Raw genomic sequence first — 144179 nt, 5'->3', positions numbered from 1 at the left:
CATCAATTCTTTGGCACTCAGCTGTCTTCACAGTCCAACTCTCACATCCATACATGACTACTGGAAAAACCATAGCCTTGACTAGATGGACTTTTGTTGGGAAAGTAATGTCTCTGGTTTTGAATATGCTATCTAGGTTGGTCATAAGTTTTCTTCCAAGGAGTAAGCGTCTTTTAATACCATAGATTGCTACAAAAGGCTCTATTTAATCCCACATCATGTTACTGCAGGCTTCCCAGGTGGCTCAGTGGTAAAGAATCCGCCTGCCACTGCAGGAGCTGCAGGGGACTCTGGTTCAATCCCTGGGTTGGGAAGATCCCTAGGAGTAGGGAATGGCAACCCACTCCAGTATTCTTGCCTGAAGAGTCCCATGGACAGAGGAGCCTGGTGGGCTCCAATCCATGGGATCACAAAGAGTGAGACATGACTGAGTGACTGAGCACACAGGCACGTATGTTACGTGATATGTTACGTGATATGTTACGTGATATGTTATGTATGATAAATTAACTGGTTTACATGACTTTAGAAAAGGTATAAAGTAGAGATATGCATAAATAGTCAAATTGCATACCACTGACACTCTGTGAAAATCAGACTTCATCCATATGATTTTTTTTTTTTTTGAGTTTAAAAAACTGGATGATCATGATCACATTTGGATAAACTTCTACTTGTTAACTTCTCTCAGTGCCTGACTACTCCAAGGCATTTGGGGAGTTATTGAGGCAGTCTCCGGTCTTTTGAGTCTGAATTCCAAATAAGGGACCACTTCGTGCTCAGTCGTGTCTGACTCTTTGCGACCCTGTGGACTGTACCCGGCAGGCTCCTTTGTCCATGGGATTTCCCAGGCAAGGATACTGGAGTGGGTTTCCATTTCCTATTCTAGGGAGTCTTCCTGACACAGGGATCGAAACTGCATCTCCTATCTCCTGCTTTGGCAGGCAGATTCTTTACCGCTTAAGCCACCAGGGAAGCCCAAGGTTTTGGGCCCATGACAGTAAATGGCGGAGAGTACAAAACACGTCCTGCTTTGTTGGGTTGATAGAGATACCTCCTCTTCCATTTCAGAGACTTGGTCCACGTGGGAGACCTTATGACAACAGTGGGTTGATGATGATGATGGTGATAATCACCATTATCAGTGTTCATAAGCAGGGACAGAGCTTTAGGGCTTTTTCTTGGGGAAAGAGGATGATGGGCTACTTTCCAGGATAATTTCCAGTTTGCAGAATAATTTCTAGACTCTACTTCTCAGGTCCCTAGAAAAAGCTCACCAGAAGTGGGACCTGTGCTACTGGAATCAAGATTCTAGTCACAGAGTTAGGTCATGTCTCTGTCTTTGCTTCCTCTTGCAGGGAAATTTTCTATTCTCATTTGATAGAGATTTGCAAATGATTGTGTTTCAGGGGGAGCCTTGCAATTACCTGACTCACGCAATGTTCTATTTATATGTCATTTTTTGGGGTTAATTTATTTCAGAGAAATAAACCCCAAGCATCCTAGTGCCAGCCTCAGAGCTGGTTCCCAGTCACGAGGGTGGCCAGGATGAAGCAGGAAAGAGGCCTCGCTGGGTCCAGCTATGACTGCAGAGATGGTAAATCAGAAATACTTATCTCCAGCAGGTCTAAAAAGAAACTGGGACATCTTCGGAAGCCTTCAAAATTTCAGAGGCCGGTCAGTGAGGAGCAGCTAAAAGGTGAGACTCTTTTTGGAGTGTGGTAGGTCTGGAGAACACACAGATCACCTGGCTGCATCCAATCTTTCCCTGGACATTTTGTTTTTGTCATTCCTACACCCATGTCAGTGCCTAGAAATCATAATTGGCTCGGATATGTCTTTGTTCAACTCAGTCTCATGAGTTGGAGTTGGCTGGTTACATTGGAAAACTGTCATAGAAACATGGGGTTGTACTTAGTTCTCGTGTGTTTGTGTGTAGAGGTAGACACCCGCTTTAGAGATCAAGGGAGCAGACGTATGGTTCTAGCGCTGGCCTAACCTCTGACTTGTTGCTAATTTCTCCATGGCACCCACTGGATAAGCCTCCCCTCATTTTTTCCTTGTTGGATGAGTTTGACTCCTCTGTAAGCCCTGATGCTAAAAGGCTAGAGGGTGCATGGTGGCTCGTCACTTGCAATAATCAATGCGTTTCATTACCTAGTACATGTAGGTATTTGATATTTGTGGTAGTGTATTTATGTCAAATCTAACTTCCCAGTTCATCCCACCTTTCCTTCCCCTCCACCTCCACATGTCTGTTTTCTACATGTGTTTCTATTCCTGCCCTACAAATAAGTTCATTTGTATCATTTTTCTAGTTTCCACATATATTCATTAATATATGATATTTGTTTTTCTCTTTCTAATTAACTATGCCCTGTATGACAGACTCTAGGTCCATCCACATCTCTACAAATGACCCAGTTTTTTTTTTTATAGTACTACTATGACTGAATAGTACACCATTATGGGCTTCCCTGGTGACTCAGTGGTAAAGAATCCACCTGCCAGTGCAGGAGATACAGGTTTGATCCCTGGGTTGGGAAGATCCCCTGGAGGAGGGCATGACAACCCACTCCAGTACTCTTGCCTGAGAATCCCATGGACAGAGCAGCCTGGAGGGCTACTGTCCATGGGATCTCAAAAGAGTCCGGATATGACTTAGCAACTAAACAGCAGCAACAACAAATATTCCATTATATATGTGTACCACATCTTTGTAAAGTAATTATACTCCAATTAAAAAATGCCTGGATGACAACAAAAATTAATGTTTGCAGTTCAGGGAACATCAGTTCTACAACAAAGTCGCAAGTTTCTGTCTCCCTCTGCATTCCCACTTTGCTTGGGGACCTAGGTTCAAAAATGGAGACTGGCCCAATAACTCACTGAATAGAAGTAAAAAATTTAAGAGAAATGTTTGATAAACTCTTCAGATCACTATCTCTTTGCAGATTGTCACCAATGAGGGTGAATGGCGATTTAGAAAAACAGTGAGTGTGGTAATGCTGAGTATGACCAGACCCCTCACATTGGTTTCAGCACTTATTTCTGGTTAAGAAACTGTCTTGAAATTTATTTCCTTGGATCACTCCATTTCCTCCTTAAGTTACCTGTGTTCCTTTATTCTCCTGGATTGCTGTTTCCATGCCATAATTTTTTTGTTAATATGATATTTACTTTTATTTTTTATTGGAGTATAATTTCTTTACAATGTTAGTTTCTGCTGTACAATGAAGTGGATCAGCCATCTGCATACACATACCCCCTCCCTTTTGGACCTCCCTCCCACCCCTTCATCCCACCTATCTGGGTTATCACAGAACACCAAGCTGAGCTCCCTGTGCTATCCAGCAGCTTCCCAGGAGTAGTGTTTTGTTTGTTTGGTTTTTGTTATTTTTTGCTGAGCTCTGTGGCTTGTGGGATCTTAGTTCCCTGACTAGGGATTGAACCATGGCTGTGAAAGCCACTGGGCCTCCAGGGAGTTCCTGGGAGTAATGTCTTTATGAGAAGAGGAGAGATCAAAGCTCTCTCTCTTCCTGTTCACACAGAGAGGTCATTTGGTGACACTGAAAGATGGTTCTATCTAGAAGCCAGGAAGAGGGCCCTCGCTGGAAATTAAATGTGCTAACACCTCCCTCTTGGCCTTCACAGCCTCTGGAACTCTGAGAAAGAAATGTCTGTTATTTCAGGCCTCCAGCCTGTGATGTTTTGTTATAGCAGCCTGAGGTGACCAAGGCACTGTGCCCAGCACCCCAGAACATCGACTCCTCAGTGAAACAAGCAGTGGAGGGAAAATATACCCCATGGGTTGGAAGACCCTGAATTGACTAGAAGCAAATTTTCACTGGGCTTCCCTGGTGGCTCAGCAGTAAAGAATCCACCTGCCAATGCAGAAGACACTGGTTTGATCCCTGGGTTGGGAAGATCCCCTGGAGAAGGAAATGACAACCCACTCCATATTCTTCCCTGGGACATCCCATGGAAGGGGAGGCTGGTGGGCTATAGTCCATGGGGTTGCATGGAGTCGGACATGACTTGGCTGCTCAACAACAACGAAATTTTCACTACTCAGCAGTACAGAGACTTGGGTTAGAACGTGAGATGAGTTATGGAAATTTAAGAACCTTCCATATTTGCATACCTGTTTTGTGGCCTGAGAAGGTCATCCTTGCTTTTCGGGAGGTGTTGCCACCTGGTTTCTGATAGCAGTCTGCTAGAATTAGCTCAGGCACCTGTTTTCTGAGACACTGTGCCTCTCTGGGGCTTCTGCCCTCCATCAACTATGTTTAAGAATAGAGTTCATATATGTGCATTAAAATACAATATTTGTCTTTCTCTTCCTGACTTACTTTACTCTGTACAATAGGCTCTAGGTAGATGGTACCAACGATTCTAGTGCAGGGCAGCAAAGGAGACACAGACGTAGAGGACAGTTTTTGGACTCAGTGGGAGGAGGAGAGGATGGGACGAATTGAGAGAGTAGCACTGAAATATATGTGTTACCATATGTAAAATAGATAGCCAGTGGGAGTTTGATGTATGACGCAGGGCACCCAAAGCTGGTGTTCAGTGACAACCTGGAGGGAGGGGGTGGGGAGGGAGGTGGGAGGGGGGTTCATAAGGGAAAGGACACATGTATGCCTATGGCTAATTCATGTTGATGTATGGCAAAAACCATCACAATATTGTAAAGTAATTATCTGCCAATTAAAATAGAAAGAAAGAAAGGAAATAAGAGAACAGGAGTACTCGGGACCTGATCCTCCATCACTCTAGACAGCAAGGCCTCAGAGGACTGTCCCAGGCCCTTTCTGCTGTGGGGTTGCCCTGGCATGCAGGCAGGAGAGGTGGGGGACCCCCCTGAATAGCCCCTCCTAGGCTGCACCCAGCTTTCTGCTTCTTCCGGATCTATTGTCCTGTTGGCTTTGGGCTGGGGGAGGGGGAGGGCACAGAATATGTTATGCTATGCTAAGTCATTTCAGTTTCAGTCTGACTCCTTTGTGACCCTATGGATTGTAGCCTGCTGGGCTCCTCTGTCCATGGGATTCTCCAGGCAAGAGTACTGGAGTGGGTTGCCATACCCTCCTCCAGGGGTCTTCCTGACCCAGGGATCCAGCCCATGTCTCTTATGTCCCCAGCACTGGCAATGCAGGTTCTTTACCATTAGTGCCACCTGGGAAGCTGTGGAATGGAGTTGGAGTCTGTATATTCTGCAGCTTGTCCCCTCTCCTCCCCCCACGCACTCCCATCCTCCAGCCGGTGGAAGCATCAGCTGGTCAGAACAGGGTAGTCTGGCACTTTATCAGTAGCTTCCAAATTTATAATTTATAGCATAAACTTTATGCCATGATCCCTTAAGGGCTGTGGCATTTGATATGGACATGCTAGTTGAGACTTAAAAATGTATCTTCTCCTCTGTTCTCTCTTCTATGAGACTCAGGAGTTGCCTCTGAAGCTCAGAAGCTGAGTCTCGGCACTTTTTGTTCCTTTTTTATTTTTTCCTGCTGTAACAATGCTTCCCAGAAATAGCAAAGGAATGCTTGTTGTATGAGTTGAATGGTGAATAGCTGAAGTCATCCAAAATAGTATTTGAACACACAGATGCACGTCTTATGTTATCAGTGATTTCTAGAGATAAGATGCTAAGTTGAGTTTAAGATTCTCATAGCCAGTGTGAAAAGGAAAATCACCTCAGGATTAACAATGTTCAAAGATTAAAAAAAATTGCTTAGCAGTAGTACAAGTTTTTCTGGTTTGAGAGCCATAAAAGTTTACAAGACAGAAATAGATCCACAGACATAGAAAACAAACTTATGGTTATCAAAGGGGAAAGAGGGATGAGGGATAAATTAGGAGTTTGGGATGAGCTGATACACACTACTATATATAAAAGAGATTAAAAAAAACAAGGTCCTACTGCATAACACAGGAAATTATATTCAATATCTTGTAATAACCTATAATGGAAAAAATCTGAAAAAGACTTTATACACATATATTTTATATATTTGTTGTTTGTTGTTGTTTAGTCACTAAGTCGTGTCTGACTCTGCCATCCCATGGACTGCAGCACACCAGGCTTCCCTGGCCTCCACTATATATATATATATATATATATATATATATCCCGGTGGTTCAGAGGTAAAGAATCCGCCTGCAGTGGAGGAGATCGAGGTTCGATTCCAGGGTTGGGAAGATCCCTTGGAGGAGGGCATGGCAGCCCACTCCAGTATTCCTACCTGGAGTATCCCATGGACAGAGGAGCCTGGCAGACTACAGTCCATAAGGTTGCAGAGACAGACATGACTGAAGCGACTGAGCACAGCACAAACACACACGCATACACACACACACACACATATATATGAACCACTTTGTTGTACACCTGAAACTAACATAGCATTGTAAATCAACTCTACTTCAATTAAAAAAGAACACCTGTTTAATGAGATAATGGAATGCGTGAGTTTTGGGACATCTTGCATAAACAAATGTAGGCGTGTTCACACACACACACACACACACACACACACACACAAAATACTTTTGCAACTGTGTCTAACACAGACTGAACACAGCCTATTTGAAATCATATCTTGATGAGAATGAGCACAGTTAGCCAGTGTTAGCATTTAAAGACAGTGCCGTGTGCTTTGGCAATCAAGTAGACAGAGGACAGTTTCAAGGATTATTAAATGAAAATAATACAAGAGTCTCCTCAAGAAATGTGACTGGATAAATGGACCCAGTACTTTCACACTTCCTCTGTAAGAAGACCTGATCTATTCTAGAACACGAACACATAGGTGAAAGAAGGAGAAGTTCTGTAATATAGAGCATCACAGCAATAATTTTGGCCTGGGAAGGTTTCAAAGCAGGTGTTACCCACTGAGACTGTAAAAAACCCAATAAAAGATAGTTGTATTTTCCAATCTGCTACATGTATTGAAGAAGATGTTAAAAAAAAAGTTTCTGTGGTCCAAAAACCTTGAGAAATTCTGCATCCTAAATATCTTCTCTTAGTAAAGTAATCCACAGGATATAAGCAGTGCTGGGAAATTTTTAGGTAAGGAAAAATTTTCAATTTTGTTTTGTGCATCAGAATCTCCTGGGTGCTCTAAAGAAATACTTTAGAAATACCCATCCCTCAGAGACTATGATTTAACTGGTTTATGGTGGGATATTTAACAAAAATTTTCCTGGGTTGAAAGGCACTGGTGAACTCTTCATTTTTAAAAGCTTATATAGACCTTGCATTTGTTTCCTGGGATGGCTGCAACTTAATACCATAAACTGAGTGACTTAAAACAGCAGTTCCCCTACAGTTCTCCCACAGTTCTCCCATGGTCCAAAATGAAGGTGTCAGCAGGGCCATGCTCTATTCAAGGCTTTTAGAGAGAGCCTGTTCTATGCTTTCCTCTTAGCATCTGGTGGTGCCTGCAGCCCTTGTTATCCCTTGGCTTGCAGCCCCATCACACCAAGTGCCCTCCCTGTGTGTCTCTCTCCTCTTCTAAGGATACCAGTGATATTGAACTAGGGCCCACCCTACTCCATCCACTGTAACCTCATCTTAACTTGGTTACATCTACAAAGACCCTGTTTCCTAATAAGGTCATGTTCACAGGTAGGTAGCAGGATTAACACTTGTTCTGTTTAGTCGCTCAGTTGTGTCCAACGCTTTGAGATCTCATGAATTGTAGCCCGCCCGGCTCCTCTGTCCATGGAATTTCCCAGCCAGTAATACTGAGAGTGGGTTGCCATTTCCTTTTTCAGGGGATCTTCCTGACCCAGGGATTGAATCCACATCTTTTGCACTGGCAGGCAGATTCTTTACCACTGAGCCACCAGGGAAGCTTAGGGTTAACACTACGATTTATCATTTAAGGGGGGCACAAATCAACCCATTTAGATCTCCTTTGGGGAGAATCCTTGAAACACTCTTTGAGAAATACTTCCCACTAGAATTTTAAATTCTGTGCAATGTAACTTCCTGGTTAAAACCGCCAAGATGCATTATTGACACATTCTATTCCCCGCTAACAATTTGAACTGTGGTACAGAATTGTTGGGACAATCGGATGCTGCTGGATGTTTTCCTGTGAAGATGATTTTAGTTTTAGAGTGATTGCTCTAAAGCCATTCTTTCTGACCTGAATGAGCTTGCCAGACCAATGGTCTGTTGTGACCACGCCCACAGTGGACAATAAACAGTCATTAGCCGCAGAGACAGGGAAGGCAATGGCACCCCACTCCAGTATTCTTGCCTGGAAAATCCCATGGACAGAGGAGCCTGGTGGGCTGCAGTCCATGGGGTCGCACAGAGTCAGACACGACTGAAGCGACTTAGCAGCGGCAACAGCAGCAGCAGAGAGCTGGAGAAGGCAATGGCAACTCACTCCAGTACTCTTGCCTGCAAAATCCCATGGATGGAGGAGCCTGGCAGGCAGCAGTCCATGGGGTCACGAAGAGTCAGACACGACTGAGTGACTTCACTTTCACTTTTCACTTTCCTGCATTGGAGAAGGGAATGGCAACCCACTCCAGTGTTCTTGCCTGGAGAATCCCAGGGACGGGGGAGCCTGTTGGGCTGCCGTCTGTGGGGTCGCACAGAGTCGGACACAACTGAAGTGACTTAGCAGCAGCAGCAGCAGAGAGAAGGATACTTACCTGGGCGTCCTTAATAGAAGGCAGGCCTACTGACAGGTGTTTAAAAGAACAAAGCTCCAGTACCTCTTCTTGTCACAGTCCTAGGAACTTGGACTGTCACAAGTCCTATTCTTGCCTGGGAAATCCCATGGACAGAGGAGCCTGGAGTCTACAATCCTTGGGGTCTCAAAAGAGTCAGACACAACTTAGCAACTAAACAAGAAGTGTTAAGACTCTCCTAGGCCGAGAGGAGCCGAGCACCTGATTGTCCTGAAGTTCCAGGAAGCATTCAAGTGGAGTTTTTTATTACCTGAGGAGCAGGATTGCCCAGCGGAAAGACAGGACTAGGACTGAAGTTCAGGCTCTGCCTCTAAGGCCTCTGCTCTTTCCACTGTTGCACTGTCTGTCTCTGGAATATGACAGCACTCAACCTTATAGGATTGCTGTGAGGGTTAAATGAGATGCTGTGGGTGAGAGTGCTCGTAAATGATAAATTTAGAAGGGAACAACTTCATTATGGGGGATGATAGAAGCAACTTAAATGTTGGTATTATTATCAAGGAGCGTAAAACTGATCATCAGCGCTGGCTTTGGACAACATTATGAAGTCAAGTTCATGGCTGAATGCCTCCCCACTCACCATTCTAAGTCATTTCTCTTCTTAAATCTTACCTGCCTTTGCTAAATGCAGCTCTGTGGTTGACCTGCTGATTTTAGTGTGTGTGGTTCTGGCTGTGTAAATGGAATTGCTGATTTCACCAGCCCTGTTATTAGGGTCAGAGGAGGGCTTTGGTTAGGAAGCAGGAGGAAGCAATTTCTTCCTGTAATCAGAGGACTGAGCGGTTGGCAGGGGCTGCGTTGAGGGTGAGGCACCTGGTGGATGTCCTGCTTGCCCTTGGAGAGAGCTTTTTTGGGAGCCCAGCCCCTGAGGCTCATTCTTGACTACCGTCTTAGGGATTAAAGGAATAAAGAATGTTGGGTGCAGTCATTGCATGGAGCAGGGCCTTCTCTCACGGGTGTGTGCTTGGCGGTCAGAGTGGCTGACATCCAGGGAAGAGTGATGTATAAGGGAGTAAAGAGGTACCTTAAAAAAACTTGAAGAAACCAAAAAGCAGCTCTTGTCTCAAATGTGTCATTGACTGGCCTACTCCAAAGGCTGAATAGCCAGCACTGGGTGTCTTTTCTTTTGGGTTGAGAGTCACAGGTGCCAGGATATTTCTGCCAAAATGAAAATATCCCTGCGGATGGAAGCATCTTTCATCCGTAATGTGCTGCTGTGCTCTCATGTCCAACTCTTTATGACCCCATGGACTGTAGCTCACCAGGCTCCTCTGTCCATGGGATTCTCCAGCCATGAATATTGAGTAGGTTGCCGTTTCCTCCTCCAGGGATGTTCCTGACCCAGGGATCGAATCCGCATCTCTTGCACCTCCGGCAATGGCCAGGTGGATTGGTTACCCCTGTGCCACCTGGGAAACCCATTTGAAGATAAATTTATTTATTGTCTGAAAAGACTTGGGAACCTTAAAACCAAGTTCTAAGCCCCTTTATTGCTTACCCCAGTGCAGTCCCTATAACAAGTCCTTGGTCAATTTTTCTGAAATTGCATGTGGATTAAAAGAGATAGAAGCATGTGATGCTATGCTATGAGGAGCAGAAGAGGGGATCTCTGTTTCTGAGCAGCTTATGTTCATGAGCATGGTATGACTTCAGAGTTTGCATAAGTTCATTTTTGACCAATCCATTTGTTGTTTCTAAAACTTATGATTGCCGGGGGAAGGAAAGGGGAAAGGGATAGTTACGGAGTTTGGGATGGACACATACAAACTGCCATATTTAAACTGGATTACCAACAAGAGGCTTCCCCGGTGGCTCAGATGGTAAGGACTCCACCTGCAATTCAGGAGACTCGGGTTCGATCCCTGGGTCAGGAAGATCCCTGGAGGAGGGGATGGCAACCCACTCCAGTTTTCTTGCCTGGAGAATCCCCTGGACAGAGGAGCCTGGTGGGCTACAGTCTATGGGATTGCAGAGTCAGACATGGCTGAGTCACTAACACACACACACAACCAACAAGGAACTACTGCATAGCACAGCAAACTCTGCTTAATGTTGTGTGGCAGCCTAGGTGGGAGGGGCATTTGGGGGAGAATAGACACATGGGTATCTATGGCTGAGTCCCTTTGCTGTCCACCTGAAACTATCATAGCATTGTTAATTGGCTATGCTGCTGCTGCTGCTGCTAAGTCGATTTAGTCGTGTCCAACTCTGTGCGACCCCATAGACGGCAGCCCACCAGGCTCCCCCGTCCCTGGGATTCTCCAGGCAAGAACACTGGACTGGGTTGCCATTTCCTTCTCCAATGCATGAAAGTGAAAAGTGAAAGCAAAGTGGCTCAGTCGTGTCCGACTCTTAGCGACCCCATGGACTGCAGCCTACCAGGCTCCTCCACCCATGGGATTTTCCAGGCAAGAGTACTGGAGTGGGGTGCCATTGCTATATACTCCAATACAAAATAAAAAACTAAAAAAATCCTAAGTGAAAGAAATGTATGTATGTGGTTCTAGGTGATCCAATTGAATGTTACTAACTATTAGACTTAACATTCTAGAGCCTCTATAAATGGCTAAGTCACATTAGGAGCTTCCCTTCAAGAATGCTATTCTGGACTGAACCACTTATCCCATGATGACGGGCATACAAAGGGTTAAAGACACGGGGAGAAGGGAAAATACATGCTTTAGCGGAGGGACTAAGGAAGACTTCAGGGAGAATGTAGGACTTGAGAAACACATGGGATTTTTGACACATGAGATGGGCTCAGGTGCAGAGAATGGGGTGAGGTTCAGGGAAAATGGGATGGGAGTGATTTTGGATCAGAGATCCTGAGCAGCAGAGAGGTGGAGACTCATGCGACATTTGAGGCAGAAGTGGACTGGTGACCAAATGGTTGGAAGAAGAATGAGAGGGCCTGGGGACACATGCCTTGTTGATGATTCTGTTCACTAGAGGAAGAGCCAGAGAAGGCAGTGGCAACCCACTCCAGTACACTTGCCTGGAAGATCCCATGGATGGAGGAGTCTGGTGGGCTGCAGTCCATGGGGCTGCTGGGAGTCAGACATGACTGAGCAACTTCACTTTCTCTTTTCACTTTCATACATTGGAGAAGGAAATGGCAACCCACTCCAGTGTTCTTGCCTGGAGAATCCCAGGGACGGGGGAGCCTGGTGTGCTGCAATCTCTGGGGTGACACAGAGTCGGACACGACTGAAGTGACTTAGCATAGCATAGCATAGCATAGCATAGAGGAAGAGCAGAGGTTGCCATCTTGCTTCAGAGTGGCAAGAGCCATTCTCAGATGTAGGGTGGAGTGATGGAGCCAGATCTCCAAGGAGAGGCATCCACAAGACTTCCTGCCTTGGCCAGTGATCTTGTGCATGACATAGACACATCCCTTGCCTTATATATATCCCCTGGGGCTCATCTTCACATAATTTACCTGCTCCCTGCTTTGTTAGTAAAACAGGGTTTGACATTTTTCTGGATTAGCTGGAGGGAGCATCTTACACTCTGCAAATGCTGTAGTATTAGCATACCTGTATTTTGCTTGTTTCACAAGATTATTATTTCTTGTATTACCAAGTATATGACTGAGCCTTCAATGGAAATGATGACTAGACTTGAAGGAGTTGATCAAATGTATATTTTGATATATGATCAATGATTGTAATAGTGTAACTCTAGAAGGCAATGGCAACCCACTCCAGTACTCTTGCCTGGAAAATCCCATGGACGGAGGAGCCTGGTAGGCTGCAGTCCATGGGGTCGCTGAGGGTCAGACACGACTGAGCAACTTCACTTTCAGTTTTCACTTTAATGCATTGGAGAAGGAAATGGCAACCCACTCCAGTGTTCTTGCCTGGAGAATCCCAGGGACGGGGAGCCTGGTGGGCTGCCATCTATGGGGTCGCACAGAGTCGGACACGACTGAAGTGACTTAGCAGCAGCAGTAGCAAGCAGAGGGAGCAGAGCTTCAAGAATCTAGAGTGGTATGAGACGAAGCACTCCTGGCTGGTGATCTTGGGAGCCCAGGGCACTCATCCTTCATCCACCACTCACAGTATCTATGTGACTATTTCATCTTTCTGTGTGCCTACCTGTCAGGAGAGAAGACTGAACAGGATGATCAATAAGAGATCTCCAAATTCTGGAAGACAGTTTTTATGTCCTGTCTACCTACAGTTGAGGACAAATTTGACTGCCCCTAAGGCTGATGCTTGCCCCATGCTCACTCAGACAGCGTGGGCTTCTAGAGCCAGATCATTCTGAAAAACAAACCAACAAGCAGCTTTCTTGAAACAACCCAGATTGCTTGGTTAAACCTGCATGCTGTGTGTGCTCAGTTGCTTCAGTCATGTCCGACTCTTTTTGACCTTATGAATTGAAGGTCACCAGGCTCCTCTGTCCATGGGATTCTTCAGGCAAGAATACTGGAGTGGGTTGCCAAGCCCTCCTGCAGGGGATCTTCCTGACCCAGGGATCAAAACCATGTCTCCTGCATTGCAAGTGGATTCTTTACCGCTGAACCACTGGGGAAGCCCCTGGTTAAATCTGACCTTGTCTCTATTCAAGGTTGAATCTAACAACCCCTCCTTGCAAATAGATTCGTCTGTCCCATTCTTTAGAATTCACATATTCTTGTTAATATACAATATTTGTTTTTCTCTTTCTGACTTACTTCACTATGTATGACAGTCTCTGGATCCCTCCACTTCTCTACAAAAGACCCAGTTCCGTTCCTTTTTATGGCTGAGTAGTATTCCATTGTACATATGTACCATGTCTTCTTTATCCGTTCACCTGCTGATGGGCATTAAGGTTGCTTCCATGTCCTGGCTATTGTAAATAGTGCAGCAATGAACATTGGGGTGCATGTGTCTTTTTGACATGTGGACATGGTGGGGGGGAGGGAGTGGGATTAATTGGGAGATTGGGATTGACAAATATATACTACCATGTGTAAAATAGATAGCTAGTGGGAAGCTGCTGTAGAGAACAGGAAGCTCCATTCAGCGCTCTGTGATGACGTAGAGGGTTGAGATCAGGGTGCCAGGAGGGAGGTTCAAGAGGGAGGGGATTATATGTATACATATATATATACTTTATATATACATGTATATACGTATATATACTTTCTGTTGTACAGCAGAAAGTAACACAATATTGTTAAGCAGTTATCAGTTCAGTTCAGTTCAGTCGCTCAGTAGTGTCCGACTCTTTGCGACCCCATGAATCGCAGCACGCCAGGCCTCCCTGTCCATCACCAACTCCTGGAGTTCACTCAGACTCACGTCCATCAAGTCAGTGATGCCATCCAGCCATCTCATCCTCTGTCGTCCCCTTCTCCTCTTGCCCCCAATCCCTCCCAGCATCAGAGTCTTTTCCAATGAGTCAACTCTTCGCATCAGGTGGCCAAAGTACTGGAGTTTCAGCTTTAGCATCATTCCTTCCAAAGAAATCCCAGGGCTGATCTCCTTCAGAATGGACTGGTTGGATCTCCTTGCAGTCCAAGGGACTCTCAAGAGTCTTCTCCAACACCACAGTTCAAAAGCATCAATTCTTCAGCACTCAGCCTTCTTCACAGTCCAACTCTCACATCCATACATGACCACTGGAAAAACCATAGCCTTGACTAGACGAACATTTGTTGGCAAAGTAATGTCTCTGCTTTTGAATATGCTATCTAGGTTGGTCATAACTTTCCTTTCAAGGAGTAAGCGTCTTTTAATTTCATGGCTGCAGTCACCATCTGCAGTGATTTTGGAGCCCCAAAAAATAAAGTCTGACACTGTTTCCACTGTTTCCCCATCTATTTCCCATGAAATGATAGGACCGGATGCCATGATCTTCGTTTTCTGAATGTTGAGCTTTAAGCCAACTTTTTCACTCTCCACTTTCACTTTCATCAAGAGGCTTTTGAGTTCCTCTTCACTTTCTGCCATAAGGGTGGCATCATCTGCATATCTGAGGTGATTGATATTTCTCCCAGCAATCTTGAAAGCCTTGACTAGATGGACCTTTGTTGGCAAAGTAATGTCTCTGCTTTTCAATATGCTATCTTGGTTGGTCATAACTTTTCTTCCAAGGAGTAAGCGTCTTTTGATTTCATGGTTGCAGTCACCATCTGCAGTGATTTTGGAGCCCCCCAAAATAAAGTCTGACACTGTTTCCACTGTTTCCCCATGAAGCAATTATATCCCCCCCCCAAAAAAAACCCAAAATGAAAACAGCAACAACAATCCCTCCCTCCAAATCTGGCTCTGTGTCTGCAGTTAAAGTTGTAGGACAGAATACCTTTACAAACTCGAGGCAGAGGAAGGAGCTGGCACAAGGAAGGAAAATGCTAGGCAGGGAGAGAAGGAAGAGAAGGTTCTGGTGGCTACCCTTGGACTTTGAGAACTGGAGGTTGTGCAGCCATGTCAGTCTGACCTCTGGACCACATTCAGGGGCAAGTTGCGTTTCAATAGAGTGTGACTCATCCTCTCTTCTTTGCATTTTCCCAATGAAAATTTCCCTCCAAGACATCCGAGTAGCAGAAATGATTGCATAATTGCACCCCTGTTCTATTGTTGCCAGGCTCTCCAGTTGCTTTCACCATTTGCTCCTCCTCAGTACCTGTTCACTTTCCAGGGGGAAAGGCTGCGCAAGAAAAATATTGCTGAAAAGAGGTCATGTCCAGGGAGCCAGAGCAACGCAGTCTACATTGAGATCACACCTGGGAGTCCCCTCCCCTGCAGGATGTTGGCTGGCCCAGCAATGGATGACTCCACTAATTAGTTCACCCCTTGGCCCCTGGGGCAGACTAGCCTTGACCTTTGATCTTTGCCCTCCTCTTCTCCCCACAGGCCATGATTGCTAACTGTACATGGCCAAGCCAAATGTCTATGAGAAAGCCCCCTTCTTGGCATTCCCTGGAGGCTGTGTGACAAATCAAGGTTACCTTGAAAGGAATACAGGCTGGAGGAGGGCTGATCTATCCATCTATCAAGATGTGAGTCACCAGCGTGATGTCATCTGAATCTCAACTTGATTCCGTTAATTTTGACTGTGTAAGCACGTAAACTACCAGAAGCAAATGGATCATGTCCAGACGCAGAGGCACCCGCACTCGGGCACAGACACCCACCTGGATGCCCTCATGCACTGACACACATGCGTGCACACATACACACACACATGCACGGATTTATTCATGGGTCTAATATGCCTGGGAACAGGTCCTATGATTGCAACAGCTGGATGTGGAGAGGGATGGCTCTTCTGGGCAGTGTTAATGAGGGTGACCTTCAGGTGGAAATCTCTGGGCTGCCTGGAGTGCAAGGGAACACGAGACCTTGGCACCCCTCTCTCTAGAAAGCATGGCAACGCTTACACAATTAGGCTTAATTATGTCCCACTCTGCCTTCTCTGAATGTTATTCCATGAGGTCTGGCTTTCTCTCCCCATGTTTTTCACAGATGCTTTTCCTGATGCTCTAAACTCAACTGGACTCCTGCTACGGTGTTTGGAAGCCAGCCATGGAGGCCACCATAATTGCCAAAGTCCCGCTTCCTGGCATTATCTGAGTTCTCCCTGTTCCTAGAGAAAGTTAGTCTCTATTCACTGCCCAGTGGGTCTTTACAGGACATTTTTATGACTTTAAGGCCAGATCTGTTGACAGAGGCCATCAGGGCAGCTGGTGGTGTGGCTGTAGCAGCACATAGCTGGGCCAGGAGATGCAGCCTAGAGACCCAGTGCTTCTCTTGGCCTTAGTTTCTTCCTCTAAAAATGGGAATAAGAAAACCTGCCCATGATGGATGGCAGAAATTAACTATGGTAAAGCAATTATCCTCTGTTTATAAATAAATAATATACCATTAATAAAACCCCCAAAACCCCACCACGCCTATGGAGCTGCCTATTGGCCACATGATAGAAGACACTAGGAGGCATGTGACTATGGTGTCCATGGAGGCTTTGGCTTTGGGCAGAGTGGTGATCCCACCTACTTGCTTCAGAGTTGATTTGAAGTTCCCAGGAGAGACATGAGGAGAAGGCAATGGCGCCCCACTCCAGTACTCTTGCCTGGAAAATCCCATGGATGGAGGAGCTTGGTGGGCTGCAGTCCATGGGGTCGCTAAGAATCGGAATGACTGAGCAACTTCACTTTCCCTTTTCACTTTCATGCATTGGAGAAGGAAATGGCAACCCACTCCAGTGTTCTTGCCTGGAAAATCCCAGGGACGGGGGAGCCTGGTGGACTGCCATCTATGGAGTCGCACAGAGTTGGGCACAACTGAAGCGACTTAGCAGGAGAGAGCCTGCTGCTCTTTGCTTTTGTTGACTTTCCTAGAATGAGCCCTCTGAGGTGTCTGGCTAGGGTGTAATCCATCACCTGCCTCTCAGAGGAATCTCTTATCTTGCCCCTCCTGCTCAACCCTGCCTTCCTGATATCTGTAGCTTCCAAGAGGAAAGGACAGGTGGAGAGGCCCCAGCATTGGTGGCTTTGCTGGGACTGATCTGGGAAAAACTCACCCAACGGAAGGGCCTGAAGGAAGCAGCTAACTGAATGCAAGACAAACTTCATTTCAGGGTGGATGGGAGCAAGCAGGCCCCATCCTGGAAAAATGAGCATTTCTCATGCATTGAGCCACCCAGTGGATCCACCAAAGACTTACAACCTGATGTGATCATAGTCTGATGGTTAGCTGAGGCCTGGGACAGCAGGAACAGATGAAATTCTTTTTCCATAAGAATTTCATAGAATCTTTTAAATTAAATATTGTCTTGCTTGTGTGCTGCTGTGTACACACCTGTTGCCTAAGCTTTTGGAGTAGCAGGCAGTGGCCCTCATCACAGCAGTTAATGACATGATGGCAAATGCAATGACTATTTAGGTGGCATGGCACACTTGCTAGGAGGAAAACCTCTGTACTCTTAGTGCCTGAATTTCAATCCTGACTTCACTGCTTACTAGGCACATGACCTTCTCTGTATTAACTAGCATTTTGAACCACATTTTCTTCATCTGTGAAAGTGAACAAATCAGTACCTGTTCCACTAGGTTCCTATGGGAATTAAATGAAATAATGCCTGCAAAGTAGTCAAAAGTCCCCAGAACATCCTGGATAATCAATGAATATTAGTTTTTATTAATTACATATTTGAAGTTTTAAGCATTCTAAATAATAATTTGTTGTTGTTCAGTTGCTAAGTTGTGCCCGACTCTATGCGACCCCATGGACTGCAGCACACCAGGCTCCTCTGACCTCCACTGTCTCATGGGATGTATTCAAATTCATTTCCATTGAGCCGCGGATGCTATCTAACCATCTCATCCTCTGCAGCACGCACCCTTCTTCTCTTGCTTTCAATCCTTCCCAGCATTCAGGGTCTTTTTCAATGAGTCGGCTCTTTGCATCAGTTGGCCAAAGTAATGGAGTTTCAGCTTCAACATCAGTCCTTCCAATGAATATTCAGGGTTGATTTCCTTTAGGATTGACTGGTTTGATCTTGCTGTTCAAGGGACTCTGAAGAGTCTTCTCTATTACTACAATCGAAAACATCAATTCTTTGGTGCTCAGCCTTCTTTATGGTCCAAATCTAATAATTTCTAAAAAGGTAGGTACTAATTTATACTTCACAAATGCTATCACAAGTATTATATAATTTTATCCCGAACAATAATCTTGTATGTAGGTCCCCAAATCTCTATTTTAAAAGGAGAGAGGGAAGAAGGGAAGGAAGGAAAAAAAATAATAAAGAATTAAATTACTGTTCTGTGCCAAGTATTAGGCTAAGATCTTTTCTATAAGGCAAATACTATTATTAATGTGATTTTACATGTGAGAAAACTGTGGATCAGAGGGAATAAGAAATTTACTCAAAGACTCAAGAAAGGATAAAGAAAAAGGGATAAAGAATTTACAGTTTGCATTTTACCTATTTCTTGTGACAGGTTATTTTATAATATGTACATTTCATCATCAAGATTGTGTCTATTAATTCATGTACTGGTTTTATAGAAAAATCAAAATATATATCTTTGATGTTAATGAAAGCACAAGCAATGTAATGCTTAAAGTGAAAAGTACAATTTTTTTGTTATGGTTTTAACAATGTTATATGCAATAAGTTTTCTGATCAAACAGAATTTCTGAATTATAATGAAGTCTCATGAAAATAATTTCAAATATATTTTTCACTTTAGAAATCAATTTAGGCATCATGTATTAGAGGAAGAGATTCTGTTATTATGACTAATTTTTAAAAATTTTATAAAAAATCAAATCACTAACTTCTTGCCTCTTGCCTCTTCTCCAAATGTATAATAATAGATTTACAATGGTAATCAGCCTTGTTTCCTCTCGGGATAAAGAAGTGGCATAATAATATGAGTAATGGTAAGCTGCTGTGTAGCACAGGGAGCTCAGCTCGGTGCTCTGTGATGACCTAGAGGAGTGGGATGGGGTATGGAGGGTCAAGAGAGAGGGATGTATGTCTGCATATAGCTGATCCAGTTTGTTGTAGCAGAAACTAACCCAACATTGTAAAATAATTATACTCCAATAATAAAATAAAAAGGAAATACATATGAGAAGAGTAATATTGCCACAATCATGTTTAGAAACTTGTTGAAGATGAGGTAGCTGCGTGATAATGCTGTCACTTGGATAGATCAGTCTTTCTTTTGGTAATTTCTGGGATCGTCTCTAAAAAGAACCAGTAGTTGTTAAAGAAGATTGGATCCTAAGGGTTCTCACACAAGGAGAATATTTTTTCTTTTCTCTTTATTGTATCCATGTGAGATGATGGGTGGGAACTAAATCTATTGTGGTAGTAATTTCTCAATATATGTAAATAAAACCATTGTTCAGTACATCTTCAACTTATGTGGTTATGTCTGTTAACCATTTCTTGATAATACTGGAAGCAAAGGTATAACCCTGTCTTACATCAGTCATGAAATTTAACTTGAAATGGATGGAAAGTCTTAAATGCAAGACCTGAAACCATGAAACTCTTAGAAGGAAATATAGGAATAAAACTCCATGACATGAGTCTTAATAATTTTTTTGATATGATACCTAAAGCTCAAGCAATAAAATAAAAAACAAAAATGTTGGCTGACATCAAATTAAAGATTATTCACAGCAAAGGAAATGATCCAAGTGAAAAGACAATCTACAGAGTGGGAAAAATATTTGCAAATCATGTTTGATAAGAGATTGATATCCAAAATGTATAAATAACTCATATAATTCAATAGCAAGAACCCCAAATAGCCCAATTAAAAATGAGCCAAAAGCCTGAATAGATGTGTCTCTGAAGCAGATATACAGAAGCCCAAAAGATATTTGAAAAGATGCTCAACACCAATAGTCATTAGGGAAATGCAAGTTAAAACCACAATGAGATATCACGTCAAAACTGTTAAAATGGCCATCATGAAAAAGATGAGATAACAAATGTTAGTATGCATGTGGAGAAAAGGGACTCTTTTACACTGTTGGTGGATGTATAAATTGGTGCAGTCACTATGGAAAACAGTATAAAGGATCCTCAAAAAATTAAAAATAGCACAATATCATGATCCAGCAATTCCACTTATGGGAATATATTCAAGGGAAACAAAAATACTAATTTGAAAAGATAGTTGTACCCCCATGTTCATAGCAGAATTACTTACAATAGCCAAGACATGGAAACAATCTAACTGTCCATCACTGGGTGAATGGATAAAGATGAGTGTTTATATATGTGTGTGTATATATATATATATATATATATATATATATATATGCACACACACAATGGAATATTATTTAGCCATAAAAATGAGGAAATCCAACCATTTTTGGCACATGGATAAACCTTGAAGGCATTGTGCTAGTGAGGTAAATCAGATAGAGAAAAACAAATACTGTCCAATCTCAGTTGCATGTGGAATTAAAAAAAAAAAAGCAAACCAGAGTCATAGAGAAAGAGATCAGACCTGTGGTTACCAGAGGCAGAATGTGTGGGGGAGCAGGGATGGAAGAAAGTGGTCAAAAGGTACAAACTTTCAGTTGCAAGATAAATAAGTCCCATGGAGGTAGTGTACAGCATGGTAACTATAGCTAATGCTGCTGTTCAGTACATAGGAGAGGAGTCGGAAGAATAAATTCTGGGGATTGTCATCACAAGGAGAGCACTTTCCCTTTTTTCTTTCCTTGTTTCTTTTCTTTTCATTCTATCTACACGAGAGATGGATGTTGGGCTGAACCTATTGGGGTAATCCTTTCTTAATGTGTGTACAATTGCACTCATTTTACATGCTAGCAAGGTAATGACAGAATGCTTCAAGTTAGGCTTCAACAGCACATGAACTGAGATCGTCCAGTTGTACAAGCTGCATTTAGAAAAGGCAGATAAACCAGAGATTCAAATTGCCAACATTCATTGGATCATAGAAAAAGCAAGAGAATTCCAGGAAAAAATCTGCTTCATTGACGAAGTGAAAGCCTTTGACTGAGTGGATCACAACAAACTGTTCAAAATTCTTAAAGAGATGGGAATATCAGACTATTTTACCTGCCTCCTGAGAAATCTGTATGCAGGTCAAGATTCAACAGTTAGAACCAGACATGGAACAACGGACTGGTTCCAAATTGGGAAAGGAGTACGTCAAGGCTGTATACTATCATCCTGCTTATTTAACTTATATGCAGAGTACGTCATGCGAAATGCTGAGCTAGATGAAGCACAAGATGGAATCAAGACTGCTGGGAGAAATATCAATAATCTCAGATATGCAGATGACACCACTTTAATTTCAAAAAGCAAAAAGGAACTAAAGAGCCTCTTGATGAGGGTGAAAGAGGAGAGTGATAACGCTGGCTTAAAACTCAACATTCAAAAAGCAAAAATCATGGCATCGGGTCCCATCACTTCATGGCAAATAGCTGGGGAAAAAGTGGGAATAGTGACAGATTTTATTTTCTTGGGTTCCAGAATCACTGCCACCCTGAAATTAAAATACACTTGCTCCTTGGAAGAAAAGCTATGGCAAACCTGGACAGCATATTAAAAAGTAAAGACATTACCTTGCCAACAAAGGCTGTAATCAAAGCTATGATTTTTCCAGTAGTCATGTGAGATGGACCATAAAGAAGGCTGAGCACCAAAGAACTGCTGTTTTCAAATTGTGCTGGAGAAGACTCTTAAGAGTCCCTTGCACTGCAAGGAGATCAAACCAGTCAATCCTAAAAGAAATCAACCCTAAAGATTCACTGGAAGGACTGATGCTGAAGCTAAAGCTCCAATACTTTGGCCACCTGATGCAAATGTTGGGAAAGATTGAGGGCAGGAGGAGAAGGGGGCAACAGAGGATGAGATGGTTGGATGGCATCATCGACTCAATGGACACGAGTTTGAGCACACTCCAGGAGATAGTGAAGGACAGGGAAGCCTGGTGTGCTGCAGTCCATGGGGTTGCCAAGAGTGAGGCACGATTGAGAGACTGAACATCAACAATGTATGTAAATCAAACCATCATGCTATGTGCCTTAGGCTTATACAGTGATGTATGACAATGATTTCTCAATAAATGATGTCCTCATGATGTCCAATGCAACTTAACCCAATAGAGAACAGAAGTGGGGATAAGATATTTGAGAAGATTTTCCTCCTCTGAAGAAAACATGTATTAAAAAAAAAAAGTTAGAGCATTTGAGTTATATACCTCAGCATCCAGTTAAAGAACAAACTAGCTAATTTAAGTTTCTATTGTAAATATATTTTATTTATTGAGATAAAATTTATATTTAGTATTATAAATGTCAATAGCACAGTGGAATATTATAGAGATTTTAAAAGAAAAATGCCATACATAAAACTTCTGCTGTATGTTTTTAACTGGTTTTAAAATAAAATTGTGAGATGTAGAATTTTTAAGTAGCTTTAAAATGAGATGTTAGCAATTGATTCTATAGCTTTGTATTGGGGTTAGCAATTGATTTGTGCAAGTGAAAATTGATCTACATTATGTAAAGACAAATAAATGTGGGCAGAGGGTGAAAATCGACATAGGAGAATCTAGTGGGAGTTTAAGAGGCTATATGTGTCCTTTGCTGTGTCCTTAGTCGCTCAGTCATGTCCGACTCTGTGATTCCATGGACTGTAGCCTTTCAGGTTCCTCTGTCCATGGGGATTCTCCAGGCAAGAGTGCTGGAGTGGGTTGCCATGCCCTCCTTCAGGGGATCTTACCAACCAGGGATCGAACCCAGGTCTCCCGAATTTTCCCCCAGTTGTACTGAGACTCTTAAGACTCACTTTAGCCATCAGAGTTCACCTTACCTGTTAGTCATCCTCGAGACTCCTCCCCTTCCGCCCTTCTCCAGCTATTCACACGGCTGTAAACGGCTGAAATGGCTGCTGGCTTGTGTGAAGAATGCGGCTACGGTACCATGCTCTGCCACGTAGTTTGGTAGGTCATCTCCACAGTGATTCCCTAGGGGCCGTTGGGTGTTCAGGGAGTGAAAACTGAAGCATTCTAGGAATGGAAGAAGATTCTGGGACCATTTAGCTTTGGAGAAGAGTCTTTACATAGAGGAGAAAGCAATGCTTCTCTATCTGGCCATGCAAGAGAATTTCCCCAGGGCTTTTTTTTTTTTTTTCTTATTTGAAGGATAGTTAATTTACAATGCTGTGTTTGTTACAAGTGTACAGCAGAGTAATTCACACACACACACGTATATGGGGCTTCCCAGGTGGCCAAGTGGTAAAGAATCAGCCTGCCAATGCAGGGCATGCAGGAGACGTGGGTTGGGTCTCTGGGTTGGGAAGATCCCCTGGAGAAGGAAATGGCAACCCACTCCAGTATTCTTGCGTGGAGAATCCCATGGGCAGCGGAGCCTGGCAGGCTACAGTCCATGGGATCGCAAAGAGTTAGACACAACTTAGCGACTAAACAATAACAATAACAACACACACACATATTTTTTTCTTTTTCAGATTCTTTTCTAATATAGGCTACTACAACATATTGGGTATAGGTCCAACCCCCAGGGTTTTTAAAAATATGAATGCCTGGACCCATTCTAGAAAATCTAATGCAACAAATCTGGAGTAGGGCATTGAAAATCTCTTTTAAAAAGATAAATATTTAATTTGGGGATAATTTTTGATTTACAGAAAAGTTGCAAAGGTAATTTATATTTTAATCATTTTTTAAAATTGTGAAATATAAATCACATTGAGGGTAAGTGCCCCAAACAAAAAAAATATCTTGGTGATTTATCACAAAATAAACACTGATGTCATCAGTAAATAATAGGACCTGATCAGTCTGCAAAACCTTACCCTGTGATTCTACTCTTTGCTCCCCATCCAAAGTTTTACCACTTAAGCCTGAACCCCTAAATTTGTGGTTTAATTTTCATTTTGATACACTTATCCCCATTTTACCTATTTTGAGCTTTTTACAAATGTAATCACACTGAATCCACCTGCCAGTGAAAAAGACGTGGGTTCGATCCCTGGATTGGGAAGGTCCCTTGGAGAAGGAAATGGCAACCCATTTCAGTATTCTTACCTGGAAAACTCCATGGACAGAGGAGACTTGAAGGCTGCAGTTCATGAGATCACAGGGTCAGACATGACTTAGTGACTGAACAACAGCAATCACACTATATTCGTTCTTTAGGGTCTGGTTTCTTTTACTGGACGAGATTCATTCATGTTATTATACATAGAATGTGTTCTTTTCCTCCGTTCTGTTCACTACACCATGCTATCCAATGCAGTAGTCATTAGGAGCATGTGGCTATTTCAATTTAAATTGATTAAAATGAAATAAAATTAAAAACCCAGTTCCTCTTTGGCATGAGGCACATTTTCATAGCCACATGTAAGAAGCTACCATATTGGACACAGTAGAATATAATATTTTCATCATCACAGAAGATGCTTTAGGACAGCTGTGCTGTAGAATATTCAATTTTCTGAATATATCCAAATTTACCCATTCTACTGCTGATGGACTTTTTTTTAGTTGTTTGCAGTTTTTGACTATTGTGAATAATGCTGAGAATATTTTGGTCTCTGGTGTGTGTGTACAAATATTTATGTTAGGTGTGTACCCAAGAGGAGGATTGTAAAGTCATGTGCTCAGCTTTAGCAGAAAATGTCACACTGTTTCCTTAATATTTATAGTATTGATAATTTCTTAAAATTAATACTCCTACCAGAATCTTTTTTCAAAAGCATCCCAGGTAATTTTGAAGTTCAATCAGGTTCGGAAGTGACTGGTAGTTTTTTCCAAAGGAGTGGGTTTTGTTTTTATCTAAGAAAGAGACTTCTAACTAATGATGCAACTTGTGTAGCTGTAGAATGGACTCTCAGGAGAAATACCTTATCAGGTAATGAGTTCCCTGTCTTAAGAGGTATTCAAGTAATGCTGTACAACTCTGATACAGCTGCTCTGAAAATAACTCCTGGACTTAGTAGAAAGCTTTCCTCAGTGATGTAGAAAGTCCTTTCTGGCTCTCAAAGCCTCTGATTTCATAGCCATGGTTGGTGAGATACTTGCTGGACAGTAAAACTCATCATAGTTAGGCAGCTGGAGAGAGAAAGGTCTGGTTCCAAAGACTCAAAGATTAAATGCAGATTGGATTATTGTCTTGTGATATGAAACACCTCGTTCTCACTTAGACCCACTGTCCCTACCTTGGCTCTTGGGATAATGGGAAACTTGGCTACTCAGTGTCAACCTCTTTTATATGTCCTCCTTATTTCTACTTTAATGGCTTTATTGGATATGAGCCTATTACTGTAACTGTCTCTGATCATTTGGGAAAGCAGGTGGGGCATCAGTCATTACACAGTAAAGATGCTGTCACTCTAACATTGCCTAGCAGTCTGCTTTCATCCATCCCTGTGCTCTCTCTCTCTCCATTAGTCTTCCTGCTGCCCCTGGAATTCTCTTCTACCCTTGAGGGGTTTGGAAATGAAGGGGTGTATTTTAAGTCACCAGAGGAATAATCCTCCCACCTTGGCACTCAAGATCCTGTCCTTTGGGATAGAATGACTTCCTAGTAACTCTCTCAAAGACTGATTGTTTCTTGTAAGAGTGCTGTTAGGGGATTTGGGGAAAAAGGTCTTAAATCTCCCTGGGTATATGTGAGTGCTGAGGTTTTAAAGGGAAAATGAGAGGTGAACAGAGCTGATACCCTAGGTCTCTGCTGGTCCTGTGAGTGGCCATGACTTCTGTTCTATTATACTGATTGTTGTTGTTCAGTCGCTCAGTTGTGTTTGTGTTGTTCATTTGCGACCCCATGGACTGCAGCCTGCCAGACCTCTCTGTCCTTCACTATCTCCCAGAATTTGCTCAGACTCACGTCCATTGAGTTGGAGATGTCATCCAACCACATCATATCCTCTGTCATCCCCTTCTCCTCCTGCCCTCTTTTTGGCTGCAAAGAATATAATCAATCTGATTTTGGTATTGACCTTCTGGTGATGTCCATGTGTAGAGTTGTGTCATGTGTTATTGGAAGAGGGTATTTGCTATGATCAGTGTGCTATCTTGGCAAAACTCTGGTAGCCCTGCTTCATTTTGTTTTCCAAGTTCAAACATGCCTATTAATCCTTAACCAGTAGCAATGCTTTGCTCTGGATCTCTGCCCTGCTCATGGATCACCTTATTGGTAATTTCTTGGTAACCCAATTAGGATCCCAAACAACCTGTGAGTATAGCTACAACTAGGACAACATAGACACAAGAACATGGTACTACCGGATGTTGGTACCTAGATGGAGAAGCTCTATACAGTCAGCAAAAACAAGACCGGGAGCTGACTGTGGCTCAGATCATGAGCTCCTTATTGCCAAATTCAGACTGAAATCGAAGAAAGTGGAGAAAATCACTAGACCATTCAGATATGACCTAAATCAAATCCCTTATGACTATACAGGGGAAGTGAGAAATAGATTTAAGGACTAGATCTGATAGACAGAGTGCCTGATGAACTATGGATGGAGGTTTGTGACATTGTACAGGAGACAGGAATCAAGACCATCCTCAAGAAAAAGAAATGCAAAAAAGCAAAATGGCTGTCTGAGGAGGCCTTACAAATAGCTGTGAAAAGAAGAGAAGCGAAAAACAAAGGAGAAAAAGAAAGATATACCCATTTGAATTCAGAGTTCCAAAGAATAGCAAGGAAAGATAAGAAAGCCTTCTTCAGTGATCAATGCAAAGAAATAGAGGAAAACAATAGAATGGGAAAGACTAGAGATCTCTTCAAAAAAAATTAGAGATACCAAGGGAACATTTCATGCAAAGATGAGCTCGATAAAGAACAGAAATGGTAGGGACCTAACAGAAGCAGAAGATATTAAGAAGAGGTGGCAAGAATACACAGAAGAACTGTACAAAAAAGATCTTCACGACCCAGATAATCATGATGGTGTGATCACTCACCTAGAGCCAGACATCCTGGAATGTGAAGTCAAGTGGGTCTTAGGAAGCATCACTATGAACAAAGCTAGTGGAGGTGATGGGATTCCAGTTGAGCTATTTAAAATCCTAAAAGGTGATGCTGTGAAAGTGTTGCACTCAATATGCCAGCAAATTTGGAAAACTCAGCAGTGGCCATGGGACTGGAAAAGGTCAGTTTTCATTCCAATCCCAAAGAAAGGCAATGGCAAAGAATGCTCAAACTATTGCACAATTGCACTCATCCCACATGCTAGTAAAGTAATGCTCAAAATTCTCCAAGCGAGGCTTCAGCAACACGTGAACCATGAACTTCCGGATGTTCAAGCTGGTTTTAGAAAAGGCAGAGGAACCAGAGATCAAATTGCCAACATCCGTTGGATCATTGAAAAAGCAAGAGAGTTCCAGAAAACAACTATTTCTGCTTTATTGACTATGTCAAAGCCTTTGACTGTGTGGATCACAATAAACTGTGGAACATTCTGAAAGAGATGGGAATACCAGACCACCTGACCCACCCCTTGAGAAACCTGTATGCAGGTCAGGAAGCAACAGTTAGAACTGGACATGGAACAACAGACTGGTTCCAAATAGAAAAAGGAGTATGTATGTCAAGCCTGTATATTGTCACCCTGCTTATTTAACTTATATGCAGAGTATAACATGAGAAATGCTGGGCTGGAGGAAAGCACAAGCGGGAATCAAGATTGCCAGGAGATTTTATATCCTGCAACTTTACTATAGTCATTGATTAGTTCTAGTAATTTTCTGGTGGAGTCTTTAGGGTTTTCTATGTAGAGGATCATGTCATCTGCAAACAGTGAGAGCTTTACTTCTTCTTTTCCAATTTGGATTCCTTTTATTTCTTTTTCTGCTCTGATTGCTGTGGCCAAAACTTCCAAAACTATGTTGAATAGTAATGGTGAAAGTGGGCACCCTTGTCTTGTTCCTGACTTTAGAGGAAATGCTTTCAATTTTTCACCATTGAGGATAATGTTTGCTGTGGGTTTGTCATATATAGCTTTGATTATGTTGAGGTAGGTTCCTTCTATTCCTGCTTTCTGGAGAGTTTTGATCATAAATGGATGTTGAATTTTGTCAAAGGCTTTCTCTGCATCTATTGAGATAATCATATGGTTTTTATTTTTCAATTTGTTAATGTGGTGTATTACATTGATTGATTTGCGGATATTGAAGAATCCTTGCATCCCTGGGATAAAGCCCACTTGGTCATGGTGTATGATCTTTTTAATGTGTTGTTGGATTCTGATTGCTAGAATTTTGTTAAGGATTTTTGCATCTATGTTCATCAGTGATATTGGCCTGTAGTTTTCTTTTTTTGTGGGATCTTTGTCAGGTTTTGGTATTAGGGTGATGGTGGCCTCATAGAATGAGTTTGGAAGTTTACCATCCTCTGCAATTTTCTGGAAGAGTTTGAGCAGGATAGGTGTTAGCTATTCTCTAAATTTTTGGTAGAATTCAGCTGTGAAGCCGTCTGGACCTTAAAAAACTGGAAATAGACATGCCTTATGATCCAGCAATCCCACTGCTGGGCATACACACTGAGAAAACCAGAAGGGAAAGAGACACGAGTACCCCAATGTTCATCGCAGCACTGTTTATAATAGCCAGGACATGGAAGCAACCTAGATGTCCATCAGCAGATGAATGGATAAGAAAGCTGTGGTACATATACACAATGGAGTATTATTCAGCCATTAAAAAGAATACATTTGAATCAGTTCTAATGAGGTGGATGAAACTGGAGCCTATTATACAGAGTGAAGTAAGCCAGAAAGAAAAACACCAATACAGTATACTAACGCATATATATGGAATTTAGAAAGATGGTAACAATAACCCTGTGTACGAGACAGCAAAAGAGACACTGATGTATAGAACAGTCTTATGGACTCTGTGGGAGAGGGAGAGGGTGGGAAGATTTGGGAGAATGGCATTGAAACATGTAAATATCATGTATGAAATGAGTTGCCAGTCCAGGTTCGATGCACGATACTGGGTGCTTGGGGCTGGTGCACTGGGACGACCCAGAGGGATGGAATGGGGAGGGAGGAGGGAGGAGGGTTCAGGATGGGGAACACATGTATACCTGTGGCGGATTCATTTTGATATTTGGCAAATCTAATACAGTTATGTAAAGTTTAAAAATAAAATAAAATTAAAAAAAAAAAAAAAAAAAAAGATTGCCAGGAGAAATATCAATAACCTCAGATATGCAGATGACACTACCCTATGGCAGAAACTGAAGGAGAACTAAAGAGCCTCTTGATGAAAGTGAAAGAGGGGAGTGAAAAAGTTGGCTTAAAGCTCAACATTCAGAAAACTAAGATCATGACATCTGGTCCCATCACTTCATGGGAAATAGATGGGGAAACAGTGGAAACAGTGTCAGACTTTATTTTTCTGGGCTCCAAAATCACTGCAGATGGAGATTGCAGCCATGAAATTAAAAGATGCTTACTCCTTGGAAGGAAAGTTATGACCAACCTAGATAGCATATTAAAAAGCAGAGACATTACTTTGCCAACAAAGGTCCATCTAGTCAAGGCTATGGTTTTTGCCATACTTTGGCAAAAATACTTTGCCACCTAATATGAAGAGTTGACTCAATGGAAAAGACCCTGATGCTGGGAAAGATTGAAGGCAGGAGGAGAAGGGGACAACAAAGGATGAGATGGTTGGATGGCATCACCGACTCAATGGACATGAATTTGGGTGGACTCCGGGAGTTGGTGATGGACAGGGAGGCCTGGCGTGCTGTGTGATTCATGGGGTTGCAAAGAGTCAGACACGACTGAGCAACTGAACTGAACTGAATTCTATCTGCTAAAGTTTTGAACCAAGGGATGAATCAGACTTTGTCCACTTAATTTTTTGAATGGAAGGGACCAGTCAAGCCAAGAGAGAAAATCCTAGGAAATAGACTTAGAGCATCTGGGGAGGCTTGGTGAATGTGCTAAGTCACTTCAGTGTGTCCAACTCTTTGCGATCCAATGGACTGTAGCCCACTAGGCTCCTCTGTCCATGGGGTCCTTCAGGCAAGAAAATTGGAGTGTGTTTCCATGCCCTCATCCAGCGGATCTTCCCAACCCAGGGATCAAACCTGCATCTCTTCTGTCTCCTACATTGGTAGGCAGGTTTTGATGACTAGTGCCACCTTCTTATTGCCATTGGTTAAAAAAATTTTTTCCCCCTTAGGAGGCTGCAAAAGAGAAGCTGTGATAAGATGGAACTTGAGAGATGGGCAAGGTCAAATGGAGAGCCTCTGTTTACTCCCTGTGGTTTTTAGCCTGCTCCCTCTTTCTGAGCCCTCAGATTTCCTGAAACTTCAGGAACAAAGACAATCAAGAGGTATGTCAAAAAAACGCCCTTGTCCCAGGAGACGCACTGGCCTTAATTAGCTGGTACCCACAGGATGTTCTGAAAATGAGAAATGCCTAGGATTATGATCTATCGAATGTCACATACAAATATGCTCATGTTCCCATTATGGATGTGTGTGTTGCAAAGTTGCTCAACCAAGTGTGACCCGTTTGGTGGTTTTAATTACAAATATCAATAAAATTGGTTGATATTTATGGGCACAGACCCTTCAGATCAGGAGTAAGGAAGCTAATTGTGTAAGACAGTGTTGTGATTGAACTCCGAGGGAGGCACGGGCTCCTGCTAGCTGGGTGCGATGCTGAGACAGCTCCAGTCTCCCTGTGTTAATTAAATGTGATGAAATGAATATTAACTTGTAAAAATAGTCAGGCATGGGCTGGGTTTGCTCGGTAGGTGAGGCTGAGGTGGGGGACGGCATTGCGGTGGATGGACTCAAGGCTGTTGTCTTTGAGAAAAGCAAATTTTGCTCGGTGGTTGTCAAACTTGGCTGCACATCAGACTGCCTGAGGGGCTTCTAAAATCTGCCAAGGCCTGGACTGCACTGCCAGAGACTTACCTGGGGTGGGGTCTCTGGGTTATTCTAATGACTGGTCAGGACTGAGAACAACTGATGTAGGGAAAAAAGTTCATGCTGACAAATAAGACTTTGAACCAGCTGTGTGTCCCTGAGTCTCTTGCTCGCTGAGCCTTAGTTGTGCTTTGTTTTGTTGTCTGGAAAAGTGAGGTTAATCAAAGCTACATTGTATATCTGTGATGAAAAAACGAGATTCAAGGAGTGAAAGAACTCGGTACCTAGTGGAGCCTCAGAAGAAGGTAGTTTGTTTGTTATGACCTCTCAGTGCGCTTTCTATACTGGAAATAGAGTCTTTAGTCTCTTTAAATCTAATGAGATAAGGGTCTGTTCAAGAAACCCCAGAACCAATTCAGGAAACTCATCTTTAGAATTCCATCCATTTAGAACTAATCCTAATACCAAAATCTGCATTTGGATTCTCCTAAGAAACAGAACTGATAGGATCTCTCTATGTCTATCCCATCTCCACGTCCATATCTGCATCTCTATCGTCATCTCCATCTCCACAATCATCTCCATCTTCCTACCCACATTTCCATCTTCATCTATCTATGTATGCGTGCATACACAAACAAACACAAACATACCTAGAGAGATATTTATTATAAGGAACTGGCTCATATTATAAGTGATTATGGAGACTGAAAATGTCCACAATCTACTGTGTACAGACTAGAGACCCTGGGAAGCTGGTGGGTTAGTTCAAAGGCCTGGGCACTGAGGGCAACAGGAGATCAGTGTTCTAACTCATGCAGTCAGGCAGGGGTGTGTGTGTGGGGGGAAGGATCGGGGGAAAGAGAATCTTTTCTTCCTCTACCTTTTTGTTCAATTCAGTCTACAAATTCAAATGATGATCTCTTCTGCATTAGCAACCTCACAGGCATATACAGAAATGACACCTTACCAGAGATCTGGGCATCCCCTGATCCGGTCAAGTCGACACATAAAATTAACTATCACATCATTCCTGTCTAAGATTCAAGTGCACGTGGGCTAGGATGATTCAGAATACTGCAGAGGCCTGGTGGTTTAAGCCAATGTGAATTCTTCACTAAGTGCTGATGGAATTACCCAGGAGAAGAACTCAGTCCTTCAACTCTTTTGTTCTCCTTAGGAACAAAGGGACATGTGAAAGGAGGTGGGGGCTGGGAGTGGCGGAACCCTACCCTGTCTTCTGACTTCCAGCTCCTCCTGCTCCACTCTGGAAACTTGCCTTTTCTGTCAACTGTGAGAAGAGCTGTCATGCTTTTTTTTTAGGTGGCCTATGATGTGGTCCTGCATTGGCAGTCCATGGGGTCACAAAGCGTTGGACATGGCTTAGTGATTGAATAACAACAGCAAATGATGTGGTCCCTTGAGAAGGAAGGAAAGATGGTGTGATAGACTGCTTCTCCAGGAGCACACAACGTTCATTTAATGTCATGTCTTCTCTTCTTGAAATCTACAGAATGCAACCAAACCACCCCCCTCCAAAGGCTCCATTGTTTCCTCTCTTACATTTGGTCACACTGTTCTTTCACCTGGAAAGTCCCTCTCTGCAACATCCACAACTCAGCACCTCTGAAAGCCCAGAAAAGAAATGCTGTGCTTTCCATGAATCCATTCTTGAAATGTGCTCTTGGGAAACTACCATGACAGTGTGTCTATCCCGTATAGTCACGGGTCTCATTCCTACCCACTAGACTGGATACTAATCAGGGCCGGATGGAGCAGAGGGAGGAGTCAAACTCAAGCGTCAAGTCCATGTGGGTCTGAATTTCATCCATGTCACTATTAGCTTTGTGATTCCAGGAGAATCATTCAGATTCTCTAAGCCTCTGTGTACTCATTAATTAAAATGAGAAAATAATTCCTACTTCTCAGGGCTGATGTGAGGATTAGTTTGATACATATTTATGAAAGAGTCTGCCAAAGAAAGGTTTTCATAGATGCCTGTGGAATGATTAAATAAATTGATATAAACTATCTGGCATGGATATTAACAATTTTTCACTTACCCTGTAGTTAAAAATTGCATTTCGGAATGGTGGTGGTGAGGAATATATGGATTCTTTTGAGATGTCAAAATCCCAAGGGATGAGTCTTAAGGTGAGGAAAGAAGTTACCTGGGGTAACACTCCTTTCACACTCATGCGTGACTTACATTCATATGATGATATCTGGCATGTGATTGGTGCTCTACAAGGGGCCGCTGTATGGCAGTTGTTAGGATAGTATTTGTATTAGGAATGGCAAGTTAGCATGACCCTGGATCCATTGTGTCCCACAGTTAGTGACAGCAAGTTGGTATTTCAGACCAGGTTTTCTGTGCCAAGTCCAACCCATTTCCTGTTGTATCACAGTCCTGGGCAGCCTGTCTTAGCCCAGGATCACAGCATCACTGAGCAGGACTTTGCCATTTGCCACCGTGAAAGCCCCCTCTACTCCTGGGTTTTCTAGAATCAAGCCTGGCTCCTTTCTGGCCAATCCCCACCAGACTCCATTTCCCTTATCAACCTGCAGATCACCTCTCATTTGTCATCTTTATTAGCTTTTAATCTCCCATCAGTTTAGTGCTGAGGTTTAAGAGTAGGATTAGTGGGGGGAGTTTAATTGGATGATCTTCCACGGCCCCTTGAACATCAGATTCAATAAAAGTTTATGAAAAGATAAAATCGCAAAGGGTTTTATAGCCCCAGACAGAGCAAGAGACTGGAGCGAGAACAAGGTGACTGTTTTTCAACCTCATATAATCCGTGTTTCGACTTGATTAAATGAGGAAGTGAGTTTTCCGTCTCTTTCCCTTCCTCCCTCTTTTTCCTTGGGTACCATGAGCCTTTTCTGCCTTCTGTAAGCAAGAAGCCCCTTTCTGCCAGGCTCTCATCGCCTCTTCTTTGATTCTTTCTGACAGGAGGACTAATGAAACCTGGGTGCACCAGAAAATAACATTTATTTCATGCAGAAATATGCTGATCCACCACTAAAGGTGGCAGAAATGATGCATCTGATAGGAAAGAGACCAGTCTTCAGGAGGGGAATGTGAGGTCCAGGAGGAAGCAGGAAGGAAATTTGAACCATCTTGAACCCACCTTCTCCAGCCTTCTGTCCTCCATTCATGCTGTATCACTTCTTCCGAGGGTTAGGCAACCAGACAGTGAGGGTGGGGTGGGCAGCAGAATCATTTGTGAATGTGTTCATTTATTAACTCAGCAAACATTTGTTGCAGGCATGCTATGTGTCAGATGCTGTGCTAAACCCTGGGGATATCAAGGTGAATAAAGCGTGTTCTGCTGGCGGGAGGGCATAGTCTGTGGAGGAGATGGACAGTTTGAAAGGGAATTAATTTTGCTTTTTACAGCCTTAGAGATGGGTCTTGTGGGCTTCATGGCATGACTGTGATCTTGCAGCAGAGTTTGGCTGTCAGACCTAGGCTGTCAGACCATGATGCAGGGTTTTGCACAATAAAGGAAGAAATAACTGGGGGTTCCTAAAGGGAATCTGATGGGTGGAGCTAGGGGAGGGGGCAGGAAGAGGAGCCAAGGAGTGGCTGTTAGTCGGTGGACTCCCTGGGGGTGAAGATGTAACGGAAATTTCCTGGTGTGGATGGTCTAAGGACATTCAGAGTAGTCAATACTCATTAATGCCTTGTGGAGATATTTATTTTTTTATTCTGTTCATTCAATAAAAGTAAAAGCCCATAATCATGGGTGACCATGAAGTTGTAGCTTCCCAGGAATTCATAGAAATCTAAAGCTGGGTTTTGGATTTCCACTGGCCACAAATTGAGGTTTAAGCCAATGGTAAGTACCAGGAGACCCTCAGCGATGTGTGATTTACACAGCTGTTATTAACTACTAGGTGAAAGAAAGACGATGGTATAAATGAAAGGCAGCGCTTGAGGGAGTGAATGAGCAGTCCATCTGGGAAGGGGGTGTGCTGGGCGTCAGAAAAATCTTGATAAACAGAATGGGGATAGAGGAAGGGCACAAAGCACCTTACGATAAAAAAATAGCCAGGAGACAGGAAATGATAACAGTCACGGAGGTTGGGATACCCGAGGGAGTTACTAGGGCTGAAGGGAGAGTTGAGGCTGCTGGATGGGGTGATGGTGGTAGTGGTGGGGGGGAATCTTGGAAGACCTTTGATGCCTAATAAAGGAGCTCAGATGGTAGTGGTTGGTGCTGGACCACTGAAGAGGGTATGGGGGAATCAGAGTTACATGTTCATCTTAGAGCTATCACCTTGGCTCCGGGTAGACGATAAACTGGAGGGGAGTGGGGCTGGGGCCAGGGTGGCCAGGCCAGGGACAATAGTCCAGGCCCAAGCATAGGTGGTCACAGTACACACTGGGAGTGGACAGGATGGAGGCATGTTCCAATGGAAAGTGGAAAAGCCTTTGTAATTGGTTGAATGTGGGGGTGAACACAGAGGAAGAAGTTTGTGTTTCCATGGTCTCCAGACTGAATGCCAAGGTGGTGAGCTGTGTTATTCTTTTGCGGGAGGTAAGCAGGAGGATGTTCAGATGTGTTTGGACAGATGACTTTTTGTTGTGTTGAGATGTAGCTATCTGTTAAGCAGGCAGATGTGCTTAAAGCTATGTAGAGGGAGGAGATGGTCCTGGAGGATGTAGAGAGGTTAAAACGAAAGAGGGGAGAACAGATAATGATGAAGGGAAGGGAAGGAGGAAAAAAAAAGTGACCATGGATTTCTGACTTTGTCTCTGACAAAGTTCTAGGACATGTCTTTTTCTACTACCTATGGATAGGGATTTTTTAAAAAGTCTTAACTGTGACAATAAAGGAGGATGACTCCATGTTGTCAGCAGACATATGGGGCAGGGGTGGAGTTCCAGGTGCATGTGTGTGTGCTAAGTCGCTCAGTCATGTCTGATTCTGTGTGACCTCAATAGACTGTAGCCCGCAGGGATCCTCTGTCCATGGGATTCTCCAGGCAAGTATACTGGAGTGGGTTGCCATGCCCTCCTCCAGGGGATCTTCCCTAGCCAGGGATTGGACCCATGTCTCTTACATCTCCTTCATTGGCAGGCAGGCTCTTTTACCACCAGCGCCATCTGGAAAGCCCAGGTACCTTGCTGTTAATGGTGGGGTCTGGTGAGGTGCACGCCCACCTGCTTATTCCTGAGTAGAACCCCATGGCCACAGAGTCTGTGTGTGGCTCAAAGTGAGAATAGCCTGGTGTGAGAGCTAGATGTTTGATTGAAGCTGTTAGAGTAGAGGTGGATTCAAGCTTTGTGGTGCTTCAGGTTATTGTGATCTTTTAAGAAAAAGAATACAGAATTTTGTGAATAAATTTGGATATTGAACTTTGGAACGCATCATGGACATGAGAAGCTTTGAAGCTTAAGCTCTGTTAGCTTCATGGTGAGTTCCCCTTGACTTGGGAGACTTCCAAGAAGCCCAGGAGAGGCTCATGGGTATTGAATCTGTGTGCTGTGCTATGCTCTGTGTGTGTGTATGTATGTGTGTGCATGTACTGCATTGATGTATGAGGATGAGCTAGGAAAAGTGGGAACTCGGGACTGGGTATTTTAAAAATTGTGTTCCATCCAGCAGGGAGCTCACATGAAGATGGGTCCTAAGAATATGTGTCAGGTCCTTACCCTGGAAGTCAGCTGGTACGCCTATCTGAGATAAGATTGACATAAACTCTTGTTACATGTTTAGGAGCCCAGTGCTTTCCCCAAGACTTCTGCAAATCCCCGAAGGATGTACATTCTCACAGTCCCTGAGCCTGTTCTGTCACCAAATGAGTTGTGGACCCTCTCAGTGTTTTTCCTCCATCTCATGTTGACTCAGACATGGAACTCATGCTTTTTCTATGAGTTACACAGATGTATAAACACTCATTCACTCACATCCACAAGTCTTTACATAGGAGGCAGATTTTACTGAATAAAAGATGGATATATTGGAGTGAAAGTGAAAGTCGCTCATTCATGTCTGGCTGTTTGTGACCCCATACACTGTAGTCCACCAGGCTCCTCTGTCCATGGGATTTTCCAGGCAAGAATCCTGGAGTGGGTAGCCATTCCCTTCTTCAGGAGATCTTCCTGACCCAGGGATCGAACCCGTGTCTTCTGCATTGGCAAGTGGATCTGAATTACAGGCAGATTCTTTACTGTCTGAGCCACCATGGAAGCCTATATTGGAGTAACAAACAATTTAGAATTGAACGTTAGCCATCTCGAATTATCATTTCACTTGGCCTTCCCCTCTTCCTTCCTGCCTTTCTTTCTCTACTCTGCTCTTCCCTTATTCCCAACTCTTGTTCCTTGCAGTTTAATGGTATCTTTGATCCTTGTAACCCAGTGCCTTCTGGGACTTACTTTCCAAGCCAAGCGTATTAACTAGTGCTGTGTAACAAACCCCCCCCCCCAAATTCTATGTCTTTGACAACAATCATTTATTGTTTCTAATGAGTCTATGGATCAGCTGGGTGGTCCTGCTGACCTTGGCTGGGAACATTCATGTATAGATTGTCAGCTCGTGGGTCCTCTTGGTTGGTCAAGGATGCCTTTGACTTTCTTCCATGTGGCTCTCATCTACTCTCAGGCCAGTCCTTGACGTGTTCTCATGGTGGTGGATACGCAGGATAAAAAAGAAAGTGAAGATGTGCAAGAATTTTTTCTAGCCTCTGCTTCCATCTCTTTGCTATCTTCTCATTCACATGGCCCTGCCTGGAGTCAGTGTGGGAAGCACTGCAGAAGGACATGGCTACTCACAGCATGGGAAGCTGGGGATGTTAGTGCAATCCATCATTCACACCATGTCTTCCAAGAAGTATTTTCCTCAGCAAAGACTGTTCCCTCTCTAGGAGGCATGCTGGTTCCAGCTGTTAAGACAATAGTTTGTTTCACTCTGCTACATCTGGTTCCTGCTTTGCATCTTATTACACAACAAAATAGCCCAGGGTATTAAGCTTTATGGGGGCTTAAGTGTTTCCACATGAAAGGCAAATATTTGTAGGTCATTGATTTATTTCTCTAAATCTTACAGGCGGATCTAACCTCTTTTTATTTTTAAGAGTCCTGCCTAAGTTCCAATGACTGTTGTTGTTTTTAAATTTTTACTGGAGTATAGTTGCTTTTTGGGCTTCCCTTGTGGCTCAGATGGTAAATAATCTGCCTGAAATGCAGGAGACCCGGGTTTGATCCTTGGGTTAAGAAGATCCCCTGGAGGAGGGCATGGCAACCCACTTCAGTATTCTTGCTTGGAGAATTTGATGGACAGAGGAGCCTGGTGGGCTACAGTCTATGGGGTCACAAGGAATCGGACATGACTGAGTGGCTAACTCTATAGTTGTTTTACAGTATTGTCTTAATTCCTACTGTACAGCAAAGTGAATCAGCTATGCTGCTAAGTCGCTTCAGTCATATCCGACTCTGTGCGACCCCATAGATGGCAGCCCACCAGGCTCCCCCATCCCTGGGATTCTCCAGGCAAGAACACTGGAGTGGATTGCCATTTCCTTCTCCAATGCATGAAAGTGAAAAGTGAAAGTGAAGTCGCTCAGTGGTGTCCGACTCTTAGCGACCCCATGGACTGTAGCCTACCAGGCTCCTCTGTCCATGGGATTTTCCAGGCAAGAGTGCTGGAGTGGGGTGCCATTGCCTTCTTGTATACATATATCCCTTCTTTTTGGGATTTAGCCCACCCTTTTTGCTAATTGCTAAGTCACTTCAGTCGTGTCCGACTCTGTGCGACCCCATAGACGGCAGCCCACCAGGCTCCCCCGTCCCTGGGATTCTCCAGGCAAGAACACTGGAGTGGGTTGCCATTTCCTTCTCCAATGCATGAAAGTGAAAAGTGAAAGGGAAGTCGCTCAGTCGTGTCCGACTCTTAGTGACCCCATGGACTGCAGCCTTCTAGGCTCCTCCATCTATGGGATTTTCCAGGCAAGAGTACTGGAGTGGGGTGCCATTGCCTTCTCCGAGGCCACCCTAGAGCATTGAATAGAATTCCTTGTGCTATACTGTAGGTTCTTCTCATTAATTACCTATTTTATACATAGTATCAATAGTGTATATATGTCAGTCCCCATCTTTGGAGAACAGAGGAAGGAGATAAAGCTGAAGTTACTTTGCCAACATTTCACATCCCTTGGCCAAAAGGAGACACTGAGGCAATGCAAAAAAATCCTGGTGATTCTGAATTCTAAGAATGCTTAGACTATACACACTCCACAAATGAGCACAAGGGCACACTGGACATCCATTGTCAATGCAAGTCTTGGGAAAGTCTCATTAAGGAGGACATTTGGGAGATGGGAAGATGAAAATCAGGGTTTCTTCCTCACTGTTCTCATTTTATAGGAGAAGGAATAAGCTTGAGTATGGGGATTCTGTTCTGCATGCTTCCCTTCACCACATCCTTCTTAATCGAGGGGTGTGTGTGTGTATGTGTGTGTATGTTAGAGAGAGAGATGGCATGCATATATTCATATGTCTATACACATATATCAACATACCTTGGGGCTTTCTGATGAGAGATATTCAGCTTTGACACTGCTTTGCTCTGCTTTGTGTTAAGCCAGACAATAAAAGAAATGATTAGGGGCTTTCAGAGCAAGTACCTGACAATAGGGAAAGGTGAATGTGGGCTGATTGAAGCTCCATTTCCCCACTTCCTGCTGAGCGGGGAAGGGCAGCCCAGGCTGATGCAGCACCTGCATTTTGCAGGACTAGTCCCAGGCTGAAATCTTCTCCTCACTTCTCCTCCTCTACTTCCCCCTCCCCACCCCAGGGCCCTCAGGGTTGGTTAAATTTAGTGTTCTGGTGAATCCAAATCCATGCAATTTCTTCCAGGACTGTGAATCTAAATGTCACCCTCACTGAACAATTACTAACACATTGTGCTGATGGGGGTTGTTCAAAAGCTGTGTGACTGGGAGGAAAAGGAAAGAGGAGGTGAGTCTGGGGAAGGTGCATAGAGGAGGAAAGAAAAGAGATTTGAGGATATGATGAGTGTGATTTTCTTCTCCCATGGTCTCCCCCAAAACCAGCCCAAATGAAGAATTGATGCTTTTGAACTTTGGTGTTGGAGAAGACTCTTGAGAGTCCCTTGGACTGCAAGGAGATCCAACCAGTCCATTTTGAAGGAGATCAGCCCTGGGATTTCTTTGGAGGGAATGATGCTGAAGCTGAAACTCCAGTACTTTGGCCACCTCATGCAAAGAGTTGACTCATTGGAAAAGACTGATGCTGGGAGGGATTTGGGGCAGGAGGAGAAGGGGACGACAGAGGATGAGATGGCTGGATGGCATCACTGACTTGATGGACGTGAGTCTGAGTGAACTCCAGGAGTTGGTGATGGACAGGGAGGCCTGGCGTGCTGCGATTCATGGGGTCGCAAAGAGTCGGACACAACTGAGCGACTGAACTGAACTGAACTGAGGATATAGCTCCTGGAGCAAACCTTATTGAGTTGCAGCGCCTATATAGAAAACCCGAGAAATAACCAGGCATTCATTTTTCACTTTCATGCATTGGAGAAGGAAATGGCAACCCACTCCAGTGTTCTTGCCTGGAGAATCCCAGGAACGGGGGAGCCTGGTGGGTTGTCATCTATGGGGTCGCACAGAATTGGACATGACTGAAGCAATTTAGAAGCAGCAGCAGCAGCAGAGATGGGACTGGTTGTTTGTTATAAAGCTCTCCTCCCCTTCTCTCAAAACTTAGGACATTCCACTTGGAGTTGAGTAGGACTGCTATTAGACTCGGAAATTCTCTTGAGGGATGTCTTGGGTTCAGGGGAGTGGGGGACAGGGTCGGGTAGGGTGAACAGCCATGAAGTGAAGCCACCTAGACCTTCATCTGTGCACAGCCACCTGTCCATTGTGTGACCAGGGATTTACTACTTCGTTTTTATTATTTTGTTAAATGGGGACAAGTATCTGTTCTGCCCACTTTGCAGGATATTGTGATAACCAAATAAGATGATGTAGGAGGAACTCTTAAAAAGAGCTCATCTGGGCTCCATTTGTGGAAGAAACTCACGCCATGCCTGGCTTGAGGTGAGTGGACATTTCAAAAGCTAGGGAGGCATGCAGGCCCTCAGCTCTGGGGCAAGACTTCTGGGATAAAACCCAGCCCCACCCATGGCTGACTAGCTTTGTGACCTCAAGGAAGTCCCCATGTCCTTTGGGTGCCTCAGTTATGTAATCTGGCAAGAGAGAGAATAACCATCTTTACCTCTTAAGGTCATTGTGAGATTTATTTTTTTTAAGATTTTTTTTTTTTGACTTGGACCATTTTTAAAGTCTTTATTGAATTTGTTACAAGATTGCTTCTGTTTTATGCTTTGTTCTTTTGGCCAAAAGGCATGTGAGATCTTAGCTCCCCTACCAGTGATTGAACTCGCACCCTTTGCACTGGAAGGCGAAGTCTTAACCACTGGATCACCAGGGAAGTTCCCTCTTGTGAGATTTAAATGAGTTAAAGCATTTAAGTGCTTGTGTATCTGATGTACTTTGTCGCTTAGTCATGTCTGACTCTTTGTGACCCCATGGACTGTAACTCTCCAGGCTTCTCTGTCCATGGAATTCTCCAGGCAAGAATATTGGAATGGGTTGCCATTTTCTCCTCCAGGAAATCTTCCCAACCCAGGGATCAAACCTTCATCTCCTGCATTGACAGGCAGAGTCTTTAACACTGGGCCACCATTTAAGTGCTTGCTGCTACTGCTAAGTCGCTTCAGTCATGTCCGACTCTGTGCAATCCTATAGACAGCAGCCCACTAGGCTCCCCCATCCCTGGGATTCTCCAGGAAAGAACACTGGAGTGGGCTGCCATTTCCTTCTCCAATGCATGAAAGTGAAAAGTGAAAGTGAAGTCTCTCAGTTGTGTCTGACTCTTAGCGACCTCATGGACTGCAGCCTACCAGGTTCCTCCATCCACGGGAGTTTCCAGGCAAGAGATTTAAGTGCTTAACACATAGCAAATAATAAGCCTTCAGTCAAGACTGGCTCTTATGATATATCTTTCCTGGGGTATCCTGCTTTGGGACCACAGAGTCTGTTCTAGAAAGATTTTCAGAGGATGATCTTGGGAACTGGAATTAACACATGCAATGTTCCCAGCCACACACTGGACCTGCCATCATGGTGCCCCAAGTGTGCTGTTTCTGTCCTCCTTTGTCACATTTGACCTCTCATTCTACTGACCTGTGGGCCTTCTACTGTGTGAGTGAGAAAGAAGTGACTCAGAAAGACCCTGATGAGAAATGGTATCAGTGACCCATTGTTACAACCCCATAATATGCAATCCCATATTCTTCGGCCCTGCTCAGAATACTTCCTCATGCTTTTTGGCCTTGATAAGAAAGGAACCCATAATTGACAAGTACACATTGCTGTGTCTAAAACAGGCACACAACAAGGACCTACTGTATAGCACAAGGAACTCTGATCAATACTCTGTAGTGACCTAAATGGAGGGCTTCCTTGGTGACGCTAGCAATGCCTGGTGCCTGCCAATGCAGGAGAAGTAAAGGACGTGGGTTCAATCCCTGGGTTGGGAAGATCCCCTGGAGGAGGGCATGGCAACCCACTCCAGTATTCTTGCTTGGAGAATCCCATGGACAGAGGAGCTTGGGGGGCTACGGTCCATAGGGTCGGACACTACTGAAGTGACTTAGCACATGATCTAAATGGGAAAAGAGTTTGAAAAAGAATTGACACATATGTGTGTATAACTGAATCATTCTGTTGTACACCTGAAACTAATACAGCATTGTTAATCCACTGCGCATGTGTGCTCATACGTGCTCAGGTGCTCAGTAGCGTCTGACTCCTTGTGACCTCATGGACTGTAGCCCACCAAGTCCCTCTGTCCATGGGATTCTCCAGGCAAGAATATTGGAGTGGGTCGCCATTTCCTACTCCAGGGAATCTTCCTGACCCAGCGGTATGCCAATATAGAACAGTAAATAAATAAATATATTGTTTTCTAATCGTTTCTGGTTAAAAAAATAAAGAAATCAATAAAGAGCCAATAGCAGTCATCCTCCTCCACACAGAGAGCTTGGGGGAACTCACCTCTCTGGGCCTCAGTTTCCTCATCTGTTAAATGACGTCTTCACCAGGGACCCTTCTACCGACCCATGACAGCTTTGAATTCACTGTTCCCAGCAAATGACAGGCCCCGGCCCCTCTCCCTGTCTGTGTCACTGGTTATTTTACTTCCCTTTCTGTTTATTTCTCCCTCATGAACACACCAAGTGTTTCTGTCATTTCTGAGAATCCAATAAACTGCATTATTGGGAGGAGACGGGGAGTAACACACACAGGCAAAAATCTGTTTTCACATGAATGCTCAAGGCAGTCAGCCATGATGGGAAATGAAATGTGTGGAAAAGTACAGGGTGAATAAAGAGGGCTTTAGCAAAATGATGAGTCTTTATCGCTTGTGCCTGCACGTGATGCTGTGTCAATACGTTAGCCCAAAGGCTGCTGCGTGTCCCTGAGTGGCTTCTGCCGTGGAGGTCTTACTTTCAATCCCCCCAACAGGTTGCATTCTGATGCTGAAGGACTCTTGGCATTTACCAAGGATCCCTAAGGGTAGAGCAAGGAGAGGAGGGGCCGAGCCTGGCAGTGGGATTCAGATCAGGCATCCGGAGTCATTTTCATGATATAGAGGATGCTGAGACATGGTCAACACACTCTCCTCTGTCAACTGATGGAGTGGAAAGGACTCTTAAAACACAGCCCTGATGGCCCCAGATCACAGCTTCTCTGTTCAGTGTCAGCTTGGCTTAGTACCAGGTGCAGGGTACTTAGAATCAAGAACTGTGTTCAAGTTAACACTCAGATCCTGACACTCACTGTAGCTGGACCAGATGACAGAGATCAGTCAGCCCGTCTCCTGCTCCCAGTAAGTGTCACTGACCCAGGGACTAAAGCTCATGATTTTACCAAGAAGACAGTGCCTATATATTTTCACTCTAGACAGAGTTTTTTTTTTTTTTAAGTTAAAAGCCTTTATTTTCTAGAGCACTTTTAGGTTTAAAAAAATTGAGTAGAAAGTACAGTGAGCTGCCATATATCATTCCCTCTTTCTCTTCTTGGTTTTCTCTATCAACATTTTGCATTCGGGTGGTACATTTATTACAATTAATGAGACAATATTGAACCATTATTTTTAACTACAGCCTGTACTTGACACTCGCTTCACTCTTGATATTGTACATTCTATGGATTTGGAAAAACATGTAATGACATGTATCTACCATTACAGTATCAGATAGAATAATAGTTTCATTGCCCCAAAGATCCCCTGTGCTCTGTCAGTTTATCTATCTTTTCTCTCCTTTGCAACCTCCTGGCAGCTACCAATCTTTTTACGTCTCTGGTAGTTTTACCTTTTTGATAATGTCATAAGGCTGAAATCATACAGCATGTCACCTTTTCAGATTGGCTTTTTTTCACATACTCATAAGCATGTAAGTTTCCTCCATGTCTTTTCCCGACTGGATAGCACATTTCCTTTTATTGCTGAATAATATCCCATTTTCTGTATGTATCACAGTTTGTTTATCCATTCCCCTGTTGGATATCATATTTGTTTCCAAGTTTTGGCAATTATAGGTAAAGCTTCTATAAACTTATCTGCGGGTCTTTGTGTGGGCATGGTTTTCCAGCTCATTTGGGTAAATAGAAAGCAGTGCAATTGCTGGATGATATGGTAAGAGTATGTTTAGTTTTTTAAGAAACTGCCAAACTTTCTTTCAAAGTGGCTGTACCATTTTGCGTCACCACTAGCAACAAATGAGGGTTCCTGTTGCTCCGTGTTCTTGCCAACATCTGATGCTGTCAGTGTTTTGGATTCGGGTCATTCTAATAGGTGTGTAGTGGTGCCTCATTAACTTTATTTTCATTTTCATGATGACATATGATGCTGAGCAAGTAGGAACAATGTCTATATATTTTCCACTCTAGGAATAGTTTTAACAAGCTCATTTATCTTCCCTACCCCATCCCCAGTCAATAGAAAATTAGGGTGAGTCTGTGGCCAGGATGAGAGAAGCAGGCTCACAGCTGCTCGGAGCCTTGAGTTCTGGCTTAGGACTCAGAAGACCTGAACACTGGTCTTATCTTGCTTCCCTGTGCTGCTTGACCTGAAGTGTCACTTCACTTTTGGAGCTCAGCCTCCTCACCTGCAAAACATGACTCTTGTATTGGATCAGGGGTTTGAAGGGCTTCTTTTCAGTCAGCACCACCAGCTGGAATGAATGGGAAGAGGCACGCAAAGCTCTGTGTTGTGATGGAGAGGTGCTGTCTAGCCACACACCTGCCCTTCTTGAGAATGATCTCAACTTCACATCCTGTTTACAATTCCATGCAATTTAAGTGACAACTGACAGTCTAGCAAAGAGAATGGGAAGACAGATGTTAAAACACAGATGCCGTGGCTCAAAAAGTTCCCTAGTGGGCAGCCTGTGTTGCGGAGTCACTCTATTCGAGTGTAAACATCACAGGCTGGACCATGAGCTCTGCCAGGAACAGAGAAATCTACCCATCTGTCCTCTGGTGCCCAGAGCCATGCATGGGAAGGTGCCTTGCTTATGTTTTCTGAGCATCTTGCAGATGCCAGGCATGGTTCTAGGCACCGAGGACAAGGTCGGGAGCAGAGACACAAAAGTCCGCATCTTCACGGCGCTTCCATAACAATCATGTGGGTGAATAACCAAAAAGACTAATCTGTGCTCTGTGTATTCTGTTTCTGAAAGCAGGGAGTTTCGTCCTATTTAGGAAAATGACCACTCTCTACATTGAAAATTAAAATGAATTTGGGGCCCTGGAGCACCTCATAGCATAGAGGTGCTGACACAGTGGCTGTGAAGGCTTCGATATGTTTTTCTGGCCAAGCAGATGGATGGCTGCAGCCTGCTGTGTCAGCCTGACCTCAGCCCAGGCCAGGTCCCCAGCAGGGCTCCAGGAGCCTTTGCAGTCCCAGGGGCTTCAGACCCCCAGTCCTCTGAGAGTGTAGGGGAGTCTGGGCAGGACTCCTTCCCAGTCTGATCCCGGTTTCCAAGAGAGGCCTAGGTTCTTCTGAGGACTGATGTCCCACAGCAAGCGAGCTACAAACAGCCTGTGCAGCCGCGGATGGTGAGGCTGCCGTGAGCTCTGGCCTGAAACCTTATCTCCCCACAATGTCCCAGGGAGATTATTAAACCTACTTGAAGACCCAGTCACTTTCCTAGTTTCAGAATTGTGTGTAAGGGGTGGAAAAAGTCTAAGCAAGCAAGGAGATGCTTATCGGGGTTTGTGTGCTTGGTGAACTCTTCCTTCCTAGCTGAGTGGTTTTGTAATGGCTTTCTTTGTGGCAGAAAGAAATAAATTTCCCTGTTTTTTTCATCCTGAACACTTGCTATGAGTAGTGGCCTTGACCCTGCTGGGAGGGACAGGAGGAGGGCTTCAGATAACAGATGGACGGCCCCTCGAGGTCTGGACTATGCAGGTAGCTCCTGAGTTGCTGGAGGGTCTCTGGGCACTCATGTGGCCATCCCTGAGGACAGGACAAGTGGCTGGAAAGTGACGGGTAGGTTAGGATTGTGTGGTTGATAGGAAGTGGTGGTCACAGGGTGAGGAGAGCTGTAAGAGTTGGAAGCAGAGTTGGAAGGCATTGGGGGCACTCCAACCAGAAAAGCTAACAGCAGTGGAAGAGTTGGAAGAATTACAGCTCAGCATTGTGGAGGGGGGTGGCTATTTAGTGTAGAGTAAATGGCTCTGAAGCCTCCAGAATTCTCCAGGGCCCCTCTGTGAATACTCAATTATTAGCACTTTCACAGACATGATATCTTTTATTTGTGACAGTGGCTGGGTGTTGGGACCAGAGGGGACCAAACTGCAGAGCATTTTGATTTGGGGTCCAGTGTCGTTTCCACTACACCTGAGCTGCTGCCAGTCACTGAACAATGATGGAGTCATAATGGAGTCAGGATGTATGGGGAATTACTTTCACCCAAATGATAGAAGGAAAGAAAGGAAGGAAGAAGAAGAAAAAGAAAAAGAGAAAGGAAGGAAGGAAGAACAGAATGAAAGATAAAAAAGAAAGAAAGGAAGGAAAGAAAAGAGAAAGAAAAAAGTGATAGGATGAGAAAGAAAGAAATAAAGAATGATAGAAAGGAAGAAGGAAGGAAAGAAAAGGAAAGAAGGAAAAAAAGAAAAGAAAAAACAAAAGAAAGTAAGCTTATGCTTAAGAACATCAGTTTCAGTTGTCTGGAAACTTTGCTCACCTGTTCTTTGATTTCCAACAAAGAGGCATCAATGAAGCATGATTGTGGTTCAGTGTTTGCAGTAAGTTCCCGGCAAAGTTATTACACCATGAGGCACAAAGCACACACCCAGCTAGCCCCCATAAACCACAAATTCAAGTGCACACAACGGGAGACAGCTGAGCACGTGGTGAAGATGCTCCTGCCGGTCTGTACCTTCACCTGGAGTAGGACTCTGCTAACAAGACGAGGCTGCCTCTTGCAACCTGGTGTGGGCCTGTGTGGCCCACACAGTCCATTCCCATGATGATGAGACTGATAAAGACAGTGGTTAATGCATGATGGTTTACTGTGTGGCAGGCGCTGCTCCCAGAGCTGTGTGCACAGTAGGTTATTTAAGCTTTACCAGGACCCTCTGGGGGAGAAGGCAAAGGGACCCCACTCCAGTACTGTTGCCTGGAAAATCCCATGGATGGAGGAGCCTGATAGGCTGCAGTCCATGGTGTTGCACAGAGTCGGACATGACTGAAGCGATTTAGCAGAGGCAGCAGGGCCCTCTGAGGCAGGTCCTGTTTTATCAGCATCAGTCAAGATGAGGACACTGAGGAACAGAGAGACGCGCTGAAAGGGTTTGATGTCGTTGGTCAGATGACATCTGTCCTGGGCCAGGTGGAGAGATGGACTTCTACTTGAAGTTCAGCCAAAACTTGATTCCTTGGTCCATTGCTTCCCTCCCTCCTTCCTTTCATTTCTTCCTTCTTGTCTTCCTCCCCATTCTCTTCCTTCCATCCTTTTCTTTCATCCTGCCACATTTCTTGCTTGTCGACTAATTCCAATAACTGTGCATGGTTCTAGGAATACAAGGATGAAAAAGCAGTGGCTTTTACTTTTAAGGAATTCAATATCTGGGCAGAATTCACAGCTTGGCAAGGAGATGCAGTTGTGGGTGTGAGGGGAAATGAGTTAATCAGCCCATTTCCTACCAAGATGGAATAAATGATGGTTAGAGTGGAAGGGGAGTGTGGGCTACCTGTAGCTGGTAGGGAAAAACAGAAAATGGATGGTGATGGGAAAATATCAAAGGATTTCTTTGGATGGGGACTCCTTCATTTATTTTTATCTTTTGGCCACTCTTCACAACATGTGAGATCTTAGTTCCTTGATGAGGGATTGAACCCCTACCCCTTGCACTGGCTGCACAAAGTCTTAACCATTGGACCACCAGGGAAGTCCCTCAAAGTGTATTAAGAGTTTTGCAGTTTAATGCATGCTGGGCCTGCCATGGGCTCCTCTGTGACACTGTAGGAGTTGTTTTCTTCCACAGACACCAGGGACCTGATGGTGGTGAGGTGTGCAGGGCATGGACTGGTAACGACACTGCTCTGATGCTTGAGGCAGGCGGCGGGTGGAAGGACTGTGCTCATAAAGGAACTAGACTGAAACGGTAAACTTTTCATGTGAGAGAAGATGATGAGGGAAGAGAAATTCCCTCATGAGTCCACAGGGCTTTGGATAAAAGGCAATGTTTTAGGGAAATATAAGCTCCTTTTATCAGTTGGTCCATTCATAGATGCTTCTTAATCTTGGAGCAGAAACAAGGCAGTTCCTAAAGGCTGGGTAGAGGGGATAGGCACAGAGAAACAGAGCTGGGGGCCCTATCTATAGCAGTCCTATGGTCTGAGGCTGGGTCGAGGGGCAAAGCAGGGAGTTACCAGGTGTGAGCTCTTCAATGCCCCCAGTGCCCACTGTGCCATGCCTGGGGCAGGAGAGGCAGGCTGGACTGGGCTGCGCTAGCAGGTGGGCAAGTGGGGGCGGTGGTCCTTTTAATTTTTATTTTATATTTTGTCCATGCCACATGACATATGGGATCTTAATTTCTTGACAAGGGATAGAACCCAGGCCTCCTGCATTGGAAGTGGGAAGTCTTAACTGCTGGACCACCAGGGAAATCCCAGGGAAGGAGTCTTGAAGGAGGTGGACCTTAAGGGAAGAGTAGGATTGAGTTGGTGGCGGAGAGGATATTTTGGGCTGAGTTGCTGAGAACAGTTTCTTCAGGATCCCACAGAGTGGATGTGAAGAGAGGCTGCGGGAAACAGCAGATGGCAGGGGTGCCCGGGGGAGGGACACTGTGGACTGTCTCTCCCTCCTGGAACAGGTGGGTGGACCTGGGCCTCACTGACCTCCAGCGCTGGTGAAAAGGGTGTGAAGTGGGAGGTGGAGGCTGGGAAGTGTATTCAGGAGGGAAGTCTAGTCTGGTGGTAAAATAGTTACTATTTTGCAAAGACTGGAAGGAAAGATTCCCTTTCTTTGGGCCATTCTTGGAGAACAGAGCAGGGCTCAAGTCTGAATGAAGGTCTGCGGAAGCTCATGGCTCTGGTAGGAAAGCAGCATCTACTCTGTCAGTTACCGTACTGTCCCTCGCTTTCACTCGTCTGCGTGTGTTACTCTCTGTTGGTTAGTCTGTCTGTCTTTCCAGGCCTGGTTTTCTTTGCATCACCAATCACTTTCTGTTTTGGACCATCTGTATATGCTTCCTCTCTCCCCCAGGCTCTTTGCCATGTCTGTCACTTTACACATGCATGTGTGTGCATGTACACGCTCGTAGCAGGGCTGGGAGAGGATTCTTGGTGATGTCAGTTTGACCTATATTTTGAGGACACGAGACTATTAAAGATTTAATGCTTGGACAATGGTTAGTGCACAGACCCCATTTTAGAAACACATGCAGAATGCTCCCACTTCTGTGTTAATGTGTGGGGGACTGCATTTGTGTGCATGCGTGTGTGGCATGTTTAGGTGTGCATGCGTGTATGTGTTTGTGTGTGCATGTGTGCATGCTCAGCGTCATCTGGAATGAAGCCATCCCAGCCGAGCACAAAAAAGAAGAGATAGTAGGGCTCTGTTCAAAAGGAAATTGGGCAATTTTTCCCTTTCTACCTTCCAAGAGCCGTGGGATAAGGGGCAAAGGAGCAATGTGTTACCCCTAAAGGAAGCATTTTCTATTCTCTTGGAAGATCAGCCAGTCAGCAGACCTGGGAGCAGGTGCCATTCCCAGCTCCCTGCTGGGTCTTGGTCTAGGGTCTAAACCAGTGTGAGACATGGTCTCTTAGAGAACTTACACAGTATCTCTCTTTGTAGGAGACTGTGCTCAATGAGGGAAAAACAACAGTCCAGCTTCCTAACATATGGGTGAGGGGCCACCTCGGCCACAGGAGACAAGTCGGACCAGACAACTTTTCTAGAATCTTCTGGCTCTGAGGCTCTATGATGTGAAGATTCAGACCCTTCAGTGGGCATTTATACCCCCACATGCCCTGGCCCCCACGTGCCTTGCTGGCCACACCCTCCATGCTGCCCTCAGTCATATCCTTCTTGGAAACCCAACCTCTTGCCATTCCCCTCCCTTTTTACCCAAACCTCCTGCCATCCTTCCCCCTCCTTTTTTTACCCATCACCCAACTTCCTGACTTCCACACTCCCACCCAACTAGGGCCACTGACACCATCTCTCCTCCCTGTGGGTGCCCTGGCCTTGATCCTCCTGTAAACTGTATCACTCTAGACCAGTCATCAGTCACCTGAATAAGGCTTCCCTGCCCCCCAACACACTCCCCAGTGTACAGCAAGCTAGGCAAGACCTGTGTCACGGTTTCCCTCCATCTCTATAGTGCCTGCCTAGCACGGCCCTTTCTCACCCAGATGTTCCACAAACACCTGTTGGATGAGCGTGTAAATTCAGTTAAGTCAAGGGATTCAGAGTGAGCGTGATGTGTATGGGGAGAAGGGAATGGCACCCTACTCCAGTATTCTTGCCTGGCAAATCCCATGGACAGAGGAGCCTGGGGGCTACAGTCTATGGGGTCACAAAGAGTGGGACATGACTGATTAACACACACACACACAGTGTGTGTGGCTGGAAGAGTGAGAAATCTCCTGTTTTCAAAACAGACGTGATGTAGCAACTGAGTTTAATGCATAGTCCATATGACTTTCCTCTCATGGAGAATTTCAACCCATAGTTTTAGCCCCCAGGACCCTCCAGCCTCATTCTTGTGCCCTTTTTGACTGTAACTTGGTAGACTTCTGAATCCCGGTGTTGAGCTGTGTGATTTCCTGTCCTCAGTCTTATCTGGCATCGCTGGAGAGGAGCTGGTGGTGGGTCTGAGAGAACCCCGTGAGACTCCTGGCACTCCTAGGCCAGTGGTAGGGTGCCATCTTTTTGTTCAGAGCACACAGCATGGATGCATGGCGTGTCCAGGATCCCAGCCTGCTGGGGTGAGCACTGCCTTGGTCCTTATAACCTCGGGGCAAGAGCCTGGACCTTTCCGGTGTCCTATCTTGCTTATTTTTATAGCGATGTTCAGTGTGAACTAAAAATGCTGCTGAGGTCACCTCTTCCAGCCTGAAAGCAAACCTGGAACTCTGCATGGCCTGCCATGAGCTGCTCTGGCCCTCAGGGTTCTGAGTGTCAATAAGGAAGCTGGGTGGGGATGGGAATAGCTGGTGACTTACACCAACAGGTAGGTGCTGCTTCCATGGTGACATCAGGCAGATGCTGATTCCTGATGCCCTCTGCCGGGTGTGGGGACTGAGGGGTGCATGCCTGGGCTGGAAGGAAGGAAGGGAATGGGGGGCTGTCTCTCTCCTCTGTATAATAGCCTCCTTCTGACAAGGAGCTTCTGTTCTCTTCCACTGGAAAGCTTTTAAGAACGCTGAAAAGGACAGGCAATTACAGGAAGGTTAGGTGCGCCTGATTGGATGTTGTTACAAATCACTCATTGTCATACACGGGCGTTTGGAAAGGAGGCCATCGGGGACTGATTGCCGTTTAGGGTAAGTGATTTCTGTTTAGAGTGAGCGAGCAGATGAAGGCTTGGCTGGCTTTTGCTGTCCTTTCTCCTTGTTTGCTGCTGTGGTGATAGTTTTTCCTGGCAAGGAGGGGATGTTGGAGATGGGTGTACAAATGGGAAGGGGCTACAAATCAGCCTTGCAATCCCACCTCTGCCTCATCCTAGTCTCTATCCTACTGATGGGGAAAGTGAGTCTATGGAATCAGGAAGAGATGGTCCAGTTTCACATGCGGGTTAGTGGAGGTGCTGGACTAGAGCCTGTATCCAGACCTCAGGCCATGTTCTTGCTGACAGCAATGCCCCACGCTGATGGCCCTCACTGGGACCTGGTGTTTCTCTCCACCCACTGTGTATGTAGTTATGTGGTTTGGATATATCTCACGTGGCAGCCTTGCAACTCCAGGCACCACACCTAGCTGCACCCACAATCTGTTCCTCTGGATCCTCTCCTGTACTGTCGCTTGGGATTTCCCTTGACCTCATGATGTCCCCAGGAGGCAGGAGGCAGGGAACACAGCTGGACTGTCCTGATGTTCCTAATTCTAGCGCTCTGTCTCTTTCACTCACACCCCCTCCCTCCCATACCTCTTCTACTACTGTGTCTGGAACACCACTATCATGGGGGAACATCTTTGGATCTTGAAATCTATTCCATCTTCTGTTGTTGTTCAGTTGCTAAGTTATGTCCAACTCTTTTGCAGCCCCATGGACTGTAGCCCGACAGGCTCCTCTGTGCATGGGATTTCCCAGGCAAGAATGCTGGATTGGGTTCCCATCCCTATTCTCCAGGGGATCTTCCCTGGACCAGGGGTTGAATCTTCATCTCCTTCATTGGCAGGTGGACTCTTTACCACTGAGCCACCAGGGAAGCCCATCCCATCTTTAAGAATCTAAATGAACATGCAAGTATTTTGGGAAGGATTGCTCTGTAGCAGCCGGGTTACAATGAACTAATAGTAGAGGATTCCACAGAGTAGGTGGAGGAAGGAAGAAATCATAAAAAAACAAAAAACAAACAAACAAAAAAACCAAAACCACTTTGTCAAATCCACAACAGTACGAGCACAAATTCTTCCACAGTTTTACAGAGGAAAATGAGACAGAATGGTCAAAGAACTAAGATTGTATGCCTCTAGTCTGCCAGTGTTGAGTATGGACTCATGGGTTGAATTGTGTCCCCCTCCAAGCTTTGCTGAAGCCCTGACCCTCTGTATCTCAGAATGTGATCTTATTAGGAAACGGGCTCTTTACTGAAGTAATCAAGCAAATATGAGGTCACTGCTGCTGCTGCTGCTAAGTCGCTTCAGTTGTGTCCGAGACAGCAGCCCACCAGGCTCCCCTGTCCCTGGGATTCTCCAGGCAAGAACACTGGAGTGGATTGCCATTCCCTTCTCCAATGCACGAAAGGGAAAAGTGAAAGTGAAGTGGCTCAGTAGTGACTGACTCTTAGCGACCCCATGGACTACAGCCTACCAGGCTTCTCCACCAATGGGATTTTCCAGGCAAGAGTACTGGAGTGGGGTGCCATTGCCTTCTCTGAGAATATGACTGGTATTCTTACATAAAGAGGAAGGGGAGGGATAAATTAGGTGTGTGGGGTTAACAGATACACACTACTGTATATAGGATAGATAAACCATAAGGTCCTATTGCATTGCACAGGGAACTCAACTCAGTATCTTGTAGTAACCTAATAATGGAAAGAAGCTGAAAGAATGTATATGTATATGTATATGTGTGTGTGTGTGTGTGTGTACATAAGAAAGTGAAAGTGTTAGTTGCTCAGTCATGTCTGACTCTTTGCAACTCCATGGACTGTAGCCCGCCAGGATCCTTTGTGCATGGAATTCTCCAGGCAAGAATACCGGAGTGAGTAGCCATTCCCTTTTCCAGGGGATCTTCCTGACCCATGGATCAAATCTGGGTCTTCTCCATTGCAGGCAGATTCTTCACCCTCTGAGCCACCTGGGAATTATATATATATATATATATATATATATATATATATATATATATATAACTGAATCACTTTGCTCTACACCTAAAACTAACAACATTGTAGATCAACTATACAATTTAAAAAAGGGATGAAAATTAGGAGACAGAGGCAGATATACACAGAGACAGCCTGTGAGGTGACACAGACAGTGACATGTGAAAGCAGAGATCTGAGCAAGGAGGGCAAACGATGGCCAGCCAAGCACCAGAAACTGTAGGAGAGACCTGGAGCAGATTCTCCCTGACAGCCCTCAAGAGGAACCAACCCTTCTCACACCTTGATCATGAAGTTCCAGTTTCCAGAACCATGAGAAAAGAAATTTCTATTGGTGAAGTCCCCAGTTTGTACTTGTTAAGGTGGCCCCAAGACACAAATAAAGTGTCCTTCCTTCCCTATTATCTTTCTGTTTTTACCTCCCATTGTTTAACTGGACTCCACAGCCATATTTAATTGGGGTGAAAATCCCCTGGTTGTGTGACAAGTGTTAATGTTATCAGGATTTCTGATAAAACATGTCATGTTATGTTATGTAGTATAGTCTGGGAGACGATCCTAGCATCTCCACTCCCAAGCAAGGAAATCCATCCATTTAACCATTTGACAACCATTTGCAGGGGACTCAGCACCATGTCCTGTGATGGAGACGCAAGGACACACAAGACACTGCCCTGATTCTCAAGGAGCTCACAGAGTCTGGTGGGGAAGCCACTTGTGCAGGTGGGTAATTGTGGCATGATGCTGGGCTGTCATGGGGGTGAGCACAGAGTGTTGTTCTGGGAACAACAGAACATGGGAGAGGTCCCAGGAAGAGACGGAAGGAACCAGGGAAGGTGCCTGGAGAAGAGGCCATGGAAGCTGAGTCTTCAAGAGGCTTTCCAGAGCACCAAGTGGGAGAGGCTATTCCAAGCAGAGGGAGTATCATGAGCAAGAGAACAGGACATGTGACTGAGTGTGCACATGTGTGTACATGTGTATACCTATGTGGGTATGTGCACACATGTGTGTGAGATGGCCTGTATAGCCATGGACTGTCTATGTACACCATGCTAACCTCTGTAGGGCATGGCCAGCAGACTTATGTATGAGCTGAGTGATGCTTGTTTCTAGAATGGATCTGAAATCTGATTCCGAGCCTCTCTCTGGTATGTGGGCTAAGTCTGGTTCTCTGTCTTCAGCCACCAGAGCTGGTCTCTATCTTGGTAGTGTTCTTTGCTTATACTTTTGGAGGAAAGTCTCTGGGATTCTTTTTCTGATAATCTTCCTCTTTTAGGGATCTTTCCTTTTAATTTCCAATTCTTTAAGCTAGGATACCCAAGTTTGTGCAAAAACTTCTTTTGCATCTCTAGACCAGTGTCTTCCCAGCATACACATGTCATCTTTTAAGCGTTTTAAAGAAAGATTTATTTGTTCACTTATTTTATTTTTGGCTTCCCTGGGTCTTTGCTGCTGCGCACTCAGGCTATCTCTGGTTGTGGTGAGCAGGGGCTACTCTCTAGTTGAGGTGTGTGGGCTTCTCAGTGCAGTGGCTTCTCTTATTGTAGAGTACGGCCTCTAGGGTGTGAGGGTTTCAGTAGTTGTGGTGGATGGGCTTAATTGCCTTGTGGCATGTGGGATCTTCCCAGAGCAGGGATCGAACAAGTGTCCCTTATACTGATAGGCAAATTCTTAACCTTTGGACCACCAGGGAAGCCCTTAACTTTTTTATTGGAGAAAGAACATTGATCAGTTGGGAAGCTGGGCACATCTCTTAACAATGCTTAGGAGCAATGCTGGCTACTTACTGCATTAATGTGAGAGGCTGAGTTGGAAGAATAAGAAAAAGACACAGGCTTGAAGCAATATTTGACTATTTGAAGCAATAGCTTAACACAAATACTTAGCAACTTGCAAAACACACCTGAAGCCCAACTTTCACATATGAAACATTCTCACAAAATCAGAGCAGGCTTTCCTGTACACATTGTTCAGCGATCAAGCTTTGAAAAGCCAGATGAAGAACACTATCAGCATTGATGATCAGTGATTCAGTTCAGTTCAGTTCAGTTCAGTCGCTCAGTCATGTCCGACTCTGCGACCCCATGAATCACAGCATGCCAGGCCTCCCTGTCCATCACCAACTCCCAGAGTTCACTCAAACTCATGTGCATCGAGTTGATGATGCCATCCAGCCATCTCATCCTCTGTTGTCCTCTTCTCCTCCTGCCCCCAATCCCTCCCAGCATCAGGATCTTTTCCAATGAGTCAACTCTTCACATGAGGTGGCCAAAGTACTGGAGTTTCAGCCTCAGCATCAGTCCTGCCAATGAGCACCCAGGACTGGTCTCCAGATACAATTTATTGTGTGTTCACTGTGATTGATTTTATGGAAATGGTTACTGGACCAAGAATGAGGAGACCCAATGCTGGTTCTGTAATGACCTTGGGCAAATCACTCCCATTCAATGGAGCCTCAGTTTCCCTATATGCAAAATGTCTTGTCTAATTATAACATTCTGTCATTTTTCCTTTGTGTGTTCCATCTTAAAGGCCCTGGAGATGTTAATTGTTCTCACACGGTCATTTGTAAGTCAGATAATGTGATTATGGCACATATGATAGAGTGAAATTCACCACCTGGTCCTTTGTGGCTAATAAGCTAAGGGTTAGGTCAAAGGCGTGTGTGTGTGTGTGTGTGTGTGTGTGTATCAAAATCTCCCTCCTTTTTCTGAGGCTGGGAGCTATAGTGGAGTTCAGAGGTCAAGTCATATCACAGGGAATGACTATCTCAAAGAACGTGGTGTAAACAAGGGCATGGAATGAGATTGGAATCCTGGCTCCGCCACTTACTAGCTATTAGCAACTTGCAAGTCACCTAACCTCTAGGAATCTCAGTTTCTTTATTTTCAAAATGGCTATAGCTGCAGAGTTGTTGTGAAAATCAAGTTGATTTATTCAACACATATTTGAGTGCTGACTGTATGCTAGGCATTGTTGGGGGCTGGTAATCCCAGATGAACAAAACAGACTGGATTCTTTTCTTTTAAGAAGTTTATCATTCAGTGGGAAAGACAGGTAATCAAGAGGTAAATAAATACACAAAAAATAATTAGGTGCTATAAAAACAAATAGAGTGTTAAGATGGAGAATAATGGCGGGAGAGGTTCCTAATTTATTTATGTCTTTATTTATCAAGTTTTCACTTTTTAGTCATGTTGAGACATGTGGCATCCTAGTTTCTGGGTCAGGGATTGAACCAGTACTCCCTGCATCAGAAGCATGGATATTAACCACTGGACCACCAGGGAAGTCCTAAGAGGTTCCTAACGTAGATGGGGTTGTCAGAGATTTCTCTGGGAAGGAGGAGAAGTTGGCCACGTTGGCCTAAGGTGTTGGCAGGTGCACAGATGGGGACAGTCTAAGGAGAAGTAACAGTGTGTGCCCTTGAGATGTGAGAGACTGAAAGATATGGTGTGCCCACAAATGCCCTGCCAATGATGTGACGCTGTAAGGATATAGGAGATTCATGTTAAATTACCTGGTGCCGTGTCTCTGGCTGCCCTTACGTCATCCCCATATTTCTGCTCTCTGTCCCTTACACAAAGTGCCCCACTACAGTGTGTGCTGAGGACGACTGCCCGGATGTACTTCCCAGGGGGCACAGTGGTAAAGAATCTGCCTGCCAGTGCAGGTGAAGCAGGAGACACGGGTTTGATGCTGGGTCAGGAAGAGCCCCTGGAGAAGGAAATGGCAACCCACTCAAGCATTCTAGCTTGGGAAATCCCTTGGGCAGAGGAGCCTGGTGAGCTATAGTCCATGGGGTTGAAAAGAGTCAGACACGACTGAGCACGAATGCACGCATTGCACAGATGGCATTTTCTCCTTTGTGGGTAGATGAGTGTGGAGGAAGGACAGCGTGCGTGAGTTTAGCTTGTTCCCATGTGTGCCTGGGAGAGCAAGGAGGAAGGCTGGCCTGTCACCAGCTTGCATGAGAACATCACCTGGATCACTCGTCTCGGTGATTAAATTAAGCCAGTTTCACAAATAAAATCAGTTTGCAACTCCGAGTGGGGGACCAAGTGATCTGGCTTGCTTTCCTTGCTCTGCTTTTTCCAAAGATAAAAAGGCTTGCAAATTGTGACATCCATATCAAATGCTAATGGCACGGTGGGGACTCTCCAAGAGAACTGATAAACTTCTCAGACGGAGGGCAGACTATTAAGAGAGAACAGCTCCAGATGTAATTGTCGGTGCTCGCATCCAAGGAACGCTAACACTTTTGAGTGCTCAGAAGTGAAACTCCAGGAAATAAAAAGCCAGGGAGGCATTTGATCCAAAAGAAGAAAACAAAAGCAAGTCACCTTCAGTTTTCTCCAAGGATCTGAGCTCCAATGTGACAATGCTAGTAACAAAACAATACCATCTGAAGCGCAGGTCATAACAAAAACAACAGAGACACCTAATCTAGAAAAGCAGTACGTGCAGCCCTCCTAAAGCTTAGCGTGTATGTGAGCTCAGTCGCTCAGTTGTGTCCAACTCTTTGTGACCCCACGGACTGTAGCCTGCCAGGCTCCTCTGTCCATGGAATTTCCCAAGCAAGAATGCTGGAGTGGGTTGCCATTTCCTCCTCCAGGGGAACGTCCCACCCAGGGATTGGACCCCTGTCTCCTGCATCTCCTGCCCTGGCAGGTGGTTCCTTTACCACTGTGTCACCTGGATATATCGGCAGGACTGAAGAAGGGAAGTCAAGTCCTAGACTGGGGACGTGTTGTGAAATATCACATGACTGTTCAGTCACAGCAGGACCCGGGATGGCAGCACCCAGGCCTTGGGTCCCCTTGTCCTTCTCTCCTCTGTACCATATTCCCCACCACACATCCAGGGCAGGTGGTGCTTGTTGTCTCCTCCATTTCATGGTGTGGGGCCAATACTATCCAGCATTATAGAGTCTGAGAATCAGGACATGAAACCTCAGGTGTGTAATTGATCCAGTTCTCCTTCTGACTTGTGCCTGTGCTCTCAAATGTGAACAGGCATTGGCATGTGCCCCCTGGGATAGGACCCAGGCACTGGTGTGGTGCAGCGGGCAGCTACATCCCCAAGCACGTGGGCTCTTGACTCTGCCTAACAGCCACAAATAACCTCATTAAAGTACCCACCTTAATGGGGAATAAATTGGAGGGTCAGGTTAAAGGAGTCCATGAGAGCAATATGCCAAGTGTTCCTTCGAAGGAGACTTGGTGGAAGGAGAGCTGAAGTCCTCATTTCCAATTAAGGTCACTTCCCGCCATGGCTCTTGGAGGAATTGATGAGATGAAGGGGTGCTAAGTAGGATGGAGCTGCAGATAGAAGTATCTACTCGACACTTCTTCTAGCGAGACGAAGGCTAGACACCAGCCCTCCTTGAGCCTTTGCTCGTCGCCCAGGACCAGCGCTGCCCAGCTCAGGGGCTGCATGGTCTCACTTGGGCTGTGTTCTGCTACACGTGTTTCTTGATTGTGCTCTGGCTGCACCAAATGGACTCTTTTCTGTCAGAATGAAGAAAGCCGAAGTCCAGTGAGTTGGTGGTCCCCTGCCCCCTACTCCCCACCTACCTTCTAGGGAATTAACACAGAGCCAAGGCTCATAGCCTTTAGGCATCCTTTCCCACAGGTGTCCATCCAGGCGTGGCTACTCCCCTGTCCTGGTGCTGGGCCCCTGGAAGGCAGGCTTCTGATGAGACATGATTGCTTTCTGTCCCTGGTCCCATTAGGCCAGGGGCTCCTCTGCTATTTCTGTGCCATTTTTTTGAGGAATGGGGATTATCCAGCTGCTTCATTGTCCTGCTAGAGCATGGAGTTGCTGCAAGAATGAATGTCACTCAGATATACTATTTCCACTCTATGTGCTCATTCATGCCCAACTCTTTGCCACCCTGTGGGCTGTAGCCTGCCAGGCTCCTCTGTCCATGGAATTTTCCCAGGCAAGAATGCTGGAGTGGGTTTCTGTTTCCTACTCCAGGGGATCTTCCTGACCTAGGAATCGAACCAGTGTCTCTTTCATCTCCTGGATTGGCAGGCAGATTCTATACCACAGGTGCCACCTGGGAAGCCCTCCTTTTCCCTCTGAGTTTATTCATTTCTGTAGAACCCATGCATCAGAAACTGAATTGTGTGCACCATCAACTTTAGATATTGACACCTTAACTCCCAATGAGACCATGTATATGGAGATGGGGCCTTAAAGAAAGTCAGTCAGTTCAGTTGCTCAGTCGTGTCTGACTCCTTGCGACCCCACGAACCGCAGCACACCAGGCCTTCTTGTCCGTCACCAACTCCCGGAGTTCACCCAATCCCATGTCCATTGAGTCGGTGAAGCCATCCAACCATCTCATCATCTGCCGTCCCCTTCTCCTCCTGCCCTCAATCTTTCCCAGCATCAGGATCTTTTCAAATGAGTCAGCTCTTCACATCAGGTGGCCAAAGTATTGGGGTTTCAGCTTCAACATCAGTCCTTCCAATGAACACCCAGGACTGGACTCCTTTAGGATGGACTGGTTGGATCTCTTTGCAGTCCAAGGGACTCTCAAGAGTCTTCTCCAACACCACAGTTCAAAAGCATCAATTCTTTGGCTCTCAGCTTTCTTTATAGTCAAACTCTCACATCCATACACGACCACTAGAAAAACCATAGCCTTGACTAGATGGACCTTTGTTGGCAAAGTAATGTCTCTGCTTTTTAATATGCTGTCTAGGTTGGTCATAACTTTCCTTCCAAAGAGTAAGCATCTTTTAATTTCATGGCTGCAATCACCATCTGCAGTGGTTTTGGGGCCCCCCAAAATAAAGTCAGCCATTGTTTCCACTGTTTCCCCATCTATTTGCCAAGAAGTGATGGGACCAGATGCCACGATCTTAGTTTTCTGAATGTTGAGCTTTAAGCCAACCTTTTCACTCTCCTCTTTCACTTTCATCAAGAGGCTCTTTAGTTCTTCACTTTCTGCCATAAGGGTGGTGTCATCTGCATATCTGAGGTTCAGTTCAGTTCAGTCACTCAGTCGTGTCCAACTCTTTGAGACCCCATGAATCACAGCACACCAGGCCTTCCTGTCCATCACCAACTCCCGCAGTTCACTCAGACTCACGTCCATGATCTGAGGTTAAGAAAGTAATTAAGGTTAAATGATTTTCTAAGGGTGGGGCCCTGATCCAATAGGACTGCTGTTCTTAGGAGAAAAGAGGCACTAGAGATTGCTCTTTTTCTCTCAGAAGCACAGAAGAGTGGTTTTGTGAGGACGCACCAAGAAGGTGGCCATCTGCAAGCTGGGAAGTGAGGCTTCACCAGAAACCTACCCTCTGCACCTAGGCCTTGGATTTCCAGGCTCTAGAACTGTGAGAAAGTAAGTTTCTGTCGTATAAGCCTCCAGTCTGTGGCTCTTTGTTCTGTCATCCTGAGCCAACCAATCCACCATCCTCAGAGGGGATCTGGAGCATAATGTTGTCTGTTCTATGTACCCTTAAAATCTCTGATTCTTTTAAAATTTTTAATTAATTATTTTATTTGACTGTGCTGGGTCTTAGTTGCTGCATGTGGGATCTTTAATTGTGGCATGTGAACTCTTTAGTTTCAGCATGTGGGATCTAGTTCCTTGACCAATGATTGAACCCTGGTTCCCTGCATTGGGAGTTCGGAATCTTAGCCACTGGACCACCAGGGAAGGCCCTGAATATCTGATTCTTATCCTATCCCCTGGGTCAAACAGCATGCTGCAATTTAGTTGTAAAAATAAGAATGGAGTCAAATGATAAATTTAGGAAAAAAAAATCACATTGATAAAGGATTCATAGCTGTAATATACAAAAAGCTCTTAAAAACCAACAAAAAGGTAACCAAACAGAGAAACACATAAAGGATTTGTATAGGCAACTCACAGAAGAGCAAATCTAAAGGCCAATAAACACATTTTAAAAATGCTCAAACTTTACTGCAAGTCAGAAAAATGCAAATGAAAGTAGAATTTTGAATTATCGCTTTACACTCAGACTGGCAAACAGGAAGACCAATAATATCTACCAGTGGAGGAAATGCAGGGCAGAGGGAATTTACACACACATTGCTGAAGGAAATGTAAACTGTTTCAGTCTTTTTAGAAAACAATCTGGCAATAGCTAGTAAAATTAAAAAATGCATATCCCCTTCTACCCAGCACTCCCACTTATGGGAATTTATTTCATGGAAATAAAAGTGGTGGTGAGTAAGAGTACATATGTAAAATTGTTTCAAAGAGAGTGCTCATCAGTGGGGATAATTGAATAAGTTACAGTACACCCATACTATAAATATTATGCAGACATTAAAAATGAATGAACTCTCAATCCAATAATTTGGAGAAATTTATACAAAGTGTGAAACAAGCAGAATGCAGAAAAGTGTGTAAAAATGATCTTTTTTGTAAAATAATGACAATCTTTCTTATATAAGTATATGGGTTGGGAGGAGAAAGGAAAGGAGTAAGCCTTTACAAGTCTCCCCCCACCAAGATACTGATCTCAAATAAACACACACACACATACACACACGCACACACACACACACACAGATGATGTTTATGAGAAAATGAGCTTGTAGGATATGATTCTATTCAGTAATCCAGGATACGTCAAGACAGGAATGAAGAATGGTCTCCAAATCATTATTTCTGGGTTGAGAAGCTTTAGATAGCTTCTGTTTTTACTATATTTCTGTGTACAGTTTGGTTTTTCCAGTAGTCATGTACAGATGTGAGGGTTGGACTGTAAAGAAGGCTGAGTGCCAAAGAATTGATGCTTTTGAATTGTGGTGCTGGAGAAGACTCTTGAGAGTCTCTTAAACAACAAGGAGATGAAACCAGGCAATCCTAAAGGAAATCAGTCCTGAATATTCATTGGAAGGACTGATAACTGAAGCTGAAGCTCCAATACTTTGGCCACCTGATGTGAAGAGCCAACTTATTGGAAAAGACCCTGATGCTGGGAAAGACGGAGGGCAGGAGGAGAAAGGAGTGACAAAGGATGAGATGGTTGGATGGCATCACTGACTCAATAGACATGAGTTTGAGCAAACTCCAGGAAATGGTGAAGGAAAGAGAAGCCTGGTGTGGTGCAGTCCATGGGGTCACAAAGAGTTAGACACAACTGAGTGACTGAGGAACAACAACAATGTATGGTTTGAACAAATTATAATGGGCATTTGTTTTTATAATAATAATGTATTCTACTTTTTGAGGTATGCTTGATTAGCCCACCTCTGATAATTCCCTCTTTTTCTAGCCCAGCCCACTGCAGTGTTGCACAGAGGTTATTTCATTACTCTTCCAGGATCGGGGACATGGGAAAAATCACATATTTCTACTTTCATTTGCATCGGGGACATGCACTTTCTGAAGAAACTCAGGTTTGAAGCATCAAACCCCATCTCTCCCTTTCAGCCCCATCTCCTGATTTGGATCCTGATGACTAAGGAAGGTTTCAGGCTTTGGTGATATGTCATACAGGGTCCCACCTCCCACTCAGGACTGTTGTGCCAGCTTCCTTTGAAGCTCTGCAGGAGCCAGAGCCCAGTCTTCCTGGGGTCCTAGCCTGCTTTTCTGGATTCTGTTTCAATTTCCAACTCTCTCCCTCAACTCATGACCAGTGGTCCTCCTTAGTTAGGAATCCCAGGAATTCTGCTATCTCTTTGTCAAAAATGTCTTCTCAAAAGCTTTCCTTAATGCTCAAATTCCTTAATTTCCTCAATTCCCTTAATTTCAAATTTTCTGAATCATCTTTCAGAGTATTTTTTTTCATCTTTTTTACATTTTTTTACATCTTTTCAGAGTATCCCTTGGTTCACTTAGGTTTTATCTTCATGTGTGTGCGTGCTAAGTCACTTCAGTCGTGTCCGACTCTTTGTGATCCTATGGACTACAGCCCGCCAGGCTCTCCTGTCTATGCAATTCTCCAGGCAAGAATTCTGGAGTGGATTGCCATGCCCTCCTCCAGGGGATCTTCTTGACCCAGTGATCGAACACGCATCTTTTGTCTCCTGCATTGGCAGGTGGGTTCTTTGCCCACTTGCCACCTCGGAAGCCCTTTGTCCTCACATCCCTATGCTACTCCTGATGTACCTCCTCTAATAGGAGGTCCTGGCTGTTTGGACAGGGCTGGGAGGAGGATTCCAGAAGGTCTCATAAGGTCTCCCCAGGGTAGGGAGGTGGAGAAAACCCAAGCCAAGACCCCCAGGAGGAGCACAGAGAGGTGCCATAAAGACTGAAGACACACAGCAAAGTGAGAGACAGATATGAAATGTGAAAGTTTACAGTTGCCACATTAAAGAAAAAAAGAAAAAGAACTGAAATCAATTGTAATGATACATCTGATTTAACCCAATCTATCCACCAAATGCAATGTGTAATCAATATAAAGAATTTGGGGTGAGATATTTTACATTATTGTTTTCCTGCTAAGTCTCCAAAATTGGATGTGCATTTCATTCTTCCAGTGCATCTCAATTTGGCCAGATACATTCCAAGTGCTCAATGGCCTCATGAGATCAAAGGCTACTATGCCAGACAGCACAGAGTCAGATTACCTCTGAGGTCCTTTTCAGCTTTAACATGATAAGATTTTTTTTTTGGACATTGCTACTGTAGACCAGGGATTGACAAATCTTTTTTGTAAAGAGTCCGACAGTAAATATAGAGACTATAGTCTCTATCCCATTAACTCAATTCTGCCACTACAGTGCAGAAGCAGCCAAGCACAATACAAATTAAGGGTCACCAAGGGGGAGAGGGAGGGATAAATTGGGAAATTGGGATTGACACATACACACTACTGTATATAAAATAGATAACTAATATGCGCCTCCTGTATAGCACAGGGAACTCTACTCAATACTCTGTAATATAGGAAAATGATATGAAAAAAGAGTATATATATATATATATATATATATATATATATATATAAATATAAGTGAAGGGATGGACCCAAAGCAAAAACAACACCCAGTTGTGAGTGGGACTGGTGATAAAAGCAAGGTTCGATACTGTAAAGAACAATATTGCATAGGAACCTGGAATGTTAGGTCTGTGAATCAAGGCAAATTGGAAAGGGTCAAACAGGAGATGACAAGAGTGAACATCGACATTCTAGGAATCAGCAAACTAAGACGGACTGGAGTGGGTGAACTTAACTCAGATGACCATTATATCTACGACTGTGGGCAGGAATCCCTTAGAAGAAATGGAGTGGCCATCATGGTCAACGAAAGAGTTCGAAATGAAGTACTTGGATGCAATCTCAAAAACGACAGAATAATCTCTGTTCGTTTCCCAAGGCAAACCATTCAATATCATGGTAATCCAACCCTATGCCCCAACCAGTTATGCTGAAGCAGCTAAAGTTGAATAGTTCTATGAAGACCTACAAGACCTCCTAGAACTAACACCAAAAAAAGATGTCCTTTTCATTATAGGGGACTGGAATGCAAAAGTAAGAAGTCAAGAAATAGCTGGATTAACAGACAAATTTGGCCTTGGAGTACAGAATGAAGCAGGGCAAGAGAACACACTGGGCATAGCAAACACCCTCTTCCAACAACACAAGATAAGACTCTACACATGGACATCACCAGAAGGTCAACACTGAAATCAGATTGATTATCTTCTTTGCAGCCAAAGATGGAGAAGCTCTATACAGTCAGCAAAAACAAGACTGGGAGCTAACTGTGGCTCAGATCATGAAATCCTTATTGGCAAATTCATATTGAAATTGAAGAAAGTGGAGAAAACCACTAGACCATTCAGGTATGACCTAAATCAAATCCCTTATGACTATACAGTGGAAGTGAGAAATAGATTTAAAGGACTAGATCTGATAGAGTGCCTGATGAACTACGGATGGAGGTTCATGCCACTGTACAGGAGACAGGAATAAAGACCATCCCCAAGAAAAAGAAATGCAAAAAAGCAAAATGGCTGTCTGAGGAGGCCTTCCAAACAGCTGTGAAAATAAGAGAAGTGAAAAGCAAAGGAGAAAAGGAAGGGTATAAGGATCTGAATGCAGAGTTCCAAAGAATAGAAAGGAGAGATAAGGAAGCCTTCCTCAATGATCAATGCAAAGAAATAGAGGAAAACAATAGAATAGAAAAACTAGAGATCTCTTCAAGAAAATTGGAGATACCAAGGGAACATTTCATGCAAAGATGGGCTCAATAAAGGACAGAAATGGTAGGGACCTAACAGAAGCAGAAGATATTAAGAAGAGGTGGCAAGAATACACAGAAAAACTGTACAAAAAAGACCTTCATGATCCAGATAATTATGATGGTGTGATCACTCGCCTAGAGCCAGACATCCTGGAATGTGAAGTCAAGTGGGCCTTAGGAAGCATCACTATGAACAAAGCTAGGGGAGGTGATGGAATTCCAGTTAACCTGTTTCAAATCCTAAAAGATGATGCTATGAAAGTGCTCCACTCAATATGCCAGCAAATTTGGTAAACTCAGCAGTGGCCACAGGACTGGAAAAGGTCAGTTTTCATTCCAATCCCAAAGAAAGGCAATGACAAAGAATGCTCAAACTACCACACAGTTCCACTCATCTCACTTGCTAGTAAAGTAATGCTCAAAATTCTCCAAGCCAGACTTCAACAATATGTCAACTGTGAACTTCCAGATGTTCAAGCTGGTTTTAGAAAAGGCAGAGGAACCAGAGATCAAATTGCCAACATCCGCTGGATCATCAAAAAAGCAAGAGAGTTCCAGAAAGACATCTATTTCTGCTTTATTGACTATGCCAAAGCCTTTGACTGTGGATCAAAATAAACTGTGGAAAATTCTTCAAGAGATGGGAATATCAGACCTCCTGACCTTCCTCCTGAGAAATCTGTATACAGGTCAGGAAGCAATAGTTAAAACTGGACATGGAACAACAGACTGGTTCCAAATAGTAAAAGGGGTACATCAAGGCTGCATATTGTCACCCTACTTATTTAATTTATATGCAGAGTACATCATGAGAAAACCTGGGCTGGAATCAAGATTGCTGGGAGAAATATCAATAACCTCAGATATGCAGATGACACCACCCTTATGGCAGAAAGTGAAGAACTAAAGAGCCTCTTGATGAAAATGAAAGAGGAGAGTGAAAAAATTGGCTTAAATCTCAACATTCAGAAAACTAAGATCATGGCATCCAGTCCCATCACGACATGGCAAATAGATGGGGAAACAGTGGAAACAGTGTCAGACTTTATTTTTCTGGACTCCAAAATCACTGCAGATGGTGACTGCAGCCATGAAATTAAAAGACATTTACCCCTTGGAAGAAAAGTTATGACCAACCTAGACAGCATATTAAAAAGCAGAGACATTACTTTGTCAACAAAGGGCCATCTAGTCAAGGCTGTGGTTTTTCCAGTTGTCATGTATGGATGTGAGAGTTGGACTATAAAGAAAGCTGAGCGCCGAAGAATTGATGCTTTTGAACTGTGGTGTTGGAGAAGACTCTTGAGAGTCCCTTGGACTGCAAGGAGATCCAACCAGTCCATCCTAAAGGAGACCACTTTAGGTGTTCTCCTGGGTGTTCATTGGAAGGACTGATGTTGAAGATGAAACCCCAATACTTTGGCTACCTGATGTGAAGAGCTGACTCATTTGAAAAGATCCTGATGCTGGGAAAGATTGAGGGCAGGAGGAGAAGGGGATGGCAGAGGATGAGATGGTTGGATGGCATCACTGAGTGGATGGACATGGGTTTGGGTGCACTCTGGGAGTTGGTGATGGACAGGGAGGCCTGTTGTGCTGTGGTTCATTGGGTTGTAAAGAGTTGGACATGACTGAGCGACTAAACTGAACTGATATATATGTATGATTTACTTTGCTGTACAGCAGAAACTAGCACAACATTGTAAATCAACTATACTTGAATAAAAATTACTTAAAATTGTGTATATTAGAAAACAACGTCAGTAAAGTGTATTATGGACACTAACATTTATGTATACTTTTTATGTGTCACAAAATAATCTTGTTTTTATTTTTTAAAATTAATTATAAATACAAAAAGGCATTCTTCACTTGCAAGTCATACAAAAATAGGCGATGGATCAAATTTGGCTGACCTCTGGTCTAGACCAGTCCCCTAATTATAGAATTGGAATTGTTCATGCTTGTAGAGAGCGGGCTACCCAAAGTCAAGGTCAGCTAATACTATAGTTTACTAGGTTGTCTGCCTGTTTCTTTACTTCTTTTTTTTCAATAAATAAATAAGATAGTAGGTGTTCCTCTATGGATAAAAATACCACCCTCTGAATGTTTAAAGTCCAGCTAAAGATGTATTTATCATGGCTATCCTTTATAAAAAATATAAATTTATTGCAATTCCTCCCTAAGACTTCTTCCAGTTAAATCCAACTAAAAGAGGTTCAAATATTTCTGTTGGCAGTTTTTGTGTCTGCAGCATCTCTTCTGGCCAATGGTAAGAATCTCCAAGACTAATGTTTGCTAGGAATTCTCAAGCTCTAACAAGAGAATGAGGCCTCTGTAGGCTCTTAGAAAATACTGCCATACTCGCGGCAGCTGAATCTGGATGTATCTGTTAAATACCGAATGCAGAGAAAAGTTAGAGTTTAGCCTCCATTCAGTTGGCAAGAAAAACCTAATTGATCCTTCTTGGGCAGTGGTTTCCATCTCCCACCCTCAAGTCCTCTTAGCAGGGCTGAGTTGGGCACCATGCTGGCTTTCCTGGTCCCATTTGTGATTGCTCCAGGATCAAGTGGCTTTCAGTTCACTTGAACTTCAAGTGTGTTCTGGGTAGAGATTTCAGCAAGAACAACATTTCATGGCCCTCAGTTCCTTCATCTGATTGTGTCCCAAATGTGTCTTGCATTTTACCCCCTGATCATACCTGGCCTTCCATTCTCAGGTGAATTTTCAAGTCTCTTCTTCCAGGAGCATAGGATCTTGTTGAGGCCTGTTTAAAAATATGATCATTACCAGTTAAAGATATCATGAAATGCTGAAGGCATAGTAATGTATTGCTGTGGTTGTTCAGTTGCCCAGTCGTGTCCTACTTTTTGCCACTTCATGGACTGCAGCACTCCAGGCCTCCCTGTCCCTCGCCATCTCTCAAAGTTTGGCCAAGTTCATGTTCATTGCATTGGTGATGCCATCCAGCCATCTCATCTTCTGATGCCCTCTTCTCCTTCTGCCCTCAATCTTTCCCAGCATAGGGGGCTTTTCCAATGAGTCGTCTGTTCATATCAGATGACCAAAATATTGGAGCTTCAGCTTCAGCATCAGTCCTTGCAGTGAAAATCATGGTTGATCTCCCTTGAGATTGATTGGTTTGATCTCTTTGCTGTCCAAAGGACTTTCAGGAGTCTTCTCCAGAACCACAGTTAAAAGGCATCAATTCTGTATTTGTGTCTCTAAATATTATGGTCTGTAGATTTTAAATTTTACATGAATTATATCATAATGTATTATATTCTTCTGCCATTTTAAGAAAACTTTGTTTAGGTTTTGCGTTCTACTTAAAATTATGTTTAAGAGATTTATTCATATCATATATTAATTTTCTTTTACTCCTAAATAGTTTTTCATTATATGAAGTTTCCTCAATTTATATGCCCATTATCTTGTTATGGGTGTGAGTTTGTTTCCAGTTTCTGCTGTATAAATAATGCTGCATCGAATATTTTTGTACACCTCTAAGAATCTAATATACACTTTTAATTGATTTCCTAGGTTTTAAGTACACACATCTTAAACTTTGCTGTGCATGAGTGCAAAGTCACTTCAGTTGTGTCCAGTTCTTTGCAACCCTATAGATCATAGCCTACCAGCAAGCTTGCTGTACGGTGCCAAATTGCTCTCTAGTGTGACTGTGCCAGTGTGTGTTAGTTAAACATTCCTATCTCTCCATATCCTCACCAACACTTAGCATCATGAGACAATCATTCTCTGTTGTTGTCATTAATCTGATGGATAGGACATGGTAGCATCTCAGATTGTGCATTTTTCTGACGTCAAGTGAGCTTGAGGTTTTTTTTTTTTTTTTTTTTTTTGTGTTTTAACTAGATCTTTTTCTTCTGTGAATTGCCTGTTCATATCCTTTGCTGTGTTTCCGTTGGGTAAGTAGACCATTATATATTTTGAAAAATGTAACTTGAGTTTGGTGATGTGGCTTGCAAAATCCTCTCAAGCTTTGGTTTGTCCTTTTCACTTTCGATACAATCTTTTGACAAATAGAAGTTTTCAGCTGTAACATGGTGATAAGCTGCAGGGCCACAGGATGGTGTGGAAACGGTGTACGGGCAAAAGCAGGGGGTTGCGGACATGTGTTTCTGTGACTTCCTTTCGCCTTTAGCTCATGGAACTTCTATGCAGATTAAGCAGAGCCATAGACTAGAGGCAAAGAAGGCAGCCTGTGTTCTCTGTTTAGTGATTTTTCCAGGCACTTAATGTACTCCTTTGAATCCCATGGTAATATTTGCAAAAAGCCTCAATCGTAGAATAACTTAATTAAACATTACTTACAAGAGTTTAATATTCATTATTTGGCTTCAATTACTGTCTTTGCCCCTCCCCTCTGTTTCCCCATTGGAGTGCTCCCTCCATTTTCTCATTCCCAGGGTCTAATTAGGCTAATGGCTGGTGCTTGCAGTGACCTTAGGTCTGTTGAAAAACGAAACAACAGAAAAATGAAGCCTCCCTTTGGTTTGTCTTCCCCGATAGTCTTTGTGTGTGGCAGCCTCAGCTCCTGAATTCCATATTTCTTTTCTTTTCCAAATGCCTGATCCCACTTGTGCTGCAAGCGGAATTAATGCTGTGTCTTTGAAAAAGGCTTGGCAGCCAAACTGCAACAAACACAAGAGGGCTGGGGCTTTGGAGAGAGGGAGGAGTTGGAGAAAAACTCTGGACCTCCCAACACCTACCCAGCAGCAAAGACTCCCACTCCCTTGGCTGGCTGCTGGCAGGGAAAAGCTTTCAAAGGAGTGGGGCACATACACAGAGCAAGGCGAGTCTTTCTTACTCTTCTTTTCCCTGTCTTGGAGTTGACTAGCATCCAGGGCTCCCCTCTAAGCAGGTTTCTTTTTTTAAAATTTCTTTTTATTTACTTATTATTTTTGGCTTCACTGGGTCTTTGTTGCTGTGACTGGGCTTTCTCTAGTCACAGTGAGCGGGGCTACTCTCTAGTTGCGGTGCATGGGCTACTCATTGAGGTGGCTTCTCTTGTGGAGCACTGGCTCTAGGGCATGTGGGCTTCAGTAGATGTGGCACACAGGTTTTGTTGCCCGGCATCTTTTGTTGCCTGGAATCTTCCCAGACCAGGGATTGAACTGGTGTCCCCTGCACTGGCAGGTGGATTGTTAACCACTGGAGCACCAGGGAAATCTCTAAGCAGGTTTCTTCAATAGATTTGATGAGTCTTCCCAGCGGCCTGCTGCTGGCTGCATCTGCTGCCTCTGGTTCCAATCCCACAGATGGACCATGTTGCTACCAGGGCTCAGGGCTCATCAGGAGGGGAGGAGGCCAGGTACGAAGATGTTTTTTAATCTGGTTTAAAGGTCAAACCTATGCGCGCATACAGAGCCCCTTTAAGGGGGTGTACATGGAGCTGGGTGTTGTGGGAGATGCAAATATGGAAAGCTTTCCTCTCTGGGGAGACAGATAAGCACTGTCAGAACTGCACTCTCAGCCAGTTTGCCAGAGCAGTGAAATAAGCTTTATCAGAGAGTACTGGGATCCTTTGGCAGTGAGGGACAGGCTCTAATGGAGGCTGGGTGTGAGGAGGACTGTTTATCTGCGCTATCTGAGGCATGACCAAGGGGTAAGAAGGATTCTGAGTTTATCGCAGGGAGGGTTGGCATTCTCAGCCCTAAAAAAGGAGAGATGTTGAAGGCATGCTGTGTTGGGGTGCAGGGCTTAATGCTACACATACCTGGAACATCAGGGGGTGCTTTGAGAAAGCAGGAGGGAGGGGTGCCTGGCAATGTGTGAGGGGATTCAAAAGTATGAGAAGGTTCTAAAGCAGGTTGGTCCTTGGTCAGTGCAAGCCTTGAAACGGTGTTAGGGCATTTGGTCTTTATGCTGGGAATATAATGAAGGTTCACACATAGGGGATGATGGAATCATACATAGGTTTAGAATCATACTCTTGACACGGTAAGCCAGGGAATTCATGAAGGGAAAGAGAGAGTCAAAGCACAGGAGAGATTTGAGCTAGAAGACTAGCTGAGAAATATAGCTCGTGTAAGTGGAAGACGAGAGGTATGGGATCTAGGTTACTTGGGAAGTAAATCCAGCAGGACTTGGTAACTCAGGGGATGTGGGGCTGGTTGTAGCTGGTCAGTCTTGACCATGAACCACACTGAAAACTCCCATGGGGAGGAAGGACCCACTGATGCTACCTGTAGGTCAAAGTTAGACAGAGCTACCCAGACAGAGGGATAAAGTCAGGGTAAGGGTGTGATAAAGCCAGAGGTCCAAGAGCCAGATCTAAGGAGACTGAGGCAACTCAAGCTTGGTGCAGCCTATCCAGAGTCAGACCTGAGGGGGCAGGGTAGGGTGCAAGGAGAGGGCCTGGAGATGGTCCCAGGGAGGGGATGAGGGCACTAGGACCTCGGTCTAATTAGGGGTTCAGGACCCGGTTTCAGAACTAGTGAAGAGCCCAGAATGTAGCTGTGGCTCAGATTTCCCCCACTCTCTGTTGGATAGATTGCCCACCTATGGCTTCTTACATACTTATAGGCCAGGATCACCACAGATCACCCTCAATCAGGAGTCACAGAAGAACTCTAGAGCCCATCCATAGGCAACAGAGGATCCCACTCCCATAATTTTTTTTTTTTGCAATTGCCCATTAATGTGTAAGATCCTGAGCAGGTAAGGCTTTGGATATATGGTTACTGTTGGGGTCACGGGTCAAGGTCAAGGATAAAGTGAGGGGAAGTCACTTGTCCCCAGGATACAGCAACTGAATGGCAGATTGGGACTATAATGTAGATCTTTGAACTTCTCCTATGGCTCTGTGTAACAGGACCAGAGGGCATCCTCTTGATTGCTCTTCGGTCTGGGACGCCTGGACCTGCCTGTACTGATGGCACATCTGTGGCTGAAGCGCACATTCAGGTGGCTCTTCGTTCTTGTGATTCAGCCCCAGAAGACTGGACAAATTCAGTATGGTGGAGAGGTGGTTGTAGGCAAATACAGTGAGTTCACAACTTGTCTGCCGTCTGCTAGCTGTTGTGTCTTTGTGTAAGCAGCTTAACTTTTTTGTACCTCAGTTTCCTCATCTGCAATACAAATAGCATGACCATACATCCCCACTAGTCTTGGCTAATATTTGTTGTCCTAGTATTATTAATGGTGCTCCTTTTCACTAGTTATTATTAATTATTAATGGTGCCTCCTTTTACTGTCAAAGTGTCTTTGACAGCATCTTTAGATGGTAAATCATATGGTTACACCAAAAATGGGAGGTAAGATTATAAAAAACTAGTATATGAAAGCTCTTAGATTAGTGTATGATTATATATATATTGGGTTTCCCTGCTGTCTCAGATGGTAGAGAGTCTGCCTGCAATGCAGGAGACACAGATTTGATCCCTGGGTCAGGAAGATCCCCTGGAGAATGGAATGGCAATCCACTACAGTATTCTTGAGAATACTGAGAATCTTGAGAAATTTTATATACACATATGTATGTATATAAAATTTCATAATTACACTTTAAGTGACTTGACTAGCTAAATGCTTGGTATACTAATAAGTAAATAGTAAGCAGTTGATTGATTATTGATAGATACAAAGTTCCTAAAACGTAGCCTTTGTTGGTTTATTGCGGAGGCGATGCTGGGACAATTAGAATTAGTGAAAACAGGGAGAATTAAAAAAATATTTCTTCTTGTCACCCATTCCTCGACTCAAATGGAGCATTCTAATTTGTAGGAGCTGTCAATCTCATTGCTTGTTCATCCTTTGGCTAGTCTTTTAAAAAAAGAACACAAGTCTTAAAATCATTCTTGAAAAAAAATTTCAACAACTCAAATCAACAACCACACACACAAAACCCAACAAAAAGACCCCTCGGCATATCAAGAAGATGCTGATATCAAAAGCTGAAATAGCTTTTCCATAATGCAATGAAATATATTAAATTCAATAGACATCAAAGGAACTTCGGGAGCAATTGCTGAATTTCCGAAGTAAACAGGGCTTTCAAAAGAAACAAAAACAGCGCTGGGATCTTGGGGGTGGGAACACATTTTGAGGGTGCAAAGCATGGAATCCCCAGGCTCTTGATCAAAGGGTGAGTTCTTTAAAGAGTGGTAATAAATGAAGCCTTGAAAACTGTTTTTGATCCCAAACTGCCCCAGGTACAGGGACTGACTGCAAATGACAAATCCATTTCCAAATAAGGGAGGCCGACAATTCTCTGTTTGCAGGCTTACATTCTGCAGGTTATTCAAAATGAGGAAATAATTCCAGACAAAAGGGATCCAGATAAGTAAAATACAGTCTCACGTGGGCTGCAAAGCAGCAGAGGGCCTTTGTGTCTGCAAGAGTTTAATGACAATTCTGGCTCCCTCAATCTTGGAGACATTAACTTTTTAAATTTAAAATGTGTGTGTGTGGGTATACCAGTCACTGTTGTGCCTGGGTACCTGCTGAGAAGAAGAATGGATGCTCCTTACAGGGGAAAACTATGACACGTGAATTGCTCTGTGGAGTTAATTCCATGTTTTCAAGGAGGGTGGGTATGTTCCTTGTGGAGTTCTTTGAGATCATAGACATAGATTCCTGGAAGCTGGGAGTCATCAAAACCACCTCTTGTGGATCACAGAAATAAAATGGAGAGCTAAACAAGTTTAGCTAAACAGTTAGCTATACTGGTGACTTCCCTGGTGGCTCAGACTGTAAAAGAATCTGCCTCTAATGCAGGTTTGATCCCTGGGTTGGAAAGATTCCCTGGAGAAGGGAATGTCAACCTACTCCAGTGTTCTTGCCTGGAGAATTCCATGGACAGAGGAGCCTGGTGGGCTATATAGTCCATGGGGTCACAAAGAGCCACACATGACTGAGTGACTGAGCACTCACAGAGCTGCCACGTATGAGGGTTCTAGTTGCTCCATATCCTCACCAACACTCATAATGATGGCCTCTATTTTTTTTAAATTAAAGTACAATTGGTTTATAATTTGTGTTAGTTTCAGGTATAGATCTGTTGGTCATCTATTTTATGTATTCAGTTCAGTTCAGTTCAGTCGCTCAGTCATGTCCGACTCTGCGACCCCATGAATCGCAGCATGCCAGGCCTCCCTGTCCATCACCAACTCCCGGAGTTCACTCAGACTTAACTTTATCGAGTCAGTGATGCCATCCAGCCATCTCATCCTCTGTCGTCCCCTTCTCCTCCTGCCCCCAATCCCTCCCAGCATCAGAATCTTTTCCAAGGAGTCAACTCTTCGCATGAGGTGGCCAAAGTACTGGAGTTTCAGCTTTAGCATCATTCCTTCCAAAGAAATCCAAGGGCTGATCTCCTTCAGAATGGACTGGTTGGATCTCTCAGTCCAAGGGACTCAAGAGTCTTCTCCAACACCACAGTTCAAAAGCATCAATTCTTCGGTGCTCAGCTTTCTTCACAGTCCAGCTCTCACATCCATACATGACTACAGGAAAAATCATATCCTTGACTAGACGAAACTTTGTTGGCAAAGTAATGTCTCTGCTTTTCAATATGCTATCTAGATTGGTCATAACTTTCCTTCCAAGGAGTAAGCATCTTTTAATTTCATGGCTGCAGTCACCATCTGCAGTGATTTTGGAGCCCAAAAAAATAAAGTCTGACACTGTTTCCCCATCTATTTCCCATGAAGTGATGGGACCAGATGCCATGATCTTATTTTATGTATAGTGGTGTATGTATGTTAATCACATCCTCCTAATTTATCCCTTCCTTCTTTGGCAACCCCAAGTTTGTTTTCTATGTCTGTGGGTCTATTTGTTTTGTAAATAAATTCATTTGTATCTTTTGTTTTAGATTTCACATATAAATAATATCATGATATTTGACTTTCTCTGTCTGGTTTACCTCACTTATCATACTGATAATGACAGATAAATGGATAAAGAAGATGTGGTACATATATATGATGGAATACTACTCAGCTATAAAAAAGAATGAAATAATTCCACTTGCAGCGATATGAATGGACCTAGAGATTATCATACTAAGTGTTTTTTTCTAGTCATTCCAATAGTAGTGTAGTAATACCTCCTGTGGTTTTAATTTGAATTTCGCTAGTGACTAATGAAGGGCTTCCCTGGTGGCTCAAATGGTAAAGAATCTGCCTGCAATATGGGAGACCTCGGTTTGATGCCTGGGTCGGGAAGATCCCATAGAGAAGGAAATGACAACCCGCTCCAGTAATCCTGCCTGGAAAATTCCATGGACTGAGGAGCCTAGCAGGCTACAGGTTCATGTGGTTGCAAGGAGTCTGACACTACTGAGCGACTAACACTTTCACTTTCAGTGACTAATGGTGTTGAGCATCTTTTCATTTGATTATTTGCCATGTGTATATCTTTTTAGTGAAGTGTCTATTTGATTTTCCCCCAGTTTTTAAATTGAATTGTTCATTGTCTTATTAAGAAAGTTTAAAGCTAGTGCTCATGGAAGGTATCTTTGTAAAAACATCAAACTAGAAACGACCTTAATATTCATTAACAGGTGAATGGACCAACAAATTGTGCCATAGCCTTAGGACAGAATTTACCGAACAATAAAAGGATGCATTGATATACATGGATGTATCTCGAGATAGTCATACTGAGTGACAAAAGCCAGATAAAAAAAGAAGTACATTCTATTTGATTCCAAAAATATAAAATTCCAGAAAATGCAAACTAATTCACAGTGACAGAAATTGTATCTGTGGTGGCCTAGGGATGGGATGAGATGGGTTGGTGAAAGATTACAAAGGGGCATGAGGAAACCTTTGGGGGCTAAATACATTACTATGTTGATTGTGGTGATGGTTTTAGGGGTGTCTATAAATGTTTGTGTGTGTGCTCAGTTACTTAGTTGCATCTGACTCTGGAATCCCGTGGACTTTAGCCTGTCACGCTCCTCTGTCCATGGGATTTTCCAGGCAAGAATAGTGGGGTGGGGTGCCATTTTCTCCTCCAGGGGATCTTCCCAGGCCAGGGATCGCAACCCAGGGATTGATCCTTCTGCATTAGCAGGTGGATTCTTTATCACTGTGCCACCTGGGAAGCCTGTATACAAATGCTAAAACTTATCAAATGTAAATTGTAAACATATGCAATTTATCGTAGTTCAATCACTCCTCAATGAAGCTATCATAGTAAAATAAAGGAAAAAAGAATTTTGTAATAAAATGCAGATTCCTAGAGCCCACCCAGAACTCTTGGATCATATAGGGTCCAGGAATCTGTGCAGAAAGTGAATGCCAGTTGTGCTGTAAAAGGAAAACACACTAGTTTGGGCATCCAATAAAAGAAAAAAAATAACCCACCTAGATTTGAATTCTCCATTCACCACTTACCAGCTGAGTGTGCCTGGAAACCAAAACCACACCCCTTCTCTGCATCTTAGTTTTCAGCATCTCTACACATGGAGTAATAACCAGAAAAATATTTTCCCAGTGCTCTTGTGAGGCTTACACTAAGTAACCCAATGGAAGTGCCTGGCACCAAGTGGATCTCCATAAATGTGGATTCATTTAATTCCCACTTTCCCAAGAACTCCGCCAAAAAGAGTGAGTGGTTAGCTCTGGGACTGAAGCTGAGGTGGGGGCTGGAGAGTGTGTGTCTGTGTGTGTGCACACGCACGGGTGCCTGGTGAGGCTGAGTCTCACTAGCCAGGGCTGGCCTGAAGGTCCCGGAGGATTCTGGGAAAGGATATTAGCATCCTGGCTGCCTCCGCGGACTTCGTGACTTCATGAATCCCCCACTACAGAGCATCAGGGCACAACCCCTGCTCCCACAGGGACTGCTGTGATTAATGTTTGTTTTCTCCTGCATCAGGGCTACAGGCTGGAAGCTTCTCTCCTTTCCTGCTGTTCTTTATCATATCGTTAACTGGTTAACGGGCTCAGATGGAGCAGCCAGAATCAAACAGAGGCAGCCAAAGTGGGCACTTTTCTTCACTTCCCTTCCTTTTCCTCTCCCTTTGTGAGCTCTGTGCTTTCACTCCATTGTGTCAGAGGAGGGGCTACAAAGGCCCTTGGGAGCATGTGCGTGCGAGAGTGTGACACACGTGCATGCACACACGCTCACACACACACACTCACTCACTCGCCTTCCATCCGGGGCCAAGGTGATGAATTGCGCGTTTGAAAGCCTCCTTATCGCGGTGGTGCACATGTGCTGGGATGTGTGTGCCTGCGTGAGTGTGGGAGGAATGCAGTGGGAAGCTCGGAATGGGAAAAATAGAGCTCCTTGTCCCTGCCCTCTTTGTCTAGATGAAATTTCAGATGCTGCTGGGTGTCTTGTCAGCAAGTCTTTTGCAAAATAAATGGAGGTAGTATTTATTTTAAAAAGCTGATTTGCTCAGTATTTAGCCCACAGAGAGGATGTGTACAAACATTGATGAAATGCCTGCTACTTCGTGCAGCTGGGGACTCTCAGTCCACTAAAGAAAAGACAGCCAAGAAGGAACTAAACAAGCCTTTATTGAGTGTCTACTGTATACTGCATCCTTTCATGCACACAATATTTCATTAATTTTTAGAACCTTGCATTTATTTTGCCTGGTGGCATGCAACTGAGTTAAAAGTACCCCCCTCCTCATCCTCCTGTAAATCACCGATGATCTGATGTGCAGAAATGGCCCTCTACCAACAAAGCGTGGGCCATGGTGGGCAAGCAGTTGTAAAGCAGTGTCTTGGATTTATAGAGCGCTGTATTTTCCTAGTAAATCAGACACTTCTTTAAAAAAGATTATTTACTGGTTTCGTTAAAGATACACTCTACTTACTATTAGGCTGCAGGCTACACTACAGAATTAAAAGGGAAAAAAGGGCAGGCAATTAAATAAGTTCTTCTGTTCTGGAAACAGCTCTGTAAAACAAGATGCACTAATTCTCCTAAGACAAGAGCAGGCATGTGACAGAATTCTCCTGCCCATCTCTTTTTTTCTGGAGAGTTATGAATGTGGGACATTGGCCCTTCTGGAACTTTCCATCCTTGTTTAACATATTGCCATGCTCTCTTCCTAGCTGACTGCAGTGATAATTGTATTGGAAGGGTTCAATGCATGTACTTGTCAGAAAGGTTATTATGAGAGGGAGAGATTGAATAGGAAGCATGAATGGGTTGGAGATGAACAATCATGGGGTGAGTTAATAATATATATACGATGCTTTAGTGCATGTCTCCTCACCCTTGTTTCATTCTGACAGACCTCCTGTAACACAGGTAGGTAGTGGCAGTCCCATTTTACACAGGAGGGAACCGAGGTTCAGTTTAGAAAAAATTTAAAATGTGCTGAAGGTCAGACAGTAGTAAAACCAGAATGCTGGTATCAGGTGTTCTGACTCCCTCTATTCTTTCCTCAGTGCCTGGGACAGCATATTTTCTTTCTTTTTTTTTTTTAATTGGAGTATAGCCAATTAACAAGGTTGTGACAGTTTCAGATGGACCGCAAAGGGACTCAGTCATACATCTACATGTATTCATTCTCCCCCAGAAGAGGCATTCTATTTTCTGAGACAGAACTCCAAGCACATGGTTTGAGAAGGCTGAGCATTACAATATTTGCATCAGAATGATCCTGGCAAATTAAAGTGTTCCATCTTTACAAGGATGCCACACTTCTGGGCTCAAACCCACCAAATGTGAGCCATGGCAACCTCACAGCTGGGAGGCTATGGGTTGACATGTAGAGAGATCAAAATGAGCCAGAGTCTTGGCATCTCCTTCATCCCTGGAACCATCCAAGCAAATGCCATTTCTTCTTTTTGGTCACCAGATGGTCTCCCAGTGTAGACAGAACCTTAAAATACAACAGCCTTGAATCTGGTTACCGATTTATGTGTATCACGGGCTTTTATTTACCTATTTGAAAATTGGCATTTTGTCTTGGGCAGCCCTGCCCTGAACTCCTAGCCATGCTCTTTGTGACCTGGCAGCCAAAGTGAAAGAAGGAGAAAAAGATTAAAAGTTAAATCCTCACTTGCTTGTCTGTTGGCAAAAAGCAAAGTTATATTCCCACTTCATTGGAGTGATTCTGTCTTTGGAAGCCAATTTCATTAATATTTAATAATAGTGATAGCATCAATAATATTAATAGAATCCTTTCCAAATGCATGGAACTTGGGAGTTTGCAGAATGCCTACTGAATGGCTGCAGACATCGCACATTCAATTTGTCCACATTGAGCTGTTTGCTTTGCTGTTGCCTTCTTTTGGTGTTCTCTGACTCAGGAATTGTCCCTACCCTGGGTCCTGATCTCTACTGCTCTCTACACCCAAGCAATTTCCCAGTGATGCCAGTTCTTTCTCCGATTTTTCTCAACTTATCCATCTTATCCTCACTGGCAACTCCAAATCAACATGGGGCAGGACAGGCCCAGCCTTCTCCCATGGAAGCTGGAGAATGTTTTCATTTTTTACTTTAAAAAAAATTAAGAAGAAAACTTCTTATTTGTATTGGGGTATAACTGATGAACAATGTGGTGATGGTTTCAGGTGGACAATGAAGGGACTCAGCCAAACATACGTGTCCATTTTCTCCCAAACTTCCATAAGAAGGGAGTTTGAAGAACATTTTTACAAGAGGTACACATGTTGAACCCTCTCAGTACCAAGTCTAGACCTGGACATACAGGCCTGGGTAACTTGGCTGTGGACACTGGTCTCTGGGTAGTTGGATGCTGCCATTTGGGATTTGAGATGCAGGAGACAGGAGGTGAAGTTTCCATCCCTGAATTGGGAAGATCCCCTGGAGGAGGAAATGGCAACCCACTCCAGTATTCTTGTCTGGAAAATCCCATGGACAGAGGAGCCTGGTGGGCTTCAGACCATGGGGTTGCCAAGAGTCAGACATGACTTAGCGACTGAGCACGCATTTTGGGACTTGAAATTTGGAGAAAGAGCTGCAAATAAGCAGGGAAAGTTTGAAGCTGATTGCAGTCAGCACCAGCGCTTCAGCAGCATCCATATAAAGGCAGCAGAGGCAGGGGTACCCATAGCCTTTGCAATGTTCTACCTGCAGCCCTGGGGGGAGCATCCTAGCTGCTTGGTCCCTTGAGTAGTTGCTTCTGATTCTCACTCATTTTCTTCTGTTAATTCTGTGAGCTACCTGGTAGCATTACAATAATTGTTTAATTTAACTGGGTTAGTTTCTGTTGCTTGCAACCAAGGCCCCTGACTCTGACATGCTTCTGCATAGAAAGCCCCTACTGTGTGTAAGACGTTGTAAGACATTGTGTTATGAGGAAAAATAGGAAGAACATGGCAGCCTCGCAGGCTCTGTGAGCACACAAGTGCCTGCTGACTACTGTCTGGGACATAGTCGGGCGACATTGGTATGAACTTTTCACTAATTTGGCCTCACCCCCTCCAAACTAGTAAGAATAGAAGGAAGACTCAGAGACACAGCACTGAAAGCATTCGGATAAGAAAGGAAGTTTGCTTGCAGAGGAGGTTTTACAAAGACCAACTTGTCAAATACAAATTATGACATCTATTTAGAGGGGGAAAAAAAGCACAAGATTTGCAAAGTTACCAAGTTTATAGTTAGTCTGTTCTTGGTGAACAAACAACAGTTTTCTTATATGTTTATCCTGTGTCCCAAGAACATGATAAATCTTCAATTATCAGCTTTGAAAAATCAGGTATGAAACTGTTCTTTTAGTTATTTATAGGAGGGTTCAAGCCTTCCTTTCTTTTTGAAACTAGAACTGGACAGGGTAACCCTGTTTTTGTTCTGTTATGTATGGGTGTACAGTTGGTTCCTGCTGAGAAGGTAGGCAGTGTCTATCGCTGTGAACATTGAATTAGTGAGTATAGAACTGCTGCTCCCAGGGCAAATACAAGGCTAGTTTCCTGTCAACCGCTAGTCACAATATTTTCATCAACTGACCACTATGTAAGCTTAACTTAGGTGTGTTTCTGTTCAAAGACACCTTAAAAAAATATTTTTGATTAATTAACGTTGAATTCAAAGCCAACACACTAAATCTCATGTCTGAATGAAGCCTATCAGACACAGTTAATTTCTCCATAGGGTGAATCACAGCCTTCTTTGTACTTTAGAACCCTAGGCCACACTCTAGCACTATGCTTGGGGCCATTTTAGACAGCAAAATCACCACCCAAAAGCACAAAAATGCAAAACATGTGGAATTAGATAAATTTTAAAAAACATTTATTTATTTTGCTGCACTGGGTCTTAGTTGCAGCATGTGGGATCTTTGCTGCAGCACATAAACTCTTAGTTGCAGCATGTGGGATCTAGTTCTCCGACCCAGGATTGAACCAGGGGCCCCTGCATTGGGAGCATGCAGTCTTAGGCACTGGGCCACCTGGGAAGTCTCCTAGATAGACTTTAAAAAGAACCTTTGTTTATGGTTTTGGAGGTGAAACAAAAAGTGTGTGTTCCACCTTTGCTGGGGACAGATGTGTTGGACGACCTCTGACCCTCTGCATCATGGCTCCTTCATGCCTCCTTGACCCCAGTTTGGACACTGCTGCTGCTGCTAAGTCGCTTCAGTCGTGTCTGACTCTGTGTGACCCCATAGACGGCAGCCCACCAGGATCCCACGTCCCTGGGATTCTCCAGGCAAGAACACTGGAGTGGGTTGCCATTTCCTTCTCCAATGCATGAAAGTGAAAAGTGAAAGTGAAGTCGCTCAGCAGTGACTGACTCTTAGCGACACCATGGACTGCAGCCTAGCAGGCTTCTCTGTCCATGGGATTTTCCAGGCAAGAGTCCTGGAGTGGGGTGCCATTGCCTTCTCTGCAGTTTGGACACACCCCCAGTTGATTCACTGTCTTTGGTTTTCTTTCCTACCAGTCCCGCTGGGCTGTGGGGCAGGGGCGGCCGTCCTTCCTAACCTTCCTCTCCAGAGGGTCCTCTGAAACATGGTTCTGTTTCTTCTTCCTTCTCCCCATCCCTCCTCCTCCTCTCACCTTCTCCCGTTTACCTCCCCCATCTCCCCTTGTTCTCACTTGGCTTTATCCAAGTAGGCAGCCCAGTGGATTTGTACCAATAAGAAGCAATCAGAAGCAGCCATAATACTTGCAATCAATATATAATTGCATCAGGGTTATTCCATTACCTCGGGCTGTGCACGCTGATTACCGCCGAGGCCTCGTGATTCCAGCAGTCATTTCTCTCGGCTTCGGGGTTTGGTGGAGGAGCAGGTGGGAGGGCTGTGAGGCTGAGTCCAGGGCACCCTCCTCAGGCCCTGGAGAATGCAGGGTTTGGCAGGGTCCAGGTCAAGAGAGACACCAGGAAACCAGACCCAGGCTGAGAGTCTGCTGGGCTCCAGGAGGGTGGCTCCAGAGTGGCCTGTGGTCAGACAGCAGCATCCGTGAGATTAGAGAAGAAGGTGGCAGTCTGGTAGCAGTTTGGAATGATTTTCTTGGATAGAGGGTTGTGCCCCATCATGGACCTCTGTACCACACTAACTGATGTTTAATTTATATCCCACGTTTCAGTGCATATGTGCTAAGTGGTGTCCAACCCTTTTGAGACCCTATGGACAGTAGCCCGCCAGGCTCCTCTGTCCCATGGGATTCTCCAGGCAAGAATACTGGAGTAGGTTGCCATGCCCTCCTCCAAGGGATCTTCCCAACCCGTGTCTCTTGTGGCTTTTGCATTGGAGGCAGATTCTTCACCAATGAGCCACCGGGGAAGCCTGTTCCATGTTTCAGTACTGACAGTGTTTCTTCATATGCAACTTAACAGCAACTCTGTGGGCTGGTCATGGTAATTACCATTTTACAGATGAGGAACCTGAGTCCCAGAGAAGGGACAGGGCTCACTGCCACTCAGCTTGGAAACAGAGAAGCTGTGACAAATTCAAGATGGACTTTAAGGTTTGAATTCAAAATTAAATTCAAGGTTTAGGGTGATTTCTAGTATCCAGAAACAGTCAATCCAACAAGCAGAAAACCCCGTTGCTTTTTTAGAGTACTTCCAAAGACATTGCATTTGGCTTTTTCAGCAATTGTATGAAAAAGGTAGCAGAGTATATGATGCCCATTTCACAGATAAGAAGAATGAGGTTCAGATTAGGATGATTAACTGTCTTGGTTTGCCTGAGACTAAGGAAATGTTCCTGGGATTTTCAGAGCTAACCAGGTAAGTTCCAGGGCAAGTTGGTCACCTTTGTTCAGGTAGAGAGCTCTGTTGATTTAGTACAGTGGCTGAGGGATTGGTGTCATTCCCATAGCTCTAAATTAAACGCTAGTGTGAGCATCCCTGGTAGCTCAGTTGGTAAAGAATCTGCCTGCAATGCAGGAGATCCTAGTTCATTTCCTGGGTCAGGAAGATCCCCTGGAGAAGGGCATGGCAACCCACTCTAGTATTCTTGCCTGGAGAATCCCATGGACAGCAGAGCCTGATGGGCTTCAGTCCATAAAGTCACACAGAGTCGGATATGATGGAAGCGCCTGAGCACACACTGTACACTGTGGCCTGCTTTGTCGTTGGTAATAATAGCAGACTCTTATATAACTGTGCACGTATAGCATGCTCGGCACTGTTCCAAGAGCTTTATGAATAGTAACTCTGTGTTTGGGAATCTTCAGATAATTCTTTTGCACAGAAGAGAACTGAAGCACAGAGAGGTTAAACACTTTGTCCAAGAGGTTAAACACTATGTCTAGTGAGTGCAGGCTAGAACCAGGATTGGAATGTATAATAAGTCATTTGTCTCCTAAGTCATAGGTTTCTACTGGCTCTTTAATTTTGGTTAAATGCCGAGACAACAGCAAGTATTGTCAGTATGAAATTAAAGAAAGTAAAACCGAGACAGAGGGTAAATTCTTGTTAAAAGAGTGGATAAATGAATGAATGAATGGGAAGATTCCTATAACTGCTAAGATTACAAAATAAATGATACCAGATCTCCTCATATATGATGACATACTAGTCAGCAATCAAAAAGAAACAACAAAGATGAAAATTAAAAAAAAAAACCCACAATATGTTGAGGAAAAGAAGCCTGATGCAAAAGCCAAGTTCCTATAAAATTTAGAGTTGATGAAGTTCAAAAATAGAGCAAATCTACAGTGATAAATTTCAGAATTATGGTTACTTATGGGAGGCGGGTACTGACTGGAAGAGGACAGGAGGGAAATTTCCAGGGGGATGGAGATGTTCCATGCCTTGATAGGGACACTTGTCACATGGGTGTGTATATTTGGTGATACTCACTGAACTTGTGCACAAGAGATCCATGCATCTCATATATAAATTTTACCTCCAAAAAAGAAAAAAAACTCAAAAGAACAGATGAAATGAAAGAGACAGGATATAAAACTAGAGGTGTCTGATCCTAAGGGTGTGGTCTATCTGCTCTTTGGATGTAAAGGACTTCCATCTACAGGCCATCATAAATTGGGGTCCAGGTGGGCCACCAACATTAGCATGGTGATCACAGGTGAAGGAACCATGAACGTCTGAAGCCAGTTGAGCTGCCTTAACTATGTGCCTTCTATGCGCCGTGCTGAAGCAGCCCCTGCATGTGGAGATGGATTAGGTCCAGCCCCTGCCTGGAGCAGCTTCCAGCTGGAGAGGGGGCAGTACAAGGAAGACTGACCACAGGTAACAGCCTCATAATAGTCCTGGGCAGGACTCGCAGGAATGGGGATGCTGGGCATGTTACAGAGTGACAACTGTAGGGAATGAGGATGCAGTTCATCTACTCCATGTGGAATATGAGGTAGGAGCATGTTGTGTGAAAGAAGGCTTCCCTGGTGGCTCAGACGGTGAAGAACCTGCCTGCAATATGGGAGACCTGGGTTTGATTCCTGGGTTGGGAAGATCCCCTGGAGAAGGAAATGACAACCCACTTTAGTATTTCTTGCCTGGCAAATCCCATGGATAGAGGAGCCTGGCAGACTACAGTCCATGGGGTCACAAAGAGTCAGACATGACTGAATGACTAACACTTGTGGAAGAAGCAGAAACTCAGGAACTGCAGTTGGGGTACCACTTGGGAACCGGGTCATCAGAAAATCTGATATCTGTTGAGTCTCAGGCACCAAGTCAGTGTGGTCTAGCTCAGCTTTTCTCCTTACCAGTGTGAGACCTTGGGTGGTTGCTACATCCTCTGTTCCTTGGTTTCCTCATGCAAAATAAGGATGGTGGGAATAATGACAGTACTTATCTCTGAGAGCTAAATTATTCAGTATATGTATACAGTTAGACATCAGAGTTACTGTAATCACAAGTCTTAGCAGTTTAGAGCTCTTAGGAAGTGGCAGTCCAGTAGTTAGGAATCTGTGCTTTCAGTGCAGAGGATGCAGTTTCAATCCCTGGTCAGAGAACAAAGATCCTACATGCCACATAGCCTGGCCAAAGGGGAAAAAAAAAAAAATTAGAGTTCTTCTAACGGTGCTCACTGAAGGCACATTTGGCTGCCAGTCCTGGGCAGGGCTTTACCTGGAGATTGTGGTTAATTAGCTCCAGGGATGGGTTGAGGGGCATGCATGACAGGCACTAGGTGGGTCCTAATGAAAGAAATTCCATGGACGGAGGAGCCTGGTGGGTTATAGTCGTGAGGTTACAAAGAGTTGGACATGACTGAGAATGCACCACCAGTGAAAGAAAGAACAAATTACTATTATCCCAATTCACAGGACAACATATGAAGGCCCAGGGAAGCAAACAGTTGCCTGAGACTGCATAGCCAGTTAGTGACAGACCTGGGGCTACATGTCAGTCTTCCTGCTCCCTTGTCAGTACTGCACACACCTGCTCAGACCTGCCACGCTCTGCAGCTCTCAGGACTCATCACCTGGCCCTGTGCAGGGGTGACCTTGATCAGGAACCAGGACTGCCTGTCTGATCTTCGGTTTGTATCCTGTAGGGCATCCTGCCTGGGACTTCGCTGGTGGTTAGGCAACATCCTCATTACATTCTGGCTGGTATTTATGTCAGAGACACCTGTCATCATGTCACCTTGTCACCTTGATCACATATTTAGCTGTCAGATGCAGAAGCTCAGTAGCTGAGAATCTGCCATTTTTACAGAGCATGTTGTTCTTCACTGGGAGTCTCTGATCTTGACCCCATCTTTGCTCTCGTTTTCATGTCTTCAGACCTGGCGGTTTCTGTATCAGCAGCAAGTGTCCCCTGTCCCATTTTCCAAAAGACAGAGAGAGAAAAGAGGAAGAGGAAGGTCTTTAGCTAATAACCAGGGTGGGGAGGGACAAGGAGCCTCCCCCCACCAGGAGACTGACAGGGCAGAGCTATGAGGAGTGGGTGTGGCAGCAGCAGGATGGATGGCAGTGGAGATTCAAGGAGGCAGCAGCCATGGCTGCAAAGGCTAGAAGCAGGGTTGGGGCAGCAGGATGGCAATAGCTGGCCCAAATTCCTGCATGGTCTAGTGTGATGGGACTCAGGGCATGTCCCCCATGAGTAGCCTTCCTAACATTTGCAACAAGAAATTTCTGAGTACTGGACTCCTCTCAAAACAGAGAAAAATAAGGGGAGTCAATTCTCATCATTATACTCAGGCAGAATTGGTTGAGTTGGTTTGTTTCCAAACTCATTCATTCATTCACCCATCCATCTATCCATCCATCCATTCAACAGTGACTGACAAGTGATAAATATAGCACCTGTTTTGCATCCAGAAATCAGAACAAAATTTTTGGCTAAAATGGAGATTAGAAAATCTTATTTGGGGTTGCTAACACAGATTTTATAACATTAGTTTCCTCCCTGTGAGATTAAGAAATGCCTTAATACATCATAATCAATAAGATACATGAAAATGGTGTATGGTACTATAGGAGCAGCACATTTAAGACCTACTCAAGCATGGCATTGGTAACAGATGTCCATTTTTAGCCAGAGGAACCAATCCACTCTTCTCTGCTGAATTTGAAGGACGTAGTTGATGGGGGAAGTCCTCTTGGACCCTGAGAAAGTGCCTTGGTTTTCTGTGAAGACTCAATGAAGCCTCTGCCTCACTGACCTTGGGGCCCTGAAATTGGGACTAGTTGCTGTCACATGTCTTGTAGCGCCGTATCTAAGAAGAGGCTTTCACAAGTGTCCAGGTGCTGATTGGCTGGTGTAGAGCCTTTCATGAGTTTAGAGTTGGTGTTTCTGTCAAGGATGCCAGTGTGTGCCATGATGTGATTAGCGTCAGAGGTATTTGGTCTCTCTAAGGTCGAGCAATGTGATATTCTGTTGAGTATTGCTAGGACATGAGAGTGTGAGCCTTACAATTTGCTGTTTGTGTTGAAACTCTATACAACCTACTAGCTGAGAAGTGTGCAAGGCCCAGAGCAAACCGCATGTCCTCCCTGATGACAACCATTGGTCTGGGGGTGAGAGAGTCAATTCCTAGGCAGGTTGATAAGAAGTCCAGGGGTCTCTAGGAGGAGAGAGGGGCCTGGGGTTATTGAGGAGGAGAGAGGGGTCTGGAATTCTCAAGGAGGAGGAAAGGACAAACTTTTTTTTTCCCCTCTACATTTCTTAGTCTTAGTCACATAAAATGGTTTTTTCTTTAAGCCTGGAACTGATGATTACACAACAAACAAGGTTTAAACTCTGTACCGCTGCTAAGCTGCTAAGTCACCTCAGTCGTGTCCGACTCTGTGCGACCCCATAGATGGCAGTCCACCAGGCTGCCCCGTCCCTGGGATTCTCCAGGCAAGAACACTGGACTGGGTTGCCATTTCCTTCTCCAATGCATGAAAGCAAAAAGTGAAAGTGAAGTTGCTCAGTCGTGTCCGACTCTTAGCGGCCCCATGGACTGCAGCCTACCAGGCTCCTCCATCCATGTGATTTTCCAGGCAAGAGTCCTGGAGTGGGGTGCCATTGCCTTCTCCACTAGGGATTATATAACAACAATGTATCCTGCTTGAGGACAGTTTCTTTCCTGAAAACCGGAGTGGATCTGGTTCAGTTCAATTCAGTTCAGTTGCTCACTCTTGTCTGACTCTTTGTGACCCCATAAACCATAGCAAGCCAGACCTCCCTGTCCACCAACAACTGCCAGAGCCTACCCAAACCCATGTCCATTGAGTTGATGATTATCCAACCATCTCATCCTCTGTTGTCCCCTTCTCCTCCTGCCTTCAATCTTTCCCAGCATCAGGGTCTTTTCAAATGAGTCAGCACTTTGCAAAGTATTGGAGTTTTAGCTTCAACATCAGTCCTTCCAATGAACACCCAGGACTGATCTCCTTTAGGATGGACTGGTCCAAGGGACTCCTTGCAGTCCAAGGGGCTCTTAAGAGTCTTCTCCAACACACAGTTCAAAAGCATCAATTTTTCGGTGCTCATTTTTCTTTATAGTCCAACTCTCACATCCATACATGACTACTGGAAAAACCATAGCCTTGACTAGACGGACCTTTGTTGGCAAAGTAATGTCTCTGCTTTTTGATATGCTGTCTAGGTTGGTCATAACTTTCCTTCCAAGGAGTAAGCGTCTTTTAATTTCATAGCTGAAATCACCATCTACAGTGATATTGGGGCCCCCCAAAAATAGACACTGTTTCCCCTGTTTCCCCATCTATTTGCCATGAAGTGATGGGACCAGATGCCATGATCTTAGTTTTCTGAATGTTAAGCTTTAAGCCAACTTTTTCACTGTCCTCTTTCACATTCATCAAGAGGCTCTTTAGTTCTTCTGCCACTTTCTGCCATAAGGGTGGCATCATCTGCATATCTGAGGTTATTGATATTTCTCCCAGCAATCTTGATTCCAGCTTGTGCTTCCTCCAGCCCAGCATATCTCATGATGTACTCTGCATATAAGTTAAATAGGCAGGGTGACAATATACAGCCTTGATGTACTCCTTTTCCTATTTGGAACCAGTCTGTTGTTCCATGTCCAGTTCTAACTGTTGCTTCCTGACCTGCATATAGGTTTCTCAAGAGGCAGGTCAAGTGGTCTGATATTCCCATCTCCTTCAGAATTTTCCACAGTTTATTGTGATCCACACAGTCAAAGGCTTCATGGATCTGTTAGAATCTTTCTATTGTTAAGTTCTAATCCTGTTATCCTAAAATATAAATTATGGGACTGGGTCTGATAAAATTTTCACAAACTTGAGACATTCTTTTGATTTATTGTAATAACTAATTTAAAAAGTATATAATTCCCTTGCTAACACTAGCAAGGGAGGCACTTACCATCTCCCTTCTGAAGTCTATATCAGAAGCTTTCTCTGCCACTGTTCTTATTTTAATAAAACTCTGCTACACAAAAGCTCTTGAGTGATCAAGCCTGGTCCCTGGTCTCGAAGCTAAATCTTCTTCAGAGATCACAAATCCAACATCATTCACCATAAGCTATCATCTTGGGGGGTTCGTCTGGGATCTTCAGGACAAAGTAAGAACACCCAGAGCTGTAGCCTCTCTGCTTTCTTAGTATACACGTATTCTGCTTTACTTTACTAACTCTTTGGTGTGCTTGTGTGAATGAATGACATGCCCTGTATGAAGCAAGTGATGAGCCCTGCTCTGTGGTTTCTTGGTGCCTTGAAATGACTGAACCAATGAACCAGTGAAGTTGCTCAGTCGTGTTTGATTCTTTGTGATTCCATGGACTGTAGCCTACCAGGCTCCTCTATCCATGGAATTTTCTAGGCAAGAGCACTAGAGTGGGTTGCCATTTCCTTCTCCAGGGGATCTTCCCGACCCAGGGATCGAACCCTGGTCTCCCGCATTGCAGGCAGATGCTTTACCATCTGAGCCATCAGGGAAGCCCTGCCTTCAGTAGGGGAGCCTTATCTGGTGTTTATCCCGACCTGCCAATGCCAGGAGACACCCAGGGTCCCTGTGAGGGGAGTGACCAGAAATGGGAAAAGCGTGTGGACTAAATTTTCCTTTCTCAGTCAGCTTTTCCTGGTCTCTTCGACCATAGTTGCATGGGAAATTACAACTACTAACCTAATCTGTCAGGTCATAGACTTTCAAGGGACTTGTGATCCTTGCTGTTATTATGTACTTTTACTTAGACCCCATGTATGGAGGCGCTTAGCCTTGCTAGACTAGGCAAGCCTTGCTAAAAAGTTAGTAAGAGCACGTTTGGGAGCAGGGTGGAACTCTAGCTCCAGGAACATCTCTCAGGCTAGAGGTCACTCTCGTGGCTGCCTGCCTCAGGGGCCAGCGATCTGAAAGTGAGTCTCTGTCAGGGCTGTGTCTCCTCTCTATGTGGACAGAAGCGCTGCTGGTGACCATGAGGTTTTTGAGGACACAGATCGGGAATTGCGGCATCTGGTCAGATTGGAAATGCAATGAGCGTCTACCTTTGGTAGCGCTAGCTTTTAGCAGAACAGAGAAGACTCTCTGATGGCTTCTGTCTCATCTCCTTAGGTATTGCTTTTGTGGAAGCTGTGGAAATGAACTGGAAGGATTGGCTCTAGTAGCTTAAGGACAAAAATCACTCTTTCCTCGCTGGCCAACCCGCCACAATCTCTCTTGCTATCACGTATACTGGTGAGGTGACACTCTGAAGGGACATCTTGGTTGTTGTTCACCCGTTAGTGACTCACCACTTCTACTGCAGTCAGGACTGTACTCAGGAACGTGCATAGGCACATGAAAGATGGATACTTCCCCTGGTAGTACTAGTTTGGGAGGCATTCCAAAAAGCTACTCTGCTCCACCCTGAGTGGCATCAGAGGAAAAGGGCAAATCAAACAAGGGTCTTGATGGTATGGAACTAAATCAATCTGGGATGCCATCATGTCTACCCCTGATGCATCTCCACCCCACCTCAGTGGTAGAACCAGGACGGACAAGTAAGATGTCTGCATTGGTAAGGGACAGACTAAGTCCGACCAGGGAGGGAAAGTTTTGGTGGAGAGTCTGTCTACACCCCCATCTAGAGCGGGGAAGGACGCTTCCGGTGGAAAAAAGCCACAGCTATGGATGTGCTTTTTTCTCTTTTACAGATCAGAGATAGCAGTTCCAGAACAACTCCTTTAAAATGTATTAAAAAAAAAAAAAAAAGCTGGGACAAGTTTGATCCCCAGAGTTTAAAAAGACATGCCTGATCTTCTTTTGTGGTACTGAATGGCCACAGTATCCTTTGGAAGATGGGGAATGCTGACCTGTTGAAGGATCTCAATTATTACTGTTTTACAGCTAGACCGGCTCTATAGAAAATAAGGGAAATGGGTAGAAGTGCTTTATGTGTTGTTCTTTGTCTCTCTGTGAGACATGCCAGATTCATGTCCTAAGGGTGTAGATTTGGGTGTGAAACCTTCAGCTGCCTCCTGTTCTCTTACTTTATCCCTGTATCTGGGGCTCCCAACTAAATAGGGTGAGTCAGAGCACCCTTCCAGAAGGGGTTGCTTCAGTCTTGGTAGAAATTCAGTCAGTTCAGTTACTCAGTCATGTCCGACTCTTTGCGACCCCATGAATCACAGCACGCCAGGCCTCCCTGTCCATCACCAACTCCCGGAGTTCACTCAGACTCACGTCCATCGAGTCAGTGATGCCATCCAGCCATCTCATCCTCTGTCGTCCCCTTCTCCTCCTGCCCCCAATCCCTCCCAGTGTAAGAGTCTTTTCAGACAGTCCCAATTCATAGAAGTCTTCACAGGACTAACTTTATTACCTTACTTGGAGAGATGTAATGTATGTCTTGGGACAGATGCTGACTCCTGACTCGAGAGCTCAAGTTTTGGGAGAAGCTACTACTTTTGGAGATGAATGGCTTGAACATAAGGCAAATGGAAGGAGGGGACACGAAATAGCCCTCCTCCCTATTGGGAGCCAAGCAGTTCCCACGACAGAGCCAGACTGGGACTATAACATGCCTAAAAGAAGGTGGGATAAGAACCAATTGCTAGATGTATTCTTGAAAGACTCAAGCAAGTGCCCACTAAGACTTTAAACTATGCTAAGTTGACTGACAAAGAACAGAGAGAGAAGAAAACTCCTGATAAATTCCTAGATAGACTACAAGAGGGTCTCTGCAACTTTACTGATGTTGATCCCGAAAGTACAGAGGAAGGAATGATCTTAAAGACAGATTTCTCACTCAGTCAGCTCCAGATATCTGTCTTTAAAAAACTGTACAGCTGGCTCAGATGGTATACCATGGTAAAGAATAAAAGGAGGAAAATAGGAAGAAAAAAAAACAACAACCTGGCAAAAGACCAAAGCCACAACAATGGCTGTTAGATCCACTCTGAAATAGCCTGAGGAAAAGTGCCCAGAGGAACCCAGGTGGGAAGGGGTGGGCTTGTTACTACTGTGGAAAGGAGAGGCATCTCAAGTGGGATTGCCCTCAGGCATCTAAGCTGCCCCTGGCTCCATGTGCAGTCTGTAAAATGACCACACCTGAGGAGAGACTGCCCTCAAAGGCATAGGCCCCAGGGGTCAGACTCGAAAGGCAATCGGGACTGAAAGTACCTGGGGTCCCCACACAACTTTTCATCCTAATTATACCTGTGGAGCCCTGGGTATTAATAACTGTGGGGGGACAATCAGTTGATTTTTTTTGGACACTGGGGCAACTTTCTCTGTGCTCATTGAAGCCCCTGGTCTGCTTTCGTCCCAATCCACTACTGCAATGGGACTGTAAGGATGAGCCAAACGCTATTATTTCAGTCATCCTTTAAGCTGCAACTGGGAATCTGTGCTGTTTTCTCACGAGTTTCTGATCATGCCGGAGTCTCCCTCACCCCTTCTGAGGAGGGATATACTGAGCGAGGTCCAGGCTTCTGTTTTCATATGAAGCCTGCCCTTTCTCTCCCATTAATTGAATAAAATGTAAATCCTAAAGTGGGCAGATGGAAAAATTGTGGATTGAGCACAAAATGCTGTTCTTGTCTTTATCAAGCTCAAAGACCCTCACCTATTTTCACATCAAAAGCAGTATATCCATTAAAGCCTGAGGTGTTAAGGAAGGGCTAAAACCCATCATTGAGAATTTAAAGGGGCAGGGGCTATTAATTCCCTGTAACAGTCCATATAACACTCCTATTTTGGGTATAAAAAAGTCAAATGATAAATGGAGACTTGGTCAAGATATACAAATAATAAGTGTCTAATCCTTATACTTTATTGTCTTAAATTCCTAAATGAGCCAAATATGACTTTAAAATAATTGAGAGGATTCTTGGGCATTACAGGCTATTGCTGCATTTGGATTCTGGGTTATGGGGAACTTTCCCAGCCTTTATATAAACTTATAACTGAGACTCAGTAGGCCCAAACCGACAAGCTGGTCTGGTCCCCAGAGAATCAAAAGGCTTTTTAAGGCTCTTCAAACTGCTCTCTTATAGGCTCCAACTTTGACCTTGCCTACAGGATCAGAGTTTAGCTTGTTACTGAAAAAAGACTATGGCCACAGGGCTTAAGGGTAATTGTTACTATTGTTTTGCTAATGCCTAAAGCTCCTAAGTTTACTAATGGGCAAAATCTTACTGTACTGACTTCTCATGATGCAAGTGGGATCTTAAACTCAAAGTTCAGAGTGACAATGGCTCCGTCTTTAAAGCTGCTGTAACTCAAGGGATGTCAAAAGCTCTAGGAATAGAATATCCCGTATACTGTTCCTGGAGACCCCAATCTTCAGGAAAGGTTGAAAAGGCTAATGACATTAAAAGACATCTGTGTAACTCAGGAAACACAAGACAGTTGGTTTAAATTTCTACCCATAGCTTTAATGAGGGCTCAAACTGCCCCTACGAAGAAGGGACTGTCTCTATGCCAGACTGTTTTTGTGCACAGATATTGATGCCTTTGAACTGTGGTGTTGGAGAAGACTCTTGAGAGTCCCTTGGACTGCAAGGAGATCCAACCAGTCCATTCTAAAGGAAATCAGTCCTGGGTGTTCATTGGAAGGACAGATGCTAAAGCTGAAACTCCAGTACTTTGGCCACCGCATGTGAGGAGTTGACTCATTGGAAAGACTCTGATGCTGGGAGGGATTGGGGGCAGGAGGAGAAGGGGACAACAGAGGATGAGATGGCTGGATGGCATCACTAACTCGATGGACATGACTTTGCGTGAAGTCCAGGAGTTGGTGATGGACAGCGAGGCCTGGCATGATGCGATTTATGGGGTCACAAAGAGTTGGACACGACTCAACACTGAACTGAACTGAACTGATTGTCATAGATCCTGAAGCCTTAAAATTAACTATGTGACTCAGCTTTTAGGTTTTCAACAGACATTATCAGGAGATTAACTCTTGACCCAACCTTTGAGTCAAACAAGCTGCTGTTTGAGCCAGGAATCATGACAGACCTGAGAATCTATGTGGGTTTGCTTCTGCTGACTCCAAAAGTCTTGAGTCTGCTGTTTGACCCTCAAGACAGTGCCTTCCTGTCCTGGGTTCAATCCTATGCCACATTCCACAATCGACATAATTGCTGGGTCTGTGGAGCACTCCCTTCCTCGTTAATTGAATACTTCCCGTGGTGGGTTTCTCCACTTCAAGGAAAAGGACTTTTTTCAACTCTGTGATGACATCTAACAGTGCTAAGATGGACTGATGTAACTATGGACATAATGTAACTCAATTTTGATTAGGTTTTAACTTGGTTTAATGACTATTTTGCCTTACATCTGTAACTGTAAAATGGTGTTTGTTTCTAACTATTTGAAAGTTTTTAAGTTGCAAATGGTTGTCCAGGCTCCCATGAGTGCCAGAGCCTCCTCCAGCTATTACCTGGGGCCCCTGGATCAGAGACCCTCAGTATGAAAATATGTTGCCTCAAAAATTTAGGGAAGACACCCCTCAACAGCAGGAAGTAGTTATGGAACAAAAATGATGCCCCTTCCCCTTGGCAACATAATTCTCCTAAAAGAAAAGGGGGGAATGAGAGAGTCAATTCCTAGGTAGGTTCATAAGAAGTCCAGGGTTCCCGAAGAGGAGAAAGGGGTCCAGAGCCTTAGAGAAGAAGAAAGGGGTCTGGGGCTCTCAAGGAGAAAAGGACAAACATTCTTTTCTATTTTCCTTTGTCTTAATTAATATAACAATATATCTTGTTGTATCATGTTTCTCCTTAACAAGAACCTTCTGACTAATCCTGTCATCTTGAAATGTATATTATGGGAGTGGGTCTGGTAAGATCTTTCTATTGTTTTCTCTGATCTTGTTAATTTAAGATATACGTTGTAGGAGTGGGTCTGAAAAAAGTATAAGGCCTTGATAAGGCTAGCTCAGGGGGCATTCTCTGTCTATGTCAGAAGCATTCTCTGTTCCTTTTCTTACTTTAATAAAACTCTGCTACACAAAAGCTCTTGAATGATCAAACCTGGTCCCTGGTCCCAAAGCTCTTCTTCTTTGGAGATCATGAATCTGACATTCACTGTAAGCTATCAAGGGGTTTATGCCACTTTTAGAAATTAATAAACAAAAGGAAAAGTGTTATGAAGAATCCAAGATAAAAAAGACCATAGAAATAAAAACAATAAGAAGAAAAACATGTTGAGATGAAGGCAGATTGCAAATAAGATGACTAAATAAAAATAAAATCAAAGGATTACTAAATCCAATAGAATAAATACAATTTATATAAAGGTAGTAAAGGCAGGAGTTAACACAGCTAAGACTCAAATCACTGATGAGAAGAACAAATTCTCCTTGTTTTCAGAGGGGGAAAAATAAGGAGATGAAAGTGATGAGGAGATAATAGGTATGGAGAAGAGAGAAGGAGATGCAATCTAGGAATTATAGGTATTGCTGAGGAATAAACCAGAACGACTTATTCAGAAGCAACAATCAAAGTCATAATTGAAGAAAATGTGTTTTGCAGAATGACCTAAATATGCAGGCAAAATAAATTTAAAGGGAACTGCTTCTACATACAGCCTGGCTAAATTTTTGAGTTAAAAGATAAAATGTTACAAGCACTCTAGAAGGAAAAATAATCAAACCGACAAAAAGAAGTAGATGAATATATGTAGTTACAAAAATTAAAATATCTTTTAGGGTCTCTGCACACATCCAAGAGCAATTGGCAAGTATGTGGTACAGAGTCTGTACATCAAATCATTTCACCTTCCTCCTGGAAACCCCGGAAGACAAAGGTACCCAGTTTGCTCTAATTTAGTGGGCCATGGACCAGTTCTGGCTGATGGACTGTGGGCGGAAGTTACATGCTATTTCTTTTCTGGCTCCCAAAGACAACTACAAGATTTGTTATTTTCTTCTCTTTCTTCTTTTCTCTGCCAGATGCAGAAGGTATCGCCTAGGATCCCAGGTGACAGTAGAAAGGGTCTGGGTTCCTGAATCATCTCCTAAAAGGCTGACCCTGACTCCTAAAATGGCCTAAGTGTTAACCTCAGAATTTCAGTAGCTTGTTATAGCATTTAGCTTTCTCTAATATTATATTAAGGTCTACAGAATTTTGAGGAACACAGTCATGATTCATGTAATTTTTAAAATTTAGATAAGCTGTCATTTATGTGTGAACGTACCAGAAACACAATTTCAGAAATACAAATGTCCAGAATATGCAGAGGTCTATTTCCTTCCTGAAAAAAGTACTGAAGAATGTACTCCAGTCAATAGAGAGACATATCTAAATAAAGATCTAAACATAAGGGGGTTATCAAGTAAAAGCCAGGTGGTAAGCACTGAAACAGATAACCATGGAGTAAAAGCTAAGTAGTTCTTGATAAGATAACATGGCTATAAAGAAGAATGAAAAGTAGAGAGTCATTTTGAAAAGTGAAAAAAAAAAAAAAACAAACTCAACAGAATTTGGTTCTAATACCCCATTTTGTTCCAGGAAAAATGAAGATATTGGGTGATAGAAGAGGAGAAAGTAGTAAAAAGCATCCTGGTTTCTTCATCTTAAAGGAAGAAGTAAATAGATTTATTTTTTATATTGATTATTAGGAAAATGAAATTGAAAAGTTATTTTCTAAAACCTAAAATTCCACTAAAATTTTTTTAATATATGCTTTCTCAAGCTACTTCAGGAAAAAAATTCAAAGCAAATAATTCACACTCTTTAATAAACAAAAATTAAAATAAGAAAGAAAATTTCAAGGCAAAACAAACAAACAAAATAAGAAAAAGTAAGGAAGTCTCTTAGGAAGAAATAGTACAATGAATGACAATAAAAAACCCAGTTATATAATTTATGGCAATAAATAAAAGGTCAACCTGCCTATGAAAATACAGACTCTAAGATTAGGTGAAATAATAAATGTCTACTATATGCTGTTTACAAGATGTAAATTTAATACAAAATGATTGACAGGGGAAGATAAAAATACAAGGCTTGGTAAAAGATATTAGGAGGACACATACAAAGTGCAAGAATGACAGTATTAACAACAGTTGAATTGGAAGCACAAAGAATTATGTAACATGGATGGAACATAAAATCTAGAATAAAAATGTAGCAGTCATAAGCCACACAGAAGATAATGCCAAATAATTTAATATCAACATATTTTATGCAAAACATTAGAACTATGATGAAAAATAATAAAATATTTGTGGAGGAATGACAATGTATTTTTCTTAGAATTGGGCAGGTGAGGCAAACAAAAAATAAATGAGAATATGTTTTCATTGTCATTTGTTTCTAGAAATTTTTTGATTTCCCTTTTGATTTCTTCAGTAACCTGTTGGTTATTTAGAAATGTATTGTTTAATCTCCATGTGTTTGTGTTTTCTACAGTTTTTTCCCCTGTAATTGATGCCTAGTTTCATAGCATTGTGGTCAGAGAAGATGTTTGATATGATTTCAGTTTTCTTAAATTTACTGAGGTTTGATTTGTGACCCAAGATGTGGTCTACTCTGGAGAATGTTCCATGTGCACTTGAGAAGAAGGTGTATTCTTCTGCATATGGATGAAAAGTCCTGAAGATACAGGGGCTCTGTATCAACCTAGAGGGGTGGGATGGGGAGGTAGATGAGAAGGAGGTTCAAAAGGGAGGGGATATATGTATATCTATGGCTGATTTATGTTGAGGTTTGACAGAAAAGAACAAAATTCTGTAAAGCAATTATCTTTCAATTAAAAAATAAATAAAGTTGGGAAGGTTTCCTCAGTTTAAAGAAAAATAAATGAGGATGTACAGTACATGAAAAATAGAACTAATAACTTTTACTTAATAAAAATGCTTAGCAAACCTTTAACCCTGTGAACAGGTAGTAGAGCTTTCCTTCAACCATTCTTAGAAAAGAGACAAAAATGAAAAGAAAATCTCCTTAAATAGTGAAAATTGTTGTTTATGTAGAACTGGTTACTAACCTGAAGGCACATTGAAAACTAGAAACTGTTCAGTGTAATAATTGTTGGGTCATAAGAATTATAAACTATTTATAAAGAAATAAAAATTGGAACATTTTATGTAAAAGTTTATAGGGAAAAGTCAAAGCTGTACAAAAGGGAAAAATCATAGGCTAAATACTTTTATAATACATTAGAAGTAAAATGAAATGCTTAGTTAAATATTTAAATAAGCAGCACAAAGAACATAAAATAGAAGGAAAAAACCATAAGAATTGTCTTCAATTAGAATAGTAGCATGTAGATCTAGAAATGTAATAGGAAAAAAGAGAAAAGAAATGTACAAAATTAGATAGTATTATAAAGTGGGTAGAACTACATTACAGATATTGAAATTATAGCATGTTGCATAAGATTAACACATTGTCTTCTATACTATTTACAAAAATTTTTGATTAAAAATAATGATTTTTACATGATATTGATCACAAAATTGGCTCAAAGTTGAGAATTTAAAGAAATTCCTAAAAAAAAATTGATGTAACATTACTTTCTTCTGAATGCTCTTGACTTTGTTGTTGGTCAGTTTAGTTGATCACATTTCAAGAAATATGTAACTTTTAGAGGAAATTTAACCATTTCCAATCATATAAAAAGATGTAAATAGAAAACTTTCAAAATTATTTTGTAAAATCAACCTAACCCTAATAATGAAGCAAAGGTAAAAAAACACAATTCTATTTCTTTTATGTGTTTGAAATAACATTCCTTAAATAAAATGTCATCACATCACACTCAATGTTGTATTAAAAATTGAATGCTATAATGTGTCCACTTAGGCATTATCTCAAGAATACAAGAATGATTTAATGTTACAAATTCTATTAATATAATCCAGGAATCAGTGAGGCAGAGAAAATTTCAGTTGATGCCCTAAAGAGATTTGATGAAATAACAGCCCTTAAAAAAAAAAAAAACTCTTAGAAAATTTAATAAAAATTAATGTAATATCATTTACCTCAAACTAATAGTTCAATATTTTATGTGATGTTAAAATACCAAAGGGATTCTTATTAAAATTGTAAGAGTATAAGGATACTTCTGTACTACTGTCACCTAACAATGGTCTTTACATTTGAGCTATACACGATAACAGACAGTAGAGCCATGTGATGAAATGCCATGCCATGGTGATGCTCAGCTGGGAGTGTTGTCCGCCTGGAGACAATTTGGTTATAAAGGCTGGTAGGTTGGTGAGTGCTACTGGCATCGACTATGTAGGAGCCAGGGATGCAGCTAAGCACCCTCTAAGGCACAGAACAGATGCCCACAAAGAATGTGCACTATTAGCTTTCTTGAATAGCCATAGTATCTCAAACCCAGTGTGTCAAAAATTGAGCTGTTACTACATGACTATACGCAGATATCACACAAAATGTTGTTGTTCAGTCGCTAAGTCATGTCTGACTCTTTGAGACCCATAGACTGCAGCATGCCAGGCTTCCTTGTCCTTCACTATCTCCCAGAGTTTGCTCAAACTCATGTCCACTGAGTCATCATGCCATCCAACCATCTCCTTTATTGCTCTCTTCTCCGTTAGCCTTCAATCTTTCCTAGCATCAGGGTCTTTTCCAACAAATCGGCTCTTTGCATCAGGTGGCCAAAGTATTGGAGCTTCAGCATCACTCCTTCCAGTGAATATTCAGGGTTGATTTCCTTTAGGATTGACTGGTTTGATCTCCTTCCAGTCCAAGGGACTCTCAAGAGTCTTCTCCAGCACCCCAATTCAAAAGCCATACAAAATATTTTAATTCTCATGAAATTCCTATAAATCAAGTGCTATCATTACTGCCTTTTCACATATGAGGTCACTGAGACATGACAGGATTTGTAGCAATTGTTCAAGGTCACAAACATATTAATGATAGAGATGGGGTTTTAACCCAGGCACTCTGGCTACTTTGCTGTTGTTTAGTCACTAAGTCGTGCCTGACTCTTTTGTCACCCCCATAGACTGTAGCCCTCCAGGCTCCTCTGTCCATTGGATTTCCCAGGCAAGAATACTGGAGTGGGTTTCTACATCTTTCTCCAGGGGATCTTCCCTACCCAGAAATCAAACCCACTTCTCCTGCACTGTCAGGTGCGTTCTCTACCACTGAGCCCTCAGGGAACCCCAATATAGCTACTTATTTCCCCCTCAACTGAAGTAATCTACTGTCATTAAGTGACTGTAGGAAGTTTGAATTCACACACACAGTAAGACGATTCATCCCAATTTTATAAAACATACATTTTAAAATAAAATTAAGTACAGTTTTGTTGTTAGTAGTGGTGGGATTTCTCGAGTGTCTCTAATGGATGTTTTTGTATTCAGAAAAAACAAAAATCCTATAAGTCACAAAAGGATGAATGGAGCTAAAAATTTTGGTTTCAATGTATTCTTTTAAAACTAAGAAATCTGAACAGAGAGTTGTGCTGCCTCTAGGTTGATAGGAACTGTTGTAGAAGCAATATCACTATTCAAATATATATATATATATTAGAACCCTTTGGGGCTAGGAAGCGTGACTGAAACTGGTTTAAACAAAGAGACATGAGTTGACTCCTGTCATTGAAAAGACTGGAGAAAGGGCTTTGTTAGCTTCAGGCAAGGTCTGATCTTACAGCTTGAAGTGTTTGACCTAACTGCTCTTTTTTTCTCTCTCTCCTCTCTCTGACCAGTTCTTGACTGCTTCCTCCGTCTTGGCTCTATTGTTGGCAGCCTCTCCCCTCTCTTTCACATCCATCAGGAATAGCCCATCTCTCTACAGTCTAGATATTTCCTCTGATTGGACTGCTCAGGTCATGTAGATGTACTGATTCACCAGACATTGGTCTTGGGTCCCACTCCCAGAACCAGGGCTGAACTCAACTTCCCTGGTGTCCTATGGCTCCTCAGAGTAGGATGGTGGTCTTTGAGAAATTGGAACATTGACATCTATTGGGAATGGGTGATGGAATTCAACCAAATCAGATACACTACATTGAGGGACTCCAAGACTAGAACAACTTTATTAAATGTCTACTTACATGCAGTTATTATCTAATAGACATATCCAGGATGTTCCAGACTAGAGAATGTCACAGAAAGATGGATTTATAAGGGAAAGTTTCCTGGTAGAGGTAGGAGTAGAGGAGGGCTCCATTATGCCTTCAAGGGCACATGTGAGCTGGATAGGCAGAAAGGGGAGGACCATCCTGGGTTTGTAAGAATAGCCTGGCCAAGACCATGATGGGGAACTGTGTGTATGGGCCTGAGAACAGAAATGAAGCAGCCGTGTAGAAGGAAGAGCTTGGTATGAGAAGTGTAATTGTTTAAGTCTTGGCTCTGCAACTCTGTATCTCCAAATGGAGAAGAAATGCCCATGTGAAGTCTTTTTGTGAAGGATGTTCATATGCTCACTGTTACTATTTTGAATTATCAAGCTGCTTTAGTTTTCCAGCCTCATTTTCCACATCTGTAAAATGGACATTATAGCACAACCCCAGGATTGGTATGTAGATTAGATAAAATCATGTCTCTTGAAAGACTGCATACCATTAATTAGCAGATGCATGTAGGTAAGGGAAATTTCAGTGGGTCCAGAAATGTGTTCAGAGTGTAATAGCAGACCCAGGCTTTAAAAATCAGAGGAATACCAACATGTATACAATGGAATATTACTCAGCCATTAAAAAGAATGAAATAATGCCAATTGCATCAACATGAATTGACCTTCTGCTGCTGCTGCTAAGTCGCTTCAGTCGTGTCTGACTCTGTGTGACCCCATAGACGGCAGCCCACCAGGCTCCCCAGTCCCTGGGCTTCTCCAGGCAAGAACACTGGAGTGGGTTGCCATTTCCTTCTCCAATGCATGCAAGTGAAAAGTGAAAATGAAGTCGCTCAGTCGTGTCCGACTCTTAGTGACCCCTACCAGGCATTGACCTAGAGATTGTCATACTGAGTGAAGTAAGTCAGACAGAGAAGGGGAAATATTGAATGCTATCCCTTTTATGTGTGTGTGTGTGTGGGGGGGGGGGGATCTAAAGAAAACTCTTTGCAATGCCATGGACTGTTCATGGAACTCTCCAGGCCAGAATACTGGAATGGGTAGCCGTTTCCTTCTCCAGTGGCTCTTCCTAATTTAGGGATCGAACCCAGGTCTCCAGCATTGCAGGTGGATTCTTTACCAGCTGAGCCACCAGGGAAGTCCAATAAAAAGAAATGATACAAATGAACTTATTTACAGAACAGAAGCAGACTCACAGACTTAGAAAATGAACTTATGGTTTCCAGAGGGGAGGGACAGGGGAAGGGATAGTTAGGTAATTTGGGATGGATGTGTACACACTGCTATATTTAAAATAGATAACCAAGAAGGTCTTACTGTATAGCACAGGGAACTCTGCTCAAAGGTATGTGGCAGCCTGGATGTGGGCAGAGTTTGGGGGAGAATGGATACATGTACATGGATGGCTGAATACCTTTGCTGTCTACCTGAAACTATCACAACATTGTTGATCAGCTTCCCATGGCTCAGATGGTAAAGCATCTGCCTGAAATGTGGGAGACCTGGGTTCAATCCCTGGGTTGGGAAGATCCCCTGGAGAAGGAAATGGCAACCCACTCCAGTATTCTTGCCTGGAAAATTCCATGGATGGAGGAGGCTGGTAGGTTACAGTCCACGGAATTGTAAAGAGTTGGACATGACTGAGCAACTTCACTTGCACTTACTTGCTATACTTCAGTAGGAAATAAAAAGTTTTTTTTAAAAAATTAGAGGAATAATTGAATTCTATCTTCCACTCCCCCATCACCCAGATGCACTGCCGTAACTTCTTGGGATCTCAAAGACCTTGCTGTTTTCTCAAGACATGACTGTCAACTCACAAGACCATCAGAGTGGGGCCTCAAGGAAAAGACAGAGACAGTGGATTGCAAGCAGCTCAGCTGGGCTTCAGGGAAGGAGGGACCAAGAGAAGCAATGTTCTGAGAAGGGGCGGGAGTGCCCAAAGGGGAGACAAAATGACTTCTTAGGTTGAATCTGCCAGAGCCCATAAAAACCTCAATGTATGAAATTAGCTTGATTCTGTAAAATAGTTACATCAAGGCGCCTGTCAGGAAATCAATAGCATGCTGTAATTATGTCCATAAACATGCTGAAGAAGCAGGAGAGGTCAGAGGCAAGGGAAGGGGGTGGCTGCTGCAAGGCTTTTGAAGACATGACTCATAAAGTTTGTGGACACTGGAGCCACGCTGGAGGCTAGCTACTTGCTTCGACCAGTGATTAATCCAGGGAGAAGAAAATTCAATTTGGCAAACGTTTATTGAGCATCTACTTTAGGCCAGGCTGAGGGCAGCGCCAGTGGGTAAAGGCATTGAGTTGGTGGACTCACTCTCTCCATGCTGATCCTACTTTGGAAGTATGCACAGTGAGAAGTTAGTGGAATTGGCACAGGGTTAGGGGATAGTATGGACCTTTTAGGGAGCAAGAAAAGAGGCATTTGCTGACACTTGCTCACTTTTGGATTTGCAAATACAGTGGATTCTGCTCCTGAGTGTTAGGTCTGCAATCTCAGTAGCTGCTAGAGGATGATTATTTGCTCTCAAAATCTCCTTTCTTTAAAATTCAAATACCTATATTGCTTCATCTTCTCAAAAATATCATGATCTGGTTTTGATTTGCACTTCTCTAATAATGAGTAATGTTGTTGTTGTTCAGTTGCTAAGTTATCCCATGGACTGCAGCATGCCAGGCTTCCCTGTCCTTCACTAATCTTCTGGAGTTTGCTCAAACTCATGTCTATTGAGTCAGTGATGGCATCCAACTATCTCATCCTCTGTCACCCACTTCTCTTCCTGCTCTCAATCTTTCCCAGCATCAGAGTCTCCCAATGAGGTGGCTTTTTGCATCAGGTGGCCAAAGTATTGGAGCTTCAGCTTCAGCATCAGTCCTCCCAGTGAATTTTCAGGGTTGATTTCCTTTAGGACGACTGGTTTGATCTCCTTGCTATTCAAGGGACTCTCAAGAGTCTTCTCCAGCACCACAGTTCGAAAGCATCAATTCTTCGGTGCTCATCCTTCTTTATGGTCCAACTATTGCATTTGTATATGACTCCTGGAAAAACCACAGGTTTGACTATACAAACCTTTGTCAGCAAAGTCATGTCTTTGCTTTTTAACATGCTGTCTAGGTTTGTCATAGCTTTTCTTCCAAGGAGTAAGTGTCTTTTAATTTCATGGCTGCAATAATTGTCCTCAATGATTTCATCTTTTCATGTGCTGTTTGGCCATCTGTGTCATTACTTTGTCCACAAAGGTCCGTCTAGTCGAGGCTATGGTTTTTCCAGTGGTCATGTATGGATGTGAGAGTTGGACTATAAAGAAAGCTGAGCTCAGAAGAATTTACGCTTTTGAACTGTGGTGTTGGAGAAGACTCTTGAGAGTCCGTTTGACTTCAAAGAGATCCAACCAGTCTATCATTGGTAGGACTGATTTTGAAGCTGCAACTCCAACAGTTTAGCCACCTGATATGAAGAGCTGACTCATTTGAAAAGACCCTGATGGTGGCAAAGATTGAGGGCAGGAGGAGAAGGGGACAACAGAGGATGGGATGGTTGGATGGCATCACCGAGTCAATGGACATGGGTTTGGGTGGACTCCAGGAGTTGGTGATGGACGGGGAGGCCTGGTGTGCTGAGGTTCATGGGTTCGCAAAGAGTCGAACACAACTGAGCGAGTGAACTGAACTGATGTCTTATTTGGAGAAATATCTATTTAGATCTCCTGCCTGCCTTTTGGTTGAGTTTTTTTTTTTTTTTGATAGTGAGATAAATGAACTGTTTGTATATTATGACCTATATGGAGGAAGAAGCTAAAAAATGAGCTGATATATGTAAATGCATAACTGATTGATTTTGCTGTACAGCAGAAACTAACACAATATTGTAAATCAACTATACTCCAATAAAATTTTTTAAAAAATAAATAAAAATTATGAGGTGGAATTTTTATCTTTATTTTATAGATGAAAAAATTGAGGTTCTGTATGATGAAGTGATTTAGTCAGTATCATGCTAAAAATCAGTGGACATTGATGTATGATTCACACCTTATTCTGCATTGCTTTAATTAAATTGTCATAGTGGCAACTAGACCACACTAATGGCTGATACTTTTGTTGACTGAAAAAAATGCACAGCCTAAAAGTTGAGAGTTATGTATTATTTGAGGACTTAAACCCAGGACACAGTATCTCTGATGGTTCTGGGAGACTGCTTTGAAGAGGCAAGGGAGGAGTCAAAGATGTATAAGAATTTTTGCAACAAAGACCAGGTAATTGGAACTTTGGGCTTCCCAGGTGGTGCTAGTGGTGAAGAACCTGCCAGTGCAGGAGATATAAGAGAGCAAGGTTTGAGCCTTGGGTCAGGAAGATTCCCTGGAGAAGGAAATGATAATCCACTCCAGTATTATTGTCTGGAGAATCTCATGGACAGAAAACCTGGTGGGCTATAGTCCCCGAGGTTGCAAAGAGTCAGACACAACTGAATTAACTTAGCACAGCTGGAACTTCAGAAGATTATTGAAAAATAAAGAAGTCAGACATCTCAAGGAATTTAGCACTTTTCTATGTATGGGAAGATGCCCATTGAAATTGTTCTTTTGATAAGCACCTCTGCTGTCTGGGGCCAGTATCCTGTGTTTTCTCATTCTGAGTCTCCTCAGGATATGTTGTCTAGAGTGGCTGCAGCTGTTGACTGCTAGATGGCGTGCATCCTGTTTCTGTCCTGAGTTCCCTCAGGGCTCAGCCTTGGGGATGCTGTAATATGATGGCTTCATGGCTGCCACATCTTTTGTTTACTGATAGAGCAGACAGTATTTTTTGTTTTAATGGATATTTTTCTCAAAACATTAGAATGTGAGAAAGGAGGTGCTTGAAAGTACTTTTGAGTAGAAGAAATAGGGGATAAAGTAGGTAGGTCTGGGTGAGCTTTAGGGATAACAGGCTGGGCAAAGAGGGGCCAGGATTCATGAGGAGAGATGAACTGTGAGTGAGAATGGGATGCCCTGGGTCCTCTGGCCCTCCTGCCTGGCTGTGGGAGAGAGTCTCAAAACATTCTCCTTCAGCAACTGCCTTGGACTCACCAGCTTTTGCCTGATGAGTGTATTAGAGGTAGAAATTATTTTTTCAGTATTTCACAGGAAATGTGCATGTTTTTCCAAATGCTGAGAAAAGTCAGCTGAGAAACTGGGAAAACGGTCAAAAGTATTATAAGTTTCTTGTGAGAATCGAAGCTCAACCATCAATGAAGAGATGCTACTACTTTGAAAGAATCTGCTGACATAAAATCAAAAACAAGAGCAGGAGATTCTGACCCAAGGAGCTGAAGGTGAAGGTCAGAGTTTTGAGGGGTCAGGACAGGAGCAGGTAGGGAGTAACAGCAAAGTCCCATCAGTCAGCCTTGCTTCCAGTTTTTGCCAGGAGAGAAGAGTTATCTGCCACCCTGACTGGTGCTAATGCTAAGTCATTGCTGCAAATAAAATAAATACTAGTCAGCTTATACTCATGGACTACTTTATGGATGGTGTTCTAAGAAATAATAAGTTTTGGAAGTGAAATACAACTCTAAGTTGGCAATTTCAGCGTGTGATTCTGTGCGGTGCTGTTAGGAGTCCTTGCTAGGAAATCTGGATGTTATTTTGTTTCATTACTACCCAAAAATGTTTATGGCTTGAATATTTACTGTAGTTTAACCGTTTTTTGCAAATACTTGAACGGAGAAATGCAAAGAGAAGATTTTGTTGAGGAAATACTGCAACATTAAATTGGAAACGAATTTAAGAATCTGAATTAGCAGCAGCAGTAATGAATTCGAAGACCCACCCAAAATCAAATCAAACAGACAAAATGCTTTTGTCATTAAAAATGGAAAGGAGCTTATATAAAACAACCCTACCTCTCATCTTGAATTTGCTGCTACTGGACATACTGTAACCAATCTGACTGAGGTCAATGCAAGATGGGAGAAATTGTCTATGTCTGGAATGTGTGTGTTAGTTGCTTACTCGTGTCTGACTCTTTGCGACTCCATGGACTGTAGCCCGACAGGCTCCTCTGTCAATAGGATTTTCCAGGCAAGAATACTGGAATGGGTTGCCATTTCCTTCTCCAGGGTATCTTTGACCCAGGGATCAAACCTGGGTCTCCTGTATTGCAGGCAGATTCTTTGCCATCTGAGCTATAGGAAGTCCCATGTCTGGAATATTTGTCACCAAAAGAGAGACTGAGACTCTTGTATAGGGCAATGAATGCTTGGAGTGTTTTAAAATTTTAAATATTAAAAATTATATATTGTGGTTCAGTTCAGTCACTAAGTCGTGTCCAACTCTTTGTGAACCCATGGACTGCATCACACCAGGCTTCCCTGTCCTTCACCAACTCCTGCAGCTTTTTCAAACTCATGTCCATTGACTTGGTGATACCATCCAACCATCTCATCCTCTGTCTCCCCCTTCTCCACCTGCCTTCAATCTTTCCCAGCATGAGGATCTTTTCCAGTGAATCAATCCTTCACATCAGGTGGCCAAAGTATTGGAGTTTCAGCTTCAGCATCAGTCCTTCCAATGAATATTCAGGACTGATTTCCTTTAGGATTCACTGGTTTGATCTTGCAATCCAAGGGACTCTCAAGAGTCTTCTCCAACACCACAGTTGAAAATAAAAAATTCTTCAGTGCTCAGCTTTCTTTATAGTCCAACTCTCACATCCATAAATGACTACTGGAAAAACCATGGCTTTGACTAGATGGACCTAGGTCGGCAAAGTATTCTTCTGCTTTTTAATAAACTCTCTAGGTTGGTCATAATTTTTCTTCTAAGGACCAAGCATCTTCAATTTCATGGCTGCAGTCACCATCTGCAGTGATTTTGGAGCCCCCAAAAATAAAGTCTGCCACTGTTTCCATTGTTTCTCCATCTCTTTGCCATGAAGTGATGAATCCAATGCCATGATCTTCGTTTTTTGAATATTGAATTTTAAGCCAGGTTTTTCACTCTCCTCTTTCACTTTCATCAAGAGGCTCTTCAGTTCCTCTTTGCTTTCTACGGTATGGTTGGTGTCATCTGCATATCTGAGGTTATTGCTGTTTCTTCCGGCAATCTTGATTCTAGCTTGTGCTTCATTCAGCCTGGCATTTCGCATGATGTACTTTGTATATACGTTAAATAAGCAGGGTGACAACATACAGCCTTGATGTACTCCTTTCCTTATTTGGAACCAGTCTGTTGTTCCATGTCCAGTTCTAATTGTTGCTTCTTGACCTGCATACAGATTTCTCAGGAGGCAGGTAAGGTGTTCTGGTATTCCCATCTCTTTCAGAATTTTCCAGTTTGTTGTGATCCACACAGTCCAAGACTTCAGCATAGTCAATAAAGCAGAAGTAGATGTTTTTCTGGAACTCTCTTGCTTTCTTGATGATCCAGTGGATGTTGGCAATTTGATCTCTGGTTCCTCTGTCTTTTCCAAATCCAGTTTGAACATCTGGAAATTCTTGATTAACATACTGTTGAACCCTGGCTTGGAGGATTTTGAGTTTTACTTTTCTAGCGTGTGAGATGAGTGCAATTGTGTGGTAGGTTGAACATTTTTGGCATTGCCTTTCTTTGGGATTGGAATGAAAACTTTCCAGACTTGCTGACATATTGAGTGCAGCACTTTAACAGCATCATATTTTAGGACTTGAAATAGCTCAGCTGGGATCCCATCACCTCCACTAGCTTTGTTTGTAGTGATGCTTCCTAAGGCCCACTTGATTTTGCATTCCAGGATGCCTGGCTCTAGGTGAGTGATCACACCATCGTGATTATCTGGGTCGTGAAGATCTTTTTTGTACAGTTCTTCTGTGTATTCTTGCCACCTCTTCTTAATATCTTCTACTTCTGTTAGGTCCATACCATTTCTGTCCTTTATTGTGCCCATTTTTTCATGAAATGTTCCCTTGGTATATCTAATTTTCTTGAAGAGATCTCTAGTCTTTCCCATTCTATTGTTTTCCTCTATTTCTTTGCACTGATCACTGGGGAAGGCTTTTTATTTCTACTTGCTCTTCTTTGGAATTCTGCATTCAGATGCATATATCTTTCGTTTTCTCATTTGCCTTTAGCTTCTCTTCTTTTCTCAGCTATTTGTAAGGCCTCCTCAGACAACCATTTTGCCTTTTTGCATTTCTTTTTCTTGGGGATGATCTTGATCACTGCCTCCTATACAATGTCATGAAACTCCATGCATAGTTCTTCAGGCACTGTCTATCAGATCTGATCCTGTGAATCTGTTTGTCACTTCCACTGTATAATCATAAGGGACTTGATTTAGGTCATACCTGAATGGTCTAGTGGTTTTCCCTACTTTCTTTGATTTAAGTCTGAATTTGGTAATAAGGAGTTCATGATCTGAGCCACAGTCAGTACCTGGTCTAGTTTTTGCTGACTGTATAATGCTTCTCCACTTTGGCTGCAAAGAAGATAATCAATCTGGTTTTGGTATAGACCATCTGGTGATGTTCATGTGTAGAGTTATCTCTTGTGTTGTTGAAAGAGGTGTTTGCTATGACCAGTGCGTTCTTTTGGCAAAACTCTGTTAGCCTTTGCCTTGCTTCATTTTGTGCTCAGGACAAACTTGTCTGTTACTTCAGGTATCTTGACTTCCTACTTTTGCATTCCAGTCCCCTGTGATGAAAAGGACATCTTTTTTTGGTGTTAATTCTAGAAGATCTTGTAGGTTATCATAGAACCTTCAACTTGAGCTTCTTCGGCATTAGTAGTTGGGGCATTGACTTGGATTACTGTGATATTGAATGGTTTGCCTTAGAAATGAACAGAGATCATTCTTTCATTTTTGAGACTGCACTCAAGTACTGCATTTTGGACTCTTTTGTTGGCTATGAGGGCTACTACATTTCTTCTAAGGAATTCTTGCCCACAGTAGTAGATAAAATGGTCATCTGAATTAAATTCACCCATTCCAGTCCATTTTAGTTCACCCATAGGTACACATATGTCACCTCCCTCTTGAACCTCCCTCCCACCTCCCACCACATTCCATCCCTGTAGGTTGTCGCAAAGCATCCTGCATCATACAGTAAATTTCCACCTGCTATCTAATTCCATATATGTTAATGTGTATATTTCAGTGCTTCTCTCTCAATTCATCCCACTCTCTCTCTCCTGCCCTCCACGTACACAAGTCTGTTCTTCATTGCTGCTCTGCAGATAGGTTCATCAGTACCATCTTTTTAGATTCCATATATATGCATTAATATATGACATTTGTTCTTTCTTTCTGACTTACATCACTCTGTATAATAGGCTCTAGGTTCATCCACCTTATTAGAACTGAGTCAAGTGTGTTCCTTTTTATGGCTGAGTAATATTCTATTGTTTATATCTACTTAAATGATTTTTATTTGGCATTTATTTGTTTCTTTTAATATTTTTGATTATCAAATATATATAAGAGATCTACAAGAAAGATAATTTTATGTATCATGGAAGTATATAATCTTGTCATAATATTTTGGCTTCTAACAAATTTTAACCATGCATTTATTGTATATTTTAACAGAAAACTCTGTGATAATCCTACAACCCACAAACAACTCACTTATTATTATAGTGACTCATAATTATTTAAAAATACACAAAGTGCTATGAAAAATGCAGAATTATATGGTATGGGTGGTTTCCAAGAATTACCAGGAAGTCTAATTTCTTGTTCTCAAATCTTGAAGGTTACTATTAATTGGGAATTAGGAAACATTAAGGATGGGAGCTGGTACACCTTGTGTCCCCTCTTTTGCTACTGATCCTGACTCAAACCAGCAATCACAAATGCAACAGCAGACAGATAAAGGGATAGATAAAAGCAAGACTTGCAATTTGGTGCTATTAGTGGAAATGTTCTGGGCTTCCCTGGTGGCTCAGTGGTAAAGAACCTGCCTGCCAATGCAGAAGACACATGTTCAGACTCTGAGTCAAGAAGATCCCCTAGAGAAGAAATGACAATCTACTCCAGTATTCTTGCCTGGAGAATTCTATGGACAGGGCAGTCTGGTGGACTACAGTCCATGGGGTTACAAAGAGTCAGACACGACTTAGCGACTAAACAATAATAACAAGTGGAAATGTTTACCATTAAAAAGAACTGCCCTACCAGAGGATTTAGAGCTGGGTGAGGCCCTGATTTCTGACTTCATTTGGTCTGAGAGTTGCTTATTGTCTATAGTCATCATGACCCATTTCACTTTCTCAGGCTCACAACTTCACTTGGGCCACTGAAATCAACATTGAGCAATGGATGAAGAGCCCCTGTCTGCAGCCCCTTCCTCCCTCTACTTCTGTACCACTTTTACCACTGCAACCTCATCATGCTCCTTTTAGGTTTGATTTCCTCTTCTGTGGAAGCCCATCCTCACTTTGCACTTTATTTGTGTTGTGATCATTTAGAAACATAATTCAGAATTTTTTGAGATTAACTACAACAGTCCTTTTCATAACCAGACACCTGATAGGATCAATAATGGGTGATGTAGGAATAAAGGTGTTAATAGCTAATAGCATTATACAGCTTAATTGTTATACTTCTGAGAGTGAAAGTGAAAGTGAAGTTGCTTAGTCATGTCCAACTCTTTTTGACCCCATGGACTGTAGCCCACCAGGCTCCTCAGTCCATGGAATTTTCCAGGCAAGAGTTATACTTCTATAAGCTGATAATAACTTCATATAGTACTACTGGGAGAGATGTCTACTCTTCTGGGGGTGGAGGGGTGCTCTGGAAGGTTTTAAATCTTTGTTTTCCTTCTGAAAATTGGGGATATGTGGCAGACATTGTGAGTCCCTTGGACTGCAAGGAGATCAAATCAATCAATCCTAAAGGAAATCAACTCTGAATATTAACTGGAAGGACTAATGCTGAAGTTGAAACTCCAATACTTTGGCCTCCTGATGTGAGGGCCAACTCACCAGAAAACACCCCGATTCTGGGAAAGATTGAGGGTAGGAGGAGAAACGGGAGACAGAGGATGAGGTGGTTGTGTAGCATCACTGACTCACTGGACATGAATTTGAGCAGACTCCAGGAGATATTGAAGGACTGGGAAGCCTGGTGTGCTGCAATCCATGGGATCACAAAGAGTTGGACACAACTTAGTGATTGAACAACAGCAACAAATTGTGAGTTTTCTATTTAGGCATCATTCCACCTTATTCCTGTTAACAAAACCCAGATTTTATTCAAGTGCTGGGGTAGAGCATGCTTTATTTACCCTACTCCTTCTCTAGGGGAAGAATGCTATGCAGATAAAACCAATCGAGAAAATTCCAATTTTTTTTCAGCCAGATCTGATTAGGGCTTGTGGGCTTGTGACCCTACTGTGGTTAATGAGATGTAAGGGGATGTTTACTTGGAGGTGTCTGAAACCACTTTCTGCAATTTCTTAAAGAAATTGAGACACATAAAGAGAGACACTTTTTTTCTCCCATCTCTGACTACAGCATGAGGAGAGGCAAGGAGCTGCCAGCTGCAGCCATTTTGTGCCCAAGAGGAGAGCTGCCAGCTGGCTGAGGATGCAGAAGCCTGGTGGTATCTTTGTGTGACTTTATTATTTCTAGCCCTGGAAATTCTGTCTTGAGACTTTGTGCGGAAGTGTTGATTACTTCTACCTGTGTCAGCTGCACTTGGCAGTGAGAAGAATCTCAAACTCAGATAGCCCTTGCCCTCTGCAAGATGAATTTTGTGGTAAAACATGTAGAAGGACTTTAGAAAAGTTACAAACTCTATAAATTGAAGTCATTTATCTTTAGTGCACATGCCCACAAAGTATCAAATGGTGCAATTTCATGCCTTGTGACTGGTTAGCCAGGGAAAAATTGAAAAGTGGGAGGTCTTCCTAAGGTCTCTCAATTCACACCTGATAGCTAGCCCACTGCTTTGCTCATATACAAGGCTGAGTCCATCTTCTCTGGAGGCAGTGTGGTGTAGGTGGGGGTACCTTGCATGGGTTGCCAGGAGAACTGGTTTTAGGTTTCTCTCTGCAAGTAGTTAGCTGTGTGACCCCCTGGACAAGTTAAATAACCTCTTTTAGCCACTGATGTCTCTTTTAGAACTTGGGGATAATAGCCTGCATTCCTCTCAGGGTTCTGGCTGGCATCAAATGAGAGAGGGTATAGTTTTCAAACTATATGCCAAAAAAGTGATGATGATTGCTACAGACTGAATATTTATATACTGACCAAACTTTTTTTTAAATAAATTTTTTAATTGGGGTAGAGTTGCTTTATAATGTTGCATTATTTTCTGCTGTACAACGAAGTGAATCAGCTATATACATACAAATTTCCCCTCCCTCATAGACCTCCCTTCCCACCACCATTCCATTCATCTAGCACCAGCATCTAGCATCTAGCATCCATCCACTGAGCACCCAGCTGAGCTCTAAATTCATATCTGGAAGCCCTAACCTTCAATGTGGTGATATTAGAAAGTGGAGCCTTTGGGAGATTTTTAGGTTATAATGGTGAAACCCTCATAAAGGCCCTAAAGAATTCTTTGTCCCTTCCCCCACAGAGGACACAGGGAAAAGAGAATGATCTATGAACCAGGAAACTTGATCTTCAACTTCCTTGCCTCCAGAACTGTGAAAAAGATGTTTCTGTTGTTGGTAAGTTCTCCAATCCATAATATTTCTGTTACAGCAGTCCAAATGGAATAAAACAGTGATGATGATAATGATGATGATGATGATGATGATGATAAAGAAGAGTTTGCTCCATCTGGCCGTCAGTCGGATTCTAAAAATAACAAAACTTGAAGAAGGTGGAAGATGGACAGAGGGTCACAGAACAAGTGAGAAATGTGAACTGTGAAATCTGAAACCTACAAGGGGAGCGGTCAACACAGCTGAGAGGAGCATTCAGAGAAATGTAGTAGCCTCTCCTTAAAGCAGCACTGTGAGCCTCCTGGGTTGGATCCAGGGCTTCCTTCATGCATTTTACTCTGACACATTCAGATGAGTTTCATTTCAAGCGGACATTTTAGTCTTAACCCATATCCAGTCTGAGTGGCTGTAGTCTTTCAATCCCAAGCCTCCCTTTCCTGGAGTTGCCTATGTGAACCAGTATAGCAGAACACTGGATTCCAGCAAGCATCTTCCTTTTCTTTATTCTTTGTGAACATTCAGACATAACAATTCTTTCCTTACAAATGTACCTCTCTCTACAAAATCAATGAATTCCTCTAAGGACATAAATCAATTTTTGTAAATTGAATCATTTGTCAACGTGGTAGGAGAGCTTGCTAGCTACCAGAATTCTGTGGCGACCTCTTAGGTACAACAGCTAAATCAGAGAGGAATAAAAATTTGAGTCCAACTGAATCAGATCCTTCAGTGTAGAGCATGCTATTTGTCTAGGATATTTCTCTCCATTTCTCCTTCCTGATCCTTCCCTCACCACCCTGTGCGTTCTAGATATAGACACATTGATTACTTATGATGATGGTCATGGCTGCATTCCAGCCTGGAGGACTCTTACTCAAACTTCAAAGCCCATCCCATTTATTCCCTCCTTTCTGCAACTTTCCTTGCTTATTCCATTATTAATGAATTATTTGATTTGTCTTGATCCCCAGAGAATTTTTAATAAATCTTCACTGTAGCAATACCATATTGGTAGAAGTATTAGTTATATGTCTGCCTCCTTCTGTTAGAATATGAGTTTTTTAAGGGTAGTGATCACATCTTAAATACATTTTTTATCACTTGTACTGGCACAATGCCCTGGGTACAGAAAAAGTAATCAATAAACATTTGTTGAATTAAATTGAATTTGTAAATTAGATTTACTTAAGGGAGAACACACCTGTATTCATTTCACAAAAGGATTCTAGGTTATATAAATAATTTTGCCAAAGGATCTCTTCAGAGGGGAAATCCCCTGGGCATTTGCAGCAGGATACAATTTCAAATAACCTAGATCCTTGTCATTTTTTGCAGGAGAACATTTCCAGCTTAAAGTGGGAGGAGGCACCATATCCAACAAGCTGCAGTCAACACCCCGCTCACATTCAGGAATAACCTTTAAGACACAGTTCATAGGTTGCATAGTTTTATCCTTCTGCCCTTTAGCGTCTGAAGAGAACTGCTGGGCCTGCAACCCTAGTATGTGGGGGTGTTCAGGGCACAAAGTGCGAGGCTGGGGGTGGGGGTGATGGAAGACTGATCCTGTTAAGGAGAAGCACACATGCTTTGCTTCACCTTTCTCAACCCTCATAACAGTCCATTTCAATTCCACCCTGAAATTGCCCATCTGTCATCACCCATTAAAGGTGTTTGTAAGCAACTGCAAAATATTGAGGCTGATGCATTTTGGCACTAATATTGCTATTAATATTGATATCCCTTGTAATGCCAGCATCATATTAATAATGCTCCTTGCAGACTCCTTAGACGTCTTCCTCTTCTTCACTCTTCTGAGCCTTAGCCTTGCCCTGCAGCTTATTTTTAAGGATTTTCAGAAGTTATTGATTACACAATAAAAGGGAGCAAGAAATCAAACCTGGCCTTTACTCACGTGTTATATCACATGTGCTGGAACCGTCTTTTAAACTAAACTCGAGGATAGCTTTTGTCTTTAACCAAGACAGAGCATGCCACATTTTTGATCACTCATTTATTCCCTGGACATTTATTGAGCACTGCTGTTTCCCTGGTTGGTGCTAGTGGTAAAAAACCTGCCTGCCAATGCAGGAGATGAAAGAGATGAGGATTTGGTCCCTGGGTCAGGAAGATCCCCTGGAGGAGGGCATGGCAACCCACTCCAGTCGTCTGGCCTAGGAAACCCCATGGATAGAGGAGCCTGGTGGGCTATAGTCCATAGGGTCGCAAAGAGTCAGACACAACTGAAATGATTTAGCGTGCATGCACGCTGTTTCTTAGGGACTGTGGGAGGTCCTGGGGACCCAGAGATAAAGTTTGAGGGTATTGCCCTTCTGATGGCCAAGTCTGGGTGGGACTAGGGGGTAAGGACAATGCTATGATGAAATATAGAGCAGCACAGAGTCCCCCATCCCTTCTTTTGGCTTAATGCAGAGGCTGTATTCAGAAAAGCCTTCATGGAGTTCTTAAGCAGGGACCAGCCTTGTTATGGGCTGAATGTGTTGCCCTCCCCCTCCTCCCCCCAGTTGAAACTCCAAGAACCTCAGAATGTAACTGTATTTGGAGACAGAGTCTTCAGAGAAGTGAGTAAGGTACAATGAATCACTAGGTTGAGCTCTAATCCAAATGACTGGTATAGCAGAGGAGATTTGCACAGACACGCACAGAAGACCGTGTGAAGACACAGGTAGAAGGTGGCCGTCCACAAGCCAAGGAGAGAGGTCTCGGAAAACAGTCCTGAAGAATCTTGATCTTGGACTTCCAGCCTCTTTGTTGTAGTTATTTTTCAGTCACTAAATTGTGTCTGACTCTTTGTGACCCCATGGACAGCAGCACGATAGTGAAGCCTCCCCTGTCCTTCACTATCTCCCAGAGTTTGCTCAAATTCATGTCCACTGAGGTGGTGATGCTATCTAAACATCTCATGCTCTGCCTCCCCCTTCTCCTGCCTTCAATCTTTCCCAGCATCAGGGTCTTTTCTTTAAAAAAAAAATTATTTTTTCACTTTACAATATTGTATTGGTTTTGCCATACATTGACATGATTCCACCATGGGTGTACATGTGTTTCCCATCCTGAACCCCATCCCACCTCCCTCCCCATTCCATCCCTCTGGGTCATCCCAGTGCACCAGCCCCGAGCACCCTGTATCATGCATTGAACCTGGACTGGTGATTCATTTCACATGTGATAATTTACATGTTTCAATGCCATTCTCCCAAATCATCCTGCCCTCGCCCTCTCCCACAGAGTCCAAATGACTGTTCTATACATCTGTCTCTTTTCCTGTCTCACATACAGGGTTATCGTTACCATGTTTCTAAATTCCATATATATGCATTAGTATACTGTATTGGTGTTTTTCTTTCTGGCTTACTTCACTCTGTATAATAGGCTCCAGTTTTGTCCACCTTATTAGAACTGATTCAAATGTACTCTTTTTTAATGGCTGAGTAATATTCCTTTGTATACATGTACCTCAGCTTTTTTATCCATTCGTCTGCTGATGGACATCTAGGTTGGTTCCATGTCCTGGCTATTATAAACAGTGCTGCGATGAACATTGGGGTACACGTGTCTCTTTCAATTCTGGTTTCCTCAGTGTGTATGCCCAGCAGTGGGATTGCTGGGTCATATGGCAGTTCTATTTCCAGTTTTTTAAGGAATCTCCACACTGTTCTCCATAGTGGCTGTACTAGTTTGCATTCCAACCAACAGTGTAAGAAGGTTCCCTTTTCTCCACACCCTCTCCAGCACTTATTGCTTGTAGACTTTTGGATCGCAGCCATTCTGACTGGCGTGAAATGGTACCTCATAGTGGTTTTGATTTGCATATCTCTGATAATGAGTGATGTTGAGCATCTTTTCATATGTTTGTTAGCCATCTGTATGTCTTCTTCGGAGAAATGTCTGTTTAGTTCTTTGGCCTACTTTTTGATTGGGTCATTTATTTTTCTGGAATTGAGCTGTAGCAGTTGCTTGTATATTTTTGAGATTAATTCTTTGTCCGTTGCTTCATTTGCTATTATTTTCTCCCATTCTGAAGGCTATCTTTTCACCTTGCTTATAGTTTCCTTTTTTGTGAAGAAGCTTTTAAGTTTAATTAGGTCCCATTTGTTTACTTTTGCTTTTATTTCCATTACTCTGGGAGGTGGGTCATAGAGGATCCTGCTGTGGTTTATGTCAGAGAGTGTTTTGCCTATGTTTTCCTCTAGGAGTTTTATAGTTTCTGGTCTTACATTTAGATCTTTAATCCATTTTGAGTTTATTTTTGTGTATGGTGTTAGAAAGTGATCTAGTTTCATTCTTTTACAAGTGGTTGACCAGTTTCCTACGGAATCACTTGTTAAAGAGATTGTCTTTTCTCCATTGTATATTCTTGCCTCCTTTGTCAAAGATAAGGTGTCCATAGGTGCATGGATTTATCTCTGGGCTTTCAATTTTGTTCCATTGATCTATATTTCTGTCTTTGTGCCAGTATCATACTGTCTTGATGACTGTGGCTTTGTAGTAGAGACTGAAGTCAGGCAGGTTGATTCCTCCAGTTCCATTCTTCTTTCTCAAGATCGCTTTGGCTATTCGAGGTTTTTGTATTTCCATACACACTGTGAAATTATTTGTTCTAGTTCTCTGAAAAATACTGTTGGTGGCTTGATAGGGATTGCATTGAATCTATAGATTGCTTTGGGTAGTATACTCATTTTCACTATATTGATTCTTCTGATCCATGAACACAGTGTATTTCTCCATCTATTTGTGTCCTCTTTGATTTTTTTTCACCAGTGTTTTATAGTTTTCTATATATAGTCCTTTTGTTTCTTTAGGTAGATATATTCCTAAGTATTTTATTCTTTTTGTTGCAATGGTGAATGGAATTGTTTCCTTATTTTCTCTTTCTATTTTTTCATTGTTAGTGTATAGGAATGCAAGGGATTTCTGTGTGTTAATTTTATATCCTGAAACTTTACTATATTCATTGATTAGCTCTAGTAATTTTCTGGTGGAGTCTTTAGGTTTTTCTATGTAGAGGATCATATCATCTGCAAACAGTGAGAGTTTTACTTCTTCTTTTCCAATCTGGATTCCTTTTATTTCTTTTTCTGCTCTGATTGCTGTGGCCCAAACTTCCAAAACTATGTTGAATAGTAGTGGTGAGAGTGGGCACCCTTGTCTTGTTCCTGACTTTAGGGGAAATGCTTTCAATTTTTTACCATTGAGGACAATGTTTGCTGTGGGTTTGTCATATATAGCTTTTATTATGTTGAGGTATGTTCCTTCTATTCCTGCTTTATGGAGAGTTTTTTTTTATCATAAATGGATGTTGAATTTTGTCAAAGGCTTCCTCTGTATCTATTGAGATAATCATATGGTTTTTATTTTTCAATTTGTTAATGTGATGTATTACATTGATTGATTTGTGGATATTGAAGAATACTTGCATCCCTGGGATAAAGCTCACTCGGTCATGATATATGATCTTTTTAATATGTTGTTGGATTCTGTTTGCTAGAATTTTGTTAAGGATTTTTGCATCTATGTTCATCAGTGATATTGGCCTGTAGTTTTCTTTCTTTTTTTTTTTTTTTTGTGGCATCTTTGTCAGGTTTTGGTATTAGGGTGATGGTGGCCTCATAGAATGAGTTTGGAAGTTTACCTTCCTCTGCAATTTTCTGGAAGAGTTTGAGTAGGATAGGTGTTAGCTCTGCTCTAAATTTTTGGTAGAATTCATCTTTGAAGCCATCTGGTCCTGGGCTTTTGCTTGTTGGAAGATGAGTCAGCTCTTTGCATCAGGTGGCCAAAGTATTGGAGCTTCAGCGTCAGCATCAGTCCTTCCAATGAATATTCAGGGTTGATTTCCTTTAGGATTGACTGGTTTGATCTCCTTGCAGTCCAAGGAACTCTCAAGAGTCTTCATCAGCATCACAATTCAAAAGCACCAATTCTTTGGTATTCAGCCTTCTTTATGGTTCAACTATCACATCTGCATGCAATTACTGGAAAAACCACAGCTTTGACTATACAGACCTTAGTCAGCAAAATGATGTCTCTGCTTTTTAATATGCTATCTAGGTTTGTCATAGCTTTCCTTCCAAGAAGCAAACATCTTTTAATTTCATGGCTGCAGTCACTGTCCACAGTGATTTTGAAGCCCAAGAAAATAAAAATCTGTCACTGCTTCCACTTTTCCCCCTTCTGTTTAGCATGAAGTGATGGGATCAGAAGCCATGATCTTAGCTTTTTGAATGTTGTTTCAAGCCATCTTTTTCACTTTCCTCTTTAACCCTCATCAAGAGGCTTTTTAGTTAAAGTGGTGGACAAGATGCTTCAGGGAGAAGATGTTAATGGAGAAAGACATCGACATTGCTCAGAAAGGAGTCTTCTCCATAAAACTTTGTGAAGGATGAAGAAAGTGAAAGTGTTAGTCACTCAGTTGTGTCTGACTCTGCGATCCCATGGACTGTAGCTTGCCAGGCTTTCTGTCCATGGAATTCTCCAGGAAAGAATACTGGAGTGGATTGACATTCCCTTCTCTAGGGGATCTTCCCTACCCAGGGATTGAACCATGGTCTCCTGCATTGCAGGAGGATTGTTTACTGTCTGAGCCACACACGGCAAATGAAGGATGCAGGGGTGACATCAAAAGCTGCCTGGAGAAAATGTTTTTGATCACTTATGCCAAGGGGGCTAAGGTCATAGTGGAGAGAGCCAGAGAACAGATGATGAAAGTATGCTATGGTCTTCCCCATTATTGGTTAGTGGCTTTCTGTTAACAGAGTTCTTCCTGCCACCTTATCACCTGCACTTGGTGCATGTGGAGATGTGGTATCAATCATCCACAATTTATGAACAAGGAAGCATAGGTTAAGAGAAGGCCCTCTTATCTGGGGGTCTGTAGGATCACCTTCTGGTAATCAACATTAAGGCTGACTGTGTCTGTTGAATGACCTCAAAGCAGGCTCCTCCTGTCCCAATTCTGCCTCACCTGACCTCCCCTGGCAGCATGCATCTTGGCCTCCCATGGACACTAAAGCACTTATTTGACTCTAGAAAGGTCAGCAAAGGTCTGTCTAGTCAAAGCTATGGTTTTTTCAGTAGTCATGTATGGATGTGAGAGTTGGACTATAAAGAAAGCTAAGCGCCAAAGAATTGATGCTTTTGAGCTGTGGTGTTGGAGAAGACTCTTGAGAGTCCCTTGGATTACAAGGAGATCAAACCAGTTAGTCCTAAAGGAAATAAGTCCTGAATATCATTGGAAGGACTGATGCTGAAGCTGAATCTCCAATACTTTGGCCACCTGATGTGAAGAACCAACTCATTGGAAAAGGCCCTGATGCTGGGAAAGACTGAAGGCAGAAGGAGAAGGGGATTACAGAGGATGAGATGGTTGGATGGCATCACTGACTTGATGGACATGAATTTGAGCAAGCTCTGGGAGTTGATGATGGACAGGGAAGCCTGGCGTGCTGCAGTCCAGCATGGGGTTGTACAAGTTGGACATGACTGAATGACTGAACTGAAGTGAGAAGGGTTTGAGAGCGAGCTTGATCCCTTATTTCACACAGGGGTAGGATTTTCTTACAAAAATGTCCTTGTTCCAGCAAGCTCCACTTTTCCCCAGCCACCCCTATTTTAAGTTCTTATGTTCCTCAAATGCCCTCTCTTTCTTTCTAAAAATTTATGTAGAGTTGATTTACAATATTGTGTTAGTTTCAGGTGTACAGCAAAGTGAGTCAGTCATATATTTATACACACACATATATAATTTTTTCAGATTATTTTCCATCATAGATTATTATAAGATATTAAATATTATTCCCTGTGCTATACAGTAAATCCTTGTTGCTTATCTATTTTATAGATATATAAGATAGACCTGAACCTGGGTCTCCTGCATGGCAGGCAGATTCTTTACCATCTGAGCCAAATCTTATATATAGTAGTGCATATCTGTTAATCCCATATTCCTCATTTATTGTCCTCACTCTTCTCCTTTGGTGACCACACGTTTGTTCCTCTGTCTACGAGTCTTTTTATGCCTTCCCATCCAGGTCTTGTCCTTCTGCCCTTGGAACACCCCATCTTCACCGAGTATCACCAAAGTAGGTCCCAACCCCAACCCCAAGCCTTACATGTTCTGCTAGCCCAGGCTCCAGACAAATGCCAGTGGGTCTTCTGGGCTCAGCCTTGCTACTTTAGAAGGGGGAGGGGTGGCAGAGACCAGGGAGAAGCCTAGGCAGCTGCAGCTTCAGACCTGCGTCCCAGCCTGTCCCTACCGCCAAAGCTGGCTGGTACCCCTCTTGAGACTCCTGAAGGCAAATGGAACTTACCTCCTTGAAAATAAATTTTCTTGATAAACTCTCCAGTCAAGGTTATGTGTGGAATTCTCCCACCACTCTGGGCAAAGCCAGCTCATGTATCCCTACTCCTTGAGAAATCATAACCTTGACCTTGTTTTGTTAAAGACACATTCTCCTTTTAATCTGGCCTGATTTTCATTACAAGATGTTTTTGCATTAACCCTGGGCCTTCTGTGGGTGAATGACACCATGTAAAGGATTTTTCTCTGCTCCCCAGATTTCTCTCTTGATAGAAGAGATTTCAATGCAACCCCCACAGCCCCCCCACACCCCATATTTGCCTTTTCTGAAATAAAATTGTTGGGACTTCCCTGGTAGTCCAGTAGCTGAGAATCCACCTGCTAAAGCAGGAGACATGGGTTCAATCCCTGGTCTGGAAATATCCCACAGGCCATGGGGCAACTAAACCTGTGCGCCACATCTACTGAAGCCGGTGTACCTAGAGCCACTGCAGCGAGAAACCTGCACTCTGCTAAGAAGAGTAGCCCCTGCTTGCTGCAACTAGAGAAAGCACATCAACAAAGATGCAGCACAGCCAAAAGTAAATAAATAAAAATTTAAAAGTAAATAAAATTGTTACTATACTAGGGCTTGTAACCAGGTTTTAGGGTTCAAATCTCATACTTTCTTGTCCATGTGTTTTGAAGGGATGTCTAGCTGTTAGCTGTGAATCTGGGTGAGTTTGGACTTGCTGACTGGCTTATTAAAGCCTGGCATCAAGGGGGCACTTGTTCATAAAATCAGACTATGGCATTTTTGTGTTATAGACATCACACAGTGATCTAAGAGTTGGCAGTACAGAGACAATTGAAACAACATCCCTGCCTTCAGAGAAGGCACTTCAGAGAAGTTATATTGGGGCTGGGAAACATGTCAATTAATAAATGCAATAAAAAGTCGCAACAATTCCCTGAAAGTCCCGCTCTAATTTCTGCCCTTCAAGAAACCACCTTTCTCGATGACCCTCAGGATAGACATTCTGAGGGGCTCAGACAGTGGCGGGTACAATCCCTTCATTACAGATGTGGGGTCAGATACCCAGAGAGGGGAGGATAGAAAGAAACACACATCTGACAGCGAGCGTGGCTGGTACCATCTGGGCATGATGACTTGCAGTGAGGGGAGTCGTGGCTTGTGTGGAGGGCAAAGCAGGGACCCACGGAGCAGCCCCAATTCTCCCTCCGAGGCTCGGAGCACCCCTGGGTTCTTCAGCTGGGACTCCCTCCCTTCTGGATCTCCATCTGTTCTCCTGCACCTCCGAGGTCAAGTGCAGTGCTTCTGGGGCCAAACAAGCTGTTCCCATTTACCCAAAAGCTCTAACCTCCTGGCTCCTTCTCTGGTCCCTCTGGGAGCAGCCCTGCCTGGTCAGCCCAGTTGGAGTCTCTTCTCAGGATGAATACTTCATCTTTGCCTCTGCCTTCCAACTCCTCACATCCAACCCGGGGTGTTGGCCAGTAGGGTAGAGCTGGCACTGTCCTTTATTTTGGCTCCTTTCCTAAGCTCCCTCCCTCACATCCCCAGGTCCCCTTTTTAAGAATCCAGTGGTGTGTGGGATTTCCCTAGTGGTCCAGTGGTTAAGAATCTGTCTGCCAGTGCAGAGGACATGGGTTCAATCGCTAGTGCAGGAAGATTCCACATGCTGCGGAACAACTAAAGCCCATGAATCACGACTACTGAGCCTGCGTGCTGCAACTACTGAAGCCCGTGCTCCGTAACAAGAGAAGCCTGTGCGCTGCAGCGAAGAGTAGCCCCCGCTCACTGCAACTAGTAAAAGCCCTCGCACAGCAGTGAAGGTCCATGAAACCAAAAATAAATTGAAAAAAGAAAAAAGAATCCACTGGTATGGCCACACCGAGCTCTGCTCCCCAGCACCTATTAGCCTTATGCGTTCCCTGGCTGCATGGTGGCCGGGGCAGTTGTGAGCAGATGGCCGTCAGCAACTCTGGTCTCCACTTTGTCTGCACTTCTCAGGAGACATGTCTGCCATTCCCCCTCCAGCCAGCATGCTCAGCTCTCTCCCTTCCTGGGTGAGGGCCCGTGGGCCAGCATGGAGACATTTCCCTGTTGGTACAATTGGTGCTAATGCTGAGCAGACGGCTGCAGGCTTGATCCGAGTGACCCTCTGCACAGGCTGGATGACAGGGCCTCTCGCCTCTCCCACCCCTAGGCGAGGCTTGAGTCTGCATGTCACGGCATCTCCGGGCCTGTGGACATGGCCAGACTCTTTGCTTTGATCTCACGTCAGCCCCCGGCTTTATTATTTTTCCAAGCACAGTGATTATCCCCCTAATCATACCAGGAAATGAAAAGCTGCAGACGTTTTCCACGCGGCGGCCCTGTCGATCTCTGCTGTATTATAAATGTGAAAGTTGATTGAATCAGGGAAACTATTTAAAGGCAGAATTTCCAGAGCGACCTTGATAAGAGGTAGCCTCTCTCAAGGCCTAGGGCAGCTCTGGCTGGCTGTGAATGCGGAACCATGGTAGGGGCTAGAGTGTCTCTCCCTGGCCCCCTCCCCACAGGTCTGAGTGGCACAGAAAGCCATAGCATGGAGCCTCAGGACTCACTCCAGGTAATCCCAGCCCCAAGTGGCACAGAGAAGACATGGGCTGATCCCCCCGAGATCAGCCCACATGTTCTGACCTTGTAGTTAGGGGATCCCTGATGACATCTGCTTCCCTCCTCACCTGCCTGGGAACTGACCTGTCTCTGTAGCCATCCTCCTCTCTCATCAGGGCAGCGGCTTTCTCTATTGACCTGTGTATCCTCTACGCCTGATCTCCAGGGTGATCGGATGTCCACACTCTGAGTGCAGTGATAATGATGACCATGAGACTACATAGCTGATATCGACTCTGCTGTGGGTGTATGAGAATATATAGCTGATAACGACTATGCTCTGGGTGTTATAAATATCGCAACTAATTTCAGTTCATAACCAATCTCAGAGGGACTGCTTCCCAGTTTGTAATCTGTCCACCATCTCCTTTCCCCACACTCAGGTGACACTGTGACTGTCTTGTGTGTGTGCTCAGTCACTCAGTTGTGTTCGACTTTTTGTGACCCTGTGGATTGTAGCCCTTCAAGCTCTTCTGGGATTCTCCAGGCAAGAATACTAGAGTGGGTTGCTATGCCCTCCTGCAAGGGATCTTCACATCCAGGGATCGAACCCCTCTCTTATGTCTCCTGCATCATCAGGCAGGTTCTTTACCACTAGGGCCACCTGGAAAGCCCTGTGACTGTTTTATCAAGATCCCATTGCAGGGAAAGTAAAGGAGGAAGAAAGTTCTTCCTCTTCTGCCCTTTGTGGTATGTGTTCAGTTGCTAAGTATGTCTGACTCTTTGCAACCCCATAGACTATAGCCCGCCAGGCTCCTCTGTCCATGGGATTCTCCAGGTAAGAATATTGCAGTGGGTTGCCATTTCATTCTTCAAGGGATCTTCCTGACCCAGGGACTGAACACACATCTCTCCTGCATTGCAGGTGGATTCTTTACTACTGAGCCACCAGGGAACCCTTCTGCCCTTTAATCTGAAACAGAAATCTCTGCTAAGAGTGATTATGTATTCCCTTCTGTTTTCCTGTCTCACCTTTCTTTCCCTCTTCCCTCACCTTGTGTTTCCTGGGCATCTGCTGGTCTCCCTGGTTTGCCTAAGCTTTCATCCCTTACTTTGTGAACCTGCTTCAGATTCTCTCCAGATCCTGCCCTCTCAGACACACCAGCCCTGCCAGTCCTGCCACAGCCTGCCTGCGCTGCTCCACGCTTCCTCTGCTCTTCGGGTCCCGTCATGAATATCTTTAATTTCATCGCTTACCTCCTGCCTTTCTTTTTGAATGTTATGGATATTGTTTCCGTTGATAGCCTGCTCTTTTATACAAGTGTATTTGCTATTCTGTGGGCTTGGGATGGGACAGCCCAGGTATACATAAAGAAAGCAGTTTATAAAATAAACATCAGGAGGACTAGCCTTTCTCCCAGAAGCAATGGGGCTTGCAAGGCAGAAAGGAAGGTACACACATTCTCAAGGGGGAAGGGAAGCAGGCTGGTCCACCTGGGTCTACAGGGGCCCCCTGCACCATGGCCACCCTCATGTCTCCTACTTCCTTAAGCTGTTTTCCCATGTATACAGCTGGTTCTTGTTCAACACACACTGTTGAGCATGCGCTGTGTACCGGGCTCTGTGGAGCAGACAGAAAGGACAGCCCTACCCCTTATTGAGCTGGGAGAGAAAGGGGGTCATGCTGACAGCTTTTATGTGCCATGTGCTGTTCTGAGTGTCTGATGGGCAGTCACTCTTTGAACTCTTAAACCACCCTGTGCAGCGGGTAACGGTAGTATCATCTTCAGCATTTTACAGAAGAGGAAACTGAGGCACAGTGAGGTTAAGTACATGGCCTGTGGGTGAAAGCTATGGCAAGGCACAGGCTTGAGAGGTAGGCTTCCATCTGAGCCAGGGGGACGCTGAGCACACGCTGCCTTCCTAGGCTATCCTGCCTCTTATGTGTCATGATAATGACTTGAAAGAGCCAACACCGTGAGACACATTTGAGGGGTGCACACATGAGGTGCAGTTGGAGTTCCACAAAAATAGTTTTCCTGGGCTTGGGAGGGAGACGGGGCTTCCTGGAGGAGGGGTGCTGGATTTGGGTTGTGTTGTTGTGTGTGTGCTCAGTTGTGTCCAACTTGTTGCGGCTCTATCCATGGGATTTTCCAGGCAAGAATACTGGAGTGGGTTGCCATTTCCCGCTCAGGGGATCTTCCTGACCCAGGGATCAAACCCACATCTCTCCTGCATTGCATGTGGATTCTTTACTTGTAGTGCCACCTAGGAGGCCCCTTGAGTCTCATGAAAGGGTGCAATTCAAACAAGTGAAGGGAAGGAGATATTTTAGACAGGAAGAAGGAAATTATCAGAGACATGGTTTTAGAGTAAGATAGAGATGAGAGAGAGTGTGCATACTCCTTGTGTGTGTGTGTGTGTGTGTGTGTGTGTGTATGTGTGTGTGTGTGTTTAACTGCAGCGGGTATGAAGAAAGGACAAGGTTGCAGTCCATCCAATATATGCCCTGCCATTTTGTTGGGAGGAGGTCTGGCACGTCCATGTCCAGATTCTTATTCAGAGGACGAGCACTGCGGTAGGGAGGGCCTGTGGGCAGATGGGGGCAAATAAGCTGGATGACAGTGACTCCTCTCTGATCCCACCATAGACTTGCTGCATGTGATTTCTTCTGCTTTTCCTTGCCTCTCTAAATGTAAAGTGCCTGCCTGGTGCAGACTGTGCTCCCTAGCTTTCTTCAGCTGTCATGGTATTAAGTGTAAAAAAAAACCAACATGCATTTATTTTATGTTATTTACAAACTGTAACATTCAGCCTGAAAACAAATTGAGATTTCTGGGCAAAGAGGCAGCGTCTGATGTTGGAGTGAGATTTCTTGTCGTTCTGAGTCAGTCTGTTCTTGCAGATGCCTAGGAGAAGGCGGAGCCACCTGCCTGGTGGTGGGAGGGAAGGCTATGTGGGTCAGGGGGCGGGGAATGGGGTACCCAGAAGGCAAGGTTGGACAGTAAAGCCTGGAGTGCTGCATTTCCAGGATCTGGCTTACCCAGATCAGGAGAGCACCATCTGGTTGCAATTAATGAACAGCATGAGCAATGGTGATGCTCCTATCAGAGGGCCTGGGATGGAATGCAGCCTGCACCCAATAATGTGTGTTGTGTTCTTTGGTGATGCTCCCTGTGTCTCCACCCATCTATACTTCCTAAGAGATTCTGACCCACTATCTCTGGCATGACTCAGGTAACCTCCCATTTCTCATTTGGTGACTATAACCCTTTTCCCCAGTGGGAAGCCAAGAGGGGAGAGGAAGAGGAGATAGGAGGATTCATGTTGCTACAAAATTCTATGACTAAAATCCCAGAGCAAATGGTGTCCATCACTCCTTTTAGGTGTTACCCATCTTGAGTTCCAAGCTTTCCTGTGTTGCCATGAACCGTGACATCCACCTCTACCCAAACTCTGCCCCGCCCCCAGTCCTCCCCTCTCACAGAGGTGGGCTCCTGAGCTTGGCTTATCTACTCAGTGCACATCTAGGAGTTTTGGTGGGAGCTACTGGAAAAGAAGGATTTCCCTGATGGCTCAGTGGTAAAGTATCCAACTGCCAATGCAGGACATGTGGGTTCAATTGCTGGGTTGTGAAGATCCCCTGGAGAAGGAAATGGCAACCCACTCCAGTATTTTTTCCTGGAAAATTCCATAGGCAGAGGAGCCTGGTGGGCTATAGTCCATGGACTCACAAAGAATTGGACATAACTTGGCGACTGAACAATGGCTGGAAGAAAATGCATCATGTTCTCCTGGAATGGAACCAGTAAGAATCGTGGGACTGGAGCAGCCACAGACCACCCTGAAGGAAGACCCTGCCTGAGATGCCCCAAACAAATGGAGTTAACAGATGACCATAAGGGTCCTGGTGACATCTTTGAGCCCCTTGGTAAATCTGGGCATGAAGCTAGTGAATCCTCAGATTTCCCAGCTGGAGAGAGTCATAGATTCTACTTTCGCCTTTCAGTCAAAGTTCATGCCACTTGCATCTGTGAAATAGCCCTGAACAACATGGTGCTGACCATGTCTGGTGAATTGAACAGCTAATGGGGGTAGGGTGGAGAAAGTGGGAGGTCTGAACCCGAGGCTGCTTGTGACTAAGTTTTCAGAAAACTGTCCGTCTGATCCAACGAGTGGGGACAGACTATGGGCTTGGCCCTTCTGTGTGCACTCCTCAACTTTACTATTTATGATCAACAGAAATAAAGCTACAAAAGCTGGCAGGATCTTTGGAGACTGTCCCACACCTCATTTTATGGCTGTGAAACTAGAGACCCAGGAAAAAAGCATGACTGTGCAAGACTACACAGTGTGTTAGTGACTAATTCTTTATTTTAGCTTAAATTTTTGCCAGGGTACAAAGTTGCTGGGGTGTTGGGGCGGGACAGGAATGAATAGTTATGTATCCATGTTTGTGCCCGGGCTGGGAAAGCCACTAATGTGGATGCATTTGCTATGGAGGGGCAGCCTGCAGGGAGATGGCACTGGGTGGGGTGGGGGTGCAGCATGTACAGGACTCAGGGTTTTTGGGGTCCAACTCGATGAGAACTGTGTACCCACCTAAGATTCACTTTTAACGCAAGCCGCTGCTGGCTCTATTTTTATTCCGCTGCATTACTGCTGGGCTCCATCTGGTACTCATTGCCTCCTCCTGGCCTCTCAGCCCTCCCTGAGAGCAGAGTGCAGCTTCATTAATGACTGTAAGGACGGCTCAGGCTGTGGATCTGAGGGGAATTTCTGTGGGCTGGGGGCCAGGGAGGGCAGGGCCAGGAAAAAGGGGTCATCAGACAGGGCTCTGCTTGGAGCTACTTTCAACTCCCAAATGGTAACACTGGGCATTCACTTCTCTCAATGCCACTGTCCCTCTCTCACAATCACTCTCCAGGGAAAAGCAGCTCCTCCACCTGTGGCCTAAGTTAGTTGTCTCTGATCTTCTGGAAGAAATGACCATAGATACAAACATACACACGGACGCACAAACATGCACACACACACGAAACGGGCATACACACATGTACATACAAACACACACATATACACATACACACCACACACACAATACATATACGCACATAAACATATATGTACACACATCCATACAAATATATACACACACATACACACATGCAACACACAGATATATGCATACACACATACATATCCATACCCACATGAATATGCATCCATACACAAATATACACTTGCATACACATATACATGGATGTGTGAACATATAGCCACATACACGCACACACATACACATGCACACATATGCATACACATGTGCACTTATACACTCACATACATGGATGTGGAAGGTGGAGATTTCCACTCAAGGCTGCCATTCCTTTCCCTTCTCCCTCTGGAGACAAACTCCAGGTGCAAGGCCTTCCTTCAGGAAGCAGCTGCTGGCAGATCCCAGGGCCTATCCCTAGGGTCCATGATGCATTCAAGAGGCCAGTAATTCCACTCCTCACCATGCTTCCAAGTGTCTCCCTCCTGGGGGTCTGGTAGAGCCTCCTCTGCATTGCAGACCACCCCCTGCCTTACAGGGGCTGGGGGCTGTGGGTCTATTTGTCTGAAGACATTAGGCATCAAAGGGCAGTGTGATACTCTCACTGTGTACCTTGGCTAAGTCCCTGTCCTTCTCCCTCTCTGGTTTCCTACCGACAGAGGCCAACTCCTGTTTGTGTTCATGGCTGTCTTAAAGTTTCTCCTAGTCTCTTCTTTCATTACTGCCTGACTCCTCCGTGCTGCCCCAGTTCCTGTGACAGAGTGTCCCCCTCTGAGGTGCAGGGGCGCTGGCGGCCCAGAGCTGAATGCACACTCACCATAGGAAGTGCCTTTGATGGTCTGAGCAGTGACCTTTGAGGCTGATAGCCCCTGGGGTGACTGGGGTGGTGGCAGAGAGGGTTCAAGTTAGTTGCATCAGATTCTGAATCCTGCATAATTAAAACTCAGATAATTTCTAATGGTCACATTCAAGAGCTGTTGGATTCTGAACCTTCTTCTGCAGTAAGAGTAGTGTGTGTGTGTGTGTGTGTGTGTGTGTGTGTGTACATGTGTTTAATATCTTCACTCAAAAAGTTATTCACTCCTTCTAAAAGTGGAGGCCGAGTCAGTGATAAATTGCTGACTCCTTCGACATGAATATTGCTCAATTATTCACAGATGTGTTTGGTCTGACAAAAGCCTTTGCTTCAGCACATTTCTCCTGTTAACCAAAGGCATTCATGTTAATGTAGAATCAGCTATCATTAGCGCAGACTTTCAACAGCTTTCAACTATTCAGTGTCTTCTTTCTTCACTCTATCATTTTCTCTTATGATTTAATTAGTGTGAGGCTGGAATCATGGGCTCTTAATTTATCCAGGAAGTTGAACAAACTGGATTTTGACACCTGCTGAATTCCCCAAGCGGGGCTGTCTGTTCTGTTCTTCACCCACTAAACTAAACTGAAGGAGGTTGGTTTTGCATCTTTCCGATACCTGCCCTGGGGAGACCTGTTGACCCTACCAGAATTCAAGATTTAATACAAAGTATGGTTCCACCACTTCCACTTCAGATTAGATTGAGCCAAAGGGGTCTTGCTGCTGGGTGGCTTTCATCCACTCGGGTGGTCCATGTGATGTAACATTCAAGGAAGGTCAGGTGCCTTAGAGACCACCAAAGGCAATGGTTTTCAAGCTTTCATTTTTAATAGTGTAAGGCTTCAAAGGAAATCTTATGCAGAATGCTAAATGTCCACAAGAGAAGAGCAAAGCTATTCTGGAGGAAACATGTGGTGTCACATGCTCTTTTTTCTTTCCAGACCCAGAAACTCATCCTAGCCTAAAGTTCATGATCAAAGCCCAACCATGAGATACAAGTGGGGAAAGGGAAGAGAGGAGGAGAAATATGGGGGTAGGGGATTAAGAGGTACAAACTATTATGTATAAATAAGCTACAAGGATGCATGAAGAATATCACCAATATTTTATAATAACTGTAAATAGAGTACTGCCTTTAAAAATTGTGAATCACTATATTTTGTACTTGTACTTTATATAATAGTATATATCAACTATACTATATATATACCTTACATAATATTGTATATAACAATACTTTGGCCACCTGATTTGAAGAGCCCACTCATTAGAAAAGACCCTGATGCTGAGAAAGATTGAAGGCAGAAGGAGAAGAGGGTGACAGAGGATGAGATGGTTCGATGGTATCACTGATTCAATGGACATGAACCTGGGCAAACTCTGGGAGATGGTGAGGGAGAGAGAAGCCTGGAGTGCTGTAGTCAATGGGGTCATGAAGAGTCGGACATGACTTCACTCAGTGACTGAACAACAAAAAGTCAACTATACTTAAATTTAAGAAAGAATGCTTAACAGAAAACTAACAACTTTATTATTACTAATATTTGCAACCAATCATATATTTTTTGTAACTTTTTATTCCAAATTTGACCAAATTGTTTCTGTTAAGTCAGAAATATAGCCTAAATATGCTAAAAGTGCTTATTTGGATGTGAACTTTTATCCAAGATTTTAAAAAGTAGAGTCATTAAATTCAGAGAAAAAAATTTTTTAAAAGGCCAACTCCAACCAAAAGAAGCTACGGCTGGACCAGGGTCAGATCCTAGTCATTGGTAGAAATGGACCCGTGTGCGGTTGCTCTTAGGGCTTCTGTCAATATTCTATTCACTCAGCCACTTCTTCAAGGCTCTTCCCAAATGCTACCTTCTTCATTAAGGCTCTCTCAACATTTACAATACACTTGTTCATTTTCCACTCAACAAATATTTGTTGAGCTCCTCCTACGTGTGAAGCACTGCTTTAAGTTCTGGGGAAGCAGCAGGAGACAGCAGATATGAAAATCTTTGCTCCCGTAGAGCTTATATTCTAGTGGAGAGAGAAATAATAAACAAATGGATAATTAGATAAGTGTTTCGAGAACAATAAAACAAGGGAAGGAAAGCTAAGGGTGGGATGGGATTACAATATGTGTTCTCTGATTTGAAAATGACACTGAAACACTGATGTGAAGGAAGTGCAAAGAGAACACATGAGTGTCTGGTCCAGGAAAATGAAATAGGAAATGTGAGGATGTGGATGTAGGAAGGTACCAAGAGAGCTGAAAAAAGATGGAAAACGCCAATGTAGGTAGAATAAGGGAAGCCAAAGGGACAATGAGGTCAAATCATTTAGTACCTTCCAGGACATTGTAGTGGAGAAGGAAATGGCAACCTACTCCAGTATTCTTGCCTGGAGAATCCCAGGGACAGAGGAGCCTGGTGGGCTTCCGTCTATGGGGTCGCACAGAGTCGGACACGATTGATGCGACTTAGCAGCAGCAGGACATTGTAGAGCTTGCGTTTGCTCTTGGTCAAATGAGGAGCACTACATGGGTTTGAGACAAGGGACCCTGTGAGATGACTTGGATTTTGAAATGATTATGCCTAACACAATGATAAGAAAAGATAAAGGGACACCCAGGCTGGTGGCTCAGTCAGTAAATGATTCGCCTTCAATGCAGGAGACTGCCTGAAGCACAGGAGACCTGGGTTTGATCCCTGGGTCAGGGAGATTCCTTGGAGAAGGACATAGCAACCCACTCCAGTATTCTTGCCTGTAGAATCCCATGGACAGAAGAGCCTGGTGGGTCCATGGGATCGCAAACAGTTGGACATGACTTAGTGACTAAACCACAAGGCAGGGAGATTAGTACACTGGGAGACCACACTACTGAAGTCATCTAGGGTAGAGTTGATGATTTGCACCCATATGGCAGGGAGGATGGAGACCAGTGTTTGCATTTTGGATGTATTTTGGAGGCAGAGCCAAAAAATTTGCTGAAAGATTAGTTGTGACAGTCAAAGAAGAGTCGCGGATGATTATGAAAATTTTAGCCTGAAAGGAAATCAGTCCTGAATGTTCATTGGAAGGACTGATGTTGAAGCTGAAACTCCAATACTTTGGCCACCTGATGTGAAGACCTGACTCATTTGAAAAGACCCTGATGCTGGGAAATATTGAAGGCGGGAGGAGAAGGGGATGACAGAGGATGGGATGGTTGGATGGCATCACTGACTCAATGGACATGAGTTTGGGTAAACTCCGGGAGTTGGTGATGGACAGGGAGGCCTGGCGTGCTGCAGTCCATGGGGTCACAAAGAGTCGGACATGGCTGAGTGGCTGAACTGAACAGAAAGATGTCATTAACCAAGATAAGGAAGACTGGAAGAAATGCGTGTTTGGTGTGCAGGGGTGGGTGGATATCAGAGGTTCAGTTTGGAAAAAGTCAACTTTAGGTATCTTTCAGCGGTCCAAGTGATGAAGTGATGTGAAGATTCTGTCCAGTTGTGAAATCTCCAACCTTTCAATCCCAAAAACATTGTTGTAATTTTCAAAAGCTACGTGATGATATTCTATGCAGGGTTACAATGGATGCACATGTCTGAATGCTGTAAGGACAATATAAGCATCTTGGTTATATTGCTGGGAACCTTATTCATCCTGGTGTCCTCCACTACTTTAGCACTGTGCAGGGCAGATGGCCTGGGCTCAAGAAATGCTTGTTGTCATGAATTCAACAAGCATTTGAGAAGAGTTAGAGAATTAGGAGAGCAGTATGACATAGCCTAGCATCTTCCAAATTGTTTTCTGCTGAACAGTAATCCCTTGAGATATTCAATTAAAAAACAGATTCCATAGTCAAATAAGTTTGGGAAGCTGTTTATTCTGCAACCCTCCATTTGAGCATCACAAAGCACAGTTGTATATTCAAAGGGGTTTAAAAAATTCTCCCAAGCATATCTAAATGTCCACCTCAAAGTCTCCCAGTCACATCTGGCTACTCATCTCTAAGTTCTTCCTATAATCCGTACAATAAGTGTGGTAAGGATCTACAGTTGTGTCTGATTCTTTGCAATCCCATGGACTGTAGTCCACCAGGCTCCTCTATCCATGGGATTCTCCAGGTAAGAATACTGGATGGGTTGCCATGTCCTCTTCCAGGGGATCTTCCTGACCCAATGATCCAAAACACATCTCTTGAGTCTCCTGCATTGGAAGGTGGATTCTTTAGCACTGTGCTACCTTGGAAGCCCCTAGTAGTAAATTAGTGTTGTATAAATTACATTATAGAATATGCTAGAGATCAAATTGCCAACATCTGTTGGATCATCAAAAAAGCAAAAGAGTTCCAAAAAAATATCTACTTCTGCTTTATTGTCTACACCAAAGCCCTGGACTGTGTGGATCACCACAAAGTGTTGAAAATTCTTAAAGAGATAGGAATACCAGATTGCCTTACCTGTCTTCCGAGACATCTGTATGCAGGTCAAGAAGCAACAGTTAGAACAGGACATGGAACAACAGACTAGTTCCAAATTGGGAAAGGAGTACTTCAAGGATGTATATTGTCACCCTGCTTATTTAGTTTCTATGCAGAATACATGATGCGAAATGCCGGGCTGGATGAAGCACAAGCTGGAATCAAGATTGCTGGGAGAAATATCAATAACCTCAGATATGCAACAGAGAAGGCAATGGCACCCCACTCCAGCACTCTTGCCTGGAAAATCCCATGGACAGAGGAGTCTGGTAGGCTGCAGTCCATGGAGTCGCGAAGAGTCAGACACGACTGAGCGACTTCACTTTCACTTTTCACTTTCATGCATTGGAGAAGGAAATGGCAACCCACTCCAGTGTTCTTGCCTGGAGAATCCCAGGGACGGGGGAGCCTGGTGGGCTGCCGTCTATGGGGTCACACAGAGTCGGACACGACTGAGCGACTTAGCAGCAGATATGCAGATGACACCACCCTTATGGCAGAAAGTGAAGAAGAATTAAGAGCCTCTTAATAAAAGTGAAAGAGGAGAGTGAAAAAGTTGGCTTAAAGCTCAACATTCAGAAAACTAAGATCATGGCATCTGGTCCCATCACTTTGTGGCAAATAAATGGTGAAACAGTGGGAGACTTTATTTTTTGGGGCTCCAAAATCACTGCAGATGGTGACTGCAGGCATGAAATTAAAAGACACTTGCTCCTTGGAAGAAAAGCTATGACCAATCTGAACAGCACATTAAAAACAGAGACATTACTTTGCCAACAGAGGTTTGTCTAGTCAAGGCTATGGTTTTTCCAGTAGTCATGTATGGATGTGAGAGTTGGATTATAAAGAAAGCTGAGTGCCGAAGAATTGATGCTTTTGAACTGTGGTGTTGGAGGACTCTTGAGAGTCCCTTGGACTGCAAGGAGATTCAACCAGTCCACCCTAAAGGAAATCAGTCCTGAATATTCACTGAAAAGGACTGATGCTGAAGCTGAAACTCCAATAGTTTGGCCACCCTATCTGAAGAACTGACTCACTGGAAAAGACCCTGATGCTGGAAAAGATTGAAGGCAGGAGGAGAAGGGGATGACAGAGGATGAGATGGTTGGATGGCATCACTGACTCGATGGAGATGAGTTTGAGCAAGCTCTGGGAGTTGATGATGGACAGGGAAGCCTGGTGTGCTGCAGTCCATGGGGTCTCAAAGACTTGGACACAACTGAGCATCTGAACTGAACTGACTGACAGGATATGCTGGGAGATTAAAATAATGCTGGAATTAGGAACCTGAACACCTAAATGTGAGCATTCAGGGTGTGATCCTGGACAAATATCCTTACCTACCTGGATTCTATTTCCTCATCTGAAGAAACCAGACTAGGAGATTCTATGACTCAAATGTGTAACACACAAATCTTATTCATTCCTTTTATTTATGTTTCTCCCAGGAGTAAGGCTGGGTTTCAGCAACTTAGTAAAGACTCCATGGTTTACATTTAGCATCCAATTGTGCTCTTGCTGCTTACTCCACCCGCCTCTCAGTTTCCCTAAGAAAGTCCATGCTATGCTGTTGCATCTAGCTTCCCACGCTCAACATGAACTTGTATTTCTGTCCTTAATCTCCACTCCCCATTTCCCTCTCTAGGTAGTGTATTGGGATCCAGGGATCTTCTGCCTTCTCCTTGCCTCCCTCACCCTAAATATTTTGTGGAGGTCTGGCCAGGTGAGAGCTAATGTCTGCTGGGTGAGTAGGCACCGAGGGCTCATGTATTGTTACTCCTCTTCCCAACCCAGGGATCGAACCTGGGTCTCCTGAATTGCAAGCAGTTTCTTGTAAAGCTAGGAGCCTCAGTGGGAGACCTAAAAATTACACATCCTACAGAGGGAGATGATGAAAAAACATGTCCCTCTGGGCAGAGCAGAATAAAATGATGTATCTCCCCTGAGAACTTACCCAGAAACTCTCCACATGCAGATTTGCTGTCTGAATTTACATTACCTATAACATGAAAATTTAGTTTTAAGTATTTTCAGGTTAGTAGAGTCTCTAGGCATTTGGAAGAAATAAACACTCTCCGGGGACAAACTCCAAATGCATGTCTGGAGGATTCCCTCAGATAAAGATCCTATGAACACAAGCTCACAATAAGAAATCAGTACACACATGAGGTCACAAACCACCATAAGCAAGAGGCAGCAGAAACAACCAACTACACAATTAGAACCACAAAGACTGTAGATATTGGGATTGGCAGGTAGAGAATTTAAAGCAAAGATGTTTAATATATCCTTGGGATTAAATCAAAGGGCTTTAAAGAACAAATCAAGAGCTTATAAAAATTGACCAGGGAGATTTAAAAAGGGATCAAACAGATAATCTAGAGATGAAAGAACCTTTGCAATGAAATTAAAACTTAGTGAATAGTTAAAGAGAGGTTTGAAGTGAAGTGAAAGTCGCTCAGTCATGTCTGACTCTTTGTGACCCCATGGACTGTGCAGTCCATGGAACTCTCCAGCCCTGAATACTGGAGTGGGTAGCCTATCCCTTCTCCAGGGGATCTTCTCAACCCAGGGATCAAACCCAGGTCTCCCGCATTGCAGGTGGATTCTTTACCAGCTGAGCTACCAGTGGATAGTTAAAGAGAGGTTTAGTGAACTGAAATATAAATCTGAAAGTCATCTGAAAGAGACTCTTAGAGTCATGGATATATAGGAGGATCGAGCATCTCTGTTATTGAAATTTAAAAAGGAGACAAAAGAAAGAAGAGGGGAGAGGACACCCTGGATAAATAATAACTGAAAACTTTGTAAATTTGACGAAAGACACCAAAGGTTGAGCTCATTACATACATGCCCAGGTACAGCATAGTGACACTACAGGGCACCTAGGAAGAAGAGAACTTAAAACAGGCAGGAAGAAGACAAACTGCTGCAGGAGAATGAAAATTACACTGAACAGGTAGCTTCACAACATTAACCATCAAATTCAGAGACTGGGAGACAAGATCTTCAAATTTTGGAAAGAACGTACAATCAACATAAGATTCTATATCTAATGAGCCTTAATTTTTAAGGATGACAAAAATAAATCTTCAAACAACCAAACACTGGGAGTATGTACTGACAGTGGGCTTCACGAAGGGACTTTCCAAGCATTCTGAACTTAAGATGGTAGAAAACGATTTCAAAAGAAGAGTGTGAGTACTAGAAGGATTGGTGAGCAAAGGAAATAATAGATGGGTAAATCTAAATCAGCATTAACATATAAAACAGTATCCACCTGGTTATAAGTTTAATACCAAAACTAGACAAATATAGTATAACAACAAAAAATTACAGGCCGGTCTCATTGAATATACGCAAAAATCCTTAATAGATTGTTGAACCCCTCTATTGAAATTTTCAGTGTTGTTATTGTATTCTTTACCTCTGTCATTTCTCTGTTTTGTGCTTTTTGGTATTTTCTCTCTCTGTATTGAAGTTCTCATTGTGTTCATGCATTGCTTTCCTGATTTTGACGAGTACCTTTATAACCATTATTTTGAACTCAGTGAGGTAAATCACTTATCTCTGGTTTATTAAGATCTGTTTCTTGAATTTTACCTTGTTCTTTTGTTTGGAACACACAAACAAAAGATTTATTCCTCTGTTTCTTCATTCTCTTGACTCTCTGTGTTGATTTCTGCACATTAAATAAAACAGTCATCTAGAAAACCCAATATTAATGATGCCTAATTTATGGAGCTAAAAAATCAGTAGAGATCCAAAATGATGTTTCAGAGAGTCAAAAAGAGGCAGGATATCTTGAATATTAAATCTTGACAAAGCCAGCACAAGAAAGGGAAGCTACAGGCCAGTTTAACTCAAGGCTAGTGTGTGATTCATTCTAATCAGTATATTAGAAAATTGAATCAAAAACCCAAAATAATACTTTATGACCAAATTTATATTAATCCAAGAATGTAAGGGTAGTTAAACACTAGAAAAATATATGATTTTAAATTCCCACATTAGCAAATTGTAACAAACAAATCTGATATTCAATTATCAATTACCATGAATTATTCATGGTAAAATGTATTAGCAAATTTAGAAACTTTCCTTAGCCTCATAAATTATATCTTCCTGAAATCTATAGCTAACTTTTTATTCTGTGACAAACTATTAAAAGTATTCTTTTTAACATTTGGAGAAAGAAAAAATTCTTACCACTACTACTTCAAACAATATGCTAGAAGTTTTAGACAATGCAATAAGTCAAGAAAAATTGTGTAAGGACTAGAAAGGAATAAGCAGTATTATTAGCAGATAATATGATAAGAAGCTCAAAATAATCTATAAAAAATGATGATAATGCATAAGAGAATTTAGCAAGTTGGTTTTGATTAATACAAGTGTCAGTTGTATCTGCATAATTGGGAAAAATATAAATTCAATTAAAATGCTATTTGTGAGAAAAAATTATAAGGTACCTAAGGATATCAATGGCACCCCACTCCAGTACTCTTGCCTGGAAAATCCCATGGATGGAGGAGCCTGGTGGGCTGCAGTCCATGGGGTCACTAGGAGTTGGACACGACTGAGCGACTTCACTTTCACTTTTCACTTTCATGCATTGGAGAAGGAAATGGCAACCCACTCCAGTGTTCTTGCCTGGAGAATCCCAGGGACAGTGGAGCCTGGTGGGCTGCCGTGTCTGGGGTCGCACAGAGTCGGACACGACTGAAGCGACTTAGCAGCAGCAAGGATATTAAAACAAAGATATTTACAGCATGTATCATGTGCCATGCAGTATTCTAAGCACTCTTTTATATTAACCCATATAATTCTTACAAAACCTCTATGAGGTAGATACTATAAATTCGTCTCATTTTGTAGTTGTGGAAATTAATAGTAAAATAAATAAATAAATAAATAAAAAATAAAATAAAAGTAAAAATAAAGAGATAAAATGAGTTATGCATATTGTGAAGTTAGTAAATTGGAGACTAGAGATTCAAATTCAGCATCTGTTTCCAGAGTATGTGTTTTTAACTACTATTCTACACTTTCTTTTCTGGAGAAATATCAAAATTTTATTGAATGATATCAACAAAGATCTAAATAAATAGATGAGCATATCATACTTATGACTAGAATGACTTAATGGCATAAAGATACCTATTATATCCAAATTGCTCCCTATAATTCAATGTAATTCCAGTCAAAATCCCAAAGGGGTTTTCATGGAACTTGCCCAGTTAGTTATAGAATTTATATGAATGAACAAAGAGTCAAAAGGTGTCAGTGTATTCCTGAAAAATAAGAACAAGAGAAGAGAGAAATACCTGCCCCATTAACTAACAACATAAAATATTAACACTATAAAAGTAAAGAATGTGGTTTTGGCACAGGGATAGACAAATAAACTGATGTAACATAAAAAAGAGCTTATAAACTGATCCATGCACACTTTGGGAACTGATGGGTGACAGAATGAACCAATGGGGAAAAGATGAGCTTTTCCATATGTGGTTCTAGTTATCCAGGTGGAAAACAATGAAAAGTATGACTAGTTCACACCATACACAAAAAATTAATTTCGGATGGATTAAAGGCTTAAATGTGAAAGGCAAAAGTTTAAGACTTTTAGAAGAAAATGTGAAAAAAATATCTTTATAACTTCTGGAAAGTTATTTCTTAAACATAACACTGAAGATCCTGTGATAAACAAAAAAACTGCCAAAGCAGGGTAAATTAAAATGAATAATGTCTACTTTGTCAATGACAACAGAAACTAAAAAACACAGTACAAACTAAGAGAAGAGGTTAGTTGTTTAGTTAGTTAGTTAGTTAGTCACACTCATGACTGACACTGGTTCAGTGTCCAGAACATAATAAAGAACTTCTGTCAATGAATAAGGAAAAGACTAACAGCTCAAAGGAAAGAGAAACAGAATGTATGAGCAGAAATTTCACACTAGAGAGTGAATGGCCAATAAGCATATAAAAGAATGCTTAGCCTCTATGGGAATCACGAAATGCCCATTAAAATCGTCTTGTGATATGCTTTCTTACTGTCTAGCTAAGCAAGCATCAGAAAGTCTGAAAATATCAAGTTTCATTGGCAAGGATGTGGAGCCAAGGAAACTTTCCTATACTGCTGGTGGGAGTGTAACTGATAGAGCCATTTTGGAAAACAACTTGGTATTACCTACCGAAGTTGAAAATGTGAATTTCCTATGATCTGATGATTCCACTTACACATATATGTCCTAAAGAAATTACTGCAAATGTGCATTAGGACAAAAGTATAAGAATATTAACAGCAGTACTACCTTTAATAACAGAAAACTGAAAACAACCCAAATGTGTCTCTCAACAATAGGATGAATGAGTAAATTTTTGGTATAGTCATGCAAAGGAATACTATACAGTGATAGAAATAAGTGAATTGTGACTCAGTGCTTCCCATGCAAAAATCTCAAAACAATAATATTGAGTCTAAAGAGCATTTGCAGAGGAACAAACAGGTTATATTCTATTCAAAGAGAGTGAAATTAGGGAAAACTAAGCATTCTTTCGGAGAAGGCAATGGCACCCCACTCCAGTACTCTTGCCTGGAGAATCCCATGGATGGAGGAGCCTGGTGGTCTGCAGTCCATGGGGTCGCTAGAGTCGGACATGACTGAGTGACTTCACTTTCACTTTTCACTTTCATGCATTGGAGAAGGAAATGGCAACCCACTCCAGTGTTCTTGCCTGGAGAATCCCAGGGACGGGGAAGCCTGGTGGGCTGCCATCTATGGGGTCGCACAGAGTTGGACACGACTGAGGTGACTTAGCAGCAGCAAGCATTCTTTTGCTTAGGAATTATAGATACATCTGGTTAAAAACTATAAAGCAAAGCAAGACAATGATAAACATAAATTAAAACAGTAGTTTCTTCTGGGGAGGAGCAGGAGAATATAAATTCGGGAGGGGCACACATGGGGTTTGATGATGTCCTTGACTTTGTGAAATGCCTGAACTATAATTATTTTGTCTTGCTTGAGTGTTTTCCTTTTTTCTGCAGTTTCTCACTTCTCTGATTAAATTTTCTCTTTGCAACTTGGAGGCTGAAGAGGTGAAAGCTTTTCTAGAAAGAGTCAGGCACTGCAGCACTATTTACAATAGCTAGAACATGGAAGCAACCTAGATGTCCATCAACAAATGAATGAATAAAGAAGTGTGGTACATATACACAATGGACTATTCAGTTCAGTTCAGTCAGTTCAGTTGCTCAGTTGTATCTGACTCTTTATGACCCCATGAATTGCAGGACTCCAGGCCTCCCTATCCATCACCAACTCCCAGAGTTTACTCAAACTCATGTCCATTGAGTCGGTGATGCTATCCAGCCATTTCATCCTCTGTCATCCCCTTCTCCTCCTGCTCCCAATCCCTCCCAGCATCAGAGTCTTTTCCAATGAGTCACCTCTTCGCATGAGGTGGCCAAAGTATTGGAGTTTCAGCTTTAGCATCAGTCCTGCCAATGAACACCCAGGACTGATCTCCTTTAGGATGGACTGGTTGGACCTCCTTGCAGTCCAAGGGACTCTCAAGAGTCTTCTCCAACACCAC

General features: G+C 43.3%; 1 long non-coding RNA gene across 1 annotated transcript; it reads left to right on the top strand.

Moving 5' to 3' along the window:
* The first annotated feature begins 61455 nt into the window (after window positions 1-61455).
* On the top strand, window positions 61456-117167 carry LOC129651629 (uncharacterized). Its single transcript, XR_008714255.1, has 4 exons — window positions 61456-61555; window positions 70261-70313; window positions 115203-115296; window positions 116629-117167. It is a non-coding gene; the product is annotated as an uncharacterized LOC129651629 (long non-coding RNA).
* The last annotated feature ends 27012 nt before the right edge of the window (window positions 117168-144179 follow it).

The sequence above is a fragment of the Bubalus kerabau genome, chromosome 4 (assembly GCF_029407905.1).
Source record: "Bubalus kerabau isolate K-KA32 ecotype Philippines breed swamp buffalo chromosome 4, PCC_UOA_SB_1v2, whole genome shotgun sequence".
Classification (NCBI taxonomy): Eukaryota; Metazoa; Chordata; class Mammalia; order Artiodactyla; family Bovidae; genus Bubalus; species Bubalus kerabau.
Note: the sequence above shows the minus strand (reverse complement) of the source record. Positions and strands in the feature narration are given on the sequence as shown.